This window comes from Schistocerca americana, chromosome 2, assembly GCF_021461395.2.
Source record: "Schistocerca americana isolate TAMUIC-IGC-003095 chromosome 2, iqSchAmer2.1, whole genome shotgun sequence".
In the NCBI taxonomy this organism is placed as follows: Eukaryota; Metazoa; Arthropoda; class Insecta; order Orthoptera; family Acrididae; genus Schistocerca; species Schistocerca americana.
The window spans coordinates 493,818,534-493,962,712 of record NC_060120.1 but is presented as its reverse complement, the minus strand read 5'-3'; the positions used below and the strand labels follow the sequence as shown (position 1 = coordinate 493,962,712).

Sequence of the window (144,179 nt, the reverse complement as noted above, 5' to 3'; positions counted from 1 at the left end):
GCTGGAATACTTAACTTTTAATCCTTCATTTGAATACAGCATTGCTTGAGGATACAAGTGAGACTCTATCTTAAAATGGTTAATGGCGCCTTGCTAGGTCGTAGCCATTGACTTAGCCGAAGGCTATTCTAACTGTCTCTCGGCAAATGAGAGAAAGGCTTCGTCAGTGTAGTCGTTAGCAAAGTCGTCGTACAACTGGGGCGAGTGCTAGTTCGTATCTCGAGACCTGCCTTGTGGTGGCGCTCGGTCTGCGATCACACAGTGGCGACACGCGGGTCCGACATGTACTAAATGGACCGCGGCCGATTTAAGCTACCACCTAGCAAGTGTGGTGTCTGGCGGTGACACCACAGTATCAGCCTGTGCAGATGCAAAGGCTGTGCCACAAGACCAAAGATTGTTTAATAGCAACAAACTTGCTCTCTCTCTGATGTACACAATGATAACTTACAAAAATCAAAATGACATGCCCGCCTTACATTGTGTTGTCAGCTTCGTGAGAGATCGACACGTAACCTGTGGGAAATTGTTCGACCTTCACGCTCTGTGGTGAGACGTGGATGCCCAATACTTTGTCATCTACTCGTGATCTCACTGTCTTTCAACTGTTGTCTGCAGATAAACACAACAGAAGTAAGTGAACGGCCTACTAGCTTTTTAAGTGATGATCATTCCAGGAACTGAGCCTCAACAATTTTTCCTTCGTCAAAGATGACGTACGTAAAATGATATCCGTTTTTGCGGGGTGCATCGTCACTTGAATGTCATCATTCGTCTCTTCACCGCTTATGCACCTTCCTCATCGTCCTACATTGTCACAACGCCACCAGGCGGCGCTGAATCTCACGGAGGGCTGTGGGCGTAATGCTTTACTTCTTCAGTATACCTGTGCAATGGCCACAGTGCCCGTTACTACTACCACTCACCTCTAAAGAAGAAGCAAGCCTCTAGCGATCCTTGACGTTCGTGTTTCAGTAACTGCCTTGCAATCGTTAGTCCAGTCCCAATAGACAGACGGTCCAATTATGTTAATGTGACCACCATCTATGTCGACGTCAACGTGCAGTAACCACTCACAGACGGCAGGTGGCAGCACTAGCAGTCGGGGGTATATAAAGCGTGTTGGAGGGACACAGAAAGAAGTGTATTTTTGTCGCATTGTGGAAACGGAACAATTTATCTGACATCGGATACAACATGGTCATGGATGGAAGAATATCAGAAACGGATAAGTTTATAAACTGTTCACGTGCCGCCGTGGTTAATGTATAGCGTACATCCCAAACCGACGCAGAAGCAACGGTAGTGCACCACGGGTAGTCGATGACAAGAGTGAACAGTGGCTGCAGAGGTATGTACAGTCGAATATACTTGCAACTATTGAGCAACTAACCGCACACAGAAACAAGAGGCCTATCAACAAAGTCTCCTGAAAGACCATTCGCCTCTAGTGACCTCGATATCGACAGGACATCAAACCCACTCTTCCTTCCTTCCTGAAAGACTGTTGCCGGTCTCTGTTGCCGAGCGGTTCTAGGCGCTTCAGTCTGGAACCGCGCGACAGCTACGGTCGCAGGTTCGAATCCTGCCTTGGGCATGGATGTGTGTGATGTTCTTAGGTTAGTTAGGTTTAAGTAATTCTAAGTTATAGGGGACTGATGACCTCAGATGTTTAGTTCCATAGCGCTCAGAGCCATTTGAACCATTTGAAAGACCGTTCAGCGAATGTCGCTGCATATCAGCCTCCACAGTAGATGCCTCGTTCATGCACTCAGGGAGACTGCCGTTGATCGGCGACGACGGCTGTAATTTACACTCCAATATCGAAAATGGACGTCCACTGATTGGCGACAGGTGGCCTTTTCGTATGAATCACGTTTCAAGCTCCATAACCGTTGTTGTCTACGACCACGCAACAGTCGTCTGGAGGGTCCAGGTTGGAGAAGGGAGCGTTATGATCAGGGGAATGTTTTCATGGCATTCCCTGCGTGATCTCTTCATTCTGGAAGGCACAACGAATCAACAAAATATGTATCTACTCTTGCAGACCATGTCTACCCCTCGGTATGATGTCACCTGCCAGCACGACAATATAAAGTGTCAAAAAGCTCGCACTGTGCGTGGGTGATTAGAAGAGCAGCGACGTAAGTTTACTTTACCCCACTGTCCACCAAACGTCGTGGATTTAAACCGAATCGAGACTGTTCGCCCCATGGATCCTCAACCGAGAAATCTAGCGCAGCTGGCCACGGCCTTAGAATCCCTGCCGGTACCTTTCAGAACCTCATTGATTCTCTTCTTGCACGCCTCACAGCGGTGCGCGCTGTCAGATGTGGTTATTCAGACATCTGACAGGTGATCGTATTAATGTGAGTGGATAGTGTAGTGAAGACAGCAGAAAGGCAATACCCACAGAAGCTTGCCTTTTTTGTAATTCTCATCTACAGCTGTCGGGACTTCGGTATCAACATTCTGCACAAGGAGCTTGTTTCTACACGGAGTACTGAGAAATGCTTTTAGGGCCACGCAGCATTTGTTGCTCATGAAATTCACTAGACTCGTCATTCGAGTGCAGACTAATTCCATGGGAGACTCACGTATATTACAACACTATAATTCTCCACACGTTCCATCAAAGACTTGTGCTGTTTTCCATACTAAGACAGTGAATCTGTGCAGTTCTGGCGACGTCGCGAGAAGTGGGGCGATGTAAACTCTGTCCGTGAAGAAATATCTCAGCAACAATGCCACGCCAGTGGATGAATCGTCCATATGCAGAAGGTGTTTCCTTTTACCAAGTGACAGACCTAACCTAGTAGTTATCTGTCGGAGTACACGCTGACGATGGTACGCGAATGTTGTAGGACCCATTCTTGTTGGGAGACACACCCACATTTTTGTTTTGCTGCTCTGTCACGTTGTGAGACTTCGGCCAAAGTTACGAATAGCGATATGGAGTAAACATGGATCAGGCTAATACTGTAAAGTAATGGCACCCAAATTACATTTACGTTTAGTCGATGACAGTTGATCTCAACGACAGCGCTATGTTTCATCAGGACCCAGCATTTCAATGATACAAGTTAGGTTTTACAAGTAAATAATGTCTCTTTACCATTCAGAATTATCCTTTTTAAAAAAACAAAATATTATCCTGTTTAAAAAACTGTGTATAGTTACATCGAACTGCTTATCTCTGTCGAGAATGGATCTGCATCCACAGAATAATTTTTTCAGAATCTACCTTAGTGCTGATGTTGGAATACAATCTAGTTTTAACGCTCAATCAGCTCCTTAGCGTATAAATTTGTGAAACCTTTCTTTAACACTGTAGGAAGAAAACTATTTTACTATTATGAGTATTGCTTCATTGGTTCGCCGGCGTCGCGCTGTAAAGTGTTATGGAAGTTGCACAATATTTCAACGAGACAGCTGCTCGTTTTGCTGCAGTTGCTCGCCAAAACATACGCCGACTCGCTAGAAAAGCGTAGGCGCCAATGGGGTAGGGCTATAATGTCATCGTAGACGAATCGTAGAGCACGGTGACGTCCAATGCCCCCTGCCGGAGAAACGGGCCACGGTCTTCACATTCGCAAGCCGGGAAAGCGGGGCCGAAAATAGCGGACTTTAATTCTCTGTCTGTGTTGACTCGTTCGTCTGCGGGCGACGATGCTTAGTACCGCTAGCGCTTGTTCCCACGCCTTGCCGAGTCGAAATCCCGTGTCTCCATTGATCAGGTCGTTACTTGTAAGAATTTCGACTGCTTCTTTAATGACAGAATCCCAGTACGTGGAAGCGAACGAAAGGATTTCTGTCTCTCCGTAATTAATGCCGTGTCTCGAGTCAAGATAGTCTTCAGCCACAGCACACTTTTCTGGCTGACCCAGTCTGGTGTGTCGTCTATGTTGAGCGCATCTATCCTTAACAGTGCGACACGTGCCAATGTATGATTTCCGACGCTTGTGCTGGATTTTATATATCCCTGGTCTCCTTAGTCCTAGGTTGTCTTTAACAGAACCCAGCATAGTTTGCACTCTCGCCAGAGGGTGGAAGACATATTGTATCCGATGTTTTCTGAACAGCCTAACAGTCTTGGGCCCATCGTGAGCAATATAGGAGCCGCAACATATTACCTGGCAAAACATCTGACTGCTCTTCTAAGCCCACTGGTAGGAAAATGTGAACGTCACATTCGAAACTCAGAGGATTTTATACAACGACTGAAGACTTTGCATCTCGAACCAGCTGACGTATTAGTGAGTTTTGAATTAATCCCTTTATTCACACGGGTACCTTTGGTAAATTCATTACAATGTATAGGAACTAAATTGGAGGAAGACATCTTACATCTGTTCAAACATGTTCTTATCTCGACTTACTTTTTATTTACTGACCAATATTTTAAGCAGGCTGACGGTGTTGCAATAGATTTCTCTTTGTCTCCGATTGTAGCTAACCTTTTTATGGAAGACTTCGAGGAGAAAGAACTTCAGTCAGCAGTGCTGAAACCGAAACGATCCTGGAGATACGTGGAAGACGTTCTCGTAGTTCGGTCACACGGAGCAGCAACGTTTCCGGCATTTCTGAATGCATCCCAACATTTGTTTCACCAATGAAGTGGAGAAAAATGGAGACTTCTCGTTCCTAAATGTCTTGATCCGCAGAAGAGAAAATGGCTCCTTGGGTCACAGTGTGTTTCGTAAAACGACTCACATCGACCTATATCTACGAGCTACGAGCTGCCATCACTTAAGGAAGTGGCGTGTTGCAGACTATCATTCATAGAGCAACAATTATATCAGATGTAGGTAACTTATCAGTAGAGCTTAGGCACCCTTGCGCTCTGTTCGTACGAAACGGGTACTCTTAAAAACAGATCCGTAATATATCTAAACCTGTACGCACTAAAGCTCAAGAACAGCCAGACGAAACAGAGAACTTCACGAAGATGGTTTTCCTACCGTCTACTGGTGGTGTGTCCTTTAAGGCCGGCAGGCTGTTCAAAAAACATCAGATACAATTTGTCTTCCACCCTCCAGTGAAAGTGCTAACTATACTGGCTTCTGTTAAAGACAACCTAGGTCTAAGGAGACCAGGGATACATAAAATCCAGCACCAGTGTCGGAAATCATACATTGGCACGTGTCGCACTGTTAAGGATAGATGCGCTCAACGTAGACGTCACACCAGACTGGGTCAGCCAGAAAAGTGTGCTGTGGCTGAACACTGTCTTAACACGAGACACCGCATTAATTACGGAGAGACAGATATCCTTTCGTTCGCTTCCACGTACTGGGATTCTGTCATTAAAGAAGCAGTCGACATTCTTACAAGTAACGACCTGATCAATGGAGACACGGGATTTCGACTCGGCAAGGCATGGGAACAAGCGCTAGCGGTACCAAGCATCGTCGCCCGCAGACGAACGAATCTGAGTCAACACAGACAGAGAATTAAAGTCCGCTATTTTCGGCCGCGCTTTCCCGGCTTGCGAACGTGAAGACCGTGGCCCGGTTCTCTGGCAGGGGGCATTGGACGTCGCCGTACACTATGATTCGTCTACGATGATGTTACAGCCCTACCTCTTGGTGCCTGCGCTTTTCTGACGAGTCACTGTATATATTGGCGAGCCATTGTAGCAACGCGTCAGTAAGAACCTGAAGATGAAGAGCAGCTGTTTCGTTGAAATATTGTGCAGCTTCCACCTTATTATCCCACGCGACGACCGTGCACCAATGAAGCACTTACTACGATGAGAAAGTCTCAAACAGCACATTGTTAATATTAGGAAATTCTTGTTTATTCTTTCTCGTTAACAAATAGTATGGACAAAACAAATAAACATGCTGAAAATATAACAAAAAGTACATAGAAAACTGCCATTTTACTTTCAGCCAGTTTGTTGTCAGTTGCTAATCATCCATAATGTAGCGACCGATGCACTGAGCGTATCTTCGCGACGAGCATTGTTAGCCTTGACCTCGGTCAGATTTGAACATCGATGACGTATATTTCGTGGGTGTCTTTTCACTTCATGTCGGCTCATTTTGTCAGTTCTGGTGTTTCTTTGGACAATAGTCAATTCCTCTGTGCCCATAGCGATAGCGCCTCATTTGTTAGGAGACCCCCCTCGAGAACTTTCCAGAAATACCCAAACAGTGCGCCAAGTGACCCCGAGGTTTACAGTTTTCGGAACCCGCCGACGGAGAACTTTTTGCCGTTGTGACACCGTTGTCGCTGATTCAGAACGTCAGCGGACGGAGATCTTTGAGAGAGCAGCGCTGGGGTGAGTCTGGTTCTCGGGCGATAGTTTACGTGAGGCTGTACCTACTTCAGATGGCGTACAATCTAGTCGTGGTCCCTCCTTTCTGAGAACCACTTAATATCACGAGTGAGACTCTCTCTAAATGGCAAACAATAAAATTGAAAGCAAAGAAAATGAAATTAACAATCTGTCTTCATTTTGCCAACGGCCAATCACTTTCCATTATCCCATTTACAAATACGCTGTAGACTTACTGTGTGATGGCCAGAGTCAGAACTCCTCCTTAGACATTTTAAATGTTCAGGGAATATTTGTATAGCCATCGTATGGCAGGTCATTCAAGTTCACTTATTCTTGTGAGTTTTCTGGCTCGTTTGATGCTACCGGTCACGAATTCCTGTCCTGAGCCAACCTCTTCATCGCAAATTAGCAGTTGCACTGAAAGTTCTGAATTATTTAATAGGTGTATTCCAGTCTTTCTGACTTCCTCTACAGTTTTTAACCGCTACAGTTCCCTCTACAACTTCTTAACTTCTTACCTCATCAGTAGACCTACTTTGGAGCTTCCTTCTATGAAACCAATCAACTAACGTCGCAAACGCTTCGATTCCCTTCTTATCTGGATATCCGAAAGCCCGTGTGAACAAGGCTATTCTTCAAATGTTTATTCTCTTACATTTCTTTCCCAAATTAAGGCTGGTGTTTGATACTAGAAGTCTTCTTTTGGCCAGTAATGCCCTCTTTACCAGTCGTAGTTTGCTTTTCATGTGCTCCTTGCTTCATCCGTGTCATATTATTTTGCTTGCATGGTAGCACAATACTTCGTCTACCTCATTGATCCCATGTAGCCATATATGGAAGTCCAACACGGACGGTAAATAGTGTAGACAAGATGAGAATATAAGATTTCCAAATGTGGTACTATAGAAGAATGCTGAAGATTAGATGGGTAGAGATACGAGGAGATACTGAATACTGAATAGAATTAGGGAGAAGAGAAATTTGTGGCACATCTTGACTAGAAGAAGGGATTGGTTGATAGGACATGTTCTGAGGCATCACAGGCTCACCAATTTAGAGCTGGAGGGCAGCATGGAGGGTAAAAAGCGTAGAGGGAGACAAGACATGAATACACTAAGCAGATTCAGAAGGATGTAGGCTGCAGTTGGTAGTGGGAGATGAAGAGGCTTGCACAGGATAGTGTAGCACGGAGAGCTGCGTCAAACTAGTCTCTGGACTGAATACCACAACAAACAACACTAACTCGTGTGGGATGCATTGTGGAGACGCACTTCAGCATGCACCATGGACGAACGGCCATCCAGCAGTTGTCAACCGCGCCGCTCGATGAATGGAACCTCCTGTCGCAAGCTTATCAGTCTTATGGGCAACATTCAATCACGTTCCATAGCAAGCATTACAGTCTGTGGTTATCACATACACTATTAAGAACCCTGTCTCACGTTTCGTAAGGTGTAACGCATCATCATAAAGCCCAGTGACTTAAGTATAATTATAGTGTCATTTCTGTCTATCTCATTGCGTACTTCGTTCAGTCACCTTCTATACCATACTATACTCAAGCAGTTATTTCTATGTATGGTCCAAGGATGATCGGGCTACCTTAATTAACAGTGAAACATGATGCGAAAAGTACTCTCGTCCTTACGTTTTGGTCAGCAGTGTACGTATTGCGTACCAGGCAATGCGTTATGACCACCTGCTTCATAACTTGTTGATGCAACTTTGGAATGCAATGCATCAGTGAGTCCGCATTGCTTGGATTCGACAATTCCTTGGTAGATATCCGGCGGTATATGGCCCAGATGTGCACTGTGCAGCTCACGAATTTCTCGTAAATTACCTTTCGGTGTTTTTAGACGCGCATCTGTTGCTAGTAGCATCCCATACGCTTTCAATCTGGTTCAGATGAGACGAATTTGGTGGCCACGTGATCAGTGTGTGATCAATACAATGCATCTCAAACCGTGTAGCATGACTGTAGCATTGTGAGATGGTCAGTCATCCCGCTGGAAGACGCTATCGCCATCGAGAAAGACATCATACATGAATGGCTGCAGATTCCCCGAAATAATGTAGAGGTAGACCGCCTGGTAGCCCTGGAGAACGGGCCAATAGAATAGTACTGCCCCCACTGCCTGCGTTCCTTGTAACATTGATTATTATAACAGAGACTGGGAGAGAAGCCATAGAAGATAATATTACTTCTGTCAAAGAGAGCAGGAACATTGTAATAGACAGTAGATGTGCTACAGATATCCTTAATAATCAATTTTCAAAAAAGATGTGAGGAAATTTATGCATATAGTTCGGAAGAGACTGAAAAACAGTACACAGAAGAAGCAATACATAGGATTTTCAGTGAAATAAAAATTAAACACTCAGCCTCGTCAGAAATAAAGGAGATCATCATCTCTCTACAAAGAAGATGGGTCCCCAATGTGACACTAAAATGATGTGAGCCTATAATACTTGATGTTTTAAGTTACCTATGTAATCCATCCTTAATGGAGGGTGTTTTCCCAGAAAAGCTGAAATATGCCTCTATAAAGAGGCTGACTCCACTGATATCCATGACTACCGCCCGGTGTCACTTTTTACATCATTTTCTAAAGTTTTTCTACCCCACCTGTGTAGCAATGGAATACTTAGTCACACACAGTTTGTGTTTCAAGAGGGCCTTTCTACTGAATCGGCTACTTAGTACTTTACTGAGCGCAAAATAAAATCTTTAAATGATATAATATCACCAGGTGGGATCTTCTATGACTTACTGAAGACATTTGAGTGTGTCAATCATAATATTCTATTAGATAAGTCTGTTTTTTATGGAATCAGTAATTCGGTAAATGCCCAGATTAGTTTTTATTTAAGAAACAGAAAGCTTACTCTAGGCTGTTCAAGTGATAAAAAGAGGGACACCACATCATCTGAAATTGAAGAAATTGCAATGGAAGTAGCATAAGTTTTAATCATTTGCTCACTACTATTCTTGATTTATGATAATTATCTGCCATTTTACTTAGCAGGCAGAATAAGTACTTTAGGCAGTTGACAAAGCATGTTGTGAATTCATGGAGCGTAGGAAATAGTAAATGAAGTTTCCTTAAAAGTCGTTGAATAGTTTTGTGCAAACGGGTAAGCTTTAAACTTTGAAAAACACACACACACACACACACACACACACACACACACACACACAACACACACAAACAATTGATCCGTTTTCATGCTATCAGAAACATTCCATCAACAAGAAATAATAAACATGGTAGAGAATTCATGTATGCATCTTGATGACAGCTTACAGTGGAAAAACGATATAGCAGATCTGGTAATACGTTTAGGTTTGGTTAAATATGGCATAAGAATAATCGCCAACTCTGGGTGTCCAGAAGTCAGTATCGTAGCGTATTTTGCACATTTTCATTCATTGATGTCTTATAGGGTGACAGTCTGGCGTAACTTCTCACATAAGTAAAAAGTACACGTTGTGCAGAAGAAAGTAATGATAACTATGCATGGAGTTCACACACGTACATGTTGTACATATTCCTTTAAGCAAATGGGAACATTTACCAGTACGTTAATTCACTTATGAAATTTGTCATCAACAACTCATCTAAGTTTGAGAGTAAAACAGAAATTCACACTTGCTATATTAGAGGGAAAGATGATCTGCATTACCCTTTAGTGAATATAATTTAGGCATAGAAAGGGCTGAAGAAGGCAGCTATAAAACTCTTTGACAATGTACCCATGGAAATCAAATTTCTCACAGACAGCAGAAGTGTTTTTAAATGCAGATTAAAGATATTTCTTCTTGACAACTCCTTCTCTGCTACAGAGGAATTCTTGGATAAAAATAATTAGTTAATATATAAACATGAAAATCTTTACATGGCGAGCATAAGTCCTTAGTCTTTTTGATTTGTATATAGGTGTTATATGTGCGTTCCGTTGTTACATTCCACATCGTAACATTTATTGTGAATTTGATCTATGGAACAGTCAACTAAATAACTATCTAGAATTTTCTTGGGAAATGAGAGATAAGTCGGAATCTCTTGAGATCCGCAGCTACATTATTTCCCCATGCTTTTCCCCAGTATCGTACAATATCAAAGTTTTGATTTTTTAAGCATATAGCATTCTATAGCGGAGTCCTTCTCAGGTGTCCTTGCGTGCCTGGATGACCACTGAGTCCCATCCATTGCTTCAGCAGACATTCTTCGTATGGAATAAGACACCTCATCCACTGCTCGAGAAAAGAATTTCTTATGTATTGTTGAAAGTATCTGCTTACATAGTATACCGGAAAGTCTGTATGATCGTGCTTCTGAGCAAATACTTCAGAAATTTGTGATTTTATGGCATCCGATAAGAGATCTTATTGTGCAGTTTAGCAACTCTAAAATAGTTCTTTCCTTTTCGAATGTATGACTGTTAGTGGGAAATAAATTTTATAAATGAATATATCAACGCTAAAATATCTGAGACTATTTCATCAATAATGTCTTTGAAGTTCTATAGCTCTTAAAAACGGTTGCAGACGCCATGTATGATCATGGTTATTTCATTGTAAACTTTTCTGTAGTTATTCAGCGTGTGTGTTTATGTACCCCACGAAGAGTTGGTTCCCCAGCTTCCATATAAGTAAGCGGCTGGACAGAATGAATTATTTCAAATTCTTTCTCGTCGTAACTGAATTGATGTAAATTGCTCAATTCATAGACCAAATAGAGATTCCACTCATTTTCCTTTGAGTTTAGCACGCTTCAGAAGGTCTTATTCCGGTTTCTATTATTCCTTATTGCCTTTGCCAATGATTTAGCGTCTGGTGTTGAATTATCTACCATCAATACAAATCGATTATCACGACAACAGGAAATGTATAAATCAACATAGATCTTTTTGTGTGCCTATTAAATAATAGCATGGAATAACACATAAGAAGTGTAGAGAAGTGTCAGTCAAAAGTTGAATTTTAATTATGAATGCGTCAATGATGAAGTAATGTATTAAGTATATCAGTTTCTGTGTCATATAAGCACCTACCGAACAAGATATTACATTAAATTAAACGATAATAAGGACTTTAGCTTCAACACTACATGTGGCTGGCTAGATGGTGAGATGGTGAGAAAGGAAATGAAGCAATTAAAAGCTGTGTTGATGCTTTATTGTCTTGCAGAACATTCAGTAAACTGGAACAACGTGACGTTTGGAGTGGGTGCAATTTCTCAGACTGACAACTTAGAAACAAATCACAATTGGTAATACTCGTGTCTATAGCACCTGCACTGGGGAAAAAGGAAACATATCTTCGAGAAATTCCTGGAATTACTTCCAAGAAACCCTCATAATGATACAACTTGCTAATAACTTAGAGGCATAAATATCACTTCGAAAAACAAAACCAATGACAGAAGTTCTGGAGTAATATTCGTTTCATAACTACACAAAGTGATTATGAAATTTCTTTTCAATTTGATTTTTTTAAATTAATGAATGTGACTAAACACTTGATAAAATGGATACTGAAAAAAGCTTTGTGCAAGCTTTTTCGTTATCAGTTATTTAAATAAATTATAACAGATATTTGTCCTTTTTATATATGTAGCGGAAATTACTTTGAATGACAGAGTCATTAGATGAAAAATGTTAATTCTGTCGCTGGTGTTAGTACCACTAATGAAACACCCATAAGGTTCGCTGCCATCATCTCCCTCATTAGAATCTCATCAAATATTCAAACTGACATGCGAATATAGTCAAAAACGCACATATCATCTCTTTGTGGAACAATCGAGTAGTTGAAATCCATGAAATGTTTCCGTATAAAAACTGTTATCTGTATCTGGCGGCTAATAAAGCAACCAATATTATAACTTTCTTAACTCATTTTTATGTCTATGCTCATGGTTCCTTATGTTAAAAAAATCTGTTGGTTTGTGCTCTCTAAAACTCTGTAAACAGGTGGACAACTGACTGCATATGGTATAACAGTTACAGATAAACAATCCATCGAAGCGTCGTAATTCTAATGCGATTTTCGTTTAATTATGTGCAACAGCTGTTCAGGTGATTAATCGCGATATCGACATTCATTTACGTTAACAGTTCATCCGAATATACTGCACCCCTGTACACATGACAAAGAGTTCATTATTGTCATTGGCACATTTGTTTATACCTTGTAACTATCAACTATAGATAACGAGGTACATTGAAACGCCATATATTTCCTCTTGATGCACTTAGGTGTGATTTACAAAGATCATGTTCTTGTTTCCTTTTTGTTAAACTGTGGCACATGTTCATGCACTCTGTTCTTGTAAAATAGTTGGCACAAGCTTCGTCAAAATACTATTTGTGTCCCCTATACACAGCCTAGATTTTTCAAAACACCAATTAATTGGAATCAAAGTAAAATCTGAAAATAATGCAACATTCTTGGAAAATTAAGTGATACATTTCAAACACTGTCGATGGCTCAAGTACTTCAGAAGTAATCATGACTTGAGAAATTCAGATTGAGGTGTCAGATTAATTCACTGCTTGGTCTGATGTTATAAAATTGGATCAGTATTTGCAAACAGAAAATTACAATATCACATTGAAGCGAAGTTCTGCACACTTTATTAACAACCAATAGCATCTACCGACATCTGAGATGCCCTCATATGCCTGAGAGATCGTTACGTGACACTTTATGTTTACTCCACTTTCCTTACACCCGTTGTTGACCGCCAACGATACGTAACTCTAATTGTCTAAAACGGATGTGAAAGTGAACATAATTTGATTCCCTTTAGAACGTACCTTCTTCTCACATTGTGTGTAAATACCGGCATTAATTACACACAACTCATTAGAAATTTGTAAGCGCAAATGTGCCCTTCCATGTTCATTTTTGAAATAGCTTCTATGATACTCAAAGTGGGTGAAAGAGCGCATTGATTAAAACTGCAGAGAGTTCACACATATCTACAACTAAGACTCCATCATGCATTAATGTCAAAGTTTACAAATAAAAAGAAAAAGAAACGCATTATGTAACACCATTTCAGTCTGCGAGCGGTCTATATAAAAGTCATTATAGTGCAAGTAATACTACCTAAGAATCTTTTAGCTCATGCAATTTTAACTTCATGAAATACTGTTACTTTCTATGGCGTTCGTTATGATAGGAGTTAAGGCAGTTTCACTTTTACTTTTGATAATAGATATTTACTAAAAAGATTATGCAATTCAGAAACAATAATCAAATGAAGGCAGGTCAGAGTATTGAGAAATATTTATCCATTTGGTTGGAATCATCACTCATTTTTAAACAAAACAATAAATACCCTCACATGTAAATTTTTATTGGTTCTCACATGCGTAGTGTTTCCTCATACAGCCCTGTTTGTTCTTATCTCTTGCAGAACGAGGACGTACTACTGCCTCAATCTACAGTGCGTTCTTCGTCTTTAAGGCTTGTGCCAATATTATTCTAGTACATTAACTGTATACATCCAGAATGTCACCTCTGTTTCCAATAAAATGAAATAAGAAGTTGATACGTATACTTTCATAACTTGTTACCTCGTTTCTAAATTTATAATATCACGAGCAAATTTTACTATTTTTCTTATTGTTGCAGTTTTCATTGTATAATAGGTAAAACATGATGTAGAATAACGGAGGCCAGAGCGGGTCGGTACTTGGTTAATTGCAAACTTTTGCCTTTGTCGCTGAGCAGAGATTGCCATGGCCCCTTCCCTGCACCTCCGCTACTTGTGTAATTGTGCACGGACCTTTGAAGTTCTCTGACTCCCGTCATCCATAGCTCTTACGTCTGAATGTGAGCTTTCAAGTTCCCCAACTTTCGACTCACTGGCGCTTCCATCTAGGAGGCTATATCTCTGTCACCTGGCGTCAGCACACAGCTCCTCAAAACAAGTAGGGTCCCTCTTCCTGTTTGTCTCACGAGTGATTTATACATTATCTGCAGCTCTTTCGCATTCTTAACATTGTTTAAAGAGCGAATAGGAAACGTACTGCTTTTCACAGGTGACTTCTTCTTTAGCCTACATAATTTGCTTTCTGTACTTATTAGTTCGCTGCGTGTTTTAATGTTATAAATTATATAGCTGTCCAGTACTTAGAACAAGATAAAGGAAAAAAATTGAAAAACTCAAATGACGTAACTTGACTGCAGCTTCGGCAAAATCCTAGTTTATCGCTTTAGCTGGTTGATGACGTGAGCATTTACTAATACATTAATGTGCGTATCGCAAACACTGTGTGTTGTTCATCATACATCAATAACCCATTACATAACTAGGTATTATGTGTTACAATTAACTGCAATGCCACATGCAACTAAATGTACGGTAAAGTTCGATTAATTTCAATGGGCAAGCTAACTACTGTATTTACTCTATTGGGAGTAAGAGCTGTGCTGCTATTCTACTGCACTACATTACTGCAGCGTTATAAGTGTGCTAGCACAACTATAGACCTACTTTCGTGGCTGTGCCCATGGAGCTTATCCCAGAGTGCATGCGACCGAGCGAGGTGGCGCAGTGGTTAGACACTGAACTCGCATTCGGGGGGACGAAGTTTCAGTCCCACGTCCGGCCATCCTGATTTGGGTTTTTCCCTAAAATCACTCCAGGCAAATGCCGGGATGGTTCCTCTGAAAGGGCACGGCCGATTTCCTTCCCTCTCCTTCCCTAATCCGATGAGACCGATGACCTCGCTGTCTGGTCTCCTTCCCCAGACAACCCAACACAGTGTGCGTGCCCCTGGCACTGGTCTGGCCCTAATAACTGTACTATCGCTGCAGGATCCCAAAGTATTGGTTTCAAGAAATCTATTTCTACTAAACTACATCTATTACTATCTATCTTAATAACCTAGTGCGGTGTTCTACATCGGAGTGAGACGCACAGCTCCCCTACTCCGTGACGTGGCGGATTCCGACCGTAACGGCAGTCGGCCACTCCACGGCACGGTGGTATAGGACAAGTGCGACGTTACTTCTTTTAACAATTCTCTATCTTCAAAGATTAACCCTCAGATATTCCCTTAATGCTTTGGTGGAAATCTCGGTACTCAAACCGTTGAGTATCTCGAAGGTGTTCTGATATCTTAGTATGTGGTGCGTCGAGATCCGGTAGTTGTCGCCTCAAGTTAGCTACCACATCATTATTTATGGGGAACGCATAGACCACGTGGTCAGGAGTGCCCTCCAAGGCTCCACAGTCACACTACGGTACTGCCTTCTTTCCAAACCGACGTGGGTATGCCGGATACAGCTCTTGTTCTGTGAGAAAGTGCAACAGACCTCTGCCGAGTTGAAAATACGTAAGCTTCAGTCGTTCCGAAAACCTTGTTAAAAATTGATATGTTCTGCATCAGTCTCGTCATAATTCCTCCTCTCATCATCTGATCGAAATTTTGTCCCCTATGCGAACCCCAAAAATCTCTACTGTGTTTTTAATTTTCTCCCTGTGTAGACAGTACCCGGTGGCCTGCTCCCGTATTTTAATATCAAGTGAGCAGAGGCTCATTATAAATATCAGGGCCCCATCTGGACTTGTTCTGTATGTCCCAATTGACTGCATCAGCAAATTCCGCTGCACTCTCTGCACAGCCATGGCAGGCACGACCCTCGTGATCCTGCGTACCCAAACCACGGAGCCGTAACCAACGATCGAGGTATGGATAATGTTGTGATATAGCCGGATTCGACTGGCTGGAAGATGAAATCGGGGACTGATGACCATAGATGGTAAGTCCCATAGTTATCAGAGCCATTTTTTGAAGATGAAATCTTTTGTGTCCAATTCTAATAAGATTGTTCAGTTTCGCCATCGATCTCTCGGTCACAGTCTCGATATGTGTGGCAAAGATCCATCGCTCGTCAACGATGACGCCCAGACATCGGGCTTCTCGACGCAGAAGAACTGGTGAGATATCGAGTCTAACGGTTGGGTTTCTAATTAATTCTCCTTTTGACATTAGATAAGTACACTCATTCGGTGTGATCTTCGTCCTAGCTTTCCGACACCACTCAGATAGCAAGGATATAGAATATTCTATCTTTGGTTCTAGATCCTCGCGGCTACTGCCGCCTTCCACCAGGAGGAGGTCGTCTGCGTAGGCTATCGCCTCTAGCACATCATCACTGTGTCCTAAAAGAAGTCGCCTCAGGACAACCTACTGTTATTCTTTTACTAACACGTCTACTACGGGACTATAGCCAAACCTCCCTTCCTTGGCAATATCTCCTTACATAGCCATATAGCGGTCCTGGGCAGTCCTTCTCCCGCAAGCAGCAGAAGAGCGTCTGCCACCACAAATGGTCAAAGACGCCACTGATATCCAACATGATGCCGAGAGTACACATACGCACAGACGCGGCATAGACCTCCGCTGCTAGGGCAATAGCGTCAGACGCTAATCGCCCTGGCCGAAAGCCGAACTGTCTGTCTCTCATCCCGCACAGCACTCTGTGTGCTGCCACTCTGTCAGCTAACAGCTTTTCAAAGAGTTTTCCAAAAACATCTAACAGGCAAATAGACCTGTGTGATTTTGGCAGCGTTGGGTCCTTGTAAGTACCTTTCTTTATAATTACTAAATTTACCTTCTTCCAGATGGTCGGCAATTTGTGTAACCTCAGGCATACATTGTACAGCCTTGTTAGAGGCGTAACAAGCTGTGGGTCGAGGAACTGCACCACCTCCGCTCTGATGCTGTCTGGCCCTGGGGCTTTATCTGTCTTTAAGGACTTGATTTGTGCGTCCACTCCCTCTTCCTAAAACGGGTATACCACGCTGTAATTAACGTATTCTGTTTGTTCTTCTTCTGTAACGCAACGTTGCTCATCCGTATCTACCTTCGCATCGTCGTCAGGCAACAAGGACCGGAGCAGAACCTCCGCAGTTTCCCGCCAAGACTAAGTCATCAAGTCCCCATCCCTGACGGTGGGCAACACTATGGGCGATTTAGCTTTTTCTCTTATTAATTTATAAGGAACGCCTCAGGGGTCAATTGCCAGCTGGTCCAGCACATACCGCTCCCAGCTGCTGAGTCTAAGAGCTCTTAGCTCCTTCTGAAGGACCTACCAGTATTGCTGAAACCAATATTGCTTGTCTTCCCCGACCAGACGACACTTCTCTGATAGTACCTCCTTATCATTCTGACAGACTGTACTCCAGCTCGACAGACTACAGTGATAGGGAGGCTGCCACAGCTCTCCTCCTGGTCGGCATGGCCGCTTTCACTGCTATGGTAAGCGTTTTAACTAGTTCTTTGGTGTACTCCTCCACATTGTCGTCACCCTCTGGAAACGTCGGAATATCACTCACCCTTGACAGACACTCCCAGTCAGCTCGATTATAACTGAGCTGAACTACCCACCCCAGGTCCCAGTGGCACTCTCTATCAATTAATGTAAATGTTTTTAGATTGTGATCACTTGTGGTAGCTGACCAGTTCTTAACGTTGTCTGCAACACCAGGTGACGCCAAAGTGATGTCAATGTCACTGCCTTCACCTCTTCTGCCATTGTAGGGTGGCGGGATTACCTGAACTGCTACCCACCACAAATTGCAAGGCCATGATTGCTTCCTTTGCCCTGCCTCCATTGGCATCCCGAGTGCCAGTGAAGCAGTGGGGGTACTTCGCATTAATGTCCACCACCAAATGACCTTCCGCCACCGCAACGTCGTAATCATGGTAGTGAGGTGGTCTAGATACTCCTCAATGTCTCCACCATAATGGAAGTACGTACTGACTATGTAGAGGGTTCCTAGTGAACACTGAAGCTCGACGACATTGCAGTGGCTATTTGACAATTGTGAAATAATCGTAGTTTTCAGAGCTTTGTTGGTAACAACTAGCGCGGCTTTTAGCTTATCACCAAAGCTTATAATCTGCCTTGTGGTGGCCTTGAAAGCGATCTGTCCAGTAAGGGAGTATGGCTCCTGCAGATATAGCACATCCATTCTCCTCTCCTCCACCATTTTACCCAGCTCTTGCGTTACTACACTCCTGGAAATGGAAAAAGAACACATTGACACCGGTGTGTCAGACCCACCATACTTGCTCCGGACACTGCGAGAGGGCTGTACAAGCAATGATCACACGCACGGCACAGCGGACACACCAGGAACCGCGGTGTTGGCCGTCGAATGGCGCTAGCTGCGCAGCATTTGTGCACCGCCGCCGTCAGTGTCAGCCAGTTTGCCGTGGCATAAGGAGCTCCATCGCAGTCTTTAACACTGGTAGCATGCCGCGACAGCGTGGACGTGAACCGTATGTGCAGTTGACGGACTTTGAGCGAGGGCGTATAGTGGGCATGCGGGAGGCCGGGTGGACGTACCGCCGAATTGCTCAACACGTGGGGCGTGAGGTCTCCACAGTACATCGATGTTGTCGCCAGTGGTCGGCGGAAGGTGCACGTGCCCGTCGACCTGGGACCGGACCGCAGCGACGCACGGATGCACGCCAAGACCGTAGGATCCTACGCAGTGCCGTAGGGGACCGCACCACCACTTCCCAGCAAATTAGGGACACTGTTGCTCCTGGGGTATCGGCGAGGACCATTCGCAACCGTCTCCATGAAGCTGGGCTACGGTCCCGCACACCGTTAGGCCATCTTCTGCTCACGCCCCAACATCGTGCAGCCCGCCTCCAGTGGTGTCGCGACAGGCGTGAATGGAGGGACGAATGGAGACGTGTCGTCTTCAGCGATGAGAGTCGCTTCTGCCATGGTGCCAATGATGGCCGTATGCGTGTTTGGCGCTGTGCAGGTGAGCGCCACAATCAGGACTGCATACGACCGAGGCACACAGGGCCAACACCCGGCATCATGGTGTGGGGAGCGATCTCCTACACTGGCCGTACACCACTGGTGATCGTCGAGGGGACACTGAATAGTGCACGGTACATCCAAACCGTCATCGAACCCATCGTTCTACCATTCCTAGACCGGCAAGGGAACTTGCTGTTCCAACAGGACAATGTACGTCCGCACGTATCCCGTGCCACCCAACGTGCTCTAGAAGGTGTAAGTCAACTACCCTGGCCAGCAAGATCTCCGGATCTGTCCCCCATTGAGCATGTTTGGGACTGGATGAAGCGTCGTCTCACGCGGTCTGCACGTCCAGCACGAACGCTGGTCCAACTGAGGCGCCAGGTGGAAATGGCATGGCAAGCCGTTCCACAGGACTACATCCAGCATCTCTACGATCGTCTCCATGGGAGAATAGCAGCCTGCATTGCTGCGAAAGGTGGATATACACTGTACTAGTGCCGACATTGTGCATGCTCTGTTGCCTGTGTCTATGTGCCTGTGGTTCTGTCAGTGTGATCATGTGATGTATCTGACCCCAGGAATGTGTCAATAAAGTTTCCCCTTCCTGGGACAATGAATTCACGGTGTTCTTATTTCAATTTCCAGGAGTGTAGTTTATTATTATGTGTGTTTAGTTGCCCTACACTTGCGTCCAAATTATGGAAAGTAAGTGTGGACGTTCAAGTCAGGCTACGTCTTCTTCCAATAGAGCGCTATGCGCCCATTGGCTAATATTGACTGTGCGTAAATCTCATCCAATTCGGTCTCATTTTGTCTTTCAAAACCCTTCTTAAGAAGGTTCCTTAAACCTCGAAAGTCAGTGGGGAAATTCTTAGGCACCAGCTATATTCTATCTACAGACTCTGTCTTGTATTGTACAAGTCACTCTGAATATTTTGGCCCAACAGTTTCCACCTGTAATCGTCAAGTTGTTCCGTCATGTTCTCACGACAACGTACTTCTTGTACCGCGACGAATATTATGGAACGACAGATGGCACAACAATGGGCTCGCCACTGTCTCCTGCAGTCGCTAATTTTTTCAGGGAGCACGTTGAGAAACAGGCTCTGAACTCTGCGGTGTTGCGTCCGCCTTGCTTCCTTAGGTACGTCGATGACACCTTCCTAATATGGCCTCACGGTGCAGCAGTTCGTGGATCACAGGAATGTCCAGACCAACCATTGCGTCGTTTCGACCTATTTTCACTTTCTTCAGCGTTTCAACAAATCTCAGCGACTTAACAGTATGGTGTTTACAATGACCCACTTTTGGAGCTAATAATCCTGCAAGATGTATTGCCAGTCTGTTGGTGGGCGAGCTGACTGCACTAACAATGAGCCTAAGAGGAACATGTTCCTTATGTATCTTCGGTAGTCCATGAACCCTAGGATGTCTGGCGGCGCGAGGCATTAATTTCTTCAGCACTTCATGTGGTAAACCAGATTCCTTTAATAACTTTCTTGATTATGGATCGCAACTAATCTTTCGGTACGCCTCATTTTCTAATAAATTTAGCACCTTCCGGTTGCACTCTTCAGTGTTCAGAACCACGGTGGTAATTCCTTTTCCGGATCACAAGATGACTAAGTCCTCGCTCTCGAAGCGTAAGCCACGTCGTTCCTCCTGGCTAATATTTGATTTTGGTGGCTTAGGTTTTTGGAATTTATTACTGGAATAGAGCAGTGCATTCGGCACACGGCGCAGCTAAGGACATCAGACTAACCGCCAGCCATATACTGTCGAAAGCAGAGACTCACCACGACATTTCCTGGACCCAACTACTATGATACTCTCTGACTGGTGAGCAGCAAGTTTTAAAACATTCGTGTCCTCTCAGTTACACAGCCCCACCCCACACATAGGTAGGAAAGAAGTGGAGAGGAACTCCACAAAAAAATGGTATAAATATACACACATGCATTCTTCCTTACCAGTGGCTGTTTGTTTTTCTCGAGAAGAAAGCAAATAGGAAAAAATGGTAGTAACAAGTTGTTTGTGGCACAAAATGCCCACATCTTAAAAAAAAAAAAGCGGGACATACTGTCCTCTTTCAAAGGCTATATTTTTCTGCATTCTTGTTTTGACGTGAACACAGAACCTAATGTCCATTTAGAAAGCTGACCGCAATAAAACATACAGCTTTGAAACTGTGCAGGTCATTATGATGTAATGCAATACGGATTATGCCTGAGTCAACCGATATTATTAGTATCTCAACTGTATGAAAGCACTATGTTCCCTACGCCAAAGGTGCTCTTCCTGGAAGTTTAAGTTGCTGATGTTTCACGAAAAATTTATGCGAAAATCCATTTCAGCATAGAACGTTGGAACCATCTGCAGGTTTATCTGCGTATTAGTGACCGTATATGAAACTGAATCCATCGTCTCACTAAAGACGTGGAGTAACAGTCAAAACCCATATGCAATACTGATAGATTGTTGGAAAGAAGCCGAAACGAAAATAAAAAATGATTCTACTTGCAACGGTGCTGGGACGTTTTGAAGAGGATTTGTCTAAGCTGCGAGTAAGGCTGGCTTACCCTTAAATGCTCTTTCAATAAGATAACTCTTCAACCACCATGGCAGCGGACGTAATAGAAAATACATATTTAGAATTTGAAAAGATTTGTTACCAAACTAATTATCTTGATTGATCCCCAATTGACATGTTCCTATTCCCCACTTCTAGGCTCTGAGCACTATGGGACTCAACATCTTAGGTCATAAGTCCTCTAGAACTTAGAACTACTTAAACCTAACTAACCTAAGGACATCACACACACCCATGCCCGAGGCAGGATTCGAACCTGCGACCGTAGCAGTCCCGCGGTTCCGGACTGCAGCGCCAGAACCGCTAGACCACCGCCCCCACTTCTACCGTTGAGTTTGTTGTGTATGTCTTCGCACACAATGGCAAGAAGACGGTGGCTACAGTGAGGAGCGGCAGCTGTCGTAGGAACGCTGAGCAGGAGGAAAAACGATTAGCGAACAAATTAACACAAGGAAGGAAGGTTTACTTAACTTCCATTTCTCCAAGTGTAAGACTCGTTAAAAATAATGCAGCAAGTCCAGCTATCTTAATGTCAACAAGGATGAAGCACGAACTTAGGTGTCGAAGCATAGTGGCTCTAAGCGCCAAATGGGGTGAACCGCTGCCGACAACCATTCTATATCGCGGCTACAGAGGACGCTCGTAGTCCAGAGCTTCCAGAGGTGTGGCTCAATGGACGTGCTCCATTGGGTCCAGTGGATCCCGCACGACCGCTATCGACATTTTCCGGAAACTTGCAATTCCATTGTCAACTGTGATATGACGGTGGGGTGGTATCTACATGTGACACCATGAAGTTTGTATACGTTTTCATAAAACAAGAATATGAGAGTGCCCATAACATCATCTGCAAGAGCTGTTTCACTGGTCGAATGAATGAAATGGAACCACAAAGGTCACACATTTCGTCGCTGAAAAGACTGTACTGATAAATAATTATAAATAATGAATCCAAAATCTGTTCTTGCCAAATTAATCAATCCATCCTATTGTCCTTCATGAAATATTTATATTTGCAAGAATAATTCCGTAGTTCTTTCTTCTGAAGCTAATCATTGCACACACTTGGCTTTTTTTTTTTTTTTTTTTTTTAGTCCTCACTGTATCTGCAATTTCACAAAGTTTTGTAATTCTTCAGGATTATATGGGTATTTAATTAGTAAAACTGTGATTGTATTTACATCGTTTCCCTTTAGTTTGGTCTCCTGCTTACATAAATGGCCAGGAGTTGATTTTGTTAACTACTTGTCCCCGACACTGTCATCCCATGATACTACTGATAAGGAATGAAGCAAAGGTAACAGGGCAGCCACAAGCTGTGCCTTAACTTCACCTTTTGCTTCTCATGCGCTTCTCCAGCTTAATTTGTGGTTTCCGTCTGATTACTCCTCCTGGAGTCGATTCGTAAGGTAACACAAAAAATTAGAAATTAGATTTTGGGAATTACACCCACCATATTGATGAAATTATCGCGGAAATATACAGTAACATCTACTAATCTTCTTTTAAAGGATGAAAAGTACTTTCGATTTTGGCGGCAGGTGCCACTGTGATACTGACGGAGTTGCTAGCTGTCGTTATTGGCCTAATTTGTTAACCGGCGCAAATGGAAACCGATGGAATTGGCTGTTAAACATGCCATGGGCAGACGGGGTGCACATTTCATGTAATTGAAGTGTAAATTAGCATGACTGTGAACCGAATAGCGTCGAATCAGCGACCAACGATTCAGATTCAAGTGTTACTGGTCGCTGAAGCATGTAATTACACAGTAATAAATTAAATTCTCTATGTTGATCACCCATCTATCATACTGGTAAGTAAATGACAGCTACAATATGCAGTTATAATGTGAATAAGATAGCAGGAGAATATGATTTTCAAATTTGTGGCCATGTAACAAAGAGATTTTTTTTATATTTGGAAAGTAATGTGTGTTGCATACGTTGCATTTCGTAGGCATCCGTATAATGATACAGACGAAAAACATGTAGCTGTTGCTCCAGTTCTTACAGACTCAGGTGAATGTAGGTACAAAATGAAGAAATATCAGACCAAAATTTGAGTGACTGTAATGAAACCTTTAAGCTTTATTAGACACAGTTAACTCGAGAGGGAGTTGGAACATTAGGACTTAAAACTGACCCACTCGCTTCTGGAATAAAAACATTGAGTACCAGATGGTGTGAAACTGCCAAAAACAGTGCCTAGGTACAGATTACCAATAGTAGCCATGAAATGTGACCCAGAACATAAATACAGAAAGACTGAAGAGGACATCGGCACCAGTTCAGACTCTGTTACAGGCTCAGACTCGCGAAAATAAAATAATTCATTTGTCACCAATAAGTCAACGTACAATATCTGATGAAAAGTATCCGGACAACTGTTAGTGGACCTAATATGGGATGTGTCCGCCCTTAGCGTTTATGACGGCTTGAACTCTGCTGCAGACACTTTGAGTGACGTGTCTGAATGTCTGCGGAGGAATGGCAGTCTGTTCTTCCCCAAGAGCCCAAACTAGATAAGGTGGTGATACAGTATTGGACGCTGGGGTCTGAAGCGCAGTCGACGTTCTAACTTAGTGGTCGGCAAACTTTTATGCTCAGCAGGAAATATTGACACTGTAGGGCGACACCTCGGGGCGCATGGGAAGATGGGGAAGGTAGGGGGAGAGCCGAGGGGGTTAAAAAGGCTACTGAAACAGAGCTTTAGTTTTCACCGGACCATGGCTATTGACAAAAACTTGTCACTAGCATATTTTGAATCTACATATCATAAGCTATCACACCAAATGTTTTTAACTGAAAGAAAAATAATATTATAGAAATACATGAAATTTTCTGAAGGCTTACGTAGTGACCAATTTTCCGTACTTAAATGGGTAGTGTTACCAGTGCCATCGCAGTGTGACTCCATGTTTGTTCAATTTCCGGCCACATTTTCTGGGCATCTTCACGCCCTTCTCTTTGAAAGAATACCAAGCCGCTGTAGCAGCCCGCTTTCAATCGGACTTCGGTATTAGGCTAAATACAACAGAATAGATACGGTTTTAATTAATAAAACTTAATTAATTCAAGATTGTCACGAAGGGATAGAATTCCGGATCGTATCCTTCTATATCAAAGGTCTTAGAAGTGAGTTTTATTTGTTTTATTATGTTTGTTTTTTGGAAGTAACTAACTATTATTTGGCCACTTTCGCCGACAAGTAGTGAGGCCACATTTCTCGATCGGACGCCATGTTAGCATTAATGATCCACAGAAGAAACTATGAGATTGAAATAAATAACAAGGATCTGCATTTGTAGGCCAAAAGACGTTGTTTACATATCGATATCGTAAAAAAATTATTTCTCTCTACGAGTGACTTAACTCACATCAGACGATTCAAAAACAAACTTATTGCTAAAAACAAATCGAATCACGTTTCCTCTGCCTGTCTCTCTGAAAGTAGTAACGATGTATGTTATAACCAGTCTGACCAATTCTCGGCAGGTAGCAGCACTGCTCAGGGCAAAATATATACAATGACCAGTTTTTCCGTCCTAGCCATTTTAACACCCTTTTCCCCACGAATCTTCCTATTAATTGGCAACCTACATAAATTAGTATGTTATATTAATTAATAACAGTAATTTCAATTTGAAATACTATCACAGATTTACGGAAATGTCGTTTTTCTTTTGCTCATTGCAGTGTATTGTATCAGTCTTAATTTGATTTCACATTAATTCTTACAGACATGCACAGTCGTGGACAAAACGAGCGAGACCACTCGCCTTTTCATTATGCTGATCTGCACAGCTTTAAAGTCTGCTACACAGCATGACAGGCATGGCGACGAAGTGGTATCAACATACTATGCAAAGGCGTGAAATAGAAAAACTATCCGAAATTTGTCAGAATGTTTTCAATTATGTGTAAGACTATATCAACGCTGATTAGTGTCTTAACCACAACACCTAAATATAAGATATAAATGAAATAAGAAACGCTAATTAGTACGAACTGTACTAATAAAAATGAATTTCAGCTTATTGAGATAACATAACTGCTTTAGTAAGACAAAGTATCCCAGATCGTTACGAATTAGCAAAATATTACGCCCATTCGGGCGCGAAATGGTCTGTGTCAACGTTCAGACCAGTCATACTGGATTACCGTTGCTGACCTACCATGAAAGTGTGCCAATTTAGCAATGCGTGAAGATTCATAACGAAATTCAGTCAAAAATCATTCAGTGCCACACTTAAGTCAATTCAGTTATTGTCAGAAGCGGAAAAAGTAAGCAGTAACAAGTATGAAATTCTTCAAGTTTCGGTTTAAAAAAATAGGGAATTTGTTGTGGGACATCGTGGAATATTCCCGATTCAGCCCCTACAGTTTCATGAAGTTCCCATAAATGGCGACGCTATACGTAGCCTTCTGTAACGGACGAGCATTCCAAGCAGAGAGTTGCCATTGAGTTTCGTTTGGCGGAAAACCAGAGCATTGCAGAAATTCATAACGGCTTGCAGAATGTCTAGGGACACCTGGTAGTGAACAAATAGTACGGTGAGTCCTTGGAAGAGGAGTCTGTAATTGTCGCAAATCCGTCCGATTTCCCGCGTGCCGACCGGCGGCACACAGCTGTGACTTCTGCTATGTCGGAAAGTGCAGACACTCGCATGCGAGGTGATCGACGGATCACAATCAAACATCTTGCTGCTCAACTGGACATCTCTGTTGGTGGTGCTGACACACTCATCCACCACTTGGGTTACTCGAAGCTGTGTGTCCGCTGGGTTCCTCCCCGCCTAACAAAAGACCATAAAGAGCAACGAAGGACCATCTGTGAAGAATTCCTTGCGCGTTACCAGGCTGATCGTGATAAAAGAAAATGGAAAATGGCCTTATGGCATCGTTTTCCGGGAGGCCCCTATTCGGGAAGTTCGGCCGCCAAGTGCAAGTCTTCTTTCATTCGAAGCCACATTGGGCGATTTGCGCGCCGGTTAGGAGGATGAAATTATTATTGGGACAACACAACACCCAGTCCCCGAGCGGAGAAAATCTCCAACCCTGCCGGGAATCGAACCTGGGCCCACTTGCATGGGAGGCGAGCACTTTACCACCCAGCTAAGCAGGCGGACTGATCGTGATAATTTTTGTCGAACATGATCACAGGTGATGAAATATGGGATCATCACTTCGAACCGGAAACAAAAGAGCAATTCATGGAGTGGCGTCACACCACATCTCCTCCGAAGAATAGTTCAAAGCAGCATCCTTAGCATGTAAAGTCATGCCGAAGGTCTTCTGGGACTCTGAAGGTATTATTCTGTTTGGCGTCCTCCCTCATGGTGCAACGATCAGCTCTGAAGTGTATTGTTCTACCCTCAGGAAACTGAAGGAACCATTTCGTCGTTTTCGTTGCCACAAAAATACAGACGAACTGCTGCTCCATGACAGCTCGAGCCCTCACACAAGTTTGCACACCCGAGGGTTTACAAAACTTCACTGGACTGTTCTTCCTCATCCTTCCTGCTACGCGGCTCTCGCACCTTCCGACTTTACATCACTTTGGCCCAATGAAGGATGCAATCCGCGGGGAGCAGTACGTGGATGACGGGGAGGTTGCTGATGCCTCAAGACGTTGGCTCCAACATCGACCAGCAGAGTGGTACCATGCGAGCGTACACACTCTCCCTGTAAGGTGGATTAAGGCCGTCGCACTGAACGGAGATTGTGTTGACAAATAGGCTTTTGTAGCCAAAAGAGTGAGGAATATTGTGTGTATCCGAATCCGGAATAAAAGCAACATGCGTTTCATTACTTATTGAACACCCCTCGTATACGTACAGGGCTATTACAAATGATTGAAGCGATTTCATAAATTCACTGTAGCTCCATTCATTGACATATGGTCACGACACACTACAGATACGCAGAAAAACTCGTAAAGTTTTGTTCGGCTGAAGCCGCACTTCAGGTTTCTGCCGCCAGAGCGCTCGAGAGCGCAGTGAGACAAAATGGTGACAGGAGCCGAGAAACCGTATGTCGTGCTTGAAATGCACTCACGTCAGTCAGTCATAACAGTGCAACGACACTTCAGGACGAAGTTCAACAAAGATCCACCAACTGCTAACTCCATTCGGCGATGGTATGCGCACTTTAAAGCTGCTGGATGCCTCTGTAAGGGGAAATCAACGGGTCGGCCTGCAGTGAGCGAAGAAACGGTTGAACGTGTGCGGGCAAGTTTCACGCGTAGCCCGCGGAAGTCGACGAATAAAGCAAGAAGGGAGCTAAACGTACCACAGCCGACAGCTTGGAAAATCTTACAGAAAAGGCTAAAGCAGAAGCCTTACCGTTTACAATTGCTACAAGCCCTGACACCCGATGACAAAGTCAAACGCTTTGAATTTTCGGCGCGGTTGCAACAGCTCATGGAAGAGGATGCGTTCAGTGCGAAACTTGTTTTCAGTGATGAAGCGACATTTTTTCTTAATGGTGAAGTGAACAGACACAATGTGCGAATCTGGGCGGTGGAGAATCCTCACGCATTCGTGCAGCAAATTCGCAATTCACCAAAAGTTAACGTGTTTTGTGCAATCTCACGGTTTAAAGTTTACGGCCCCTTTTTCTTCTGCGAAAAAAACGTTACAGGACACGTGTATCTGGACATGCTGGAAAATTGGCTCATGCCACAACTGGAGACCGACAGCGCCGACTTCATCATTCAACAGGATGGTGCTCCATCGCACTTCCATTATGATGTTCGGCATTTCTTAAACAGGAGATTGGAAAACCGATGGATCGGTCGTGGTGGAGATCATGATCAGCAATTCAAGTCATGGCCTCCACGCTCTCCCGACTTAACCCCATGCGATTTCTTTCTGTGGGATTATGTGAAAGATTCAGTGTTTAAACCTCCTCTACCAAGTAACGTGCCAGAACTGCGAGCTCGCATCAACGATGCTTTCGAACTCATTGATGGGGACATGCTGCGCCGAGTGCGGGAGGAACTTGATTATCGGCTTGATGTCTGCCACATCACTAAAGGGGCACATATCGAACATTTGTGAATGCCTAAAAAACTTTTTGAGTTTTTGTATGTGTGTGCAAAGCATTGTGAAAATATCTCAAATAATAAAGTTATTGTAGAGCTGTGAAATCGCTTCAATCATTTGTAATAACCCTGTATATCTTGACTGAAGATCTCTCTCTGTTGAGCTATGCCTGACTTGCTGAGCTGACATGAGTGAAAAGGTCGTTCGTGTTCTTCTAGCCATTCATTAATTCCACGAAGTCTTCGTATGTATATTTTGTAACATTTGCAACTAATTCTCCAGCAGCAAGTAGCGGATGTGATTCGTCTCCCGTTGCTCCTAACACATCTTTGATATTATGGCTGCTTGAAAAGACTGGATTAAACATTTACACTGCTAGATCTTCCCGAAATGATTTGTCGCGCTCTTTTTGTATGGTAGAAGCAACGGTCGCCTTGGTATTGTAGCCTCCACTTCTTTCTTACCTACTATTCTTTTACGGTTCAGGGCTTTGTCTGTTGTCTTAGCATCTTAATCAGTCGATATGAATGTTTTTTTCTCAAATGGCGTAATTCCTGTTTTAAATTGTCTTCACGACTAATTTGATAAATTCTTGCTCTCAACGTGCTGAAAACTCCCAACTTTTATAATGTGGTAATTGAAGGTTTCCTGGAAAATTTGTGTCCTAATTTTCCAACGGATACACTGTAATAAGAGTAATATGCAGAAGAATGGAAAAGAAAATTGAGGGCCTGTTATACGACGATCAGTATGGCTTTCTGAAAGACAAGGGCAACAGGGAGGCAATTCCGACATGGCGATTCGTAAGGAAACAAGACATAGAATTGGTGGACATGGAATAGGCTTTTGACCACGTCATATGATATAAGATTTTGAAGTTCTGAAAAAGGCAGGAGTAAACTATGGAGAAAGGGGGTTAACGCACAAAAGGTATAAACCAAGAAGAATAATATGAAACGAAGACCAAAAAAAAAGTGCTCGGAATTAACAGCGTGTAATATAGGGATGAAGTCTTTCGCCCCTACCGTTCAATGATGGAAATACTCGTAAAAGAAAGATTCAAGAGTGGGATTAAAATTTAAGGTGGAATAATTTAAGTAAGATTTAAAGATGACAACTCTATCTCCAGTGAAAGTGAAGAAGAATTATAAGACCTGTTGATTGGAATTAACAGTCTAATGAATATGGACTGAGAAAATCGAAGAAATACGAAAATAATGAGAAGCAGCAGAAATGATGCTAACAATAGCCATAATATCAAGCATGCTGTTCAAGAATTAGACGAAGTTAAGTAATTCTGCTACGTCTGAAGCAAAACAACACATTTGGATGAGGAAAGGGGAACATGAAAAGCAGATTCGTACAGGCGAAGATGCTATTCTTGACCTAGAGAAGTCTGTAGTATCAAACATTGGTCTTGATCTGAGGAATAAATTTATGAGAATGTACACAGGTAACAAAACACTGTATGATAGTGAACCATTTACTGCAGGACAACAGGAAAAGAAAAGAGTCGAAGAGTTTGAGGCGCGATGCTGTAGAAGAATAGTGGAAATAATGTGGAACGGTGAGGAATGAGGAGTTTGTCAGCAGAATGGGCCAGCAAAGGAAATAAGTGTCCAAGGAATAGAAAATCAACTGGAATCACTCAATAGAGGAAAATCCACTGGACCTGACGGGATACCAATTCGATTCTACACAGAGTACGCGAAAGAACTTGCCCCCCTTCTAACAGCCGTGTACCGCAAGTCTCTAGAGGAACGGAGGGTTCCAAATGATTGGAAAAGAGCACAGATAGTCCCAGTCTTCAAGAAGGGTCGTCGAGCAGATGCGCAAAACTATAGACCTATATCTCTGACGTCGATCTGTTGTAGAATTTTAGAACATGTTTTTTGCTCGAGTATCATGTCGTTTTTGGAAACCCAGAATCTACTATGTAGGAATCAACATGGATTCCATCAACAAAGGAGGTGGCTTACAAAACACTCGTTCGACCTATACTTGAGTATTGCTCATCAGTGTGGGATCCGTACCAGATCGGTCTGACGGAGGAGATAGAGAAGATCCAAAGAAGAGCGGCACGTTTCGTCACAGGGTTATTTGGTAACCGTGATAGCGTTACGGAGATGTTTAATAAACTCAAGTGGCAGACTCTGCAAGAGAGGCGCTCTGCATCGCGGTGTAGCTTGCTCTCCAGGTTTCGAGAGGGTGCGTTTCTGGATGAGGTATCGAATATATTGCTTCCCCCTACTTATACCTCCCGAGGAGATCACGAATGTAAAATTAGAGAGATTAGAGCGCGCACGGAGGCTTTCAGACAGTCGTTCTTCCCGCGAACCATACGCGACTCGAACTGGAAAGCGAGGTAATGACAGTGGCACGTAAAGTGCCCTCCGCCACACACCGTTGGGTGGCTTGCGGAGTATAAATGTAGATGTAGATGTAGATGAACACATGAAAAACAGTGCAACAAGAAGGGACCGAATGATACGACAAGTGTTAAAACATCGGGGAATACCTTCCGTGGTACTAGAGGGAAAATATCGAGAGGTCTTTCCAAACTAAGACTGATTTTACCATGAGTACTTTTGAGATACTTGTGAAAATCCTGCAGCTTCTCCTTTCGATATGGTCAGACGACGAAAGTATTATCAGAGTGAGAAAGCCAATGTGACGGTTATATAGACGTTCCGGTACGAACCCTCATTTCGAATACCTGCATAGAGATATCTGCAGCCAAAGACGACAAGGAGAATCTACAGATACTCCGTCTGTTTATAACATCTCCCCACATTTTAAAAGAGCTAGACCGAAAGCTATGTTTCTTTAAATCGGCTGAACGGCGATACATTCTTCTCCAGCAAGTGCAAAACCCGTTGCGAAGCAACGTTTGTAAGATAACGAATTTATCCAGAATTCCTCACAAAGGCGTCGGTCTATCCATCTGTGCGTCGTTATTTAATGCAGGCAGGTTAATCAGCCAACTGATTCCATTTATATTGGCGCGCATTGAACATTCTACTTCGTGTGTAAATCATAAATTCTAAATGGTACAGGCGCTTTTGGAATGAGCTTGTGACATCAGATTGTAGTTTTTAATTTCTTGACACTCAACAGATCTGTTTCGGTGTGCAGTAGGCATTTAACTTCCAGTACACCGTATCTGTCATTTTGTCATTTCAAGTGGCCTTGTCCCTGACAAGAGGAGCTGTGAGTTCTTTCTTCCGTAGTTCTAAGACCGTTTTCCATTCTGTCGTGTGGTATTTGATTTACGAGGGCGAGCGCACTGTGGTGTTGCGCTAACGATGCTTCCACCGAATATATGATTTCTTCCGCTGGAATCTTGGAGGAAGTAGTGGTGAAAGGCATACCACTGCTTAGTACTCCGGTTGCTTCGCTGCTGAATTCTTGTGACAAAAGATTGATAATGGCTCATGATTGCTTCGCACCTCCCTGGTAATATAGACGATCGACTAGACAATAGCATTTCTTCTTCCGAGTCAATGTACTATTTATGCCCGCATCTCGTGGTCGTGCGGTAGCGTACTTGCTTCCCACGCCCGGGTTCCCGGGTTCGATTCCCGGCGGGGTCAGGGATTTTCTCTGCCTCGTGATGGCTGGGTGTTGTGTGCTGTCCTTAGGTTAGTTAGGTTTAACTAGTTCTAAGTTCTAGGGGACTGATGACCATAGATGTTAAGTCCCATAGTGCTCAGAGCCATTTTGTACTATTTACGGACAGATTCAAGGTATCCTGGAATTGTGTCCGCTATAACCCAATCGACAATAGCGAGACGGTACGAAAGGAAGTGAAGCAGGTAAAGAACATGGCGACTGATGTTGCGTAGGTTCCGTAGAGTTTTATGAATCATTTCCCTTAGGAGGAGTTAGTTGGCTATTCTGTGAATATTGGTGTATTTCAGGGAGCAGACGTAATATGTCAGTTTTAAGAAATGGGTATCATCGTGTTACCGTACTCTTGTACTGGCAGGGATATGTACCAACGTATTGCACAATGACTACTGAAAACCAAAGCCTCCGAATTTTTATTCTTTTCTGAATATCGGATAATGTGTTATATGTCATGCATATTACTCGGTCGACTTCCCCGGTTCGCTGAAGCAAATTGCAGTCCTCTGCCGCTAGAGGAGTCCAAATTGTAGCGTGAAAGATGGCGGTACGCAACGTAAACAACGTGCTGTACACGAGTTTCTAAACGCAGAAGACGTACCTACAAGTGGAATCCGTAGACTAATAAAAGCTGTGTACGGTGATGATTGGTGAACAACATTATGACAGCTGATGAGAGAAGATTTGACGGCCGGCCGCGGTGGCTGTGCGGTTCTAGGCGCTCCAGTCCGGAGCCGCGCTGTTGCTACGGTCGCAGGTTCGGATCCTGCTTCGGGCATGGGTGTGTGTGATGTCCTTAGGTTAGTTAGATTTAAGTAGTTCTAAGTTCTAGGGGACTGATGACCACAGCAGTTGAGTCCCATAGTGCTCAGAGCCATTTGAACCATTTTTGAAGATTTGACCACTTTGACACCGAAAACGAGAGAGCACCAATGCAGTTATGCCAGAAAGGATAAGCGACGCCAAAAATGTTCAAGGCCATGCCATCGGCAGGGAAAGTCGTGCTCAGCGTGTTCTGGAATCTTCAAGGTATGATGCACCACCACAGACTCTGAAAGTTACTGCGAGACTCTCAGAAAACTGAAAGCATGAATCGGAACAGAGCCCTCTCCTTCAGCAAAACAATACTAAACTATATGCGATCGCCGTAACAATCCGGCGCCTCGGATTCACTGTCAACGATCGTCCTCCATAAATTCCCGAATTGGCCACAGCCAATTTTTATCTGTTTCCAAAATTTAAAGAGCAATTTCGACGACTTCAGTTATATAGTGACGAAACGGGAAAAGCAGATGTGAGGTTGTGGCTCCTTTAACAAACTCAAAATTTCTAGTTTGACGGTATCAATAAACTGGTCTCTCATTGGAAGAAGTGCGTTCCACGATAGGGTGGCTATTTTCGGGAATAGATATGTTGACGTGAAGAATACAGCTGTAGAATGTTAATGAACTTTATTTTATTTAAGAGATTTGCATATAAAAACTATAGACACTTTACTTTTCAGCATGCTCTTGAAAGTAATAAAATAAGGAGAGAAAGCTCTTATGCGAACCCAGATTTCTTTCTCGTAGCCCTGACACATGTATGATACCTAATTTCTTAAAATTGACGCATGATATCAGCTCCCCATGACAAGAAGTAGCACTTGCATCAGTAGCGTTATGTGTGTTACTCCCAATTCCTGTACTCAAATGACGAGTATGGAAACAGGATTTCGCCTTTGAAGCTACTCTGAGGACGCAATGGCTAAACCTGCGCCTCGGCCCGCCTTTGACTTCTCCAGCAGTTATTAAATCCAAGGCACACTCCCCAGCGTCTGGAGCAGTCGACTCGACGGCGTCCCGAACGTAATTACAGCCAGCGAAAACCCCGCCTGTCCCGACTCCGCATACCTCAAGGGTGCTCCAGTTTCGTGGCTGTCCCGCTCTGCAGCGAGTGTCTTATCTTTTCCTACATTTATTTACGGCCGACGTCTCTTACGAGGTTTCTTCGTCAGTGCAGCGTGTTAGTCAGCCATAAATCTGCACAGCTGGCCATTAAAATTGCAACGCAAGGGGAATAGCGACTAACGAAACATTTCATACTGTGTATACAGGGTGGTCCATTGATAGTGACCGGGCCAAACATCTCATGAAATAATCATCAAACGAAAAAACTATAAAGAACGAAACTAGATTGAATAGGGAAACCAGATGGCGCTATGGCTAGCCCGCTGGATGGCGCTGCCATAGGTCAAACGGATATCAACTGCTTTTTTAAAATAGGAACCCCTATTTTTTATTACATATTCGTGTAGTACGTAAGGAAATATGAATGTTTTAGTTGGACCACTTTTTTCGCTTTGTGATAGACGGCGCTGTAATAGTCACAAACGTACGTATAAGTACGTGGTATCACGTAATATTCCGCCAGTGCGGACGGTACTAGCCTCGTGATACACTACCCGTGTTGAAATGAACCGTTTACCAATTGCGGAAAAGGTCGATATTGTGTCGATGTATGGCTATTGTGATCAAAATGTCCAACGGGCGTCTGCTACGTATGCTGCTCGGTATCTTGGACGACATCATCCAAGTGTCCGGACCGTTCGACGGACAGTTACGTCATTTAAGGAAACAGGAAGTGTTCAGCCACATGTGAAACGTCAACCACCACCTGCAACAAATGATGATGCTCAAGTAGGTGTTTTAGGTGCTGTCGCGGCTAATCCGCACATCAGGAGCGGACAAATTGCGCGAGAATCGGGAATCTCAAAAACGTCGATGTGGAGAATGCTACATCAACATCTATTGCAGCCGTACCATATTTCTATGCACCAGGAATTGCATGGCGACGACATTGAACGTCGTGTACAGGTCTGCCACTGGGCGCAAGAGAAATTATGGGACGATGACAGATTTTTTGCACGCATTCGATTTAGCGGCGAAGCGTCATTCACTAACAGCTGTAACGTAAACCAGCATAATATGCACTATTGGGCTACGGAAAATTCACGATGGCTGCGACAAGTGGAACATCAGCGACCTTGGTGGGTTAATGTATGGTGCGGCATTATGAGAGGAAGGATAATTGGCCCCCATTTTATCGATGGCAATCTAAATGATGCAATGTATGCTGATTTCCTACGTAATGTTCTACCGATGTTACTAGAAGATGTTTCACTGCATGACAGAATGGCGATATACTTCCAACATGATGGATGTCCGGCACATAGCTCGTGTGCGGTAGAAGCGGTATTGAATAGCATATTTCATGACAGGTGGATTGGTCGTCGAAGCACCATACCGTGGCCCGCACGTTCACCGGATCTGACGTCCCCGGCGCATTGTCAATGCATGTGCGAACATTACGGAAGGCGAACTACTCGCTCCTGAGAAGAATATCGTTACACGTATTACCAAATGCATTGAGGTTGACGGACATAATTTTGAGCATTTATTGCATTAATGTGGTATTTACAGGTAATCACACTGTAACAGCATGCGTTCTCAGAAATGATAAGTTCACAAAGTTACATGTATCACATTGGAACAACCGAAATAAAATGTTCAAACGTACCTACGTTCTGTAGTTTTATTTAAAAAACCTACCTGTTCCAACTGTTCGTTTAAAATTGTGAGCCATATGTTTGTGACTATTACAGCGTCATCTATCACAAAGCGAAAAAAGTGGTTCAACTAAAACTTTCATATTTCTTTACGTACTACACGAATATGGAATAAAAAATGGGGGTTCCTGTTTAAAAAAAAACCATAGCGCCATCTGGTCTCCCCCTTCAAGCTAGACAAATTTCGTTCTTTGTAGTTTTGTCGTTTGATGCTTATTTCGTGAGATATTTTGCCCAGTCACGATCAATGGACCACCGTGTATACCGTACAGTACGAAGTGAACAAAAGTAATACAATATGTTAGGAAATTCCATTTACAAACTTCTAGGCCTTCTAGAGGGTAGTCAGTACATTATATTTTGGATAGGAGCCTAATTCCGGAAATGTGCCGTTTCCGTTCTACGGCCCTTTAAGAATATGTTTGGTAGTTAAGTATGCAACAGGTTAGTCATGGTGGAGGGTGGTTACGCGAATCATCAGATGTCATTTGACGTCTATCCTACCTCTCATATCTGGGTCGAGACTCATTCACGTCTCTGTCAGCGTTACAGTATTAGAGCAACGTGGTTGAATACACATTTGCTGAATACACTGACATGATGATTCTGAATAGCGAAGCTCACGGTGACAGAACTGCTCGTCGCCTTTACCAAGATCGTTCTTCTCAACGTTCGACTCCATCGCATACGCTTTTCGCCACAATTACGCAACAGCTTCGAGAAAGTGGTACCTTCACAATCATTAGGCGTGACTGGTGTTCCAAGGAAACGCTGCACACTCTAGTGTTCCAAGGAAACGTCGCACACTTTAACTGGAAGAGGCTGTGCTGCATCATGTTGATGAGAACCCGCCAACGAGAGCACGAACAACTTCTTTGTCAGTTAACGTATGGAAATGTAAAAAAAGTGACGTACTGGATCTTGCCTAATCAGTCACTTGTAAAAGTGGTCCCGTTACCAAAATGTTTTCAGATGGTTGTGGCTCGAGAACGAATATGGGTTCCAATTCAAAATATTGTCTACTCACTCCCAACGTTCTCTAAGTAGTTGTTGAGGAGACAGTTCATAGGTCTTTCGTTCATCTGGGCGGTCTTCTGTTCAACAGCTGCACGTCTGTTCGCCTGTACAGATCTCCGCAGTCGGAGTTGATGGGCTTTGAGCACTATGGGACTTAACTTCTAAGGTCATCCGTCCACTAGAACTTAGAACTACTTAAACGTAACTAACGTAAGGACATCACACACATCCATGCCCGAGGCAGGATTCGAACCTGCGGCCGTAGTGGTCGCGCGGTTCCAGATTGTAGCGCCTAGTACCGCTCGGCCACTCCGACCGGCAGTCGGAGTTGACCCTTGTTTTCTGTGGCCCATGATGCACGTTAGTAGGTTCGGTGCTAGTTTTGAGTAGTGCCATTTTGCCATGTACATTTTAACCATCTTGGCGTGCGAACAATTTACAATGTTATCCGCTTCGGAAATGCTTCCACCCTTGCCCTGAAAGCAAATGATTCATGCTCTTTTGGACGGCAGATAAATCGCGATGCATTGTTACTGACGTTCCCCCGACACACGTCCCCCCGACACACCTTACATATTCCGAACTGTTACTGCTACCACATGTCGTCTGTGAATGGTTGTTACATGTTGAAGACGAATACAGGCGGTGGTCACTTTAATGTCACTGGGCTGTGTGCAATAAGTAAAAGTGATGTATAATGAACGTAAGTCGTTGCTGAGAAACCTCAATATTCCTTTGTGACCAGTAGTTCTGTTGTGTACAACTTTGTATACAATAGTCAGGACGGGTGCAACAACTCTCATCGTAGGAAACCTGGACGGAAGCAGAAATGATTAGGAACAAGTTAGCACAAGAAACAGAAGATTTACTAAATTTGTATCTCTCCAACTGAATGAAGAATCATTAGAAATAATGAAGCAAGAAACTGAGTACAGATATCACAGCGCCAACTATAATAAGGCTCTCTGCGCTAAACATAAGCGATTGTGTCGTAGCGATAAGGCTCCAAACGCAAGTTGGATAAAGGCTGCTACTGGCCATCCTATATCGTGGCGGGTGAACGTGCTCATGGTACATAGCCGCTGGATGAGTGGCTGAGCGGGCGCGCACCATTGGGTCCGCCAGATCCCGTGTAACTGCAATAGGTGTCAGATGGAAACTTGGCTACGACGCCCGTGGGGTGACGTCGATACATGATATTACAGGTGTTTAGAATCCTGCACCACCTTTAAAAATTTACCCTAGAATTTAGGACAGCTCTGGCTCTACAGCTAAACGTGGAGCCATTCCAAATTTTGTTTCAGTTACAGTAGGTTTTTTTCAAATTGTTGACTGTGGACGCCATCCTCCACCTTTTTGCTCCCAGAACAAAAAATCAAGCAGTGATGAGGTTTTCTCCAAATTCATTAGTACTACAATTTACGAAACAGAATATCATGTTCCACATAATAAAATTCTTTTGTAACAAAATTTTAGACAGGAATGACGGTGTTGCAGGCGAACGACAGTGACCAGTGTGCCGGCGGCTCCAACTGGACCGGGGAGCACGACATGGAGCACCTGCCATTCGACGTGCGCATCGAGACGTACCTGGTGCCAGTGATCTTCCTGCTCATCTTCACGGCCGGCGTGCTCGGCAACGGCACCCTGGTGCTCATCTTCATACGGCACCGCAACATGCGCAGCTCGCCCAACCTGTACATCCTGTCGCTGGCGCTGGGCGACCTGCTCGTCATCCTCACCTGCGTGCCCTTCATCTCCACCATCTACACGGTATGCATCTCAATCTGCCCGACATTCATTTATTGTTTAGTCTCAATTGCACATTTTAAGTAGATTACATGTTTCGATCACTAAGGATCATCTTCAGACGTAAGTAGCCGCGTCAACAACCCCTCTTGTCTACTCACAGCCACATATCAGAGTACGTACTTAGATCTGGAGATCAAAACACGCATCCTCATTAAAAATGTGCATCTGAGTCGGAACTGCAAATGATAATTACCTTAAACATGCATAAAGTTCCTGAAACTCTCAAGTCGATTGTGTCGACTGTAGTAAAAATTTATTGTGAGAACTGATAGTAGCGAGAGTACGTTGCCCGCATGGAATAGAATTTTCAAGTCAACAAGTGACGGCAACCAATTTTCACTCTGCAGCGGAGTGTTCGTCGATATTAAACTTCCTAGCCAATCAAAAACGTGTCCCCGAATGGGACTCGGAACCGTTATCTATCCATTTGGTCCTCGAATCTCCTGGGTAGCTCAGTCGGTAGACGATTTTCTCTCGAAAGGCGGACTTTCCACATTCCTGTGGCAGTCCAGCACACAGTTATTTTTTTTAATTCTTTTGGTTTATCTTTATGTTAAAGTATTTATTTATAACTATTTTTTTGTTAGTTGTCAGGAAGTTTCACCAGGATACAGATCTGGCGAAATAGGCGGTCGAGTAACTGACCCAGGTCGACGTATCCACTCACATGGACATATGGACTTGCGTACTCCAGGAAATACGGCGGTGCACTGTTTCTTTGGAAGATCAGAATCTGATTTTCGCTTAGAGATGCGCAACGTCGAATGAACTGTGAATTCGAGTGGGAATAGCAGAAACGAGTATGTGCAGAATAACAAAACAATTAACGTAGAAAAAGACCAAATGTCAGTGAGAAAACCATCATTGAGATCACAAAGCTTGAGTAGGCAGTATCGAAACACTTACCCTACAACTCTGATCTGGTACAGTGTGATAATCACCTGTTTGGTAAAGAACGAATCCCTTCTCGCAATGAGATTTGAAGTTGATGAGTATTTAAAAAGACTGATAAACAAGGCTTGAAGGTGCTGAGCCTCACTTCTGTCGCGCATGTATAGGGATCTTAGTTCCACGATGGTGGAGAATATTTCAGTATACTGTAAAAATATTGAAGGTATCGAAAGTAAATTAGATCTATGAAATAATCGTTATGTATTTCTTTTGGAGTGAGTCACGAAGGTTACCAGTGGAAACAGTAAGTTTTGAACAACTTCTGAGTAGTGAATGATCTATACCCTATTCTGATATAAATTTAAATGTGGTGTGGCATTGTTGATTGGGAAATATCACGGGGCGGGTTCAGTTGCATGCTGGAATGGGTATTCTCCCTTTGCGTATATTCCTTGTGAATATACGAGAGGTGTCTCGCATGTCTATTAAGTGTACGTGAGTGTTACGAATGTGTGCACACTGTGGCGTTACTTTTGTGCTGTATAATATGCTTGGCACCTCATGCATCAAAGTTACTTAAAAGAATAACGTACAGAAGAATGGAAAAGAAAACTGAGGATGTTTTAGATGACGATCAGTTTGGCTTTAGGAAAGATAAAGGCACCAGAGAGGTAATTTTGAGGGCATGATAAGAGTGGACCTCTAAGAACGAAGTGCCCGGATTGGAAATTGTGTAACAACAGAGATGTAGTCTTTCAACCCTACTGTTAAATCTCTACATCGAAGAAACAATGATGAAAATAAAATAAAAGTTCAGAGTAGAATTAAATCTCAAACTGAAAGAATATCAATATTACGATTCTCTGATTACATTGCTATCCTGATTGAAAGTAAAGAAGAATTAAATGATCACCTGAATGGAATGAACAGTCAAAGGAGTACATAATATGGACTGAGAGTAATCGAAGAAGAAGAAAGTAATGAGAAGTAGAAGGAATGAGAATAGCGAGAAACTTAACATCAGGATTGCCAGTCACAAAATAGATGAAGTTAAGGAATTCTGCTGCCTAGGCAGCAAAATAACCAGTACGGACGGAGCAAGGAGGACTAACACTGGAACAAAGAGCATTCCCAGCCAAGAGAAGTCCACCAGTATCGGACATAGGTCTTAATTTGAGGAAGAAATGTCTGAGAATATACATATGGAGCACTGCAGTGTATGGTAGTAAAACATGGACTGTGGGAAAACAGTTGAGATGTGGTGTTACAGACAAATGTTGAAAATTAGGCGTTTTGATAAGGTAAGAAATGAGGTTCTGTGCAGTATCGGAAAGGAAAGGAATATATGAAAAACAGTGACAAGGAGAAGGGACAAGATGATAGGACGTCTGTTAAGACATCTGGTAATGACTTCCATGGCACTAGAGGGAGCTGTAGCGGCAAAAACTGTAGAGGAAGACAGAGGTTGGAATACATCCAGCAAATGTTGAGAAAGTAGATTGTAAGTGCCACCCTGAGGTGAAGTGGTTGGTGTACCTAGGAGCAGATTAGACACAGATCATAGTTTATTAATGCTAAAGGTTAGACAGTTCAAGAGAATCGTACAGAAGAATCGGTGTTGAAGGAAGTGAGATACTGAATCTGTGAGGAATAACATGCAGTGTGAATGAATACCAAATGAGCAGTGCAGTCGCATTCAGTGGATTGATTGATGATGGTCACAGGACGGAGGGCCCAGTCGGAACACTGCTGACAATAAAGAAAACTTTTATTCAATCTCTGTACATGATTTGTTGTGCCTCAGTGAGGTAAATCACGCCTCGTTCAATTTCCCTGGCCGTGCTGACGCATAGACGACTACTTTTGCCATGGTAAGAGGTTGCTGCTTGTACATTAGACTTTCGCTGTGCTATGAACAACTCGCTGCCCACGTCAGCTGCTTGCCCTGCTAGGCAGTGACCCTCTTACCACACTCTGAACCTCTGACGTACATTCCTCAACAGATTCAGCCCTGTCGACTGGATAACCCACTTTTTTCTCTGTTCACTGTGTTCCTGTGGAAATACACTGAAGCTCCGAAGAAACTGATCTAGGCACGCGCGTTCAAATGCAGATATATGTAACTAGGCGGCGCTGCAATGGTCAATGCCTGTGTAAGATAACAAGTGTCTGGCAGAGTTGTTAGATCGTTTACTGCTGCTCCAATTGCGTTTGAACGTGTCGTTATAGTCGGAGCACGAGCGACGGGACACAGTATATCCGGGGTAGCGATGAAGTACGGATTTTCATGAACGACCATTTCACGAGTGTACAGCGAATATCAGGAACCCGGTAAAACATTAAATCTCCGACATGGCGGCGGCCGGAAAAGCACCGTGCAAGAACGAACGGGACCAACGAAGACTGATGAGAATCGTTCAACGTGACAGAAGTGCAGCCCTTCTACAGTTGCTGCAGGTTTCCATGTTGGGCCACCAACAAGAATCAGCGTGCAAACCACTCAACGAAACATCATCGATATGGGCTTTCGGCGCCCTTGACGACTGCACGATACAAAGCTTTACGCCTCGTCTGGACGCGTCAACACCGACATTGACTGTTGATGACTGAAAAGATGTTGCCTAGTTGGACGAGTCTCGTTTAAAATTGTATCGAGCGGATGGACGTGTGCCGGTATGGAGACAACCTCATGAATCCCTGGACCCGGCTTGCCAGCAGTGGACTGTTCAAGCTGGTGGGGGCTCTGTAATAGTGTGGGGCGTGTGCAGTTTGAGTGATATGGGACCCCTGATCCGTATAGAGACGCCTCTGACGGCGTGCGAAAGCACCCTGTCCAATAACTTGCTCCCATCCATGTCCATTGTGCATTCCGACAGACTTTGGAAATTCCAGCTGGGCAATGCGACACCCCACACGTCCGGAGTTGCTAGAGAGTGGCTCCAGGAACATTGTTCTGACTTTCAACACTTCTGCTGGCTACCAAACTCCCCAGACATTAACATTACACAGCAAATCTGGGATACCTTGCAACGTGCTCTTCAGAAGAGATCTCACCACCTCGTACTCATACTGATTTATGGGCAGCCCTGCAGGATTCATGGTGTCTGTTCCCTCCCACGTTACCTCAAATGTTAGTCGAGTCCACCCCACGTTGTGTTGTGGCACATTCATGGTGTCAGTTCCGTCCAGCACTACTCAGATTATTGTCGAGTCCATGCCACGTCGCGCTGCGGCACTTCTGCGTGATCGCGGGGGCCCTACACGATATTAGGCCTGTATACCAGATTCTTTGGCTCCTCAGTGTATACGCTCGTGAACCGTGTTTACCACAACATCTGAAACACAACTAACAACAACTTCTTTTGTATTCCCTGGTGTATTAAAACAACAATACCTTCAATGGTTTCACTTTTACGATGCAAGAAAGCAACGTCACATGCACTTCCCTGTGCACCCTCCGGCTCTGTGGCCTCAACACAACTCCCATTATCACCCAGTGGAGCAGAAACTACTGCGCTTTGCAATCACCCCCGTTGTTATCCCCATACTTAATCGCTTTCGTACAACCCATGTCCGTCCGCCCCCGGTTGCTGAGCGGTAAGGGCGACAGAATGTTAATCCTAAGGCTCGGGTTCCATTCCCGGCTGGGTGGGGATCTTATCCGCTCAGGGACTGGGTGTTGTGTTGTCCTAAACATCATCATTTCATCCCCATCGACGCGCAAGGCGCTGAAGTGAAGTTAAATTGAAAGACTTGCACCCGGCGAACTGTCTACCCCACGGGAGGCCCTAGTCACACGACATTTACATTTTTAGCCCATGTCCATTTCTGCTGCCTCAGACACCTAAATTCCAATGTATAACGGAAGTGGTACTTCCATATTGCTCTTCAATGTCATAAAATTGCACCCTACATGAATTCTTAGGAGCTTGTATTTCGTCACCAGCTACCACTAATGTAATCTTCCCGGCACCGACAGGTTCATCTACATTAACGGTAAACACCCGTTCTGAAAGAACAAGCAAAGTATCCACAACCCTGTTCCTGTCTCTTTCTGCTTTCTCTTTCTCCTTAAAGATCTAAGTATAAAGGAGGTTCTCATAGACGCGTAACAATGCACGTCTTTGGCATCGAGTAAAATGTGTTTAGAAGAGAGGCAAGCTCACAAACACACACATACACACAAATACAGTATTTAGGTTTTGTTTCAAAAAATTGGTTAAAATGGCTCGAAGCACTTGGGACTTGACATCTTAGGTCATCAGTCCCCTAGACTTAGAACTACTTAAACCCAACTAACCTAAAGACATCACACACATCCATGCCCGAGGCAGGATTCGAACCTGCAACCGTAGCAACAGCGCGGTTCGGGACTGAAGCGTCTAGAACCGCTCGGCCAAGGTTTTGTTCAGTGCAACCAAGTACAGCTAAGTACTGTCTTTATATGCTTAACGTTGCTAAAATACACATAACTGGAATGAATTTGTCGTGGATATCAACAGGAAGTGAAATCGCCAGGAACCTATACTACCGATCAAAAGTTTCCGATCATCCATGACAAGCGCTGCATACTTTATTTCAATGTACAAACACACCGTATAAACTAACTAGGCCAACAAAATAAGTATTTTCTCTTTCTATCGTTAATATAGTTTAACTTATAGCCTCTACGCGATATCCACCCTTTTCCCTCAAAGCAGCAGCTAAAGCTCTTGGCATTCTCGAGATTAGTAGTGTTTTTGAAGATACTGTAGTCCAACAGGCATGCAAATTATTCCATAGTTCTTCAGTATTAGATGACCTCAATACTCTGACTTCCTTCTGAAGTTTATCTCAGAAGAGTTCAATGTGATTTAAGTCAGGTGACTGACTTGATCAGATCGTACTCTTAAGCTCCCCACATTTCTCTTTTCTGTTGACGTACCCTCTGCGCAATTTAGAAGCGTTTCTGGGATCGTTGTCCTCCTACAAAAGACACCCACGCCTCCGGTCAGATGTAACTGGAATGTTCTTTCTTCTTTAAGGTTCGACTAATTTTCATTACATAACCGACTTTATCACCCACCATACATCCCCACCCATGACCGACCCTCGACCGTGCTTAACCTTTGGCGTCACACACTGACTCATTATGCGTCCTCCACGAAGTCGACAAATAAATATCCGACCATGGCTTCCAAATGCTTCCAACTTAGATTCATCCGTGAATAACACCTCGAGACATTACTGAACGCTCCAGTTTTTCTGTTGCTGTGCTCACTGGAATCGTTTCACCTTACTTGGTCTGCGTAATAAAGGTTTCTTGGCCACTGTGCACCCTTTCGTAGTTCGTTCACGGAGACGGCTTTGCGACTGGCGCTGCTGCCATTACTGTTTAGTTCCACGAGATTCAAGTACAGTACGAGTCATCTGACGCTTACTCTCTCCGCATATGAATTTATCTCCCCTACATGGCTGGGGGAAACGCTGCAACGTCTAATTTACTGTCGATTGGACTAGGCCTAGGTAATAAGGTATAAACCTAATCGGGTAAACACGTACACTTCTAGATGCACGCAGGGTGCTGTACGCTAATGCGAAGTGAATGCTTCACAGACAGCAGAAGGAATGAGGTCTGTTCGAGCGGAACCGTCTTAAGAGGAATATCGCTGTTTTTTTGGATAGTCATCGGCAACTTCACAGCAAACAGCCAGCCAAATACACAACAGCGGCACTTATTCTTTACATTTTTATATTTGTTTTGTTATCAGAATGGAGATATGATAGAATATTCTAAACGAAATCCCTGTTTAATCAAAATTCCGTAACTGAGATAGGTGATCGAAAACGTTTGACCGGTAGAGTGGTGTCTAGCTGAATGTGGTGCGGAATGTAATGTTGTCGTAAACCAAACTGATGATGAGCATGGAGTGCCACGACAACTTGTCAAAGTTTCAATTAATTGTATCGACTTCAAAGCCGGCTATTTGCCTGTGAAATTTACTTATAGCACAAACAGTCATTCTACTCTGGCGGATAAAACATCGCAACACCGAGAAGGAGTTGTGCGACTTACACGGAAGTCCGTAGGCGTGTTTCTACCAATCAAATATGATATATATTGAAATTCCGCACCAGTCGCATGAGAGTGGCCTTATTTGTCGGTTGGTTGGTTGATAGGTGGGTCATCGATCCCATCGGATTAGGGAAGAAAGTCGGCTGTGCTCTTTCAGAGGAACCATCCTGGCATTTGCCTGAAGTGAGTTAGGGAAATAACGGAAAACCTAAATCAGGATGGCCGGACGCCGGTATCCTCCAGGATAAGAGTCCAGCGGTTGTTTGGTTGGCTTGAGGGTTGGAAACCAAACAGTGAGGTCATCGGTCCCATCGGATTAGGAAAGTATGAGGAAGGAAGTCGGCCGTGGCCTTTCAAAGGAACCATCCCGGCATTCGCCTGGAGCGATTTAGGGAAATCACGGGATACCTAAATCAGGATGGCCGGACGCTAGTTTTAACCGTAGTCCTCCAGAATGCGAGCGCAGGGTGCTAACCACTGCGCCATCTCATTCGGTAAAGAGTCCATTGTGATGATAACTGCATCCCCTCGCTCGGTGGCGCTAGTGGAAATCAGGTTTGCTTTAAACACACGCTGTAACGATCTTGAATGTTAGCTGGCTCTGAGAATGGACATGCTGACTTGATGTCAAAGACTGTCTTAAAGGTGACAAAGGCGTCGTTATCAGCGTCTCACTGAGTTTGATCGAGATCGTGTGATACGGCTACGAGAAGCTGGTTGTTCCTTCTGCAGTACTGCAGAAATATTTGGCAGGAATGTAGCCACTGCACACGACTGCTGCTGATCACGAGAATGTACAGTTGCAAGAAGACCGGGCTCCAGAAGGGTCGCGTGGCACTATCGAAATGGAAGATCATCGCGTACGGCGTAAGCCACCCCACTGACACAATGAACTGTTACAAATCGTTACCTAAAGGTCAGCTCCGAGGAGGTAGCCTCGTAGCGTTCATTCCACTGAACCGAAACCACCACAGTTTTTCTGCTTCACTGCTACGAAGCGACAGCTCAGTCGAAGGCAGGGTGGAGGTATGTCTTGTTTTCTAATCAAAGCTGGTTCTGCCTCGGTGTCAGTGATGGCTGTCTGTTGGTTAGAAGGAGGCTAAATGAGGACAATCATTCATCCTGTCTGCATACTAACACACTGGACCTACACCTGCAGTTACACTCTGGGTTGCCGTTTCGTATGACACCAGGAGCACTCTCGTGGTTATCCCAAGCTCCCTGACTGCCATTCATGAACAGCATTCCAGAGAGTGTTTTTCAACAGCGTAACGCCCGCCCACATACTGCTCTTGCTACCCAGCATGGTCTGCACAGTGTTGACATGTTGCCATAGTCTGTCTCCAATCGAGCACATGTGCAACAATATCGGACGGCAACTCCAGCGTCATCGACAAACAGCATCCCCTGTATTGACCGACCAAGTGCAACTGGCATGGAACCCCATCCCACAAACTGACACTCGACACTTGTACAACACAGTGCATGCAACTTTTGACGCTCAGATTCAACATTTTGGCGGTTACACCTGTTAGTAATGTACCGGCATTTCTCATTTACAATGGATTATCTCGCGCTTACATTAAACACTGATCCTACAATGTTGTGTTGTTGTTGTGGTCTTCAGTCCTGAGACTGGTTTGATGTAGGTCTCCATGCTACTCTATCCTCTCCAAGCTTCCTCATCACCCAGTAACTACTGCAGCCTACATACTTCTGAATCTGCTTATTGTATTCATCTCTTGGTCTCCCTCTACGATTTTTACCCTCCACGCCACCCTCCAGTACTAAATTGGTGCTCCCTCGATGTCTCAGAACATGTCCTACCAACCGATCCCTTCTTTTAGTCAAGTTATGCCACAAGCTCCTCTTCTCCCCAATTCTATTCAATACCTCCTCATTAGTTACGTGATCTACCCATCTAATCTTCAGCATTCTTCTGTAGCACCACATTTCAAAAGCTTCTAATGTTAATGTTAATGTAAATGTTAATCATTTAAATAAGATACCTACACAAATGTATTCCTGAAATTTGAGATCTCTACATTAATTTATTTCCCTTCACTGTATTTGACTATAAATTTGCGTTTATCCAAGTTTCTTTTTGTTTTAGAAGGATGGTCCGAAATAGCTGTGAACGACCCGGTACAGTTAATATTGCGTTCCTTGCAGGAACTGACGCAGAAGCAATCTTACGAGCACCGAAGCCTTGCCAGATGTCGGTAAAGAGGCGAGTAAATCGCAGCGTGGCGAGCCTCGCTGTTATACACAGATACGCCAAAACATTACGACCACTGCCTAACGCGTCATTGGAATCCGCTTGGTGGCGTTGCTGGCACGTGGCACGGTAACAAAATTATGTAAGAGGGTCAGACACGGACGGGGTACACCCCTAACGTAGATATGCGCGGTAAATGGGGAAATTCACTGAGATAAGCGGATCTGACAAAGGGCAGACTATTATCGAGCAGAACTTCTGAACGAGTATCTAGAAAAAGGCGAAAACTGGCTCTAAGCACTATGGGGCTTAACATCTGAGGTCATCAGTCCCCTAGACTCAGAACTACTTAAACGTAACTAACCTAAGGACAATAAACACATTCATGCCCGAGGCAGGATTCGAACCTGCAACCGCAGTAGTAGCGCGGTTCCAGTCTGAGGCGCATAGAAACACTCGGCCACAGCGGAAAACGGCGAACCTGTTCGAATGTTCACGTCCTGCCGTCGTGAGCATCTACAGGGAGAGTTAGAAGGAGAGTAAAATTACAACTAGGTGCTAAACGGTTGGACGTCCACGACTCTTTCCAGAACGTGGGGCTCGAAGAGTTGTCCGCTCTGTAAAATATTATAGATGGTGATCAATGGCATCTCTGCCGAAAGTGCACAACGCAGGTGCACGCATAAGTGTTTCGGAGCACATCGTTCATCGTATATTCTTGAACATGGAGCTCCACAGCAGACCAGCCTTACGTGTTCACATGTTGATCCAACGACATCGTCAGTTGCAATTGCAGTGGGCACAGGGCTATCGGGAGCAGACCGTCGGTCAGTCGAAACGTTTCGGCTCTTCGGGTGAATCACATTTTTCTGGACTGAGTCAATCAGTGGTCGTCTCCACATATGCCGTCATCGAGGTGAACCCCGGCTCGAAACGTGCAGCGCTCCACAGAGGCTTCGCTTGCATGGGATGTGTGGTAGTGACAGCTGCAAACCATATTCATCCCCTAATGCTTGGTGTTATGTTTCAGCAGTATAACTGTCGGTGTCTCGGATCTGAACCGTGCTTCATTGGTTTGAGGAGCGTGATAGTGAACTCACGTTGATGCCTCGGTGACCATATTCGCCTGATGTAAAATTCCTGGGGAACCCATGTGGGTCACTATTGAGTGCCATCACCACGTACGCAAATCAGTACACGAACTGCATGACATGTGCGTAGAGATCTATCAACGTACCTCCACCAATCTACCTGCAAACTGTCGGATCCGTCATACGCAGAACCAGTGACGTATTTGGTTCCAAAGACGGACAGACAGGTAATTAAGCAGGTGGTTATAATGTTCTGGCTCTCCAGTGTGAATGTGAACGGAGCGATTGCTGGTGCGGTAAACGCTGCCGGTTGGGCTCGTGCGCAGGTGGAGTCGTGGCCGTACGGGATGGTGATCTGCAAGCTGGCGGAGACGGCTCGCGAGGTGTCGGTGTCGGTGTCCGTGTTCACGCTGACGGCGCTCAGCGTGGAGCGGTACTGCGCCATCGCGGGCCCCGTGGCAGGCGCCTCGCGCCGCGTCGGCCCGCTGCTGCTGGCCGCCATCTGGCTGCTGGCGGCCGCCGCCGCCGTGCCCACCGCCCTCTACACGCAGGTCACCGAGGAGGCCATCAACGAGTGCGAGGCGGGCGCCCTGCGCAGGATACAAGTCTGCTACCCTTTCCCCAAGGAGCTCGCGGCCCCTGTCGTCACCGCACGGTCAGTATACCGCTTACCCGCCGCAGAGCTTCAAGGTATCAGCACACGGACCCACGTTAAGCTATAAACTTGCCGAATTGGTGAGGTTATAGAGTGGAAAAACCACAGAGGGCGTCTTCCAGAACGTATAGAGCATGACAGATGTTCCGAACGTGCGTTTGAACCATGCCAAAAAGATGGAAGGACGCCAACTACGTCACATGCACGCCATCTCTGTAAAGTACAGAGTCGCTAGACGCCCTGTTGGCTTTCAGCTGAAGTCCACACACACAGATATATATATATATATATATATATATATATATATATATATATATATGCCGTTTCGAAGCCTCAGAAAATTCAGTATCCCTCGCTAACCCGCCGTTAATTGTACGTTTAATAAAATAACGGGAAACCCCGCGTTGGTGGTTAAAAAATTATAGTAACTATTGTATCATGAAGGTATGTCGCTTCAAGGCAACGGCACACTGTGGATCCATAACAAATGAAATGTTCTTGGTACAGTTTCCTATGATTAAATGTCAGTTAATAACGTACCTAGAGGGTGACAGTCATTGAACTATCCTTATACACTACTGGCTATTAAAATTGCTACACCACGAAGATGACGTGCTACAGACGCGAAATTTTACCGACAGGAAGAAGATGCTGTCATGTGCAAATGATCAGCTTTTCAGAGCATTCACACAAGGTTGGCGCCGGTGGCGACACCTACAACCTGTTGACATGAGGAAAGATTCCAACCGATTTCTCATAAACAAACAGCAGTTGACCGGCGTTGCCTAGTGAAACGTTGTTGTGATGCCTCGTGTAAGGAGGAGAAATGCGTACCATCAAGTTTCCGACTTTGATAAAGGTCGGATTGTAGCCTATCGCGATTGCGGTTTATCGTATCGCGACATTGCTGCTCGCGTTGGTCGAGATCCAATGACTGTTAGCAGAATACGGAATCTGTGGGTTCAGGAGGGTTCCCAACGGCCTCGTATCACTAGCAGTCGAGATGACAGCCATCTTATCCGCATGGCTGTAACGGATCTTGCAGCCACGTCTCGATCCCTGAGTCAACTGATGGGGACGTTTGAAAGACAACAACCATCTGCACGAACAGTTCGATGACGTTTACAGCAGCATGGACTATGAGCTCGGAGACCATGGCTGCGGTTACCCTTGACGCTGCTGCATCACAGACACGAGCGGCTGCGATTGTGTACTCAACGACGAACCTGGGTCCACGAATGGCAAAATGTCATTTTTTCGCGTCAATCCAGGTTCTGTTTATAGCATCACGATGGTCGCATCCGTGTTTGGGGACTTCGCGGTGAACGCGCATTGGAAGCGTGTATTCGTCATCGCCGTACTGACGTATCACCCGGCGTGATGGTATGGTGTGCCACTGGTTACACGTCTCGGTCACCTCTTGTTCGCATTGACGGCACTTTGAACTGTTACATTTCATATGTGTTACGACCCGTGGCTCTACCCTTCATTCGATCCCTGCGAAACCCTACATTTCAGCAGGATAATGCACGATCACATGTTGCAGGTCCTGTACGGGCCTTTCTGAATACAGAAAAAGGTTCGACTGCTGCCCTGGCCTGCACATTCTCCAGATATCTCACCAACTGACAACGTCTCGTCAATAGTGGCCGAGCAACTGGCTCGTCACAATACGCCAGTCACTAACCTTGATGAACTGTGGTATCGTGTTGAAGCTGCATGGGCAGCTGTACCTGTACACTCCATCCAAGCTCTGTTTGACTCAATGCCCAGGCGTATCAAGGCCGTTATTACGGCCAGAGGTGGTTGTTCTGGATACTGATTTCTCAGGATCTATGCGCCCAAACTGCGTGAAAATGTAATCACATGTAAATTGAAGTATAATATATTTGTCCAATGAACACCCGTTTATCATCTGCTTTTCTTCTTGGTGTAGCAATTTCAGTGGCCAGTAGTGTATATATATGCTGTTTCGAAGCCTCTGAATATAGAGGATCTCTCTCAAACGCGCCGTTAATTGTACGGTTAATAAAATAACGGGACACCACAAGTTGGTGGTTAAAAAGTTATTCTTGCTTTTGTATTATGAAGGCATATCGTTTCAAACCAATGGCACGCTGTGGATACGTAACAAATTAAATTTTCTTGATACAGTTTGCTATGATTAAACGCCAGTTAATAACTTGCCTAGAGAGTGACAGTTACTGAACTATCCTTATACATAAAATTCTCGCGTTAGTTACTGTACTCCTCCGAAACGGCTCGATGGTTTCTGATGAAATTTTACATGTATATTCGGTAGGTCTGAGAATCGGTCGTAACCTATTTTTCATACCCCTAAGTGATAAGAGGGGTCGACCCCGAAAAATTTTTATTATTTGTTGGCAGAACTTTTTATTTTTATTTTTTATGATGTAGCATTACAAAATACACGCAACCCTAAATTTTCACCCTTCTACCATCAACCCCTATATTTTAATAGTATTTTAATTATTTTCAACCCCGGTCGATAACTGATCAATTGTCACTTGATCAGTTATCCCCGCCAAGTGTCTACCGGTGACAGTCTTTCACTATTCGATAGATAGCTAATTGAAGAAAACGTACGAAAAGCAACAACTCGAATATCCCTCTTTGAATCGACGTAACTGCCGGCCGCGGTGGTCTAGTGGTTCTAGGCGCGCAGTCCGGAACCGCGGGACTGCTACGGTCGCAGGTTCGAATCCTGCCTCGGGCCTGGATCTGTGCGATGTCCTTAGGTTAGTTAGGTTTAAGTAGTTCTAAGTTCTAGGGAACTGATGACCACAGAAGTTAAGTCCCATAGTGCTCAGAGCCATTTTTGAATCGACGTAACTAGACCGTGAAGTTTAACTAGGTATCACCCGACATTCGCCAAGCCGACATTTAGGCCTAGCGCACACCAATCGATTTTTTTCGCGCGGAAATATATCGTACGATCAAATTCGTTTAGCGGAAAAAAGAAGTTTCCATGCTCTCCTTTGTTCCTCTAAAATAATTTAATCGTACAATATTTTTACGTACGATAAAAATCGATGGGTGTGCGCTTGGCCTTATTCATAATGCTGGCGAACACGTTTCGACACGAAATTGCCGCTATGTTTGTATGCTCATGGACGAGCAGTGTATCAGCTGCAATTGTTAAATCCGCGCGATCTACCGTAAAAACGCTAGAACTAATAATGGCTGATACTGCCGGACTTCCGCGCAAGCCTTTTCTCACTCCCTACACAGTTTTCGACCATTATTATTGTTTCGTCACGAGCTCCTGCCAACAACGGCTATTGTGTTAGACGTATACATTGTGTTAGACTTATACATTATTCTTATAGACTAGAGATAATCTATATGGCGAAAAACAACGTTTGCCGGGTCAGCTATAACATACAAAGATTTTCAGAGACGGAACGAAGTTTGCCGAGTATAGCTAGTATCAAATAAAATCGTTATAACGTCTGAATGGTTAGCGTTAGGACGATCATACTGCACGGTTGGCCGCGGACCGTGATGAGAAACAGTACGCGCATGCTTGGTTTGGTTTAGCGACGTAGCCCACTTTCAGTTGGACGGGTTCGTCAATAAGCGAAATTGGCGCATTTGGTGGACTGAAAATCCGATTTCGCGGTTGAGAAGTCTCTTCACCCTCAACGGGTGACTGTGTGGCGCGTAGTGTCCAGTTGCGGAATAATAGGTGCGATATTCCCTTGATGGCACGGTGACGACTGAAAGGTACGTAAAGGTTTAGGAAGTTGCTTTCATCTCCATTATGCAAAGAGACCCTGCTTTCGACACGATGTGGTTCATGCAAGACGGAGTTCGATCCCAACGAAGCATCAGTGTTCGACGTCCTGGAGGAGAATTTTTGGGACTGCAATCTGGCTCTGGGATACCCAGAGGCCACTGGCAAAGGCTTTGATCGGCCGCCATATTCTCGGGTTCTGAACACATGCGACTCATGTTGGTGGGGCTATATTAAGGACAAGGTGTACAGCAATAACCCAAAAACCATTGCTGAGATGAAAACAGTCATTCAGGAGGTCATCGATGGTATCAATGTTCCGACACTTCAGCGAGCCATGCCAAATTTCGCTCTTCGTCTGCGTCACATCATCGCCAATGGTGGCAGGCATATCAAAAATCCGAATTCCTAAGTGACGTTTACATGTTAAATAAACTGTGTGCACACCGTAGTTGGTAACTAATTTACGTTTCTTTTTCATATTGTTCAATAATTGTCACCATATAAGATTAAAGCTTTCAGATCTTAAGACCCAAAGTATGGGCGTGTAGCACTCATGGACGGTATAGCGCAATGAGTAGAGTCGAAGATTTGAAAAGTATTACTAACCTTCACGTTTGCTAATAGGTCCTGATACTTTCTTAGTAGTTCAATGAAAGTAGAGTCCATAATTTTCGACGTTACGTATATACAGGGTGATATGAAATTCACTTACTCGGACTTCGCAGCACGACTCCTCGCATGCCAGCGATAAGGGGATGTCTCTCTCAAAATTTTGTCCGGCAAGTACATCCGTCAGAAAAAAGACGTTAAAGAGTTTCAATCTGCTACGCTGTAACAACATGTGTGATAACTATCTCTGTCAGTACTGTATAGTTGGAGCACTGGATAGAGTTTTGGGTTAGCACGCAAAAAGTCGATGGTTCGATCCGCCGTTGGGTGCATTTTTTATTTGCTAATTTAATTCTGACATTTCATACTGTAATATATACCGTTTCGTAGGTCACATGTATCCTAAATTTACATTTTGTAACGCTGAACATAACAAATACGTGATTAGGCAAATAAGAAATAGACAACTGAAACGAAAGACCAGTCATATGGCGGAATTACTACAAAGACAATATCAGTTTCGAGATGCTAAAGGTGAAAACAATAGCACAACATCTACCTATCATTTATACTACTTGTAATATGTGCGTTCAGATGTCGCACATTAGCAACCAGTGATAATAATAATGTCAATATTAATAACCGTATGACCTTCACAACTGAATACGTTGTCCTCAGAACAACAGGTGCTCAAAACGACCTCCCTGAACGTCAAACACTGCCCAACCCGCCGGATCATACAGCTGAGAACCCTTCGCAGCAAAGCTGCGTACACAGTAACAAGAGTAGCATGAACACGCGCTACCAATTCTTCCACATTTGTCGGCGGAGTAGAGTACACGTGCTCCTTCAGGTGTCCCCACAGGAAGAAATCCAGGGGATTTAGGTCAGGTGAACGCGGTGGATCTCCACGTCCGAACCGTTTCCCTGGAAACGTTCTGTCCAAATAGTGTGGCACATTAATTCCAGAGTGTGGAGGTGCACCATCATGTTGGAACAACATCCTCTGCCGAACATGTAGTTGAACATCTTCCAGCGCATCAAAAAAATGTTCAAATGTGTGTGATATCTTATGGGAGTTAACTTCGCTGAGTTTCTTGGTGTATGACATCCAGAATAGCTTGCTCAGTAGCTAGCAAGTCCGTGGACAACCTCTGTCTTGCGACGATGGAAGGAGAGAACCTGACCTCTGAAGGCGCAGCTCCAGAACACGAATCACATTTTTATCTGGATGGCGTCGACGAGGATATCTAGCAGCGTATTCACGATCGGCAACGCAAGCCCGGATATCATATGCACCAAGGACCAGAAGCACATCCACATATTCATTGTCTGTGTGTGCCATACGTCTGCCACACTGCTTTAGAAATTTACAATGAAAAAATTCGATACGTGTACGCATGTACAATGTAGCCTGTCACGGGTGCATTACTCTGCTCGCAACTGTCCCTTGTCTGTTGGACAGCACATACAGTACAAACACGCCGTCAGTCCTGTGCGCTGTTCCACCTATCAAACATTACCCCTCTGACAGATAGTGTTCTGCATGGTTCATTCCGTCACCACTAATTGTGAAATGTTCGATTTCGAACTGAACTGTTTCCCTAACGGTAATAGACGTGATGTTTCCACAATCCCATTGATAGGACAATAATAATAATAATAATAATAATAATAATAATAATAATAATAATGCATTGAGATACGTACTTAACAGCATGCGGTAAGCAGACTCAATGCTCAAAGGCATAATTAGTGGGACCATGGTCATAACACAAACAAATAGTAACTGAGTTTCGACATTATTTACAGTTCGCGTTGCTATTCCTACTGGTAATGTAAGGCCCTACGAAATGTAATGGACCTGAACGAGGCAAGTGTAATATTTGGTATTAATCTACGGGACCATTGGAGGAGGGTACAAAGACAACAGGTTTCGCATCTAGTAGATGAAGTGGTGCGAATAAATTTACGCCAACGATGTGGACAGGGCTTCTTTCAAAGCTGACCAATCTCCCAAACATGTGCCTCAACCCAGCGTCGAATTTTGGGTTAGCATGCAGCTAACCCAAAATTCTGTCCACTACAGCAACTGCGCAGCACGACTAATAGGTGCTGACAACGGTAGTTACCATACATGTGGCTACAGTGTTGCCCGATTGCCACCTTTTAACGTCCTTTTTCTGCCGAATGTACTAACCGGAAGAAATTTTGTGAGAGATATTTTTTATCACTGGCATGTGAGGAGTCGCGCTGCGAAGCCCGAGAGCACAAATTTCGCTTCACGCTGTATAAGTGTACTCTTACTGAGGAGTGAGTTTTTCCGATGCTGTTAATTTACAAGGCAACTTGCACCACTTTCAGTAAGATATTTTGCAATTTCTTGTTGCAAGTTTTGTATTTCACACGTTTTAAGGATTCTGAAGTACAATAGGAACAGTGATCAAGTAAGATTTACCTTAGGATTATACTGAAAAGTGCGAATGACGAAGTAAAATTTATCTTATGTGGAGAACTAATGTAAATGTGTATCGGACAATTTATAACTTTTCTAAGCCGATGTCTTTGTCGAATGGACATGGCATTTCCCTTTTTAACTTACAACATGTTCATTAATACTGAAACTTGTTTTCTTGTTTACTACAGACAGAACAACATGACTAGCATATCAACAAGGGAGCTGATGTGCGTTTTAATAGAGCTAACGTAGAATTTTTATTGCCCGTCCAATTCGTAAATAGGGCAACGCGCGAGCATAAAAACACACATCAAAAAAAGTTTTGCAACACCTCAGTTCCGAGAGTTCGGGAACTTGTACAGAAAATTGGAATAGAGATCAACGTAAACATCATTTCTGCCCTTTATATTGCTCATGAATACCGCACTATGCACGTTTTACCACTAAACAGTGAGACCTTCAGAGGTGTTGGTCCAGATTTCTGCACACACCGGTGCCTCTTATACCCAGCAGCACGTCCTCTTTCATTGATGCATGCCTGTATTCGTCGTGGCATACTATCCACAAGTTCATCAAGGCCCTGTTGACACACTCCTCAACGGCATATTCAGTGTAGTGTAGATCGCTCAGAGCGGTTGGTGGGTCACGTCGTCCATAAACAGCCCTTTTCAGTCTATCCCAGGGTTCGATAGGGTTCATGTCTGGAGAACATGCTGGTCACTCTAGTGGAGCGATGTCGTTATCCTGGAGGAAGTCATTCACAAGGTGTGCACGATGGGTGACGCGAATTGTCGTCCGTGAAGAGGAATGTCTCGCCGATATGCTGCCGATATGGTTGCACTATCGGTAGAAGGCTCGAATTCACGTTTCGTACAGCCGTTACGGCGACTAGAGGCGTACATCGGCTCTACATAATGACACCCCAAAACTGCAGGGAACCTCCACCTTTCTGCACTCGCTGGAAAATTGTGTCTAAGGCGTTTAGCCTGACCGGGTTGCCCCAAACAAATCTCCAATGTATAAATTATATGGTGCAGAAATGAGTCATCTATTTTTACGATTTTATTACGCAAATCCAGATTCGGCTAGTAGTTAGCCCTTCTCAATGCACTATTTTCTGTTGTCAATGAATGTAAGTCCCTGTTGTTCGGGCGTCAGTCACGGTTTAAAGAACTAGCCGAAATCTGGATTTGCGTAATAAAATCCAAGAAAAAGGACGACTGATTGCTGCACATAACAGTCGCTGAGTGCACCCACTTTCCGAATGGAACGTAACCTGACTTCTCCAACGATTGTCTGGTTGAAGACATATGTGCATTGTGCATTGTGTCGTGGTTGCAAAGATGGACCTCGCCATGGACATCGGGAGTGAAGTTGCGCATCATACAGCCCATTGCGCACAGTTTGAGTCGTAACACGACGTCGTGTGGCTGCACTAAAAGCATTATTCAACATGGTGGCTTTGCTGTCACGGTTCCTCCGAGCCATAATCCGTAGATAGCGCTCATCCACTGCAGTAGTAACCCTTGGGATGCCTGACCGAGGCGTGACATCGTCAGTTCCTGTCTCTCTGTATTTATTTATTTGTTTATTTAATTATTGTTCCGTGAGACCAAATTAAGGAGAAGTCTCCATGGTCATGGAACGAGTCAATACATGAAATTGTAACGAGACAGTAGAAACAGGTTAAATGAAATACATGAAACGTATTCAGGCGACAATTCGTAAGTAAAGAATATCAATAATGTGACACTGGAGTTTGATTAATTTTTTAGCTTCCAGGAGCTCCTCAACAGAATAGAAGGAGTGAACCACGAGGAAACTCTTCAATTTAGACATAAAAGCTTTTGGGCTACTGCTAAGATTTTTGAGTTCTTGTGGTAGCTTATTGAAAATGGATGCAGCAGAATAGTGCAATCCTTTCTGCACAAGAGTCAAGGAAGTGCATTCCACATGTAGATTTGATTTCTGCCTAGTATTAACTGAGTAAAAGCTGCTAACTCTTGGTAATAAGCTAATATTGCTAACAACAAACGAAATTAAAGAAAATACATACTGTGAGGGCAATGTCAGAATTCCCAGACTATTGAATAGGGGTCGACAAGAGGTTCTCGAACTTACACCACATATAGCTAGAGCGACCGTCTTAAAGCCAAAAATACCCTTTTTGAATCAGAAGATTTACCCCAAAAAATAATACCATATGACATAAGCGTATGAAAATATGCGAAGTAGACTACTTTTCGTGTTGAACTGTCACTTATTTCAGATACTGTTCTAATGGTAAATAAAACAGCATTTAGTTTCTGAACAAGATCCTGAACGTGGGCTTTCCACAACAGCTTACTATCTATCCGAACGCCTAGGAACTTGAACTGTTCCGTCTCGCTTATAATATGCCCATTCTGTCTGATCAAAATATCAGTTCTTGTTGAATTGTGTGTTAGAAACTGTAAAAACTGAGTCTTACTGTGATTTGGCATCAAATTATTTTCCACAAGCCACGAACTTATTTCATGAACTACATTATATGATAATGTTTCAATATTACACACAAGATCCTTCACTACCAAGCTGGTGTCATCAGCAAACAGAAATATTTTTGAATTACCTGTAATACTAGAAGGCATATCATTTATATAAATAAGAAACAGCAGCGGCCCCAGCACCGCCCCTTGGGGAACGCCCCACTTAACAGTGCCCCATTGGGACTGAACATGCCACGTATCTCCTCCATGTCCGAACAACATCGCTTTGGGTTACTCCGAGATGCCTGGACACTTCTCTCGTTGAGAGCCCTTCCTGGCACAAAGTAACAATGCGGACGCGATCGAATCGCGGTATTGACCGTCTAAGCATGACTGAACTACAGACAACACGAGCCGTCTACCTCGTTCCTGGTGTAATGATTGTAGCTGATTCGCTGTCGGACACCCTCCGTCTAATAGGCGCTGTTCATGCATGGTTGTTTACATCTTTGGGCAGGGTAAGTGACAACTCTGAACAGTCAAAAAGACTGTGTCTGTGATACAAAAACCAAGGTCTATTAGGAGTTCTGGGAACCGGGCTGAAGAAAATTTTTTTTAATGTCTGTAGAACCGACAATTGCCGCTGAAGAGCTCTGCGATCGTGTGTACAGCGTCGATTCACACGTATCGTACGCATAAGTCGCATCGCTCCTGAGCGTTCAGCGGCACATTGAACTCGGCACCCTCAATGTTGGCGTTCGAAAGCTCGGTCCGAGTGCTGACTGCCTTACCACGCTGCTTGCTCCACCGCTATTATTACTCGTTACTTAAGATGTCGGCACACGGACAGTGCTGTTGAAAGTCATGTTGAAGGTGCCGAATTCAGTTTGCTGCTGAACGCTCAGACACGATGCGACTTGTGCGTACGGCACGTATGCATCATCGTGGCATACGTGATCGCAACGCGCTGCAACGGCAGTTGTCGATCATATGTGGCTCGAATGTCACACCGTTTATGAAACCGACGGGCGTAAAATTACTACGTTAGCTCTATTAAAACGCACATTAGCTCCCTTGTCCATATGCAAATCACAAATAAAAACTTCAAAATCGATGAACATGTTGTAAGACGAAAATATAAGAATCATGTCCATTCGACAAGGTTATTGGCTTATAAAACTTCCATTAGTACGACAGATATCTACAATAGTTATCCACATAAAATAAAAGTCATTTGATCATTCGCATCATTTTACGAGTTACTACGGTTTGGGTAGTTTTTTTCATTATTTGTCTCTTTATTTTTTTTGTTTAGTTTGTCTAGCAATCTTTCTTCGTGTCCATTTTTTTAATGCTATTTGTTTTATAATGGGTAAATATGGACACAAACAAGCTATGGTAGACAAATTAAAAAAAAACTAAAGAGACAAATAATGAAAAAAAAAACTAAGCAAATCACACTAACTCTTACAACTTGCACTACAATAAAAAAAATGGCATAAAGTGACCTACCACAACAAATTCACTCATAAAATAGGAGACATATTCAAAAAAACAAGGCAAAAACATTGCTTACAAAACCAACAATTCCATACAGAAGCACATCCCAAAACTAAAATCAAAACCAGACAGATACCAACAATGTTGTATCTATCAGCTCAGGTGCTGAGATTGTGAGAAGATATACATTGGAATGACTGGCAGGACATTTGACACAAGAAATAAAGAACACATCACAGCATTCAGATACCATACAAATCATCCAACATTTGCAGATCATCTAAAAGAAGAACACAAGTGGCTAAGCAATATTGAGAACGATATGAATATCACAAAAATCAGTAAACACAGACACCTCCTCCCTTTCCAAGGAAATTTCCACATACAAAATGCATTAACACAAAATAAACAGTTGCTCAATGACCAGATAAATATTGGAAACCAAACTCCATATACAATAATTGACGAAATTACATGAGAAAGAAAAGAGCCTTTTCCCTCCTTCATCACCTCCCACTCTCCCAAAACAACCCCCCCCCCCCCTCCCCCCACTCACAGTTTCATTTCACTTCTCGCTCCTCACCTTCTCCTCTAACTCACACTCCATGACACTGCTATATACTTATGTCCACTCATCATGGTTTCCCCCTACAATAAAAAATAGATCTCTCGATTGCTAGTCCTCCTCTCCTCTTACACAGTAAATAAATATATAGAAACCAAATTAAATAGAATTAGTCACACACAATAATGTAATTAAAAAAAGAATGCTGTAGGTTAAAGACAAAGTAGTCGAAAGGTTATGTTGGCAACACAACAAAACACAAACAGCAACACATACTTGAAGTACAAAAACATACAGAATACAGTGGTGCGCATAAAAGTGAGTTGCGAGAAATGCATTGCTACAGAACAGCTAAAAATTAGATCAACATTATCAGTGTGTAACACAGGAAAACAACGATGTGCTAGCAGCTGGCATATCCCGATGTAAGCGAGAAATCACCCGAAAAATCACCGAAAGTACGAATCAATTTAATCTTAACGAACTGTTTTTCGGTCTGAAAAGCAAATCTAAACGTAAATAACTTAATTACAGACCACTGATGATGCTTTACCTCAATAAAGCGAAACGTGTCTGGTGGAAAAATCACGCATTTTCGCAGTTGCAACGACGGATCAAAAATACCGTCATGATTTATAAAGCAAGTACGGACACTATGGTCACACAAATGAAAAATATAAATTAATTGTTGATTGCTTTCAATGTTATGCCGGCCCACAGAGAAAATATTTGAAATTGATAAATTTTTGAAAATAAAATGAGTATCGCCGATAAAGTCAAGTTGGAAAGTGCTTGATAAACGTGCAGCATATGTATTTACAGTGAATGTTTCCTACTTGCTGTGATCGCTTTCTGATCACAATCACGAATACTCAGTTAAAAGTGGGTCAATTCTTGAACTTGAACTTGATCTACCGTTAACATCGTGGTTTTTTTATGACTGGTTTCATGCTGCTCCCCTCGAGTTCCTGTCCTCTACCAACCTCTTCATCTTAGATTACCACTCGCAAACTACGTCTGCAGTTATTTGTTGGATGTACTCCAGTCTCTGTCTTCCTCTACAGCTTTTATCCTCTACAGCTCCCTATACACCCATGGAAGTTATTGCGTGTTGTCTTAACAGATGTCCTACCATCCTGGCCCTTCTTCTTGTCCGTGTTTTCTATACATTCCTTTCCTTTCAGATTCTGCGCAGAGCCCCCTCATTCCTTACCTTATCAGTCCACCTAATTTTCAACATTCTTCTTTAGCACCAAATGTCAAATGCTTCGATTCTCTTTTTCCCCGGTTTTCCCTCAGTCCATTTTTCACTACCACACAATTCTGTGCCCAAACGACCGGTCTCAGAAATTCCTTCCTAAAATTTAGACCTATTTGTAATACTAGTGGCTAACTAGTGTCGCAGTGGTAACAGCAGTTCCCGTCTGATAAACGACGATAAGCGCTGTCGCGATTTGCTAGTACTTGGAAGGGTCACTGGCCGGATCTGCCGAGTTCTGTTCGCAGGTGGGGTGCACTCAGCCTTTTTGAGGCCAACTGAATAGATACTAGATTGAGAAGTAGTGGTACCGGTCACAAAAACGGACAATGTCAGGAAGAGCAGCATTGCGACCACAGCCCCTCCGTGCTGATGCTGATAAAAATTATATTGTGTCTTTAGGGCACCAAAATTAATTAATAATAGTAAAAATTTGTTTCGTTTGTGATCTAAGTTGTTGCGAATTCTGAAACATGAAACGAAGTATATGAAGTGCGACTGCACTGCCATTTAAATGCAGTGCGTTCAGTTTCTCTCTTTTCCCCCTCCTCGCCCTCAGACAGCGTGGTGTGACGGTGTGGGAAATGTGCAGTGAGGTTGATCGTCATGGCACTCATGCCAGGGCCGAATTCTTCGCATCCCTGATTTGTATTAAAACTGTCAAGAATGTCTACGTCGCTTTCCTCAGATAGAAATTTCACGTCTCCATAATGAGGTCGCAAACGTTATATACTTCTGACATCGTCAGCATGAGGATGATCTGTATTATTATAAGCACTGAAAAAAGATTCAACTCCCAGGATCGTTGAAATCATACATTCATGTAGATTTCTGGTTTCGGAAATTCTCTCTCGCCATCTTCGAATCTGTGTGTAATGACGATTGTGTAATGATGTAAACATAGATATGAGGATGGCAACAGAGAATTGCTACAACCAGTACTCTGCATGAACAAGTGATTATAGCGATCTTGGCAGTTGAAGATTGAATAAATCTTCACTGCAAACGTTACTTGTACAGTATATGACCGTAGTCTATTACCCATAAACGTTTTCCTGACTACAGTATCGTGGTGTTTCTCAGGCTGTCGAATACGTAGAAAGTGCCTGGCACTGTAAGAACTTCATTTCACATGTACACCTGTAGGTTGTCTATATGAAAACCTTGGAAGTACCATTCTCTACAATCTCCGAAATTTTTAAAACGTCATTTCGTTACGCTCCGTAAATCCGAATGTGGAAGCATAAACGATGTTACTCCAAAAGCTGTCGATAGTATCCGAAGTGTTCGCTGACATCTGTGGCTTCAAGTGAAGAGGTGAGCCACGCAGATCACAATTCCTGTGGCGTGCGGTGCAAGTAGTATTGAGAAAAAAAGAAGATATAATAAGGCAACATGGTGCAAAAGAAACGTGAGTATCTTAACTGGAAGCATTGAGTGAAGTTACATATTTTTTTCATCTGAGAACCTCCTCATTCCTTACCTTATCAGTCCACCTAATTTTCAACATTCGTCTATAGCACCACATCTCAAATGCTTCGATTCTCTTCTGTTCCGGTTTTCCCACAGTCCATGTTTCACTACCATACAATGCTGTACTCCAGACGTACATCCTCAGAAATTTCTTCCTCAAATTAAGGCCGGTATTTGATATTAGTAGACTTCTCTTGGCCAGAAATGCCTTTTTTGCCATAGCGATTCTTCTTTTGATATCCTTGCTCCGTCCGTTATTGGTTATTTTACTGCCTAGGTAGCATAATTGCTTAACTTCATTGACTTCGTGACCATCAATCCTGATGTTAAGTTTCTCGCTGTTCTCATTTCTACTACTTCTCATTACCTTCGTCTTTCTCAGATTTACTCTCAAACCATACTGTGTACTCATTAGACTGTTCATTCCGTTCAGCAGATCATTTAATTCTTCTTCACTTTCACTCAGGATAGCGATGTCATCAGCGTATCGTATCATTGATATCCTTTCACCTTGTATTTTAATTCCACTCCTGAACCTTTCTTTTATTTCCATCATTGCTTCCTCGATGTACAGATTGAAGAGTAGGGGCGAAAGGCTACAGCCTTGTCTTACACCCTTCTTAATACGAGCACTTCGTTCTTGATCGTCCACTCTTATTATTCCCTCTTGGTTGTTGTACATATTGTATATGACCCGTCTCTCCCTATAGCTTACCCCTACTTTTTTTCAGAATCTCGAACAACTTGCACCATTTTATATCGTCCAACGCTTTTCCCAAGTCGACAAATCCTATGAAAGTGTCTTGATTTTTCTTTAGCCGTGCTTCCATTATTAGCCGTAACGTCAGAATTGCCTCTCTAGTCCCTTTACTTTTCCTAAAGCCAAACTGATCGTCACCTAGCGCATTCTCAGTTTTCTTGTCCATTCTTCTGTATATTATTCTTGTAGGCAGCTTCGATGCATGAGCTGTTAAGCTGATTGTGCGATAATTGTCGCACTTGTCAGCTCTTGCCGTCCTCGGAATTGTGTGGATGATGCTTTTCCGAAAGTCAGATGGTATATCGCCAGACTCATATATTCTACACACCAACGTGAATAGTCGTTTTGTTGCCACTTCTCCCAATGATTTTAGAAATTCTGATGGAATGTTATCTATCCCTTCTGCCTTATTTGACCGTAAGTCCTCCAAAGCTCTTTTAAATTCCGATTCTAATACTGGATCCCCTATCTCTTCTAAATCGACTCCTGTTTCTTCTTCTATCACATCTGACAAATCTTCACCCTCATAGAGACTTTCAATGTATTCTTTCCACCTATCTGCTCTCTCCTCTGCATTTAACAGTGGAATTCCCGTTGCACTCTTAGTGTTGCCACCGTTGCTTTTAATGTCACCAAAGGTTGTTTTGACTTTCCTGTATGCTGAGTCTGTCCTTCCGACGATCATATCTTTTTCGATGTCTTCACATTTTTCCTGCAGCCATTTCGTCTTAGCTTCCCTGCACTTCCTATTTATTTCATTCCTCAGCGACTTGTATTTCTGTATTCCTGATTTTCCCGAAACATGCTTGTACTTCGTCCTTTCATCAATCAACTGAAGTATTTCTTCTGTTACCCATGGTTTCTTCGCAGTTACCTTTTTTGTACCTATGTTTTCCTTCCCAACTTCTGTGATGGCCCTTTTTAGAGATGTCCATTCCTCTTCAACTGTACTGCCTACTGCGCTATTCCTTATTCCTGTATCTATAGCGTTAGAGAACTTCAAACGTATCTCGTCATTCCTTAGTACTTCCGTATCCCACTTCTTTGAGTATTGATTCTTCCTGACTAATGTCTTGAACTTCAGCCTACTCTTCATCACTACTATATTGTGATCTGAGTCTATATATGCTCCTTCACAGTACTGAAAAGAAATCACTGCAACCTCAAAGAGAAGTGGTGCTGTTAGTGAGGATGTTTAAGTACAAAAATATAGCTTTTATGCACAAGTGGCTTGGAAACGTGGAGTAACTGGTAACTTCTCTGAAAAAAGTAATTGCTTTTCTCATCACTGTAACCTGCACTGTTAATTTCAATTGCACAACGTGTAGCACGTGTCAGCCGAAATTTCCAAACGATTATTCGTCTTCTAAAAGACGTAATTTTCTAAGAAATGTTGTGCTTCCGCCCCCCCCCCCCCCCCTCCCTCCCAAATCTGCTCATCCACTTTTTTCGTCGAGAGTGACCATTTCGTTTTCCTTTAGTTCACTGTCACGGGTGTTACGGGTGTAAGTGCAAATATTTTGTTTTCTCTTTGCGTCTAACTGTCTTGCCGCAAACACATCACATAATTTACTACAAAAATGGTTCAAATGGCTCTAAGCACTAAGGGACGTAACATCTGAGGTCATCAGTTCCCTAGAACTTAGAACTACATGAACCTAACTAACCTAAGGACATAACACACCTTCATGCCCGAGTCACTATTCGAACCTGCGACCGTAGCAGCCGACTGGTTCTGGACTGAAGTGCCTAGAACCGCTCGGCCACACCGGCCGGCCATAATTTACTACCTCATGTTTGACACACAGTCGTTAACTGCACCAGTAAATGGGCAATGCTTACTTGTACAAACAAACTGCTTTGCCTCTACGCATTCACACTTTAATACCCGACCTGCTGTCCAGGGGAAAATATCGTGTCGGACCTCCTTTTGCCTGGCTTAAGGTAACAGCGCGATGTAGCATGGACTCAACAGGGCGTTGGAAGTCCCCTGCAGAAATATTGAACCATGCTGCTTCTATAGCCGTCCATTACTGAAAAAGTGTCTCCGGTGCAGCATTTGGTGCACGAACTGACCTCTCGATTATGTCCTACAAACGTTCGATGGAATTCATGTCGGTCGATCTGGGTGGCGGAAACGTTAGCTCGAACTGTCCAGAATGTTGTTGAAACCAGTCGCAAACAATTGTAGCCCGGTGACATTACATCCTTGTTTTGGGCACATAAAGTCGATGAATGGCTGAAAATGGTCTCCTAATAACCAAACATAACCACGTCCAGTCGATGATCGGTTCAACTGGACCATGTAAACACAAAGTACATTATTATGGAGCCAACACCAGGTTGTACAGTGCCTTGTTGACAACTTGAGTCCATCGCTTCGTGGGCTCTGCGCCGCACTCGAATCCCTACTATCAGCTCTCGCCAACTTAAATCGTGCTCATCTGATCAGACCATGGTTTTCCACTCGTCTACGGTCCTACCGATATGGTCACCAGCCGAGGAGGAGCGCCGTAGGCGACATCGTGCTGTTAGCAAGGACACGTCGGTCTTCTGCTGCCGTAGCCCACTGACGCCAGAGTTCACAAGCACTGTCATAACGGATACGTTCGTCGTACGTCCCAGATTGATTTCTGGGGTTATTTCACGTTTTTCTGCTTGTCTGTCAGCACTGAAAACTCAATACGCAAGTGCTGTTGCTCTCGATCGTTATGTGTAGTCCGTCGGCCACTCCTTCGTACGCGATGAAAGGTAATGTCTGAAATTGGATACTTTCGGTACATTGTTGTACTGTGACTCTAGGAGTATGGAATTCCCTAAGGATTTCCGAAATGAGATGTTCCATGGGTCCAGCTGCGTTCAAAGTTTGTTAATCCCCGTTGTGCCGCCACAATCACATCGGAAACCTTTCCACATGAATCACTTGAGTATAAATGAGAGCTCCACCAATGCACTGTCCCTTTATACCCTGTGTCAGCTATACAGCTGCCATCTGTACGTGTGCTTATCGCTATGCCATGACTTTTTTCACCTCAGTGTGCAGTTAACCGACCAGTGCTTCAGCCTGCCGCCAGTTGTGACACCTCCTGCTGTGCCGGCGGCAGGTTCGCGGTGCACTACGCGCTGCCGCTGGTACTCATCTCCGTCTTCTACTCGCTGATGGCGGTGCGGCTGCGGCGCGGGCTGCCGGGAGAGGCGCCCCAGAGGCACATCCGCTCGCAGCGGCAGCGCGTCGCCAGGACGCTGCTCACCTTCGTCGGCGTCTTCTTCATCTGCTTCCTGCCGCAGCACGTCTTCTCGCTCTGGTTAGTGCCACTACTATATCACTTGCCTTGTGCGGTCTCTTAAACTACCCTGAAAGCTACCTGTCGTCTCTAATACTTACGGTGGCAATGTTTGGAATTTTGTGTCACTACAAAATGTAGATACCACTTGTCTTAAATGTTATTCATTAGTTCGTTTACTACAAACAATGAATTGTATTGGTATTAATACACCAACGGAAAGTGATTAACATTGAAATATCACTGGTTAATGTAAGGGTCAGATAAGCGATTGCATTTGTGAAATGCTGGTACGTTAACCCTTGTGTCCACACTGGGTTACTAGGTAAACCTTACAACTGTAACAGCTAATTTTTCAGCTGTATTGAAACTAGTACACACAAGTCTCAAGCTATCTCATATTTGCTTCTTTATAAATGTCACAATAAAAGCAAAATTTGAATTCTTTCAAATAAGAGCATTTAAACGGCAAGGAACATAATGCACTCTCTAGTCAATGTTCGGGTTATCCAGGTAACCACATGTCTCCATTAGAACAGGTGTGAAGTTCATAAATGAAATACTTTATTTTATATAATGTATTAATAGTTTTATTATTTATTAGACAAACGAGGAATAACACAACAGCTACAGTCATAAATATGTGCAAAATATATCAACTTTTTACTATATGTGACAGAGTCAATTACATAATTTTACTAGATTTTGCTGCTCTTTACAATGAAAAGATGAACTTGGAATTATTATTTATTTACAAAGTCCACGCACTGTTATTCTAATGTAATGCCCATCACATATTTTTTTTTTTTTACATTTTCTTGTGTTTATCTTCCTTTTGTTTGACTGAGATTTCCATACAAAACTGACACCAGTGATTTTCATCCACCCAGAAGCATCTCTATTTGGCTGAACTTCCACTTCTTCAGGAACCAGAATAAGTCCAACTATCATGTAGTCAGTACCCGATTTCACGGAAAACTTCCTCAAGCAATTATCATTTGACGAGCTAGAGATAATGGAAGGCACTGTCAAATGTTTTCCCATATCCATTAGAAACAGTCTGCTCTATGAGTCACATTTCTCGCTCGAGAATTGTTATCTATGTAAATAATGCATGCCACTAAGCAAGCAATATCCAGAATGTTGTAAAGAAAATGCTAGCGGCCATCTCTGTGTCCTCCTCTTTACATTGCAATGAAAACACAACCTGACCACTTTATCAACGCCCCCTTTTGTGATATTATAATAATGTATAACATCTGGCTTTGAATGAGGGCCAGAAGTGGATGCACCATAAAGCATTGTAGATAAAATTAGAATTGATTTCATCTTTTTTGGACCATATGTGCACAGAGAAACGTTATCTTCATTGATCCAAATAAAGACGACAGTTTTTGGCATAAAGAGGAAGGCTGCATTTCTGGAGGTATATAGTGCTTTTTTCTTTTCACAGAGCCAACTATGGACAAATCCCACGTCATCAACAGCCTTACATAATGGTAGAGTTGTGAAAAAATTGTCTGTGACCGTAATTGTGTCAGTACCTTTCAAACGGTAACATAAATCTTTTACAACCCTCCCCCCTTGATTAGTTTCTCTTCCGGAAGCAGATTTGCCTGTATAAATTTGAACAGTTATTGGATAAGAATTTCGCATATCAAAAACTCACAAAACCTTCAAGCTGTATTTGGTTGGATTTGAGGGCATTTAAGGAAAAGCTGCTCATCAGCAGTGAGACAATCAGAAGACATATTGTTTTGATGAAGATTTTAATTTAGCATTTGAAATATGTCAGATGTTACAGCAGCTTTGTCACTTCTCAAACGCTCTGTCCTGGTGTTCACATTGTCAAATCTCATAAATTAGCTTATCTATCGAAACCTGTTGAGAGGTAAATTTGCACTATACAATCGGAATGTGTTTGCTTTCCACATTTCCTCTGTGTGTTCAGTTTTAGAGAACCTTACCCCAGCTGCAGTCGACATACCAAAATATGCTTCAAGTTCCTCAGTTGTCAGTGGCTTCCACACTTTCGCTGCTCATTCTGAATTGATGTTATAGTCTATGAATACCTGATCTGGCTACCTGTTGATTTCAAGCGCTATTATATCACACATTTCATCCGTAAATATATCCTTGAAGGAGTCTTTTGTAGGAAGAAGTATTATTGTACGTGTTTGGGGCAGCCCTTTCTCGTAAAATGTTATCCTTCGCCAACTTTCTTGTCCAAAAAGGTTCCTTACGAAATTTAATTCGATCTTTACTACGTAGAATGCCTGCAGAAGGCACAGTCACTTCAATGTTTTTGTCAGCTCTGTCATTGTCCTCGCTACTATTATCACTTGTTTCTCTTTCAACTTCAATATCATTACAAGCACAACAGCAGCATCTTCCTTACTCGGAATCCATTTGTCCGTTGAATCTCTGTCACTGAAATCTATAGCGTCGTTCTCTTCTGTATCAACAGTAGACAATTATATTCTAATATACTCTTCCTTCAGTTCATAGCTTGATCTGCTGTATTCGATTTAGAGAGATCCAGTTCATGATCCATGAGAATCCAGAGTTGAGGTTCACAGTAGTAAAGCTTAGACAATAACAGTTCATAAAGTTGTGCAGCAATATCAACAGTAGCTGGCAACAATTTGATTGCCTTGTTGCAACGACTTCGTATGTGACCAGAGCTCAATATTACCAACCGTGATTGTGAGACAATAAATTCATTGTTCAACAAAGAACTTTGCCAAATAGTCATGCAAATTAAGAAGGTATTTTATTTTATTTTCGCAATTCAATATGTCATCTTGAAACCCCATATGCTTATCTAAAAAATTATCGATACCCGCATACTGGGGCAACTAAAAGTTAGTGTTACAGACCAGTCTTCGAAGGGAGCACCTGAGTATTCACGACAATCAGAAACAGAAGGCTCCAATATGCTAATGTCGATAATTCTTGAGAGGTGCATATGGGCCCTGAAGGTGGCATATTGAATTGCCGAAATTGGTAACGAAAATAAAATAAAATAACTTCTTAATTTGCACGCCTGTTTGGCGAATTTGCTTTTTAAATATTTGACGATCCGCTGTCCCACGTCCGCAATCGATCAACAAAGAATGACTGTAGCATTTGGTCGGTCATAACAAGAACGGTTAATACTGTTTGTCGATAACAGTGGAGTTGACGTCCGATGATATCCCACAGGAGCTGGATTGGAGACAGATTTCGTGATTGAGTGGGCCAAGACAACATGTGGACACACTGCAGGACATGTTGGACAACAACAACTACACGTGGGCGAGCGTTATCCTGTTGGAAAACACCCTTTGAAATGCTGTCCACGAATCGCTGCACAACAGATTGAATCACCAGACTGACATCCAAATTGGTAGTCATGGTGCGTGGAATAACCACGAAAGTGCTCCTGGTGTCGTACGAAATCGCACCCCAGACCATAACAACAGGTATAGGTCCAATGTACAGGTCGGTTGCAGACACTCAATTCGTCCCCTTCTAACCAATACACGGCCATCACTGTTACCCAGGCAGAACCAGCTTTGATCAGAAAGCGACAACAGATCTCCACCCTGCTCTCCAATGAGCTCTCGCTTTACACCACTGAAGATGCAAATGGTGGAGGTTTTGGGTCAGTGGAACGCACGCTACAGGCCGCTGTCTTTGAAGTAACCGATTTGTAGCAGTTCGTTGTGTGACTGTGATGCCAACTGCTGCTTAAATTGCTGCTGCAGATGCAGTGCGATGCATCAGAGCCATAAGCTTAGCACGATGGTTTTCCGTCTCGCTAGTGCCATGTAGCTTTCTGGAAACTGATATTATTACGAGCATATATTTTCGTGACCACCGCTACCAGCAGTCAAGTCCGGAGGCTCCATTCCTGCGATGTCTCTCTGCAGTATCATAGAAGAAACATTGCGCTTCTCGTAGCCCTATTACACGACCTTGTTCAAACTCTGCGACATGTTGATAATGGCATCATTATCTCCTTCAAAGTATTCTTGACTAGCATCAACTCACCACGACCAATCTGAAAGGTAACTAACCCCCCCGCCCCCAATCGTTACAGCGTGTATTAAACGGAAACCTGATTTTCATTCTCACAATATTGCTACTAGTGCCGCTTTTATGCGACCAGTGTGAAATTTGAATAGAAATCATTATCAGATGTGGAAACATGCGTATCAACTTTCGTTTACCTCATACAAAACCTTCTTGGTGTTGCGATTTTTTTCCCACCAGTGTAGATTCACAACAGTTTCCCTGGTAGATATGAACGTCATTTAATGTTTCTAAGTCGGATGACAAGTTAAGTATTTATTGATTTTGATTATTTATTTGTTTAACATGATTTGACTAAGACCGTCAGGCGCTCTGTTACTTAGGACCAGGGTTTCACAGAAACAGTACCTCCTTTACTTCATAGTTACATAAGAAATAACAACTTTAATATGACAAAAAGTACTAAAACGATCTGAATGTCTGTAGAGACAACGTGAGGAATTAATACTGGCTATGAGCTAATGAAGTTAACACTGTCAGTACTGCTACTACTACTGTTGCAGCCACTAATAACAGTAATAATAATAATAATAATAATAATGACAGTAGGAACAATAATTAACGAGCGAGGCGGCGCAGTGGTTTGCACACTGGACTCGCATTCGGGAAGACGACGGTTCAATCCCGCGTCCGGCCATCCTGATTTAGGTTTTCCGTGATTTCCCTAAATCACTCCAGGCAAATGCCGGGATGGTTCCTTTGAAAGGGCACGGCCGACTTCCTTCCCCGTCCTTCCCTTATCCGATGAGACCGGTGACCTCGCTGTTTGCGTCTCTTCCCCCAAACAACCCAACCAACCAACAATAATTATAGTGGCAGATAAAAAATAATTTTTCTGATACATCGAGTTCCGGGGAAAGGAAATTTAAGGAGACTACACCAGTTAAGTAAACTGATTCAAAATGGTTCAAATGGCTCCGAGCACTATGGGACTTAACTGCTGTGGTCATCAGTCCCCTAGAACTCAGAACTACTTAAACCTAACTAACCTAAGGACATCACACACATGCGTGCCCGAGGCAGGAATCGAACCTGCGACCGTAGCGGTCGCGCGGTTCCAGAATGTAGCGCCTAGAACCGCTCGGCCACTCTGGCCGGCTAAGTAAACTGAGAAGTGAGGTAAATTTGGTTGGTTTGATGGATGGACAGGGATAACGAGTGTTCACGGGGATGATTGTAATCATTCTTCTTGCTTTAGTGGATTCGACATTAGATGTCTTCAGTTCTATAAGGTAATGCGGGAAGTTATTCCAGAGTCGAGTTCCTTCGGGCCTTCGAAAAAGTTACTGAGTGAGGGACACAAAAGATTTTGCTCTGATAGAGGTGGGTGTTTCTACGATATTTTTTGGACTAGACCATTAACCTTGAGGAGAGATATGAGGAACCATGTTCTTTGATAGTACATTAGAGACGACTTAGGGTATGTAAATCTCTGTCCTAACCAGCACGCAAACAGGATGGTGTCCATATGACGGTGACACATGGTCGAAGAGTCTACAGACATAAAAAACACAGGCATTCACAAGCAGTCCCAGACGCCAGAGGAAGACCTCGCAGTGAAACATCGCTGTAATCAGTGACTGGACATAGTCACTGAGGTGTTTCGGAAGTCATGGGATAGTGATATGCACAGAAACAGATGGTGTATTCAGTTGATTCATCTAAAAAGTTTTCCAGTGTGATTATGGCCACACGGCGGCAATTAACAAACTTTGAAAGCGGAATGAAAGTTGGAGCTAGATGCATGGGACATTCCATTTCGGAAATCGTTAGAGAATCCAGTATTCCGAAATCCAGTCTCATGACTGTGCCGAGAGTACCAAATTTCAGGCATAGCCTCTCACCGTGGACAACGCAAAGGCTGACGAGGTTCACTTAACGACCGAGTGTAGTGGCGTTTGCATACAGTTGTCAGTACTAACAGGCAAGCGAAACTGCGTCAAATAACCACATAAATCAATTTGGAACGTTCGACGAACTTATCCGTTAAGACGATGTCGCGAAATTTGACGTTAAGGGGCTATGGAATCACACGACTGACACAAGTGCCTTTGCTAACAACACGTCATTGCCTGTAGCGCCTCTCCTGGACTCGTGATCATGTCGGTTGAACCCTAGACGACTGGAAAACTATGGCCTGGGCAGATGAGTCCCAAATTCATTTGGTAAGAACTGATGTATGTGTTCAAGTGTCGCGCAGACCCAACGAAGCAGTGAAGCCAAGTTTTCAACAACGCACTTTGCAAGCTGGTGTAGCTCCATAATGGTGTGTTTACATGGAATGCACTGCATCACCTGATCCAATTGGACCGATCACTGACTGGTAATGGTTATGTTCGGCTACTTCGAGACCATTTGCAGCTGTTCATAATGGACTTAATGTGTCACTGGGCTACAATTTATCTGCGACTGGTTTTAAGAACATTCTGGACAGTTCCAAAGAATGATTTGGCCACCCAGATCCCCCGTCATGAATCCCATCGGACATTTATGGGACATAATCAAGTGTCAGTTCGTGCACAAAATCCCGCACCGGCAACACTTCCGGAATTATCGATGTCTATAGAGACAGCAGGGTTCATCGTTCCTGCAGGGCACTTCCAACGCCTTGTTGAGCACATTCCACTTTTAGACGCTGCACTACGTGCCGGCAAAAGGAGGTCTTATCGATATTAGGATGTATTGCACGACTTTTGTCGCCTCGGTGTAAGTGTTGGTACAAGTTTATTTTTCAGGTCAAGAGGGAAGAGCTTCTTATATTTTTGTACGGCATACAGACATGCTGATGCCTTCCTGCACATTGCAGTTTTATGCTCAGTCCTATTTATATTTTCATTTATTATTATTCCTAGACTCTTTGCTGAGGAAGAGAAGTTGATATTTGTCCCACTTAGGATTAAAGGTGGTGGAGATTCCCGATATTTCGGACCAATGAGCCTATAAGGACCAACGAGTATCTTTCGGATTTTGGATTGGTTGAGCTGTAACCTTTTTTTGATAGTGCACATAGGTCAATATTGAGATTCTCTATAGCTGTTTTCAAGTTTTTTGGTTTTGCACATAGATACAACTAGAGGTCATAAACGTATTATGTGTTATTTGCAGTAGGACAAAACTGATGTCACATTATTTACAAATAATTAAAATGGTACAGGACTTGTTATCGAACTGCAGGGTACTCCTGATTCTACGTGCTTCCTTGGCGGGTTTATGGCCGCGGAAAAGACGGATTGCTGTCGACACATCGAGGATGAGTGAAACCGTTGCTTGCACTTGGTGAGAAATTTATGCTTATTTGACAATTAAAATATCGAAGTTTACAGTGTCAAATGCTTTGCTGAAGTCCTAGAAGCCAATCCTAGTAGTGATTCATATTTTATGGATATTTGGTTTTAATAAGAAGTATGTGTTGGGTATCTTGACATCTCGTGGGTCAAAGCAGCAGCAGGTGCTCTTAAGGTATAGATTTTAGAGCCCATGTTTCTGGACTCGTTCCTGTCATATTCCTGAATATTGAACATTTCTCTTTGGACACCCTGTATAAAATAAAAAGCAGGGAGCAGTCACGTGTTTGTCTGACATGAGAGACAATAACAGAGGAATTCATTTTAACTCGTAGACAATCGAAGGAAGATGGTTTATGGCTTACGGATCTTCTAAGGAAGTTCTAAGATACATTTCAGAAAGACAAATGGTGTTATTTCCTATCCTTAAAACTATCAGTCTCGTAGACTAACACCAGCTGGTAAATATGCGTTCAAGCAATATTCCTCCCCACATCCATCCGTGAATGTAACTGGAAGCAGCATTAAAAACGATGTATCATGAAAAAAAAGCATACGCTTTGCCACACACTTTATAGTTACTTGTCTGATACGGATATACATGCAGATTTGTTAGTAGTTATAAGAGAGTCGTTTAAGAGAGGTTTCACTTTTACTGATAAGACACAGTACACGGAGAATTATTCTTATCTTCCTTATTGTAACATATATACGTACTGCAGTAATAATGTTCCCAGAATCACGACAGTAGCCGCTGAACTCATCGGCTGCGGTCGTTAGCGACGTAGGTACATTGTACATCTGTTTTCCGTTACAGTTGTTACTGACTTTCGCTTCTTCTTGTCAGTGTTTCCTACATATTTCTTTCCTCGCTAATGCTGCCGAGATCCTCCTCATTTCTAATAGCTATTATCAGCCCATCTAACCTTCGACGTACTTCTATAGTACCAAATCTCAAACGCTTCTTTTCCAATCTCCCTACAGTCCCTGATTCACAAGTACACAATGAAGTGCTCCAAACGTACATTCACAGAAATTCCTCCCTCAGATTAAGGCCTACAGCTGATACTAGTACTTTTGGGTAAGAATGCCCTCTTTTCCTGCACTAGTCTGCTTTTTATGTCCATCTTGTTCGTACATCATACATGATATTGTTTATAGTAACAGAATTCCTTCACTTCGTCTACTTCTTGGTCCTCAGTTTTCATGTTGTTTCTCATTAATCTCGTTTCTGATATTCCTCACTACTCTCGTCTTCCTCCGGTTTACATTCAGTCCATATTCTGTGTTCATTAGCCTGTTATTCTACTCCGTGCGTCCTGTAATATTTTTTGCCATATCGTCAGCGTATCTTATTATTGATATTCTTTCACCCTGAATTTTAATACCACGATTCAGATCAAATGATATTTCAGGCTATGCGTCTGAAAATCCTTTGAAAATAACATGTTCATATCAGGTCGCATTAAACAGATCTTGCACTGGACGAACTACGTGAAGTGTTGCCCCAGCCTGCATGAAAACAGTGGTTTTCCTCAAATCTGCGCTCTTCCAAATCAAGAATCACATGCTGTACGAGGGGGTCTCGATGACTTGCAGACGTCACAATACACCTATCGGCCCTCTGGAGGTAGTCTCTTCAAGGAAGAAAGGACCGAGAGTAAAGGTGGTTGTGAAACTATACTACATAGACACAGATGGTGAGTGCAGTAACTCTTCGTGCACCAGAAGTGGTTTAACAGTAATCTACACTCCTGGAAATTGAAATAAGAACACCGTAAATTCATTGTCCCAGGAAGGGGAAACTTTATTGACACATTCCTGGGGTCAGATACATCACATGATCACACTGACAGAACCACAGGCACATAGACACAGGCAACAGAGCATGCACAATGTCGCCACTAGTACAGTGTATATCCACCTTTCGCAGCAATGCAGGCTGCTATTCTCCCATGGAGACGATCGTGGAGATGGTGGATGTAGTCCTGTGGAACGGCTTGCCATGCCATTTCCACCTGGCGCCTCAGTTGGACCAGCGTTCGTGCTGGACGTGCAGACCGCGTACACGACGCTTCATCCAGTCCCAAACATGCTCAATGGGGGACAGATCCGGAGATCTTGCTGGCCAGGGTAGTTCACTTACACCTTCTAGAGCACGTTGGGTGGCACGGGATACATGCGGACGTGCATTGTCCTGTTGGAACAGCAAGTTTCCTTGCCGGTCTAGGAATGGTAGAACGATGTGTTCGATGACGGTTTGGATGTACCGTGCACTATTCAGTGTCCCCTCGACGATCACCAGTGGTGTAAGGCCAGTGTAGGAGATCGCTCCCCACACCATGATGCCGGGTGTTGGCCCTGTGTGCCTCGGTCGTATGCAGTCCTGATTGTGGCGCTCACCTGCACGGCGCCAAACACGCATACGACCATCACTGGCACCAACGCAGAAGCGACTCTCATCGCTGAAGACGACACGTCTCCATTCGTCCCTCCATTCACGCCTGTCGCGACACCACTGGAGGCGGGCTGCACGATGTTGGGGCGTGAGCGGAAGACGGCCTAACGGTGTGCGGGACCGTAGCCCACCTTCATGGAGACGGTTGCGAATTGTCCTCGCCGATACCCCAGGAGCAACAGTGTCCCTAATTTGCTGGGAAGTGGCGGTGCGGTCCCCTACGGCACTGCGCAGGATCCTACGGTCTTGGCGTGCATCCGTGCGTCGCTGCGGTCCGGTCCCAGGTCGACGGGCACGTGCACCTTCCGCCGACCACTGGCGACAACATCGATGTACTGTGGAGACCTCACGCCCCACGTGTTGAGCAATTCGGCGGTACGTCCACCCGGCCTCCCGCATGCCCACTATACGCCCTCGCTCAAAGTCCGTCAACTGCACATACGGTTCACGTCCACGCTGTCGCGGCATGCTACCAGTGTTAAAGACTGCGATGGAACTCCGTATGCCACGGCAAACTGGCTGATACTGACGGCGGCGGTGCACAAATGCTGCGCAGCTAGCGCCATTCGACGGCCAACACCGCGGTTCCTGGTGTGTCCGCTGTGCCGTGCGTGTGATATCATTGCTCGTACAGACAGCCCTCTCGCAGTGTCCGGAGCAAGTATGGTGGGTCTGACACACCGGTGTCAATGTGTTCTTTTTTCCATTTCCAGGAGTGTAAATTCGGCAGTTATGTGTATTCACCGACCCTATAATGTAAAATATGCCTCATCACACCATAGAAAATTGCTCGGCCACATGTAATAAACTTCTAAATGGGCCAGAAACCGAAGAGCTAATTCAGAACGTTGCTGTGGATCACGAGGTTTCAGTTGCCGCACGGTCTGGATCTTGTGTGTGTGTGTGTGTGTGTGTGTGTGTGTGTGTGTGTGTGCGTGTGTGTTGGGGTTTATGGGCGCTCAACATCGAGGTCATCAGCGCCCCTGGATCTTGTACGGGTAACAGCGTAAAATTGATCTCAAAACATTCCCTATTGTTGACCATGCGATGGACAATTTTTAATGACACTCACAAGCATTAGCGCTACCCAGGGAATGTGTTGCATGGTCAGTAAAGCAACAGCAACCTAGGCAATAACTTCCATCGCGTTAGGACGCCTTCCATTCTGAATATTACACCATGCTCAACTGTGTCTTAAAATTTCATTAGCATCTTGTTTTAGCCGTTTCATGACATCGGGCCTCTCCTCAGTTCTTTCACTCGGTGGTACTGTTTCTGATTTGTTTTGATTTTGTTTTTGGCGACACTATGTCAATGCAGTTCTATAACTGCTGCTGTTCGCGTAGAATAGTTTCACTAAAAACGCCGGTCCCTCTTCTCGATAGCCATACTGTTCACTCATGTTATTTCTTGTCAAATGCTGTACAACGCCCAATTGGCTCCTGGTGGCCAAATTTGGAACTCATTTTTTTCCAGCGTAAATCAGTTCCATATTAATGCAATACCATATATATCAAGTTTCGCTGCCATACGTTAATTTCAGTCGACAATGGACCTCCGTAAACAGCTGTACTTTCATTATAACCACTTGGTAGTTTGTGTTATGAGATGGCTTATTTACACGGAGCAACTTTACAGCCGCCTTATAGTGCCAAACAGATTAGGAAATTGCAATAACTCATGTTTTGTATCTGTACATTACTTTACTTTAGTGTGATTATGTCCGCAGCTCGTGGTCGTGCGGTAGCGTTCTCGCTTCCCGCGCCCGGGTTCCCGGGTTCGATTCCCGGCGGGGTCAGGGATTTTCTCTGCCTCGTGATGACTGGGTGTTGTGTGATGTCCTTAGGTTAGTTAGGTTTAAGTAGTTCTAAGTTCTAGGGGACTGATGACCTCAGATGTTAAGTCCCATAGTGCTCAGAGCCATTTTAGTGTGATTATGGTGAGTGGCAACAGTTAAAATTCACTTGCACTGATCTAAGTCTGGTCTAGCCCTGAACACAGTGGATAATAGTTACGAGGGGCCTTTGAAAAGTCTGTGCAAAAATACTTACGTGTTTGAGGTAAACCTTTTTTATTTTTTGACATAATCTCCTTTTACACTTACACATTTCGTCCAACGCTGTTCTAATTTGTTGGTCCCTTCCAAATAATAGGAATTGTTCAAGTCTGCAAAATAGCTACTAGTTGCTGCAATCACCTCCTCGTTTGAATAAAATCTTTGTCCCGCGATTTCTTCAAACTGCGGAACAAATAGTAGTCCGAGGGAGCCAAGTCTGCGGAATAGGGGGAATGTGAAACGAGTTTGAATCCTATTTCCATTAATTTTGCGACCATAACTGCTGAGGTGTGTGCTGGTCCATTGTCGTGATGGAAAAGGACTTTTTTGCGGTCCAATCGCCGGCGTTTTTCTTGCAGCTCCGTTTTCAGTCGGTCCAATAACGATGAATAATATGTCCCTGTAATAATCGCGGAACCCATCATGCGGATGGCTTTCTCAAGTCCAAATGTTTATGCAAAATATTATGTACTCTTTCATTCGAGATGCCCACAGCACTAGCAGTCTCACGCACCTTGACTCTTCTGTCATCCATCACCATATCATGGATTTTATCATTGATTTCTGGAGTCGTAACCTCCACAGGGCGTCCAGAACGTTCAGCATCACTTGTGCCCATACGATCACTCCGAAAACTCTGAAACTACTTATAAACTGTTCTAGTCGAAGGTGAAGGGTAACCGTAATGTTTATCAAGCTTCTCTTTAGTCTCCTGAGGCGTTTTGCCTTTCATAAAGTAATGTTTAACCACCACACGAAATTCTTTTTCCTCCATTTTTTTGACAATCACTCCACTTCCTTGACTCACACGAATGCCAAACACAAAGAAATAGACCAATATGGCTGAAACTTGGCGTGCGTTCTCTCCAAAGATGCTACTAACTAAACATGACCTCGATAAGCGCCGGTGGTGCCGTCTCTCGGACTTTGCTTGCCCAGTGCCCAGTGGCTCAGTTTTGTGGACGTGGTCTCGATGCTGTTGGCTCGGAGCACTGACACTGTTTATTTTGAGTGGAGCCGCGATTGCACTCGTATCTGGATTACTGAACTACTTGACTGACATATCACAGAAGCATAACGAAGCTTTAGTCAAATTGGCCGTCTGCAGCATCTACAGTAAGCTTAAGACAGTTCTGGGACAGCCTGCGTTATGGACAGATTATCCCCTCCCCGTACCCTATTACATCATCGATGATGTGACAAAATGTTGTCAAATTACCCCCAACCACCCAGACATACAACGATTTGCATATTTATAAAATGGTGGGACATCTAAAATTAGGCGTCAATTAAAAAAAATTGCCAGGAAAGTCAAAATAGTCCAATGTTATAGATTTTCCCCCAATTCTATGATGTCAATACAAAAGTTGAGCAGTTGTTCTAAGTGTAAACTTGCAGTAAATTAGTGATGAATTGTAGCGATACTGTGGAATTCTAGGACAATCTGTATGAGTACTGAATCCAAGATGGCGATCCAGGATCCTTCCATACTAGGAGATCTACACACATAAAAAAAAATTTAGCATCACCTCGGTTCCAAGAGTTCCGGAACCTGCACAGAAAACTGGAATAGAGATCAACATAAACATAATTTCCGCCCATTTTATTGCTCATGAAAACCACACATTGCATGTTGTGCCACCACACTGCGAGGCCTTCAGAGGTGGTGGTCCAGATTGCTGTACACACGATACCTCTAATAACCAGTAGCACATCCTCTTGCATTGATACATGCCTGTATTCGTCGCGTCATACTAACCAAAGTTCATCAACGCACTGTTGGTCCAGATTGTCCCTTTTCTCAACGGCGATTCGGCGTAGACCCCTCAAAGTGGTTGGTGGGTCATGTCGTCCATAAATAGCCCTTTTCAATCTATTCCAGGCATGTTCGATAGGGATCATGACTGGAGAACATGCTGACCACTCTAGTCGAACGATGTCGTTATACTGAAGAACGTAATTCACAAGATGTGCACGATGGGGGCGCGATTTGTTGTCTGTGAAGATGAATGCCTCCCCAATATGCTGCCAATATAGTTGAACTATCGGTCGGAGGATGGCATTCACGTATCGCACAATCGTTACGGCGCCTTCCATGACGCCAGCGGCTTATGTCGGCCCCGTATGCCACTCCAAAACAGCAGGGAACCACCACCTTGATGCACTTGCTGGACAGTGTGTCTAAGGCGTTCAGCCTGACTGGGTTGCCTCCAAACCCGCCTCCGACGATTGTATGGTTGAAGGCATATACGACACTCATCGGTGAAAAGAACGTGATGCCAATCCTAAGCGGTCCATTCGGCATGTCGTTGGGCCCATCTCTACCGCGCTGCATAGTGTCGTGGTTACAAAGATGGACCTCGCCATGGACGTCGGGAGTGAAGTTGCGCATCATACAGCCTATTGCGCACAGTTTGAGTCGTAGCACGACGCCCTGTGGCTGGACTAAAAGTATTATTCAACATGGTGGCTTTGCTGTCAGTGATCCTCCAAGCCATAATCCGTAGGTAGCGGTCATCCACTGCAGTAGTATCCCTCGGGCGGCCTGCGCGAGGTTTGTCATCGACAGTTCCTCTCTCTGTATCTCCTCCATGTCCGATCAACTTCGCTTTGGTTCACTCCGAGACGCCAGGACAGTTCCCTTGTTGAGAGCCCTTCCTGGCACAAAGTAACAATGCAGACGCGATCTAACCGCGGTATTGATCGTCTAGGCGTGATTGAACTACAGACAACACGAGCCGTGTACCTCCTTCCTCCAAGTGAAATGACTGGAACTGTTTGGCTGTCGAACCCCCTCCGTCTAATAGGCGCTGCTCATGCATGGTTGTTTACATCTTTGGGTGGGTTTAGTGACATCTCTGAACAGTCAAAGTGACTCTGTCAGTGATACAATATCCACAGTCATCGTCTGTCTTCAGGAGTTCTGGGAACTGGTGTGATACAAAACTTTTTTTATGTGTATGATGCCACGCAAGATGACGACCTGAAAATATTGGGACAGTCTTTACAACGTCAGAATCCAAGAGGGAGATGCAAGATGGCGATCCAAGATATCGAACTTTCCGTAATGGAAGACTTTGCATGCCGTCAGGAGCCAACATTACGATCCAGTGTGACGATCTCTGCATACTAGGACAGCCTGTATGATTTCGGGATCCATGACAGCGATCCAACATGGTGAACTGGGCATATGTGATTGCCAGACCGATGTACGATGGTGGAGATGGGAATGCTAGGACAGCCTGCATGTTTGTCGGATCAGTTATCCTAAGTTTAAAATAGCGGGACACTAAAAAATCATTGATTTTCTCCATTCTTCTGACGTTACAGTTCACTAGCTCTACGCTTAAGTCCATCTTTCCTACATTTAAACAACCTCCCTCCTCCCCCTCTGAGCTTGTACGTCACGCTGTGTTTGAAATCAAAGTGCTGACTTCTCTTAATGGTAAAACTATCTAACTCGTTGGTGCAGCACATATGGTAATCAAACATATGTCATTATCACGTGTAGTAAGAATAGCGTTGTAACGCTCATGATTTCATTACAGTACCATACCGGGGAGAGCAACTAAACGTGGGAGTAGTTTGGAATAACACAAAAGCAGCACATGTTTAGTGGTAGTTCATCTGTCAAGTACAATATGTTTACATATTATATTCCTCATATAAGCTGTGTCTCTCTAGTAAACTCAAGAAAGGTGATGTACACAGTGTTCGTGTGTTTCAAATGTGTTTTTGTTTTTAACGAATTCCTTTGGTGAGATGTCAGCTTTTCACAATGTCCTTAATCCCTTGTACTTAAAAACAATACATATTGTCAATATACACTTCAATAGCCAATGCGATGAAACGGAGTTCCTTGTCGGAAATAGAAAAATGCAGGGCTTGAGCATTTGAGGTCCAAACTGTTAAGTTTGGACCTTCGTTCAGCCACAGGATGTCGTGTTACGACTCAAACTGTGCGCATTAGGCTGCATGATGCGCAACTTCACTCCCGACGTCCATGGCGAGGTCCATCTCTGCAACCACGACACTATGCAGCGCGGTAGAGATGGGCCCAACAACATGCCGAATGGACCGCTCAGGATTGGCATCACGTTCTATTCGCCGATGAGTGCCGTATATGCCTTCAACCATACAATCGTCGGAGGCGGGTTTGGAGGCAACGCCTTGGACACACTGTCCAGCGAGTGCATCAAGGTGGAGGTTCCCTGCTGTTTTGAGGTGGCATTATGTGTGGCCGACATGCGCCGCTGGTTCCATGGAAGGCGCCGTAACGGTTGTTCGATACGTGAATGCCATCCTCCGACCGATAGTTCAACTATATCGGCAGCAAATGGACAACAAATCGCGCACCCATCGTGCACATCTTGAGAATGACTTCCTTCAGGATAACGACATCGCTCGACGAGTGTCCAGCATGTTCTCCAGACATGATCCCTATCGAACAGTATGTTCATCATATGGCACTAATATTTTAAACAAGAACAGAACAGAACACTACATCACCTCAATCTCTCTCTTACAACAATGCCAAGCAAATGACTAGAGAAATGCAAACATAATGCTGGGAGAATCACAATAATCTCTGTTACTGATTGGAAATCGGCACAGGTCTGACACCGAATGATTCGATTTACATCCAAGATGCTTGCAAGTATAGCATATACGACAAAGGAATGGTGCCCTTCACATCTCCCTACATGCATCTTAATTTGGTTGACTCTACAGTCAAAAGGGAATGCAACTTGATTTGTCATATTTCGTGTCGAAATTGAGGAATTTTACATTGACATAGGTTTCCCAGCCATTTGTATCAGATTTAAAGCAATCACAGTCCACGTAGTCTCTTTTATGAGGTCACAGTTTTAACAGAAGTACTATGAATGTCTTGACAAGTGCTGCAAATAGTTCTAGATGTAAGAACACAAAGGAATTAATGGCATTACCTGCGAGTGAACACTGATTTAAATCAATAGGGAAAGTTGAAAATTTGTTCAGATTCTTTTTATGGTCCGGCACAAATTTTCAACTTTCCTCACTGATTTAAATCTATGCCCACTGGCAGCTAATGTCATTAATTCCTTTGTCTCTTGATTCATAGTGACTGCAAGTTCAAAATGATGTCTGTTCTTTCGAATGTGTCAAAAAGAAGAGACACCTCATACATAAATTTCTAGATGTGACAGAGCAGCCATTTTGACTGGTTAAAGTCATGCGTTACTGTAAACTAGATAACAGTGCCAAGTACCACAGGTTTACGATCGAAGAAGAGGAGGACAACCATCCGAAAGTGCAGAAAAGGAAACGGACATAGCCACTAATTGCATACATATAGCAAGTCAGTCAACGTTACATTGAAATCAGAGAAGTTTTATCACAAGATCAGCTCATATAAAAGATTCTGAGAGAGAAGTGCTTGAATTGAAAAGGCTATTGCATCAGTATGAGAGACATGCATCTATAGATGTGGTATGGACGAAATGTTTCCACAAGATTTCTACATCATTTCGTATGAATACAGCTGTACTTCACTGAACAAGGAAGTTTGTGCGATAAATATCTTCCATGGGAACGTTCTGAATGCTCACAATATCAAAGATCTGCAGCTACACCTTAACGTATTCCAAATTTAAGATTGGGGGCATACCAAACATGCTTCAACGGACTTATATAGGTTTCTGGAGACATCTGGTAACAAATGTTTACACATAATGGTTCAAATGGTTCAAATCGCTCTGAGCACTATGGGACTCAACATCTTAGGTCATAAGTCCCCGAGAACTTAGAACTACTTAAACCTAACTAACCTAAGAACATCACACACACCCATGCGCGAGGCAGGATTCGAACCTGCGACCGTAGCAGTCCCGCGATTCCGGACTGCAGCGCCAGAACCGCTAGACCACCGCGGCCGGCTACACATAATGCCCCTAAACTGAAGGTGTGGAGCTGAGCTCAAATAGCATTCCAGATATATTCACATCAGATGAATTTCATGGTTAAAACACCAACGTGAGTGCTCCTGAAGCCACGGTAGCTCGATTTGAGTCTTGTACTACAGTCAGCTAAACTATGTGATCAAAAGTATCCGGACACACTAAGAAACATACGTTTTTCATGTTAGATGAATTGTGCTGCCACCTACTGCAAGGTACTCAATATCACCGAACTGAGTGGTTATTAGACATCGTAAGAGAGCAGAATGGGGCACTCCGAGGAACTTGCGGACTTCGAACGTGGTCAAGTGATTGGGTGTCATTTGTGTCATACGTTTGTACGCGAGATTTCCACACTCCTAAACATCCCTAGGTCCACTGTTTCCGGTGTGATAGTGAAGTGGAAACGTGAAGGGACACGTACTGCACAAAAGCGTACAGGCCAACATTGTCTGGTGACTAACAGAGACAGCCAACAGTTGAAGAAGATCGTAATGTGTAATAGGCAGATATCTATCCAGACAGTCACACAGGAATTCCAGACTGCATGAGTATCCACTGCAAGTACTATGACAGTTAGGCGGGAGGTGAGCGGCTGCTCACAAGCCACACGTGACGCCGATAAATGCCAAAAGACACCTCGTTTGGTCTAAGGAGCGCAAACATTTGACGATTGAACAGTTAAAAAACGTTGTGTGGAGTGACGGATCACGGTACACAATGTGTGATCCGATGGCAGGGTGTGGGTATGGCGAATTCCCGGTGAACTTCATGTGCCAGCGTGTGTAGTGCCAACATCGGAGGCGGTGATGTTATGGTGTTTTCGTGGGTTTCATGGATGGGGCTTGCATCCCTTGCTGTTTTGAGTGGCACTGTCGCAGCACAGGCCTACATTGATGTTTTAAGCACCTTCTTGCTTCCCACTGTTGGAGAGCAATTCGGAGATGGTGACTGCATCTTTCAAGACGGTGGTGAACCAGTTCATAATGCACGGCCTGTGGCGAAATGGTTACACGACAATAACATCCCTGTAATGGACTGGTCTGCACAGAGTCTTGACCTGAATTCTTTAAAGCGCCTTTGGAATGTTTTGGTACGCCGACTTCGTGCCAGGCCTCACCGACTGACATCGATACCTCTCGTCAGAGCAGCACTCCGTGATGAATGGGCTGCCATTCCCCAAGAAACCATCCAGCACCGGATTGAACGTATGCCTGCGAGTGTGGAATCTGTCATCAAGGCTAAGGGTGGTCCCACACCATACTGAATTCCAGCATTACCGTTGGAGGGCGCCACGAACTGGTAAGTCATTTTTAGGCAGGTGTCCTGATATATCCACTAGAGTGGAAAAATGCGTTATAGCATTTCTTAAGGATCTGAGGTCGATGTAGTGCAGTTGACAGAATACTATTGGTTATTGTAGCACATTCACTCCATAGATTGAAACTAACCAGTTCGATAGTACCAATAAACTTATAGATTCAAATACGTTCCCAACTAAGTGTAGTAGTAGAAGTTTAGCGGCAATACTAGCTGTGGCAGATATGTTGGTATCTCTTTGTGTGATCAATGTAGATGAAACTTTCCTATAAACAGAAAGCTATCTAATGTTCAAGTTAGCATTACCTTTTATGTGACTTTTCAAGTAATGCCTCAAATAGTTTTTACTGTTAATTATAGCAAAATGCCCCATGATACAGCGAAAATTGTTACAAATTATCCAATACACCACAATGTTACAGCAAAATTCACTGAAATCCTGCAACCTGTACAATTCCACGACTGCCTCAGGACAGACAACACACCCAGAACGACATGAAGGTCTTAGTTCTGCATCACTCACGTACTGATGTCAACGTAGGAATCAACGGCCAGCCGGTTGCAAATAATTGTTGGTACATTGACCTCGGTTTCTACATCTCCAAGGATGTCTTCATCAGAATGCAGTTTTAAGAGTAGTCGATAATATTCTGTGTTTTAAATAATGGTAATTTCTGTGTAGCCTGATACATGCCTCTCTTATGCAGCATTCGCTCGATTTTTTGTATTTTCAAAAGTATATTAAACTCTCTTCCTTTGTATTTTGGTTTTATAATTAACTGTTGTTTAAGTCAGTTAATTCTGTTATAATGCCTCAAATGGGCACACGTCATTGTCCGCGTCCAAAAGGCGGCGGAACCTGTGTTGTTTTCGTGACAGCAATGTAAGCCACTGGGCCGATCAGTTTGAGGTTGTCCCTAACAAGGCTTATGTGACAAAACCTTGAAAGTGTTTAATTTTAAATTTTGACTTGAGCATATCTGCTCGAAACTTTGACCATTGCTTTCTCGCAGTGTAACTTTACGTAAGTAGTCTCCGTATGGCATGACAGTTTTCATCTTGGTTTGCTTTTCTTAAACTTAATTTTCTGTTTATTATTTTATAGTGTTTCTTAAAATTTCATTCTGATGACATCCTTAGAGATGTCGAAACTTAGGTCAATGCAGCAAACATTATTCGCAACTGATTGCCTGTATGATTCCTTTGTTATATCTTATACATGGTTGCTCAGAGAAATGATTAAAATTGTAATACTGTTATCATGTTGATAAGATGGCTCTTAATCAGAGTAATGTCATAGCTTTCACAAGAATTCAGTGCTGTTCCCAATGATCTCTTAGTCGCAAGACAGTCATATCCTATTAATGGCTCTGAGCACTATGGGACTTAACATCTACAGTCATCAGTCCCCTAGAACTACTGAAACCTAACTAACCTAATGACATATATCCTATTAAGATTTTTCATAATGTCACATGGTGTAATGGTTAAAGGATATATTTACAGTTCTCAGTTATTCCACGGCTGCTACAGGTTTCATGTACCCTATGGGGCTTTTGCCTGACATCGAAGGAAGGAAGTCTCCTGTACTAGGTCTACAATCCAATATGGCTACTCAGTTTAAAATCCAAGTTGGAAGACCTGTGACATCACAGTCCAAGATGGCAATCCAGGATCTCATCAATGACGTCAGAATCCAAGATGTCGATCCAAGACAGCAGATATGTGAATATAGAACAGATCAAAATAGTTGTTACAGTTTCTGTGGTGCTGCAGCTGGCTACACTCACGATTCATCTGTACCATCCAATCATCTTGTAAATGTGTTCAGTACACCCTGGTGAAAGGCCTATCATCATAAAGAGTCATCAGTGATCTATCACATCCACACAGAAATAAACTGAATCGTATAGTTGGATGTACTGACCCACCACTATCTGATGCGTCCAGAAGCAATATGCAGTGAGTGCACTAGAACATTTTTTTCAGGAAATCCAAAAAACTTCTTACTTACTTCGTATGGCAGATATTCGAAATTCCATTTCATCATAGATTTATGCTTACCTAAGGAGTGTGTTTCTGACAAGATTCTCTCAGTGTTTATTATTACTATTATTAGTTAGGTTAGTGGTGTTTAACGTCCCGTCGACAACGAGGTCATTAGAGACGGAGCGGAAGCTCGGGTTAGGGAAGGATGGGGAAGGAAATCGGCCGTGCCCTTTCAAAGGAACCATCCCGGCATTTGCCTGAAACGATTTAGGGAAATCACGGAAAACCTAAATCAGGATGGCCGGAGACGGGATTGAACCGTCGTCCTCCCGAATGCGAGTCCAGTGTGCTACTATTATTCATTATGTGTGTATGTATATGTGTGTTTTCATGGGTTTCTTTTATTTCTCCCTCAATACAACATATCCCTGACATAAATAATTCTGCACCTGATACATTTGTAATCAGAGACAGCAGACACTCTCCATGATGCAGTTCCTGACATGTTGGAGTGGAAATCAGATCACCATGCAGAGCTGTTTCCAGACTTAGAGTTTCCACTACACTCATCACCTGCTCCAGTATGCCAACATGCAGACGAACTCTCTGATGAAGTGCCTGGTGTATCAGAGCGGGAAACAGAATTGTTTCCAGACTGAGTTTCCACTGTCACCAGCATCTGTACCAATTATCGAACTGCTACCATTATATAAACAACCTCTGAATGTGCGGTTATTCTCTGCAACATATAGACTGAATGTGAACGTCAGCAAAAAGGTTCTTATAGGCGTTACATCAGACTGAGAGTTCATTATAGTGGCAATTATTAAAAATCCACTATTTAGTGATATGCAAATAGTGCTGTTGGAATCTTAGTGGTACCAAGCATGTCAATATTCAGCAGAAATAACTGCAATGTTCAGCTCTCAAGTGCCAATTGTGTTACTGGGTTTCCATGTGACATGTGTCTGGAGCTAGCAAAGAATAGTGAGAATACACAACCAGAATACCTTGCAGTACACTCAGTTTCACAAATCGAAATTTGGAACTTAAAGTATAGTAGCCCAGCCATCCAGGGTGGTGTGGACGAACATCACTGGTGCCACCTGTATGGGTATGGATTTTATGGAAATGTCTGGCATGTGATTCCTACAGAACTTACCTATCACAACACTTCAGAAGTATTTGTTATGAATTTCGATGTATGTTGTGCTTCATTAGCAATGTATATAATACATGGTCATCACTGCTTGACCTTGGTGCAAAATCACATGTAAATTTGTACTTATTATTTGCATACACTACTATGTTACACAGAAATTAAAAAAGTGAAAATAGACGATTGTCTGTCTCTCTGAAATGTATTCCATTCATCAGAAACTCAAACATGTTGAACAAAATTTGCAGTTAAGACTGCTGAAGTACAAATTACAAACAGAATGATTTATGTGTTCAGTGATCTAGATAAATTGGCAATCTATGGCAGTACCATGTCAAGGATATGGAACTCAGGTTTAAAAAAACAGTTATTCAATCACAGGATACACACGTATCTAGTAAGGGTTTCTTGGTGTGAGGGGTCATGAATTTACAGTTCAGTTTGAGCTACTTAAAAGAGATTCAGCAGATTTTTGCATGAGATGTTACGTAACAGTTCATAGTCAGAGAGTGATGTGGACTTAACAGTTGCAGCAAAAATACACTATGTTAGAGTACATTTATAGCAGAATGCTGCACGTCACAGCAGAAACTCTAACAAAATACCTTTAAATATCCACGTATGTTATATAGATTTATACAGGGAAGTCTCAAAACCAACTACCTCAAACACCCACAGCATAATAGGTGTAAAAGCAAACGACTACACCTCGAGAAGGACTTTATTGTCCCTGTGTTGATGGGACTTAGCATATTTTAGGCGAGAAAAATTTTTAAATTTCATGTGATTTTTTTAAAATTTCATTGTGTTAGAGTTCATTATTAGATGAGACAAAAAGTGAGTGGAATGTGTGTGCTCAAAAAAAATTTACTATTTCAATCATTTGTATGCAATGATTATATAAATTATGTGATTTCGTCTTTGCCCACAATATTTCGAAATGTGACTTAGTTGTCTTCTTAAATTTCTGTGAACTGTGGTCTTACACAGATCACCAAAATTTTCTATTTCACAATCCAGTTTATGTCATATCCTACAAACCAAAATAGTGGAAGTTACCCTGTATCACTGCCAGTCATTCCATTTCTTAATTCACTCACAAATGGAGCGATGAGCAACAGTCTATGTGCATCTGCACTATCCCCGATTTCTCCCACCTTCGCTGCCATTATGTTAAATGTATGTTCATTGCAGTAAATCGTTGTGCAGTCTGTCGCAAATGTTAGTTCTATAAAGATCATCTATAAATCTCTAAACTCTCTCATTTTAGAAATCCCGTGGAAAGGCCTGGTGTCATTAAATTTTTTGCGAAACATGTGAAACCATCAGGCAATGATACTTTAGCGAGTGGAAAACGATTGTGCTATTCCATACATTTGAAGAAACAACGCATGCACAGCTCTGAATTGATATGATATCTTCCTCATCTGAATGGCCACCTCCTCTGGGTTGCATGGTTTGAGACCTGCTATGGCTCAGCCTTAGACACACTAGCAATGGGTACGCTGGCAACCTGCCTCTGGCCGCATGGCCACTGAGTCAAGTCCCATGTAAGTGTTCACGAATTGATGCTGCAGTATTATCTGCCATGCAGTCCGTCGCTGGCAATAGGAGAGGTTTTTCACCGCAGAAATGTCCTGTACAATTTGGGTACTGAGCTTTACTCTCATAAAATATCATTTTTAGACATCTGTATTTGTTTCATTTTGATGGTCATGTAGCGACTTGTCACTTTGTATAAATATGCTTTGTTCTCAGTGTGTCTGATAATCTGTGATGCATATATCATCACATGTTTGAATGTATGTGTGTGTCTACACACTTCTACTGTTATCCTCACCTATATATTCCTCACTGGCCCCATGCTCACCAATCACTGCGTTGTCCAGAGCTCCAGCTTCTCTTAATTCTACAAGCCCTTGAAATTTTCTGAAAAGACATGAACTCTTCCTTTCCTTCAGCATCCACCTACCTTCCCCAACTCGCATCCTGTTCAACCTCATCCACTTCCCTCAACTTCTTCACTTACTAGAGCTCCTTAACATCTCAAACATAACCTAAGAATCGAATTCGAGCACCCCATTTCCCCACCAATCACTACTCCAGGTAACCTGCTGCCCCACTACATCCGTATTCCACTTTCGATGCATCTTCATGCCTCATTCATCCTCTTGCGTCGGAATTTCAACCAACTCTCAGTTCCAAATGATTAAATCCGTCTTCAAATACATCTTTCTTCCCAATCCTAGTCATTACACTCCACCTCGCATCTTTCTTCCCTTCTCCCCCCTCCCCCTATCTTCACCTTGCTCATTTTCAAAGCTTCTTGTGGCTCCACTACCACTTCCTTCAGCTTGTTTATTTTCAGTTGCTTCTTGGGTTTCCCCGTGCTCCATACTAATAGCCATGATTCCACCTTCGTCATAATGAATGCCATTTCCATATATTAGCGGCATTACCCATGTATCATAAGATCATTCACAGCATCATCAGTGATTTTATATTGAGTCTAACATTAAATAATCAGCAAAATCTACAAAAATCTCCAATACTGTCCACTGATGTGTATTTAAAATTACAATTTTTCATTTCATTTTCGGTAAAAATCGTAAATATTATCCACCATTGCGTTTTTAAACATCATCACTTACTGTCACATGTTTTTATGTATTTCAAATCATCTTTTCTATTAGTGTAACCTATGGCCGAAGAGCAGGTTTATCTGCTGCCTGCGCACCCCTTTTGTGGGGAAATGAAATAAAAAAAGGAAAAAGGATCATGCATCTGTGGGGCTTGTTAATGGCACAGCTACCGTTCTTTCTTTTACAAGCATAGTTCCTGAACATTTTTTACGTGTGTGCCTCTTGAGTCACTGCACAGCTCTTCTTCCCACGAGGACGAAAGTGCTTCTGTGATTTTTTGAATTTCCGTGAATAATGCATGTGTGTACAACTGCTAATTTTAAACTTTGGGCAAGTTTTGATTTCTCAGCATTTTTCAGCATGGACTAAATTATGTATGTTCTTCTTGCATTCTCAAAATTTTCTGCCTATTCAACTTGGGTCATGTGGCCTGTGATGTTAGAGGTGTTGTGGGAGTGACCTCTGTGCCATCATAAAGATTGCATTAGTGGCAGCAATCGGAACTGCTGTTTTGCACTCCGTGTTATGTGGTAAAATTGCAGTATACTTTATGTGACATCTCTGTGTGGGTAACTCCAGTTGCCAAGGCAGCTGCAGGCAAGGAGCAGAATGGAATCTCCGGTGAGTGAGTGGCGTAGGTGCGTGCTGCACTTGTGATGTGAGACCCAGGGGACTTACCAACAGCAAACTTTGAGCAATGCGGATGGGCGGCTCTCCCTGGTGTGGTGTTTGCTTAAATCAAGACATAATCATTCCTATTATGTTCCTGCAATACACAATAATAACATGTGTTTGACAACCATATGTGTTGCACCAGTAACTTATCTAGTTTTAATCTTAGGACAATTATTTTAACTGGATTGTGGGGGGAGTGGGAGGTAGGTCAGAATTGTTTAAGGGCAGCACAAGTTCACTTAAACGTAGGGCGAGTAAACTGTAGCGTCATGTAGATGAGGAAAAAGACAGATTTCTTATTTTACCACCATTTAAATCTTACTCTAAGCAATCTTACAACCAAGCGTGCTATCCCAGGTCTAACATACTGGATTTCAATTATCTGGCAACCACGTCACAGTATGCCTAGCTACCATCATGGATCACCATCTTAGATTCTGATGTCATAAAACTGCCCTTGAAGTTCACACCGGTAGAACAATGTAACATGTTGGATATACCACCACTGTACACGTAGAACAACAGACCTACTTCCACAATGATGGCATAGGAGTGTGAGAAAACCTGTAGCATAACAGAGCTATTCTGTATTTATCACCAACTTTTCAAATTTTCTCCTAATTTTTGAATTGCCAGTCATTTTACACATTGGACAATTGGCCTTTGCCAGCGAGTTGTGGTGAAATCTAGCACTGTCGTCTGACATCATCAGTGACATTGTAGGAGCACAGAAGTGGGATATCTGGCAACAATTCGGGCGATCCCAGAACTGTCCTAGATATATTACTAGTATCTGACCGTAACTATGTTGTGCCTCCCGATATGCTGGCCTTGCCATGTGGCGCCCTCTCTGTGTATGACTATATACCATACCTTTCGGGGAGTACAGCACACCCTTTTTAATCTTAGCATTTCGTTCTGGTTTTTCAATTTTTATTATTCCTTCCTGATTCTTATAATATATACCACTTTTTATCACTGTAGCTTTCCCTTTTTCACTCTTACACTTACATTCGGCTTTAGTTTTTTTTTTTGTTTGGAACATATTGCGCCAAAAGTAAATTAAAAATAATTACGATCCTCTGGAACCGACCAAGTTCTATGGAAGTATTCCCTTAGTTAAAAAGCAAATGTATGGTTGACAGAATTCAAGTTCTGATGTCCAGTTTTCACCTCCCAACCCTTCGACTTAATTTTATTGCAGTAATTTTAGTGATACATATATGGGCAGAAATATTGTCGATAGAGAGACAGAACAACTCCCAAAAAATCATAACTGATTAATTGTTACAATAACTGTGACGATATAATACTGGTGATCGCCGGTTTCGGTTGTTATGGGCTGTCTTGAGATCTTTTCACTGTCGCCATTTTTGGCCGCCTCACTAGTCAAATACCCAATGATGAAATGAATACCCAATATGCCTAGAAAGGAATGGGCTTGGTTCCGAATTTCCATATTAGCCACAGCAGTGTAGCCACCTACGCGCTCTGTGTAGCTTTGCTGTACGGGTCGTATCAGATGTGACGCACCCACAAACTTTCCGCCTAACTGGCGACGGCAGTAATTACAGTGTTGTGGTAAGCCCCGATGGTGTGCCGCTGCTGCCAGAATTTTGTTGTGGTTACTGTAATCAATTTGTGGGAAGCTTTAAGAACTTTGTTTGTTGTTGAGCTTAAATGCTGTAGGAAATAAAGCCTCTCATCTAAGTACAACTCATCGGACTTCCTGCTAAAGTAGGATAACCGAGAGATTGAATATCTGTGTAATGAAAGTTTCAGTAGAATTTCCATTGTCTTATTAGTCACAGTGTTGTCAGCTTACCATCTCTGCATCATACCTGCATCACTACACTATTATTTATTTATTTGCTATTTTCTCTTAGTCTCGTATCTATACAATATATATATAATGGGCTTCCCATAGTTTCGTATCTGTTGATTCATGTTCCTGAAAGCCCCTTCGATTCGTCGCACATTTAACATTTTGCATCCATCTTCTAGGTGGTCTTCCACGTTTATTTGCTGAGCTTCTGTCAGTTTGTAATTTTTTTTGGACTGTCTGTTATCATCCATTCATTGGAGGTGGTCATACGAAGTTAATATTATAATATACAGTGCACAGAAAATAGTGCATTTTTCTTCCATATATTTCCGTATTGTCTCCTTCCTGACGTGTTACTGTATAGATACGCGACAACTTCTTCTCCAAAAATCCATCTCAAGGACCATCAATTTATTTTTTTCCTTTTTGGCTATCTGCGATGTTTCCACGCCATATATGGTGGTACTCCCTACGACTTTTACAGCAACACTTTCGATCTGTTGGTAATTTTATCAGTCCATAACGAGGAATTATGTTGTCCACTTACTCGTTTTCCTTGCCCAATTCCCCAATTCTTTTTGTGTTATCTTGCGTGCTTCTTGCATTTGTTGTGAAAGTGACGCCTAAATGTTGAAATGTGAAGACTTAAAGCAGTAGGGAGCTTTGTGTTATGTGAGATGATTTAACAGAACAAATTTATTCAAATTTTACAAACCACTCCATTTAAACAAGAGTAAAGTTTCACTAGTGCAAAATATATGAGCTAAGATAATCTCGTACCTTTAGAATTCATGAATATGACTGTACCAAAGAACGCTGGTGGCAGAATTTACTAAGAAGTCTCAACACAGAAACTTAATGCCATCAGTATTAAGCAACACTTCCAAAGAGATTTACTACTAAAATTTAAGAAAAGCAATTGTTGACAGCTGCCGACAATTTACTATTTGAATTTAAGAAAAGCAACTGCTGGTAAGATTTAGAAAGAAGATCCAATGAGTGAAACAGCAAATGCCCACCAGATTTACTACGACAACTTATAGAAATTAGTTGGTGTCAGCATGCAATGAAATACTCCCGTAAATTAAACAGGAAGTTCTTATTTACTGTTACAAAATACAAAAGGCAGTTAATGGCAGAATTTAACAAAATGATCCTATGAATTAAACGGAACTGCCACGAGATTTGTTGTAACAACTTATAGAAACCAATTGGTGGCAGTACTGAATAAATGATCGAATGAATTAAGCAGCAACTACCCACCAGATTTACTGTTACAGCTTAGCGTGCGCTGGCCCCGTGTTCGGGCAACACGAGCACACAAAATGAACAAACACAATTGCAGGAGGCCTCTTGCTGTTACTCGCGAAACACAGAATAACAAATTTGTTAAACAGAATAGACCACCCTCAGATGAAGGGATCGTCTATCCACACAATGTAGAGTAAGGCGCAATAAACAGAGGTTTAACGACTACGTCACAGGGGTGTCCCACATTGCATACACATTTCCCATTCGAAAGTCCCCACATGTAATATGTTCCGAATTCATCTAGCGCCTCCACTGTTACTGTAAAATTAGAACAAACTGTCGCTACTAAATCACTTAGTAGCCGACCTGACGTGACTAATTCACTGACGCTACTGTGGTTCTGACAAGTTGTGGGTAACCAGGACGCCGCCAATAGAGATGGCTGGTCACATAACAGTCATAAAACAATATGCTCGCTATTATTTCAGTGATTCGATGAGGAAACAGACAGCAACCATAAAAAACCCGTACTGTCAATAAACAGGTGCTTTCACTTCACAGCTGTCATTCAGAAGCCATCAGGGTCTAATCCTCAGGGCCAATGATTGGAAATGACTGACAGGTAGCAAGTCCACCACCACAGCTGACACAGGGTTTCTTCAGATATTCAAAGTCAAAGTACAAGTCAGGGTTCAGTCCCCACGTCGGAACAAGGGTCCCGCCGGGCGATATTCACTGGCCAGACAGTAAAAACTGGCACATCGGAACAGCAGAGAGTGGCGCTTGAAGCATATCTGCTGCCCAAGCCAATCGCGGGCTTCGAAGACAGTGCCCTCGGTCGCTGCTCACTGCCTGCCGGAATCTCACTGAGACCGCTGACTACCGTGGCTGCCCTTAGATAGAGTGTCTCAACTTACGACCTTCCATCTGGTGGCCGATCCTAACCTCGTTTCACTGTCACTACCAGCGGTGCTGCCAATCTGAGGTATCACTCGACAGAACGTGAGAAGAAAAGTTATCCTGCCCGACCAAAAGACGTTTCTATTTTTGTAGATATCTACATCCATATCTGCCTGGTCATCTTAACCCACTACCAAGTATTCGAGTTCCATTTTAAGTAATCTACGAGTAGTTTCCTATACATGTAAGTGGAATCGCCTTTTGGCTCTCACTGTCAGGATATCGTCACCGGCGAAGTGTGACGTGTACAGTATTACTTGCTCTACAGGGATTACCACTTCACCACATGTTTTTCTTACAGTTTTGCAAATCTTCTTCTAAATATACTTTAAATAAAGTTGATAGTAGTGATCACAGATACACTGACAGAGAAACATTCGTAACACCAAAAAATAAATAATGTACAATAATGAAATTTCGAGAATTCATTTGTCTAGGTAACATATTTCAGTGATTAACATTGCAAGACTGGAGGTTAATCTAAGCGCAAGTAAAACATTGTAAATGTGATATGTTGGCACATTAAAAACCGGTGTAACCACCAGAACGTTGAATACAAGCTAGCAACTGTGCATGTATTGTGTTGTACAGGTGCCGAATGTCAGCATGTGGGATGGACTTCCGTGCCTGTTGCCCTTGGTCGGTCAACACAAGGACGGCTCAGCGCCGTTTGTAGATGACGCTGGACAATCTAGCGATGATGTCCCATATATTCTCGATTGAAGACAGAACTGTTGATGGAGCAGACTAAGGCAACATTTCTAAGTCGGCAGAGCGTGTTGAGTTACAACAACGGTATGTGGGCGAGCGTTATCCCGCTGAAAAACACCCGCTGGAATGGTGTTCATGAATGGCAGCACAACAGGTCGAATCACCATACTGACGTACAATTTTACGGTAATGGAGCTTGGGATAACCACGAAAGTGCCCTTACTGTCATATGAAATCGCACCCCAAACCATAATTCCAGGAGTAGGTCAAGTGCGCCCAACACACACACAGGCTGGTTGTAGGCCCTCAACTGGCCTCTTTCTAACCAACACACGGCCATCACTGGCTCCGAGGCACAACACGTTTTCATCAAAAAACACACAGATCTCGACCCTGACCTCCAATTATCTCTCGCTTGACACCAGTAAAGTCGCAAATGGCAGTGTTTTGGGGTTAGTAGAATGCTCACTATGCGGCTACTGGCTCGGAGGTGTCCTTGAAGTAACAATTTGTAACAGTTTGAAGCGTCACTATGGTGCCAACTGCTACTACGATTGTTGCTACACTTGCAGCACGATGTGCCAGAGCCATACAATGAATTGGATGGTCTTCTCTCTAGGTAGTGCTATTTTTTTTCGACTGCACATTCTCTAGATCTTCCCTACCTCCAATCACGCATAGTTGCTACATTCCTGCCAAGTCTTTCTGCAGTAATGCCGAAGGAACATCATCTTCTCGTAGCCCTATAACAGGACCTCGTTCAAACTCAATGAGGTGTTGATAATGGCCTCTTTGTTCCCTTGAAGGCATTCTTGACTAACTTCCAGTCACCACGTCCAATCTCAAAGGGAACTGACGCTATTACAGTGCGAATTTAAAACAAACACTATTTGCATCCCCATAGTGGCTCTACAAGTGCCAGTTTTATGCGACAGATGCGAAGTTGGAACGGACAACATTTTTCAGGTGTAGAAACACGTCTGCCAACTTTCGTTCATGTCACACAACTCCATCTTAGTGTTGCGATTTTTTACCGCCAGTGTATGTGCTCCTTACATATCCAGAAGGCTTATTCTACTGCTCTACTGTACTATACTCCATTCATATAGCGCAGCTTTTTGTAATTTATAATTTTATACTAACTATATTATGGACACTGCTCTTACACAAGTCTAAACTGCTGCACTTTGTACCAGAATCAAAACTTAGTTTCCTCATTTCGTTTGGATTTTTAGACTTAAGCACAATTCAGGACCCACAGGGTTACAGTCAAGATGTAGAAATTAGGAAATAGCTGCCACGATCTCAGGAAATCTTTCTTCGCCTTCCAGAGTGGTAGATGGGCGTTCTGCAACGGAGCGCCCCGTTGTTCTGCTACATTGCAAGAAAACTGGAAATTGGTGGTTAGTTCCTATGGGAGCAATCTACTGAGGTCATCGGTCCCTAGACGTACACACTACTTAATATAACTTACGCCAAGGACAACATACAACCCTTACCCGAGGGAGGACTCGAACCACAGACGGGGGGAGCCGCGCGAACCGTGACAATGCGCCCAAGACCACGCGGCTACCCCGCAAGGCAGACCTTGATGGATTTATTCTAACATAGAAGTGATACTACGTTGATGCAGCTAAGAAGAAATGGCGAGATTGTCATCCTGTTTGCCCTAACAAGGCGTAGCAACAACACAATATCCATTTTCTTAATGTACATCTCTGCCTCAGGTGACAGTCGTGGTTCAAGCATTTGCAGAGCAGTGATGTGCGGCGCCTGTAATTCCCTGCCGCGTGCACGAAATACGCAAAGTCGCGGCTGGCGATTTGTTACACGGATCGCAATAATTCTCTGTAACGGAATCATGAAATCTCGGCAAGTTCCATTGTGTGACATTCCCATTCTCCGGTCATACCACGGACCAGTCTGACTCACTTATAAGACAGTGCACACAAGGAGATCAAACGTCAGAGCGGCAGACCTGTCACGAATGAGATTGCCCTCGGCACAGAGAGTTGTCCGAGATGACTGAGGTCTAAACTCGCTACAGCTGAGTCGTCACCACAGGCTCCCCAATCAAGACCAGTGTTAATGCGAAGTTACGTCCAGAACAAGAGTCCCTAGTGCAACCCTTCGTAACAAAAGTCAACAGCAGACCCCACTCAGCCCAGAGTCTGAAACGGAAGACCAAATTTCTCCTGGCCTTACTTCCCATCAGACCTCGGTAAACTGCACAAAAGCACTCACGCAACCTCCACCACAAGAGTTTTATGCCAATCCCAAGATTCCACGAGCTTCATGCTCTACTCATCAGCCAATCCCAATCAAAGCTAACAATATTCTTCTCTTTTCAGAAGCAGCCAATCCTTGACTCCCAAATTCCCAGGCACAGAGGAGACAGCTTGTTATTTTGAGTTTCCTTATAGCTGTAAACAGTACAACACATTAATCATGGAGATCATTATCTGGACGGCCTAAACGTTACTGCATATCTGAGCAGGGAGCCTGCTAAACTAAGGAAGTGCATTTGTATCCCAATATAGATCATTTCAGAGCCGACGTAAATGTTACGTTTCTTTTGAAATTGTTTTGTTGCTCTGGGCTTCCCAATAGACTCTGAAGGCTGAAGGACGACACCACCTGACCACTCCCTCGATAGTGTCCTGTCCACAGTAAAACTCGCGAATTTTCAACGCCGATATTTCTATTCACAAAGTGTATTTACGACGCTGCCATAATGTGTAAGATGGGCGACCTAGATTTCTCTCACCCCTGGCCCCTACTGTGGCAAAAGTTGCCTAACTGGTAAGTCCAGATAGGCCGTTTTTCCGCCTCTTCGACCGAACGCATTGTCCGCACACTGTGGAAGAAATTCTTGGACCCAGTATTCAGTTCCCAGTAAGTGCTTCGAGATGTTCCTTTTCCTAATAGCTGTATGTGGCTTTAAATCCCCAAACGTCCATTGCAGGTTTTACTTTTAACTGAACAAACTACTTGCTTTTTCTCCAGAAAAATACTAATCGAAGGAGCCATCATGCATGCATTAACAATGATCATACTTCCATCAATGCCTGCTGATAACTTCCTCTCGTCTCACAGACACGATGTCTTAGGTGAAAAATCAACATTATATTTTACCTTTGAATATAGACAATAGTAAGGGAGTGACTCGTTCTCTCAGTTAGGCTTCTTCTTGGTTGTCTTTCATCCATGGAACCTTGCAGTTCCTAAGCTGATACTGTAGCTCTGAGCAAATTCCGTTGTTCATTCCCTGTTATGCTACAGGCAGGAGCATTACCAACAAAGTTCGTATCCTGGTCTGTAAAGCTTTGTCTATTGGCGCAATTCCAAAAGATGTGGGCTAGGGTGCCGATATCTCCACACTGACATGTGTATACGGTGTGTTAGCGTATTTTCGATAAGTTGCTTCGTTATGGACCATGTACCAACTGGAAGTGTTTTGCTAACTCGGTCGAAGAAAAATACGACATTCCTGATTTTTTTAGTTAGAAAGAAACTGGTAGGTTCTCCTCCCTGTCTTTTCCCTGTCCCAGATATCTTGACATCTCTGTCAGATTACTACAGCACACACACGTTCGTCCTACAAACGCCTGAATCCAGCTCGAAATACTTCCAACAAGGAAATATACTGTCCATTGATTTTTTCCCAACGAAATAATGTAAGGAAGAGCTTTCGATAAATGTCCCAAAGAATTGCCTACAAATAGAGACCTGCAAACATTCCTTAGTCTCCTTTGTGAAATTCATACAGTAGAGCTGCTTAATGAGGTTGGATACCATAGAGCATAAGAAGGAAAAGGTCTAGGGTTTAGTGGCATATGAGCAATATGTGGAAACAACGGACCAGTCAACATGCGTCCCTCACAGGTCGTCTATCAAAGGTCGTGACGCCAGTCTGTCACGTCCGGCTGGTGTTGGAAGCTCACGTTGCGACGCAACTCTTCCATTTATCGACATTCATTTTAGAATACAGCTATAAGAACTTGTATCTCCCCACAACGCGTCCGGCAAAGGCGAATGATTTTTACACCTCCCTTCAGCAGGCAGTTCCAGGTAATGTGGTAGAAAACAAGCACCTATTTGTCACTTGTCCTCGACTGTGGAAAACGATGCATCACCACTTTCTACCAGCCATTGAGTGCGTAAAGTCGTATCAAGTCACTAACAAAACATACAACGAGACTCCGGATCCACGCTATCGGATCAATGAACTCCACAATTTGCCCGAATGTCGCCTCCTGGAAACCAGTGAACACAGCTACACGTGCGTGTTGTCATCTGTCGTTTGGCGACTGACACGGAAGTGATTACACTGAAGCGCCAGACAAACTGGTACAGGCATGCGTATTCAAATACAGAAATATGTAAAACGGCAGAATAGGGCGCTGCGTTCGGCAAGTCTATATAAGACAGCAAGTATCTGGCGCAGTTGTTACATCGGTTGCTGCTGCTGCAGTGGCAGGTTATCAAGATTTAAGTGAGTTGAAACGTGGTATTATAGTCGGGACACAGAATCTCCGAGGTAGCGATAAAGAGGGGATTTTCCTGTACGACCATTTCAGCAGTGTACCGTGAATATCGGGTATCCGGTAAAACATCAAATCTGCGACATCGCTGGGGCTGGAAAAAGATCCTGCAAGAACGAGACCAACGACGACTGAAGAGAAGCGCTCAGCGCGACAGAAGCGCAATCCTTTTCCAGATTGCTGCAGATTCTAATGCTGGGCCATCAACAAGTGTCAGCCTGAGTACTATTCAACGTAACATCATCGATATGGGCTTTCGGAGCCGAAGGCCCACTCGTATATCCTTAATGACTGCACGACACAAAACCTTACCCCTCGCTTTGACTCATCAACACTGACATTGGACTGTTGATGACTGGAAACCTATTGCCTAGTCGGACGAGTCTCGTTTCAAATTGTATCTAGCGGTTAGACGTGTACGGGTATGGAGACAACCTCATCAATCCCCGGACGCGGGATGTCAGCAGGCGACTGTTAAAGCTGGTGGAGGCTCTGTAATGGTGTGGGGCGAAGCATCCTGTCTCTTCACCTCCATTCATTTATGTTCATAGTGCATTCTGACGGACTTGGGAAACTCCAGCAGGTCAATGCGACAACCCAGACATCCAAAATTGCTACAGAGTGGCTCCAGGAACACTCTTCTGAATTTAAAAACTTCCGCTCGTCGCCAATCTCCCCAGTCGTGAACATTATTGAACATATTTGGGATGCCTTGCAACGGACTGTTCAGAAGAGATCTCCACTCCCTTGTACTCTTACGGATTTATGGAGAGCCCTGCAGGACTCATGGTGTCAAATCCCTCTAGCATTGCTTCAGACATTAGTCGTGTCCATGCCACGTCATGTTGAATCAGTTCTGCGTGCTCTCGGGGACCCTACACGATATTAGACAGCTGTACCAGGTTATTTGGCTCTTCAGTGTAGCTTGTTACCTCCGTGTCCCACTCGACGTGATTGATCTTCGCTCCCTTCTGCGTCCGGATGACTATTACCCTCCCCTCAGCAAATACCATGCCATTGTATGGTTCAAGAGAATGATAATCGACTAAAGCATTCGTTAAGTGGAGAAATGGTATTTGATTACTGGTGGCACTTGCAAAACGCTCACGACGTTCTACAACGCACATCAAGGTACTGTACGCTCTTTGCAAATTATTTACTCATTGTTTTTGTAAATCTCCACCCTGGCTGGTGAGAGCCAGACTCAGACTAACGAACCGGACAGCATCACAACGAAGATAGAAAGACCTGAACTTCAAGCAGTGCGAAAGGAAAGCGACTGACTGATTTAAGGAACGCTGCAATCATTTAAGGTATTAGCAATGCAGCATGGCAGTTAACAAGGGAAACTCAGTTGAACCACTTCATGAAGAATGATTTTTTTTTACCTGAAGTAGAGCAAGCAATACACAAAAATTATTTTAGTTATGCTTTGAATCATACTTTTATTGAAAAATCCTGTTTTATAGCATTATCATTTTTCATTTACTAATTACAGACCTGTGTAGCCTATTTATTGCCTTTGGAGAATTTTTAGGAAATGCTAGTGGCAATCCCTGAAGAGCTAGAGTCGATTTTGTTTTTATTCATAGGGTTAATGTGGCGGTGGCACGTAGGGACAGGTTTGATTTTCGTTTCTTTATTTTTGAGAATTCAATTTATTTCGATAAAGAGTTAGCTAGACGACCTCCTCAAAAATAAATAAATAAATAAATAATAATAAATAAAATAAAAGAGTGTAGCGTCTTTGGTTAGCAATCAAATCGTCCTCGTTCCCTGGTTAGGAACCCACTACTGCTCAAATTTTGAATGAAAACCTTTAACATTGGCGACCGAAGACTTCCGACATAACAAGTCACCTTCATTCTGCCGACGGCCTTGTCAAACTGGGAGGAGGAGCGGACAGAGGTACAGGGCACTCTCTTGCGCTTGTGGAGCGCAACTTCCCCCAAAGGCAGAAGAATCAGCAATTATCAACGGCATAACGATGGAGAAAGCAGTGCAAGCCACTGTATTAGAGACACATAACATGTAACGTCAGGACATGTAGCCTGCAACTAAAAAGTGTCTGATGACCACTCCTTTGGCAAAAGACTGAAGACTAGTTCCCCATTCGGATCTCTGTTTGGGGTCTCCCAAGAGGAAGGTGACGATGAGCAAAAGACTGAAATCCGAACGAAAAGCTAACGTTCTACAAGTCGGGGCGTGGAATGTCAGAAGTTTGAACGTTGAGGTGAAGATAGAAAATCTGAAAATGGAAATGCAAAGCCTCGATCTAAATACAGCACAGTTCGGTGAAGTGAAATTGGAACAAGACAAGGATTTCTGGTTAGAGGATTAAAGGGTAATATCAATAGCAGCAGAAAATGGTATAACGGTAGTAACGTTCTTTATCAACAGGAAGGTAAGGTTCAAATGGTTCAAATGGCTCTGAGCACTATGGGACTTAACATCTGAGGTCATCAGTCCGCTAAAACTTAGACGTACTTAAACCTAACCAACCTAAGGACGTCACTGTTGTGTCTAGACAAGACAGCCTAGACACAATGAGAGGAAGCCGAAAGGCACGCGCTAAGCTAAAGCAGGATGGCGTGAGGTCTGAAACAGGATTCGTAATGAATGCTATAAAGAAAAGTACGTAGCTTCTGGAATACTTAACTTTAATCCATCCTTTTGGTACACCTGGAGATTGTGGCGATACAAGTGAGACTCTTTAGATACATGAATGTTACTAATGGCGCCTTGCTAGGTCGTAGCCATTGACTTAGCTGAAGGCTATTCTAACTATCTGCTCTGCAAATGAGCGAGGCTTCGTCAGTGTGCATCGCTAGCTGCGTCGTCCGTACAACTGGGGCGAGTGCTATCCCGTATCTCGAGACCTGCCTTGTGGTGGCGCTCGGTCTGCGATCACACAGTGGCGACACGCGGGTCCGACATGTACTAATGGACCGCGGCCGATTTAAAACTACCACCTAGCAAGTGTGGTGTCTGGCGGTGACACCACATTCCTCCCCCGCAAATCGGCGAACGGTCGTGGTATAAGGCTTCCGCCTGCCATGGGGAGGACCCCGTGTTGGCGTATGCGATGAGGTGGGGAGCCTAACAACAGGCGAGGCTGTGCCACCCGCACCCGGCCATTCGGTCCGAGGGGAGCTAGGAAACGCCTGAAAACCTAGTCCAGGGTGCACGCCAACATGCGGTGTATGCGCCCGTAAAGAGACAGGAGGGGCCGAAAGGTCGACCTCCATTGCGTCGGGGTACCCGACGCGCGAAGACGCCATGTGGTCCGGAGCGGGGAAGAGTTCCATGGCGGAGGACGGCTGGTCACGGGAAGCGATCGGCGGCGCGTGACCCAGGGAGGCGCTTGGCGGCTGCAGCGAAGCGTCCGCTGCGGCCGGTGCCGGCTGGAAGACAGGCGGCGGCGGAGGCGGCGGCGGCGCGTCGCCATGGGGCAAAATGGTAGGCATCGTCGGTAACACCTGGGGATGAGGCGAGCCAGTAGATGGGTCCCCAGGGCGTTGACCGGACGGCACCGTCGCTGAAAGCAGACGGGGAGCGGCAGAACCCGTGCGACGACAGAGGCGCAGCTGATTGAGATGCCGACGCACCTTACCAGAGGCCCCCAAAACCAAATACATCGCGCGGCCGAGGCAGCGAAGAATGCGCCCTGCGAGCCAACGCCGTGAACCTCGATAGTTGCGATAGAATACAACGTCGCCTGGAGCAAAAGCAGGAGTCTGCCGCTGCACAGGAACCTGATGCGGCGGGTGCAGCAAAGACATCAAGGTTCGATGAGGACGACCGTGGAGCAACTCAGCCGGCGAGCGACCATCTCGGGGCTGAGAGCGATACGATGACAAAAAAAGCAACAACGCGTCCTCCCGAGAATGCGACTCTTTCAACTTCAACATCTGTGACTTGAAAGTCCGGACCAATCGTTCAGTGGCATCGTTTGACTGAGGCGAAAACGGCGCGGATGTCAGATGTTGAATACCATTGGCCTGGCAGAATGACTGAAATTCTGCGGACATGAATTGTGGGCCATTGTCGGAAACAATAGTCTGCGGAAGACCTTCAATGCAAAAGATAGCAGATAACGCTTGGATGCTGCCAGAAGACGTCGTGGAAGACATCCGGACAACAAAAGGAAAATTACTGAAGGCATCTACCAAAACCAACCATCTAGCATTCCAGAATGGACCAGCAAAATCGATGTGCAAGCGTTGCCAAGGGGAAGTGGCTTTTGGCCATGCAAAGAATTTCCGCGGTGGTGCGGATTGTTGTTCGGCACACGCCATGCAAGAAGAGCACATATTCGTAATCGCAGCATCGATTCCGAACCAAGTACAGTGCTGATGAGCAAGTTGTTTCGTTCGCACTATACCCCAATGTCCTTGGTGAAGAAGCCGTAAAACAGAGGACTGTAACGAATTGGGACCACGACTCTGGACTGATCATTATCAGGGCTGTGGTTGTTGTGTGCGGACGCAAGGAGAATTGGCCACTCTTCGGGGGCAGGTGGAGGCTTTGTCTGTTAGGCTCATCGAGCTCGAGGCGCAGGCGTCGGCTCGTAGTGGCGTTGGGGCAACTGTGGTGAGACCTATGCCTACTTCGGTGGCCTTGGAAATTCATGGAACCCCTGATGTCGCTGCGTCTTCCGGCAGTGAGCATCTTACCGGTCAGCCATCACTCCAGGGTGAATGGCGGACAGTGGTGGGCTCGCGCGTGCCTGGCCGAAAGGCGAAGGTGGGATCTGGCCGCGTGGCAGCTGCCTTACCCCTTTCCAACAGGTACGGGGTGCTTCCTAGTGGTGATGACATCGTTTCCGAGCCACCACAGGGTGTCTCGCCTGTTGGGCCAGTGGCCGATTCTCCGGCAAGTTCCCGACAGTCACAGAGGGCGGGCCTATTAGTTATAGGGAGCTCCAACGTTAGGCGGGTTATGGAGCCCCTCAGGAAAATAGCGGGTAGGTCGGGGAAGAATGCCAGTGTGCACTCGGTGTGCTTGCCGGGGGGTCTCGTCCGTAATGTGGAGGAGGCCCTTCCGGCAGCTATTGAACGCACTGGGTGTGACCGGCTGCAGATAGTAGCACATGTCGGAACGAATGACGCCTGCCGCTTGGGTTCTGAGGCCATCCTTGGTTCCTTCCGGCGGCTGGCTGATTTGGTGAAGACAACCAGCATCGCACGCGGAGTGCAAGCTGAGCTTAATATCTGCAGCATAGTGCCCAGAGTCGATCGCGGTCCTCTGGTTTGGAGCCGTGTGGAGGGTCTAAACCAGAGGCTCAGACGACTCTGCGACTATAATGGTTGCAAATTCATCGACCTCCGTTATTGGGTGGAGAACTGTAGGGCCCCCCTAGACAGGTCAGGCGTGCACTACACACCAGAAGCAGCTACTAGGGTAGCAGAGTACGTGTGGCGTGCACACGGGGGTTTTTTAGGTTAGAGGGACCCCCCCTTGGGCGAAACGATAAAATACCTGACGGCTTACCAGAGAGGACATTATCATCGTTGATAAAGAATGTCCGTCCTCAGAGACCAAAAACAGGAAAAGTTAACGTAATATTGGTAAACTGCAGGAGTATCCAGGGCAAGGTTCCTGAATTAGTATCTCTTATTGAAGGAAATAGTGCGCATATAGTATTAGGAACGGAAAGTTGGTTAAAACCGGAAGTGAACAGTAACGAAATCCTAGACACAGAATGGAATATATACTGCAAGGATAGGATAAACGCCAATGGTGGAGGAGTATTTATAGCAGTAAAGAATTCAATAATATCCAGTGAAGTTATTAGCGAATGCGAATGTGAAATAATCTGGGTTAAGTTAAGTATCAAAGGTGGGTCAGATATGATAGTCGGATGCTTCTATAGACCACCTGCATCAGCAACCGTAGTAGTTGAGCGCCTCAGAGAGAACCTGCAGAACGTCGTGAAGAAGTTTCGTGATCATACTATTGTAATAGGGGGAGACTTCAATCTACCAGGTATAGAATGGGATAGTCACACAATCAGAACTGGAGCCAGGGACAGAGACTCTTGTGACATTATCCTGACTGCCTTGTCCGAGAATTACTTCGAGCAGATAGTTAGAGAACCAACTCGTGAAGCTAACGTTTTAGACCTCATAGCAACAAATAGACCGGAACTTTTCGACTTCGTGAATGTAGAAGAGGGTATCAGTGATCATAAGTCAGTGGTTGCATCAATGACTACAAGTGTAATAAGAAATGCCAAGAAAGGAAGGAAAATATATTTGCTTAACAAGAGTGATAGGGCACAAATCGCAGAATATCTGAGTGACCACCATCAAACGTTCATTTCTGAGGAAGAGGATGTGGAACAAAAATGGAAAAAATTCAGAAACATCGTCCAGTACGCCTTAGATAAGTTCGTACCGACTAAGGTCCAAAGCGAGGGGAAAGATCCACCGTGGTATAACAATCATGTACGAAAGGTACTACGGAAACAAAGAAAGCTTCATCATAGGTTTAAGAGTAGTCGAATCATAGCTGATAAGGAAAAGCTGAACGAAGCGAAAAAGAGCGTAAAGAGAGCAATGAGAGAAGCATTCAACGAATTCGAACATAAAACATTGGCAAACAATCTAAACAAGAACCCTAAAAAGTTTTGGTCATATGTAAAATCGGTAAGCGGATCTAAATCCCCTATGCAGTCACTCGTTGACCACGATGGCACCGAAACAGAGGACGACCGAAGAAAGGCAGAAATACTGAATTCAGTGTTCCGAAACTGTTTCACTGCGGAAAATCGTAACACGGTCCCTGACTTCAGCCGTCGCACGGACGCCAAAATGGAAAATATTGAAATAAACGATATCGGAATTGAAAAACAACTGCTATCACTTAGTAGCGGAAAAGCATCCGGACCAGACGAGATACCCTTAAGATTCTACAGTGATTATGCTAAAGAACTTGCCCCCTTTCTATCAGCAATTTATCGTAGATCGCTGGAAGAACGTAAAGTACCTAGCGACTGGAAGAAAGCGCAGGTCGTTCCCATTTTCAAGAAGGGTCATAAATCAGATGCGAATAATTATAGGCCTATTTCGCTTACGTCAATCTGTTGTAGAATAATGGAACATGTTTTGTGTTCTCGTATTATGACGTTCTTAGATAATACAAATCTCCTTCATCATAACCAACATGGATTCCGCAAACAGAGATCATGTGAAACTCAGCTCGCCCTATTTGCCCAAGAAATTCACAGTGCCGTAGACACTGGCGAGCAGATTGATGCCGTATTCGTGGACTTCAGGAAGGCATTTGATACGGTTCCGCACTTACGTTTAGTGAAAAAAATACGAGCTTACGGAATATCGGACCAGGTTTGTGATTGGATTCAGGATTTCCTAGAAGAAAGAACACAACATGTCATTCTTAACGGTTCAAAATCTGCAGATGTAGAGGTAATTTCGGGAGTACCGCAGGGAAGCGTGATAGGACCTTTATTGTTTACAATATACATAAATGACTTAGTTGACAACATCGGTAGCTCCGTGAGGCTATTTGCAGATGACACGGTTGTCTACAAGAAAGTAGCAACATCAGAAGACTCGTACGTACTCCAGGAGGACCTGCAGAGGATTAATACATGGTGCGACAGCTGGCAGCTTTCCCTAAACGTAGATAAATGTAATATAATGCGCATACATAGGGGCAGAAATCCATTCCAGTACGATTATGCCATAGGTGGTAAATCATTGGAAGCGGTAACGACCGTAAAATACTTAGGAGTTACTATCCGGAGCGATCTGAAGTGGAATGATCACATAAAACAAATAGTGGGAAAAGCAGACGCCAGGTTGAGATTCATAGGAAGAATTCTAAGAAAATGTGACTCATCGACGAAAGAAGTAGCTTACAAAACGCTTGTTCGTCCGATTCTTGAGTATTGCTCATCAGTATGGGACCCTTACCAGGTTGGATTAATAGAAGAGATAGACATGATCCAGCGAAAAGCAGCGCGATTCGTCATGGGGACATTTAGTCAGCGCGAGAGCGTTACGGAGATGCTGAACAAGCTCCAGTGGCGGACACTTCAAGAAAGGCGTTACGCAATACGGAGAGGTTTATTATCGAAATTACGAGAGGGCACATTCCGGGAAGAGATGGGCAACATAGTACTACCGCCCACATATATCTCGCGTAATGATCACAACGAAAAGATCCGAGAAATTAGAGCAAATACGGAGACTTACAAGCAGTCGTTCTTTCCACGCACAATTCGCGAATGGAACAGGGAAGGGGGGATCAGATAGTGGTACAATAAGTACCCTCCGCCACACACCGTAAGGTGGCTCGCGGAGTATAGATGTAGATGTAGATCAGAACGCAACAACAAAACACCACGTCGAACAAAAAGTCTCTCCTTATGAGCAAAAAATCGGCGAACCAACGGATCCTCGATCCGTGACTTTGACAAGGGCCATTGCGTAGCAACAAAACGCAAGACGGCAGCAAGGACAGGGTCAGCAGCTGTGGGTGTAGCTACACGACGAAAATCAATCGGAAACGATTCGACCACGTCATCAGTTTCCGCATCAATGAACATGCAAGCAAGTTTGGAAGAATCGAATGCTCTATCCTCAGCAACAGGCAAACGGGACAATACATCGGCGTTTCCGTGCTTAGCAGTGGACCGATACAAGATATCGTTGTGGTACTGCGAGAGGAAAATAGACCAGCGAATGAATTTCTGCGCTGTACGCGGAGGTACAGGTTTGTTCGGATGAAAAAGCGACGTCAAAGGTTTGTGGTCTGTGATGATGGTAAAGTGACGACCATACAAGAAATCATGGAACTTAGTAACACCAAACACGAGAGCCAAAGCTTCTTTCTCTATCTGTGAATAATTTCTTTGCGCAGACGAGAGCAATTTGGACGCAAAGGCAATAGGGCGATCATGCGATCCATCTCTGTGCGCAAGCACAGCACCGATCCCGAAATCCGATGCATCTACCATCAACAAAAGGGGTTTCTGGGGATCGAATGGCGTAAGGCAAGTATTTGAAAGCAACGCCGATTTCAACTGGCGAAAGGCGCGTTCGCATTCCGTCGTCCAGACGAACGGAACACCTTTACGGCGTAAGCGATAAAGCGGAGCAGAAATGGAAGAGGCATGCGGGATAAAGTTGGCATAGTAGTTAATTTTGACCAACACACTCTGTAGCTGCTTCAAATTCTGCGGCGAAGGCAAGTCTTGTATGGCACGGAGGTGCTCTGGACTGGGATGTATGCCTTGTGCATTTATGACATGTCCCAGATATGGTAAGTCACGAGCAAAAAACACACATTTGCCCTTCCGCAAGCGAAGACCATTTTGTCGCAACACTTGAAATAATGTTCGTAGGCGTGTTAAATGCTCATCTGCTGTCTTTCCGGAGATCACAATATCGTCCAGGTAGTTCACTGCAGTAGGGACCGACGCACAAACAGTTTGTAAATATTGCTGAAACAATGCAGGGGCGGATGCACACCCAAATGGCAGTCTTTTGAAACGGTTAAACCCAAGGTGCGTGTTAACCACCAAGACGCGCTGGGAATCCTCGTCCACTGGTATCTGCAAGTACGCATCTGCTAGGTCCAACTTTGAAAAATATTGACCCAGGCACAGTTTATCAAAAAGATCTTCCGGGCGGGGTAAAGAATAAGTTGCAATCACTAATTGTGGATTCACTGTTGCCTTGAAGTCCACACAAAGTCTCAATTTTCCGGAAGGTTTCGGCAAAATTACTAAGGGTGAGGCCCAGAGAGAGGCTTGCACACGTTCAATTACACCTTGTGACTCTAAATCGTTTAATGTTCTGGCGACCTCATCACGCAATGCGTGGGGAACATTGCACGCTCGGAAAAATTGCGGCTGCGCGTTTACTTTCAGTTCCCAATGTGCTTCATAGTTTTTAGCGCAACCTAAGCCCGGTGCAAAAATGTCTGTAAATTCTTCACACAGACGAGAAACACTGTCTGAAGGCACAGTCGGATTCACTGATAGGACCTGAATTACTATAGACATGTTAAACAACTGAAACAAATCTAAACCAAACAAGTTCACTGCAGTAGAAGAACGAAGAACGTAAAATGACACTAGTTTTGTTTGTCCCTTGTATGTTGCTAGAAGAGTGCACTGTCCTAACACAGGGATATGCTGTCCGGAATAGCTATTTAACATAACATTTGCGGCATGCAACAGGGGTTTGCCCAGTTGTTTGTACGTGTCGTGATTGATCAATGAAACTGCAGCTCCGGTATCGAGCTTGAATGGTATCATGTGGCCATGAATGTCCAAATCTACAAAAAGTTTATTGTCCTGCTGACGACAAGAGTGACTGTCTCGTGCAATTTGAACTGATACTGGTACAGAAGCACTTGCAACTTGACGCGATTTCCGGCGACGTCGACGCACACTTTTTGTGGGACGAACACAGTCACTGTTAGAGACAGTGGCACTGGACGAAGTGGAATTAACTACATGAATGTCCATGGGCGAAGTTTCACGAGCCTGAGTAGCCTTGGTTCGATTCCGGCGCGAAGCAAAGGGCCTGGAATGGTTGTGATTGTCTGATCTGAGCTTTTTCTGGCAAACACTTTGAACATGTCCTTTCTTATTACAGAAAAAGCAAATAGCTTGGCGTGACGGGCAATTTTCACGCGAATGTCTAGTAGCACACCACGGGCATGATTTCACTGCATTTGTATGCTGGCGTGGCACACCTGGTTTAGAGCGTGGCGGCAGCTGCGTGGACGTGCGCGAGGGCAGTTTACTGGTCCGAGCAGCGCGCCCGGAGCCCCGGTTAATGTTACACACGGCTGGCGAAGTTGCAAATGATTCCTGAGCAAAGTCAAGCGTGTCTTGTCTATCCAATATGTCTATCACTTGTTGAAGGGAGGGATTGATGAGTTTCAAAATCTGTTCCCGTATGCGAACATCAGAAACGTTCTGTGCAATTGCAATTGCATCACGTACCATAGTATCTGAATAAGGGAGTCCACATCCACACTCAAAAGCACAATCCCTTGTAAGGCCTTGCAATGTTGCAACCCACTCCCCATTAGTCTGACCGGCCGTACATTTTGTACGAAAGAACGTATACCTTTTTGCAACGACATTGACTGTTTCTTTGAAATAGGCGTCCAATGCCGACGAAATTTCTTCGTAGGACAGAGTTGCTACGTCGCGTCGGGGAAACAATTTCACTGTCACACGGTACGTTTGCACCCCTACACAGGCCAATAAATGAGGCTGCCGCTCGTTACCTTGAATTCTGTAGGCGGCGAGATGAAATCCATACTGGCGTGACCACTCCGTCCATGTTTCCTTAGCTGGTTCATAGGGACGAAATGGGGGTGCAACTGCATGTTGTGGCTGCGGTAGCGGTGAAGCGGCGGCGGCCGCATCGTGTTGCAGTGCACGTTGACCTTGGACGAGCTGTCCAAGGGCATCCAATAACGCCTGCGTCTGCTGATTCTGGAAGCCATAAAATTCGGACAGTACATCTGGCGAAGCCATGACACAAGTAAATTAGAGCAATACGAACGCGAAATCCTCTTTTAAGCCTCGTCGCCAAAAATGTTGTGTCTAGACAAGACAGCCTAGACACAATGAGAGGAAGCCGAAAGGCACGCGCTAAGCTAAAGCAGGATGGCGTGAGGTCTGAAACAGGATTCATAATGATTGCTATAAAGAAAAGTACGTAGCTTCTGGAATACTTAACTTTAATCCATCCTTTTGGTACATCTGGAGATTGTGGGAATACAAGTGAGACTCTTTAGATACATGAATGTTACTAATGGCGCCTTGCTAGGTCATAGCCATTGACTTAGCTGAAGGCTATTCTAACTATCTGCTCTGCAAATGAGCGAGGCTTCGTCAGTGTGCATCGCTAGCTACGTCGTCCGTACAACTGGGGCGAGTGCTATCCCGTATCTCGAGACCTGCCTTGTGGTGGCGCTCGGTCTGCGATCACACAATGGCGACACGCGGGTCCGACATGTACTAATGGACCGCGGCCGATTTAAAACTACCACCTAGCAAGTGTGGTGTCGCGGTGACACCACAGTCACTCACACCCATGCCCGAGGCAGGATTCGAACCTTGGACCGTAGCGGTCGAGTGGTTAAAGACTGAAGCGCCTAGAACCACTCTGCCACAGCGGCTGGCGAAGGTAAGGCAAAGAGTGAGTTGCCATTAGCAGTTTGGTGATAGGGTTGTTCTCATGAGAGTCGACAGCCAACCGACACCGACTAAGATAATTCCTGTATACATGCCGACGTTGAAATCCGAAGATGAAGAGGTAGGTGAAGTACATAAGCATACTGAGCGTGTAATTCAGAATATAAATGGCGATGAAAACCTAACTGGAATGCTGTTATAACGTAAGAAGTAGAAGAAAGGTTTACGGGAGAACAGGGACATGGTACTAGGAGTGAGAGAGGGGTAAGACTAATTAAGATCTGCAATAAATCTCAGATGATACTAGCGAATACTCTGATACCTAGGCGTCAAAATAAGCCATGTCGCGTAGAGCAGAAAAGATAGCAAAAGTAGTCTAGGACTGGCATAAAGGGCATTCCTGGCCAAGAGAAATCTACTGGTATCAAACATAGGTCTTAATTTGAGGAAGAAATTTATGAGCATGTAAGTTTGGATCACAGCATTCTATGATAGTAAAAATGGACTGTGGAAAAACCAGAACAGAAGACAATCAAAGAATTTCAGATGTGGTGCTACATAAGAATACTGGAAATTACGTGGATTCATAAGGTAACGAATGAGGAGGTTCTGCGCAGAATCGGAGAGGAAAAGACTCTTATAGGAAACACTGCCTAGAAGAACGGAGAGGATGATAGGACATCTGTTTAGACATCAGGCGATAACTTCCATGGTAGTAGAGGGAGCTGTAGATGGTAAAAACTGTACAGGATGTCAGAGATTGGAGTAAAAACGGCAGATAATTGAGGAGGTAGGTTGCCAACTGCTTCTCTGAGATGAAGTGGCTGGTGGTTGGCACCGAAGAAAGAGGAATCCGTGGCAGCCTACATCAAAGCAGTCAGAAGTCTAATGACTAAAAAAAGCAAGAATGAGAGAGAGAGAGAAGATAAAGTCCTCTGTTGCAGGCCTGGAAGGTCGCACGTTCCATTAACGCTTGTCTTTGCACCTCTGTGAGGTGATGGAATTCCCGTACCATCAACGATGATTGGTTGCCCCTCTTATCCGCCGAATATGTTTATTTCCTCACGGAGACATCAACATAAACTTTCATTGTTTTCCTATGACTGTACCGACTGCATGCTTATTCATGCGGATGAGGATTCAGCATGAGCTCCACTAACTGAAGAAGTTGTCATAAGTGATAATCATATTTCTCCATTCAGATCCAGTCTTGGTTTTATTGATTCCGTAATACGTGAGCCGGCCTACACGCTGGTATGAGTAAGAGAAACAACACTCGACATTCTGTAAACAATAGAAGTCAATAAAGGAGCGATTACGCTTCTAATGTTGCGAATTGCATACTTCATAAATCAAGGTGGTGCTGTTACATCGGTACTAACGGGCTTCCTCCATTCCCGCTGTAGTTCCGCGAGTATGGCGAGTATGGGAACTGTGAAGCTGCACACACTTCCCACTCGTCGACTCGTTCTCTCTTACTAAAGCAAGCAGGAGTGTGGGGCTAGTCGCGGCCTGTTGTTACTACAGAAGATGAGTACACGACCTTACTGCTGTAAAACAGCACTGATTAGATGAAATGACCTATTGTCGGAATCAGATGGACTTTAACGAAGTTATGTTTTATGAGACTGTGGAGGGTGTAAGACGAAAATTAATTGATATTAAGTAAAGAAATGTAAATGTGTTCCGGTAGAGGAGGCGTGATATCTGGAGTAAGTTTTACGCTATAGCCCAAGCTTCAGACGGAAAACATCAAATTTCGTCACATATGGTGATAATCACGTATTTGTGACGTTGCATTTCTACCTTCAATTAGTGACCATACAAGTGAGAAACTACCTTCAATGCAGTCCTTTAAATTATCTTAGGGTCAAATTGACGTATTTGTGATACTGCATTGTAGCCTTCGATAAGTGACTATACAAGTGACAAATTGTGTCTAATGCAGTCAGTCAGTTATCTTTGAATCCCATTATTTCTCTAAGCAGGCAGTACTCTTTTCCGACCCAGGAAGTCAGTGAATTTACGATTGCAGGTTACATTCACTAGTTCTGTTACTGTGATTCACTGATCTGTCTCCCCATTTTTCCTTTTATCTTCTTCACATTCACCTTCTGGTTGACAATGTATGTAATCTTCTGGAGGAATTGACCACAAGTATGGAACAACAACAAGGGAGCACCGAACGACCACCACTTACAAATAAAACACATCAAATCGCTACGGTATCACCCACGCCGTGCTAACCCGCCGTCACTGTGTCGCCATGAAAAGAATAATTAGATACGGTAACAGTCCACAGACTGACTTTTTCCTCCGTTCCGACGCTAGTAATCACCTTTTCTGCCTGCGATGTCGCGCTCATCAATCCTTAATGATTCACACAGTACTAGCACCGCTATAGTACAATTGGCACAAATAATTAGCAGTTATTTTATCAATAGATGGCAATTGAGGGTTCCATGATTGTATCTACATCTATATTAAACAAACCACTGTGAAGTGCGTGACAGAAGATGTTTAGTAAAATACGCTTTACACCGCCACTCATTATGTTGTATATTGCCGTTACCGGTGTCAGAGATTTAATTTGTAATATCAAATGGCTACCACCCATCACAGTAACACAATTTCGTACGGCTTGTAGTTCCGTAGACGACCAAGAGATTGTAATAATGTGCGGTGGGATCAAAAAGTGATTCAAATCATTAGGGGAGATGAAAATTTAACAGTGATTGTGGACTTAAAAGCAATAGTAGGAAACGGAACAGAAGAAAAAACGGTGGGAAAACGTGGACTGCAGCGTAGGAATGAAAGCGAAAGCCACATCGTAGAACTTTACACACAGCACAATTTAATCACTGCTAAAATTTCGTATAAGAATCATGAAAGCATTTGCACAAGTCGACGAGATACAGAGATACCAAGAAGTTTCAGTGATTATTTCATAGTATGGCAGAGATTTCGAAACAAAAATGTCAACTCCTAAACATTTCCTGTTGCAGATATGGACACATACCTTAATTTATTAGTTATTAACGGCAGAATAAGACTGAGTAAATTATAGGAGGATAATAAACTTGGGACACTGAAACTGGGTAAAGTGAAAGATCCAAAGAAATACTTTCGGACTTGAAAGAGAATTAGTAGTGGAATGCAGACAGCAGAGATAAAGCTAAGCAAAGAGACGAAGACCAGCTGCAATCTCTGCATAACACTAGAGTCATCCAATTTAAATGAAAAAAGTACCCTGACGGAAAATCACAACACAAAGAAGGAGCTATGTGACATAAACGAAAGTTGGTACGCGAGTTTCCACATCTGAAAGATGACGTTTATTCAAATTTCGCGCCACTCGCACAGTAGCGGCGTTAGTAGCGCCACTCTGAGGATTGAAATAAAGTTTCCTTTCAATACACACTGTGAACGTTTAGTTACCTTTCAGATTGGACGTGGGAGACTTGATGTTAGTCAAGAATGCCTTTAGGCGGCAAACACGCTATGATCAGCACCTCACTGAATTTGAATGAGGTCGTGTAATGTGGCTAGAAGAAGCTCGATGTTCCTTCTGCGATATTGCAGAAAGAGTTGGCAGGAATATAAGCCCTGTACATGATTTCTGGCGGCGTTAGTCACGAGAATATACGGTCGCAAGAAGATCGGGCTCCGGACGGCCATGAAGCACTACCGAGAGGGAAGATCATCGTGTTCGGCGTATAGCTCTGTCGTATCGTACTGCATCTGCAGCAGGAATTTGTGCACCAGCTGGCACCACAGTGACACAACGAACTGTTGCATGTGGGTTACAGCTCAGAAACAGACGCCATGTAGCGTGCATTCCACTGACCCCAAACCACCGTCATTTGGGGCTTCAATGGTGTCAAGAGAGAGCTTTCTTAAACGACACCTTAAGAAGTGATAATTTTAATTATATGACGATGCTATTCGCTAATGATCAGATTATAACAGGAGAATCTGAAGAACGAAATGCTTTACTTAAATTGAGTTGAATTGCGCGAAATATGGAATGAGAATACACTCCTGGAAATTGAAATAAGAACACCGTGAATTCATTGTTCCAGGAAGGGGAAACTTTATTGACACATTCCTGGGGTCAGATACATCACATGATCACACTGACAGAACCACAGGCACATAGACACAGGCAACAGAGCATGCACAATGTCGGCACTAGTACAGTGTATATCCACCTTTCGCAGCAATGCAGGCTGCTATTCTCCCATGGAGACGATCGTAGAGATGCTGGATGTAGTCCTGTGGAACGGCTTGCCATGCCATTTCCACCTGGCGCCTCACTTGGACCAGCGTTCGTGCTGGACGTGCAGACCACGTGAGACGACGCTTCATCCAGTCCCAAACATGCTCAATGGGGGACAGATCCGGAGATCTTGCTGGCCAGGGTAGTTGACTTACACCTTCTACAGCACGTTGGGTGGCACGGGATACATGCGGACGTGCATTGTCCTGTTGGAACAGCAAGTTCCCTTGCCGGTCTAGGAATGGTAGAACGATGGGTTCGATGACGGTTTGGATGTACCGTGCACTATTCAGTGTCCCCTCGACGATCACCAGTGGTGTACGGCCAGTGTAGGAGATCGCTCCCCACACCATGATGCCGGGTGTTGGCCCTGTGTGCCTCGGTCGTATGCAGTCCTGATTGTGGCGCTCACCTGCACGGCGCCAAACACGCGTACGACCATCATTGGCACCAAGGCGAAGCGACTCTCATCGCTGAAGACGACACGTCTCCATTCGTCCCTCCATTCACGCCTGTCGCGACACCACTGGAGGCGGGCTGCACGATGTTGGGGCGTGAGCGGAAGACGGCCTAACGGTCCTCGCCGATACCCCACGAGCAACAGTGTCCCTAATTTGCTGGGAAGTGGCGGTGCGGTCCCCTACGGCACTGCATAGGATCCTACGGTCTTGGCGTGCATCCGTGCGTCGCTGCGGTCCGGTCCCAGGTCGACGGGCACGTGCACCTTCCGCCGACCACTGGCGACAACATCGATGTACTGTGGAGACCTCACGCCCCACGTGTTGAGCAATTCGGCGGTACGTCCACCCGGCCTCCCGCATGCCCACTATACGCCCTCGCTCACAGTCCGTCAACTGCACATACGGTTCACGTCCACGCTGTCGCGGCATGCTACCAGTGTTAAAGACTGCGATGGAGCTCCGTATGCCACGGCAAACTGGCTGACACTGACGGCGGCGGTGCACAAATGCTGCGCAGCTAGCGCCATTCGACGGCCAACACCGCGGTTCCTGGTGTGTCCGCTGTGCCGTGCGTGTGATCATTGCTTGTACAGCCCTCTCGCAGTGTCCGGAGCAAGTATGGTGGGTCTGACACACCGGTGTCAATGTGTTCTTTTTTCCATTTCCTGGAGTGTATATACAGACAAAACAAAAATAATTTTATTTCAGGGGGTGGAACCCATAAGAGCCAAAATTGTTATAGGCGGACAAATAATTGGAAATAAGACAGTTTAAATATTTATGGTGTAATGATAAATTTCCCAAGTCAGATGAGGTAGAGCTAAAACTGACCAGGCTCAAACAGTTTTGTGGAACTACACAACTACATTAAAATGTAACGTACGGAAAAAAATTAATTAGATTCTACGAAACAACAGTCTTGCCTTTTCGCATGTATATTAGCGAATTTTGGACCCTATCTTCTGATCAGTTACGGCGTATCGAATCATCAGGGATTACGCCCCTCCGCTTTGTAGCGAGGTATTCATTGTGGACCATAAAAGAAATGCTAGTGTTAGACAAGAACTAAGTGTTGAACCCATTACAAATATAAGAGAAAAATAGAGACTGAACTGGAAATACCACATCCATCATACGTCAGTGATAGGATAATTGAAGCCGGCCGAAGTGGCCGTGCGGTTAAAGGCGCTGCAGTCTGGAACCGCAAGACCGCTACGGCCGCAGGTTCGAATCCTGCCTCGGGCATGGATGTTTGTGATGTCCTTAGGTTAGTTAGGTTTCACTAGTTCTAAGTTTGAGGCGACTGATGACCTCAGAAGTTGAGTCCCATAGTGCTCAGAGCCATTAGGATAATTGAAGCTGATACAATGCAACTAAATGGAAAAGAGAAATGTAGGAAGTCACCTAAATAGTTGACGTGAACTACACTCCTGGAAATTGAAATAAGAACACCGTGAATTCATTGTCCCAGGAAGGGGAAACTTTATTGACACATTCCTGGGGTCAGATACATCACATGATCACACTGACAGAACCACAGGCACATAGACACAGGCAACAGAGCATGCACAATGTCGGCACTAGTACAGTGTATATCCACCTTTCGCAGCAATGCAGGCTGCTATTCTCCCATGGAGACGATCGTAGAGATGCTGGATGTAGTCCTGTGGAACGGCTTGCCATGCCATTTCCACCTGGCGCCTCAGTTGGACCAGCATTCGTGCTGGACGTGCAGACCACGTGAGACGACGCTTCATCCAGTCCCAAACATGCTCAATGGGGGACAGATCCGGAGATCTTGCTGGCCAGGGTAGTTGACTTACACCTTCTAGAGCACGTTGGGTGGCACGGGATACATGCGGACGTGCATTGTCCTGTTGGAACAGCAAGTTCCCTTGCTGGTCTAGGAATGGTAGAACGATGGGTTCAATGACGGTTTGGATGTACCGTGCACTATTCAGTGTCCCCTCGACGATCACCAGTGGTGTACGGCCAGTGTAGGAGATCGCTCCCCACACCATGATGCCGGGTGTTGGCCCTGTGTGCCTCGGTCGTATGCAGTCCTGATTGTGGCGCTCACCTGCACGGCGCCAAACACGCATACGACCATCATTGGCACCAAGGCAGAAGCGACTCTCATCGCTGAAGACGACACGTCTCCATTCGTCCCTCCATTCACGCCTGTCGCGACACCACTGGAGGCGGGCTGCACGATGTTGGGGCGTGAGCGGAAGACGGCCTAACGGTGTGCGGGACCGTAGCCCAGCTTCATGGAGACGGTTGCGAATGGTCCTCACCGATACCCCAGGAGCAACAGTGTCCCTAATTTGCTGGGAAGCGGCGGTGCGGTCCCCTACGGCACTGCGTAGGATCCTACGGTCTTGGCGTGCATCCGTGCGTCACTGCGGTCCGGTCCCAGGTCGACGGGCACGTGCACCTTCCGCCGACCACTGGCGACAACATCGATGTACTGTGGAGACCTCACGCCCCACGTGTTGAGCACTTCGGCGGTACGTCCACCCGGCCTCCCGCATGCCCACTATACGTCCTCGCTCAAAGTCCGTCAACTGCACATACGGTTCACGTCCACGCTGTCACGGCATGCTACCAGTGTTAAAGACTGCGATGGAGCTCCGTATGCCACGGCAAACTGGCTGACACTGACGGCGGCGGTGCACAAATGCTGCGCAGCTAGCGCCATTCGACGGCCAACACCGCGGTTCCTGGTGTGTCCGCTGTGCCGTGCGTGTGATCATTGCTTGTACAGCCCTCTCGCAGTGTCCGGAGCAAGTATGGTGGGTCTGACACACCGGTGTCAATGTGTTCTTTTTTCCATTTCCAGGAGTGTATTATAAGGTGGAGCAGACCAAAGGGCTTAATCCTTGCAGACAATAATGATTATCACTATTTGTCAGCTGTTGAATGATTCCATAGCTTCCCAACAGTGAAAACTCATTCACCAAGATTTCGAAACAGTGAGGTCACCATTAGCTCGTGGACAATGAATTGCTTGGCCTTAAATTAGCATATAACACACAATACGTAATCCATAAAAGCAGGTCTTATAAAAGTGATTGGCCTTATATTAACAAATAACGCGTTATATGTAATGCATAAAAGCAGGTCCTCTACAAGTACTAGCATTTATTCCGCTAACGAAACTGTTTTGGGCCACCTTCCGGATATCTGTAAGTGACAAATCAGGCCTGGCAAGAAACTACCTCACAACAGGTATATGTCTAAGTCTTCTCTATCTCCCTACGCGTTTTCTCAAATTTGCTTTACATTTGATTGGCCAGCTCAGAATATTTAAGTCGTCGATCGTATTACTTATTAACTATCTACGTTTTTCCAAAGGAGTCCCTACTTTTTCGATCCTAAGAACCACACACTTGTCAAGATAGGTTCTTTCTCTATAATTCCTGTTCAGTTGGTTTATATTGCTTGCAACCTGGAAAGTTGTGTTTCTTGTAAAGGATGGGTCGTCAAGTGTTCATTATCGTTCTACGTACAAGCGAAACAAGCGAACGTCCCTGATGTGCACACAGTCTTTTGTAAAGGCTGTCACGTGGCCGCATTCTCCGGTGAAACTCTGTTTTCCGTGTGTCTTGGCTCTCCTGTGTATCAGCACACTACGCACTCTAACTACCTAACCAAAAAAACAGTAGTTGATTCGTAATAAGTGAGGTGAAGGGCCAGGTTGAGGTGAGTGTGATATTTTTCTTCAAAACATATTACACCTTTATGTAAAAAAAACTCCCATTAGAGGAAAACACTATTCAAAAGTCTCATTCAGTCAGTTTGGGACAACGTAATTTTAAACAATAAAACGGATGTAAAACACCTTCCTTAGCAATCAAAAGATGTAACTACAATAATTCACGAAAGACACTATAATAAAATGAATTTAATAAAAACATTGTAAATCTCCCATTATCCATGCATGGAAAAATCTCAATGGCATGAATAACATAAAGCCTTAATAAAGAAAAAAATTTTTTAAATTTTTTTTCGATTTCCTGCATGCTGGATTAATAACGGAGCAGCAACTTGCGTTAACCAGATTGATGCAGAAAACAGCCAAAGTTTCGACATTCATTTCTTTTCATTTAATTGATGACCTGTATCGTTATCAGAACCCATTTGGATGATTTGAGAGTGGTTTCTGATATCCGAAACCGGTCATAAATTAAATTAAAAAAAAACAGAATTTCATAACTTTGGCTGTTTTTTTACATAGCATTTATCAGCACAGTTAGTCAAAGTTATTATACCTAGTCCCTGTAACTGAGATCCAATTAAATGCAGAAAACCAACTAGACTGAAGCCATTGCGTTCATAAACTTAAGAAACCCGACTTGCCATAGATCAGTCGCATCATCAGTTTTCTCAATTGCCACCTGAGCCGTTCTTGATAACAAATAAGACCAATCAGCAATTCTGCGCATGCAACGAAGTACACCAGGGTTCACAACCCCAAGCAGGCTGCATTGGATTATTTAACGGTAGACGCCGTCGTTGACGATGCGTAGCTATAAAGATAGACAAGTCCAGGACTCCAGCGGGATGGGCTCCGTCGCTGCTTCCACGCTGTTGTCATTCCGCAGCAGACGACAGACAGCTTCGTGTAGGAGGCGCCAAAGTCGCAGTGCCCAACAGAGGCCCAGGTGCGTGCCAGAGCTAGATGCAACACAACAGTGGCGACTTTTGAGACCGTACAGCAATCCAAGAAGAACCATTGGAATAGTTAGTCTGTTAGCTGTATAAAATGTGTAATTTCATATGATCATTCCACTTCAAATCGTTCCGCACGCATACTCCCAGATATTTTACAGAAGTAACTGCTACCAGTGTTTGTTCCGCTATTATATAATCATACAGTAAAGGATCCTTCTTTCTATGTATTCGCAATACATTACATTTGTCTATGTTAAGGGTCAGTTGCCACTCCCTGCACTAAGTGCCTATCCGCTGCAGGTATTACTGCATTTCGCTACAATTTTCTAATGCTGCAACTTCTCTGTATACTACAGCATCATCCGCGAAAAGCCGCATGGATCTTCCGACACTATCTACTAGGTCATTTATATATATTGTGAAAAGCAATGGTCCCATAACACGCCCCTGTGGCACGCCAGAGGTTACTTTAACGTCTGTAGACATCTCTTCATTGATAACAACATGCTGTGTTCTGTTTGCTAAAAACTCTTCAATCCAGCCACACAGCTGGTCTGGTATTCCGTAGGCTCTTTGTTTATCAGGCGACAGTGCGGAACTGTATCGAACGCCTTCCGGAAGTCAAGAAAAATAGCATCTACCTGGGAGCCTGTATCTAATATTTTCTGGGTCTCATGAAGAAATAAAGCGAATTGGGTCTCACACGATCGCTGTTTCCGGAATCCATGTTGATTCCTACATAGTAGATTCCGGGTTTCCAAAAACGACATGATACTCGAGCAAAAAACATGTTCTAGAATTCTACAACAGATCGACGTCAGAGATATAGGTCTATAGTTTTGCGCATCTGCTCGACGACCCTTCTTGAAGACTGGGACTACCTGCGCTCTTTTCCAATCATTTCGAACCTTCCGTTCCTCTAGAGACTTGCGGTACACGGCTGTTAGAAGGGTGGCAAGTTCTTTCGCATACTCTGGGTAGAATCGAATTGGTTCCCGTCAGGTCCTGTGGACTTTCCTCTGTTGAGTGATTCCAGTTGCTTTTCTATTCCTTGGCCACTTATTTCGATGTCAGCCATTTTTTCGTTTGTGCGAGGATTCAGAGAAGGAACTGCAGTGCGGTCTTCCTCTGTGAAACAGCTTTGGAAAAAGGTGTTTAGTATTTCAGCTTTACGCGTGTCATCCTCTGTTTCAATGCCATCATCATCCCGGAGTGTCTGGATATGCTGTTTCGAGCCACATACTGATTTAACGTAAGACCAGAACTTCCGAGGATTTTCTGTCAAGTCGGTACATAGAATTTTACTTTCGAATTCACTGAACGCTTCATGCATAGCCCTCCTTACGCTAACTTTGACATCGTTTAGCTTCTGTTTGTCTGAGAGGTTTTGGCTGCGTTTAAACTTGGAGTGAAGCTCTCTTTGCTTTCACAGTAGCTTCCTATCTTTGTTGTTGTACCACGGTGGGTTTTTTCCCGGCGTCACAGTTTTACTCGGCACGTACCTGTCTAAAACGCATTTTACGATTGCCTTGAACTTTTTCCATAAACACTCAACATTGTCAGTGTCGGAACAGATATTTTCTTTTTGATCTGTTAGGTAGTCTGAAATCTGCCTTCTATTACTCTTGCTAAACAGATAAACCTTCCTCCCTTTTTTTTATATTCCTATTAACTTCCGTATTCAGAGATGCTGCAACGGCCGTATGATCACTGATTCCCTGTTCTGCACATACAGAGTCGAAAAGTTCGGGGCTGTTTGTTATCAACAGGTCCAAGATGTTATCTCCACGAGTCGGTTCTCTGTTTAATTGCTCGAGGTAACTTTCGGATAGTGCACTCAGTATAATGTCACTCAATGCTCTGTCCCTACCACCCGTCCTAAACATCTGAGTGCCCCAGTCTATATCTGGTAAATTGAAATCTCCACCTAAGACTATGACATGCTGAGAAAATTTATGTGAAATGTATTCCAAATTTTCTCTCAGTTGTTCTGCCACTAATGCTGCTGAGTCGGGAGGTCGGTGAAAGGAGCCAACTATTAACGTAGCTCGGTTGTTGAGTGTAACCTCCACCCATAATAATTCACAGGAACTATCCACTTCTACTTCACTACAGGATGAACTACTACTAACAGCGACAAACACGCCACCACCGTTGCATGCAATCTATCCTTTCTAAACACCGTCTGTACCTTTGTAAAAATTTCGGCAGAATTTATCTCTGGCTTCAGCCAGCTTTCTGTACCTATAACAATTTCAGCTTCGGTGCTTTCTATCAGCGCTTGAAGTTCCGGTACTTTACCAACGCAGCTTCAACAGTTTACAATTACAGTACCGATTGCTGCTTGGTCCCCGCATGTCCTGACTTTGCCCCACACCCGTTGAGGCTGTTGCCCTTTCTGTACTTGCCCAATGCCATCTAACCTAAAAAACCGCCCACCCCACGCCACACAACCCCTGCTACCCGTGTAGCCGCTTGTTTCGTGTAGTGGACTACTGACCTATCCAGCGGAACCCGAAACCCCACCACCCTATGGCGCAAGTCGAGGAATCTGCAGCCCACACGGTCGCAGAACCGTCTCAGCCTCTGATTCAGACCCTCCACTCGGCTCTGTACCAAAGGTCCGCAGTCAGTCTTGTCGACGATGCTGCAGATGGTGAGCTCTGCTTTCATTCTGCTAGCGAGACTGGCAGATTTCACCAAATCAGATAGCTGCCGGAAGCCAGAGAGGATTTCCTCCGATCCATAGCGACACACATCATTGGTGCCGACATGAGCGACCACCTGCAGATGGGTGCACCCTGTACCCTTCATGGCATCCGGAAGGACCCTTTCCACATCTGAAATGACTCCACCCGGTATGCACACGGAGTGCACATTGGTTTTCTTCCCCTCTCTTGCTGCCATATCCCTAAGGGGCCCCATTACGCGCCTGACGTTGGAGCTCCCAACTACCAGTAAGCCCACCCTCTGCGAGCGCCCGGATCTTGCAGACTGAGGGGCAACCTCTGGAACAGGACAAGCATCCATGTCAAGCCGAAGATCAGTATCAGCCTGAGACAGAGCCTGAAACCGGTTCGTCAGACAAACTGGAGAGGCCTTCCGTTCAGCCCTCCAGATTGTCTTTCGCTCCCTGCCACACCTTGAGACGACCTCCCACTCTACCACAGGTGAGGGATCAGCCTCAGTGCGGGCAGTATTCCGGGCAACCACAGTCGTAGTCCGATCGGGGGTTGCGTGGAACGAGCTGGCCGTCCCCGACAAACCCCCATCCGGACCCCCACAGTGATGCCCATTGGCAACAGCCTCAAGCTGTGTGACCGAAGCCAACACTGCCTGAAGCTGGGCGCGAAGGGATGCCAACTCAGCCTGCATCCGAACACAGCAGTTGCAGTCCCTACCCATGCTAAAAACTGTTGTGCAAAGAACGTCTGAACTAATCTACAGAGAGCGCAAACAAATCGACACAAAATTTAAACGGTTATTAAAATACAAGATTGCCTAGTAAATGCAATAATGCTGCTACTTGCGCACTGCTGACACACTGCTCGGCGGCGGTAGGAGACTACGCGATTATACACTTTTCAGGTACTAAAACACGATGCTACAACTCTCAAATACTATAATACGCCCGAAATTTATGAATTAAACAATGCAAGTACCAAAAACACGCAAAGAAATTAAGAATTAAACCATGTAACAAATGAGTGAGCTAGGAGTATACGACTTGCTGCTGCAGCTGCTTATCCAACGGAGGCAGGGAGCACACTGACTGTGACCAACCGACATTGGCCGTTCAAAACAAAAACATAAGACAGACGACTACGCGAATTTACACTATTCAGGTACTAAAAAGCGATGCTACAACTCTCAAGTACTATAACACACCCGAAATTTATGAATTAAACAATGCAAGTACTAAAAACACACAAACAAATTAAGAATTAAACTATGTAACAAATGAGTGAGCTAGGAGTATACGACTTGCTGCTGCAGCTGCTTATCCAACCGCGGCAGGATGATGTGTGGAGGATGATCGATGACAGTGAACCAAAGGCGTCGAACTGTTGCAGTAACCCATCATCCTCACTTTTAAAACGCAACAAAAACTGTTGACAGGTGTTGATTGGTTCGTTGATTTTGAGGGAGGTGACCAAACAGGGAAGTCATCAAAATGTTCAAATTCTCAAATTTGTGTGAATTCCTAAGGGACCAAACTGCTTAGGTCATCGGTCCCTAGACTTACACACTTCTTAAACGAACTTAAACTAATAAATAAATAATTCAAGAACAGTCGTAATCGCATTTGTTATTGTTGTAATACCGTCAACCTGTTTCAACCCGACGTAGGGGTCATCTTCTGGGCGTTTACACCATTGGTCGACTGCTGGTGGTGTCACTCCTGTCTACATAACGGCAGGAAACTATGGATGGCGACACTGCCAGCAGTCGACCAATGGTGTAAACGCCCAGAAGATGACCCCTACATCGGGTTGAAACCGGTTGGCGGTATTATAACAATAATAAATGCGATTAAGACTGTTCTTGAATTATTGATTAATCATACTAATCGCTGCTTCTCTCCACAACCATGTTGTCCAAAGAACTTAAACTAACTTATGCTAAGAGCAACACACACCCCTATGCCCGAGGGAGGACTCGAACTTCCCGCTGGAGGAGCCGCGCAGTCCGTGATATGGCGCCTCAAACCTCGCAGCCACTCCGCGCGGCCGAGGTCATCGGTCCCATGGAATTAGGAAGGGTGGAGAATGAAGTCATCCGTGTGCTTTCAAAGGAATCACCTCTGTATTTGCCTGAAGTGATTTAGGGAAAGAACGGAAAACCTAAATCAGGATTGCTGGGAGCGAGTTTGAACCGTCGTCCGCCCGAATGCGAGCGCTGTGTGCTAACCACTGCGCAACCTCGCTCGGTGTTGACAGGTGTCCATTATCCTCTGTTTCATGTCAGGTGTGAGCATTCGATGCACCTAGCAGTTCTACGCTGTACCACTATATACCACACCTACCTGAGAGCTGTGTCTGTATTATTCGACAATTTTCTCTGATGAGTTCAACAACCCGGTTGCCGAACACGGTACGCCGTACACGGTAGTCCACTCCGAGCGCTGTCACACACGTTGAGATTAGCACCACCGATTCTTTCATTACGAGCACGAGCAACCCAATGTCGCACATTAATGTTGTCGATAGGATCATGGCCGTACACAGCTTTCGTTCTTCTACAGATTTCAATTGGAGGCAAGTTTTCTGCAGTTAGAAAGTCGATTACAGCACGGCGTTTCCCAAGCACCGACGTAGTTACGTTACGCGCCGCCAGGTAACACGATACAGTACGGAGCCCTCTAGCGGCAGAGGGTTTCAGCTTGCGTCAGCGAAACGGGAATGTCGACCGAGTAATATGCATGGCGTTTAATACCTCGGCCGATACTGACACGGGGAGGCCGCCAATTGTGAAATTCAGATTGGATTCATACTGCGCATAATAAAAGCTCATGACCAGAGGTGTAATGTGGCAAAGCACTATAAGACGCACTTCTCAGCCGTTGTAGAGAAAATCGACAGTTAAAAGAAACCGTTGCGGTGAAATACTCTCTACGATTAATAGTTTTCTACAGCGTCGTGGCGCTGCGGTAAGCGCTCGGGTTCGTAATCCGAAGGTCGGGGGATCGAATCTCGCGCCATGCAACTTTTTTTTAGTATTTGTTTTTTGTAATTCAAATGTGTGTATAAACACACACACACACACACACACACTAACCTAACCTAACCTAACCTAACCTAACCTGTATTTCCCGGCAATCAGTTGCAACAATTGTGCATATAATAAGTTGTTGAAAGTTGTTTGTCGTGGAAAAACTGGCGACTTCGAACATCATTATGTTTCCCGCAAACAAAGTTGTATTTCACAAATGTTATTAATTGTCTTCATAATGTTAACCACGTATAGTTAACGGAAGACGTAGAAACGATATTCCGAAACGAATACGTATAGCGTAAGTCAAACGTTCGAATTAGAATAGAAACCCAACGAACACAAATTTCCTGTGGCAGGTATGAAACATAAACTCCGTTACTCGCTCGTTACACTTGAAGGACAGATGTTGAATGGGCCGAAACGAGCGGCCGCATAACAGCGTAGTTGCCTGCTAACTTCCAAACAAGGTGGATGCGGTCCCTAGCGCAACTTATAACATCGTCGAAAATCAGTGCGGACGTGAGAGCTTTGGTACACCCTGATAAACAAACGGAAAAATGGAGGCGATACAATTGGAGAGCGATCAAAAACTAATAATAAAAAATGTTTCATAGCGCGAGATTCGATCCGGCGACCTACGGATAACAAACCCGAGCGCTTACCGCTGCGCCACGACGCTGTAGAACATTATTAATCTTAGTATTTCACCGCAACGGTTTCTTCTAACTGTCGATTTTCTCGACAACGGCTGAGAAGTGCATCTTGGTGCTTTGCCACATTACACCTCTGGCCATGAGCTTTTATTATGCGCAGTATGAATCGAATCTGAATTTCACAATTGGCGGCCTCCCCTTGTGAGAACAGAATAAAATATTCGGAGGCATTGTTCCAGTAAGCCCTCGTATTGTTGTTACGAACTGAGCTAACTGTGACTATACTGACAGCTGGAGGACAGATTCGTCCAGGAAGGTGGCTCCAGTGAGACAGACCTCTGGTTTGTGCACAGGTTCTACTGGGCGTCGTCGAGCGTGCTGGAGTACAACGACTGGTGGCACGCGCTGCGCATCCTGGGCTTCTGCCTGTCGTTCGCCAACTCGTGCGCCAACCCGGTGGCGCTGTACTGCGTGTCGTGCACGTTCCGCAAGCACTTCGACCGCTACCTGCTGTGCTGGTGCCGGCGGGGCGCGCGGCCCGACACCGTGGTGGCCGGCAGCCGCACCGACTCGCGCAAGCAGTCCACCTCGCAGACGCTCGCCACCTTCCAGCCGCGCTCCAGGTGACTGCCGCCCACTTCCTCAGCCACCGGCCCAGCTCCAGAGCCTCAGACTTCCTGCTATGAATGAACTTCTGATTTTACTACTCACCCCTTTCATCTAAAAAGTTAACTAAAAATTCGCATATTACTCTAAAAATTGGTTTCCTAATTTTGAAACAGATATTAATTTAGACCATGCTTATAATTTTTGGTTGTTGTTTATAGTTTTATAACATTTCAACCCTACAAGTGGTTACCTTTAAAGTCGTCACACAAACTGTACTCGAAGAGCACAATGACCCTCAATTCCTTGCTGAAAAAATTGCCTGATTACAGCATATTTTATAATGAAATTGGACTCCCCTATATCAAACGCATTTTATTTCACTTTTGTCATGTACTTTTTCAATCAATGTAAGTACACTGTTGTTGTTGTTATTGCTGTTGTGGTCTTCAGTCCTGAGACTGGTTTGATGCAACTCTCCATGCTACTCTATCCAGTGAAAGCTTCTTCATCTCCCAGTACCTACTGCAATCTACATCCTTCTGAATCTGCTTAGTGTATTCATCTCTTGATCTCCCTCTACGATTTTTACCGTCCACGCTGCCCTCCAATACTAAATTGGTGATCCCTTGATGCCTCAGAACATGTCCTACCAACCGATCCCGTCTTCTGGTCAAGTTGTGCCACAAACTTCCCTTCTCCCCAATCCTGTTCAATACTTTCTCATTAGTTATGTGATCTACCCATCTAATCTTCAGCATTCTCCTGTAGCACCACATTTCGAATGCTTCTATTCTAAGTACACTACTGGCCATTAAAATTGCTACACCATAAGGATGACGTGTAACAGACGCGAAATTTAACCGACAGGAAGAAGGTGCTATGTTATGAAAATGATTAGCTTTTCAGAGCATTCACACAAGGTTGACGCCGGTGGCGTCACCTACAACGTGTTGACATGAGGTAAGCTTCCAACCGATTTCTCAAACACAAACAGCAGTTGACCGGCGTTGCCTGGTGAAACGTTGTTGTGATGCCTCGTGTAATGAGGAGAAATGCGTACCATCACGTTTCCGACTTTGATAAAGGTCGGATTGTGGCCTATCGCGATTACGGTTTATCGTATCACGACATTGCTGTTCGCGTTGGTCGAGATCCAATGACTGTTAGCAGAATATGGAATCGGTGGGTTCAGGAGGGTAATACGGAATGCCGTGCTGGATCCCAACGGCCTCGTATCACTAGTAGTCGAGATGACAGGCATCTTATCCGCATGGCTGTGCCGGCCGGGGTGGCCATGCGGTTAAAGGCGCTACAGTCTGGAACCGCGCGACTGTTACGGTCGCAGGTTCGAATCCTGCCTCGGGCATGGATGTGTGTTATGTATCGCGACATTGCTGCTCGCGTTGGTCGAGATCCAATGACTGTTAGCAGAATATGGAATCGTTGGGTTCAGGAGGGTAATACGGAATGCCGTGCTGGATCCCAACGGCCTCGTATCACTAGCAGTCGAGATGACAGGCATCTTATCCGCATGGCTGTGCCGGCCGGGGTGGCCATGCGGTTAAAGGCGCTACAGTCTGGAACCGCGCGACTGTTACGGTCGCAGGTTCGAATCCTGCCTCGGGCATGGATGTGTGTTATGTCCTTAGGTTAGTTAGGTTTAAGTAGTTCTAAGTTCTAGGGGACTGATGACCTTAGAAGTTAAGTCCCATAGTGATCAGAGCCATTTGAACCGCATGGCTGTAACGTATCGTGCAGCCACGTCTCGATCCCTGAGTCAACAGATGGGGACGTTTGCAAGACAACAACCATCTGCACGAACAGTTCGACGACCTTTCCAGCGGCTCGGAGACCATGGCTGCGGTTACCCTTGACGCTGCATCACAGACAGGAGCGCCTGTGATGGTGTACTCAACGACGAACCTGGGTGCACGAATGGCAAAACGTCATTTTTTCGTATGAATCCAGGATTCTGTTTACAGCATCATGATGGTCGCATCCGTGTCTGGCGACATCGCGGTGAACGCACATTGGAAGCGTGTATTCGTCATCGTCATACTGGCGTATCACCCGGCGTGATGGTATGGGATTCCATTGATTACACGTCTCTGTCACCTCTTGTTGGCACGGAATCCACTTCGAACAGTGGACGTTACATTTCAGATGTGTTATGACCCGTGGCTCTACCCTTCATTCGATCCCTGCGAAACCCTACATTTCGGCAGGATAATGCACGACCGCATGTTGCAGGTCCTGTACGGGCCATTCTGGATACAGAAAATGTTCGACTGCTGCCCTGGCCAGCACATTCTCCAGATCTCTCACCAATTGTAAACGTTTGGCCAATGGTGGCCGAGCAACTGCCTCATCACAATACACCAGTCACTACTCTTGATGAACTGTGGTATCACGTTGAAGCTGTGTGGGCAGCTCTACCTGTACACGCCATTCAAATTCTGTTTGACTCAATGCCCAGGCGTGTCAAGGCCGTTATTACGACCAGAGGTGGTTGTTCTGGGTACTCATTTCTCAGGATCTCTGCACCCAAATTGCGTGAAAATGTAATCACATGTCAGTTTTAGCATAATATATTTGTCCAATGAATACTCATTTATCATCTGCATTTCTGCTTGGTGAAGCAATTTTAATGGCCAGTAGTGTATTAATACTTTAGAAATCACAGATGTAGTAACAACATCGATGGAAGCTTCTCAACTAAAAGACTTGAAAGTGATCCATAGTAAAAGATTTTATTTGTAGTTTAATTAGATGAAGATGCTTGTCATTTAATAAAATGCACATAAGAGGGTTGCCCAGAAAATAATGCACCGCATTTTTTCAACAATTCCTTATTGAACATAATGAGAATTACATACACGAAAGAATAGTGTTTTATCTACACACCCTATTTTTCCCCGTAATCTCCATTCCGTTCTATGGCCTTCCTCCAGCGCGAAACAAGGGCGTGTGTGTCCTGTCAGCACCAGTCCTTGTCCTGGTAGCAGAGCCAATGCTTCACTATGTGAATCACCTCCTCATCGTCCTCAAAATATCTTCCACAAATGGCATCCTTTAACGGCCCAAACAAGTTGAAGTCCGAGGGGGCTCGCTGCAACATGTCAGGTGTGACAGCCGTGGATGGTCTCCCCGACCGCTGCAAATCGTGGAGCTCCGCCGAACCGCTTTCTGATGACCTCACTCTCCGTGTCCAGCAACTAAATGACTTCCGTCGACAGCAGATGCTCCATAGACTTTGTACAAGCGTTTGTGAATATTCCCCACAGTCTCTTTCTCTGCAGTGACAAATTCAATGACGGCACGTTGCTTGTAACGTACATCACCTGCAGACGCCAGTTTGAAATTGTCCTGCAGCTACGCTATCTGTCGGAAGTGACGGAAACTTGGCCTGCTCACTCTGGAGACTTCAAGTAACACATACGCAACGTTTCGCATTCGTAGCATTGTTTCCGGCTGAGAAAAGAAAATGCGGTGCATTACTTTCTGGGCAACCCTCGTAATACGCAAAGATTTTGAGATATCCTCAGTTATTCATAAATCGATTCGTTCATTATATCTACACTCTTGAAACACAGACTGCAATGTTATAGGCAACTAGCAGGTCTCTTCTATTAGGCATAGCTGTGTTCCAGCAATGACCATTCTTACCGTTGACAACTCTATTTTCTTTTTATTTTGGTTGTTGCAGTAGTAAGCAGTTCCATCATATGGAACTGTAATAATGCAGGAAAATGTGACCAACTTTATATTCAACCTTGCTCTTATAAAGCAGCATCCATCTGAATGAAATATAAAGAGAAGGGGAAGGCAAGCTTTCCTCGCTAAAAACAAACCATAAGCGTGGAGTTTTCCGTTTCATATCAAATGAAAGGAAATAAAATAAGATTGCATTACTTAATAATAATATATATATATATAAATGTAAAAATTTGGACAAAATGAGCATAAGGCACAAGCAGAAATTATCTATTCAGATTGGCCATATATGTGCAATGTGCAGTTTCTACCAAAACTGTAAAAGAAGACAATAAACAGCTTTAGTGAGTTTATCTACTGTATACTGAAAAAATTCATTAAACGCCGAGCGGTGAACCTGCTGGTTCCAAACAGTTGATACGTTCTAGATCACAGCTCAAGTCAAATGTGGGACTTTCATTCCCCTGTGAACACAGGGGAATAAATTTGTATATGGGGCACATATGTCCCACTAGACAAGAAAGGGTTAATAGTGGCTGGGCTTATTTTACCCAGTAATTACCAGCTCTACACTGACAGAAAGTGGGAGACACTCAGGAAAAACAACACAAATTTATTATCCCTCTTACACAGCGTGGCATAGGCCTGGCAGACCATGTTCCAGAGCAACCGTAAACCTTGAATATCTTTGGGAATATACACCGTGCAGCAAAATTGAAGGGCCACTCTTTGAAACGCCGTTAGCTTCTCCCATTGCCACACAGAAGTTCCAAATTTGTTTCGAAGGTGCTTGCTCCCTTCCTCTGTAATGTTGCAAAAGCATGGAGCTCTCCGACTTCATCTACGGGGTCGGTGACTATTAAAAAAATGGTTCAAATGGCTCTGAGCACTTTGCGACTTAACTTCTGAGGTCATCAGTCGCCTAGAACTTAGAACTAATTAAACCGAACTAACCTGAGGACATCACACACATCCATGCCCGAGGCAGGATTCGAACCTGCGACCGTAGCGGTCGCTCGGCTCCAGACTGTAGCCCCCAGAACCGCACGGCCACTCCGGCAGGCGACTATTAAAAGAGCAAGGTGTCGACGTGTGTGGAAAAGAGCCCAGAGCTCTGGACTGCCTGTGAGGCATAAGGTGGGTTAATGATGTTACAAGGTTACTGAACTTCAGAAAAATTCTTCTACGCTCCACCATGGACGTGTCAGGTCACTAGGAAGACGCCACACCTCCCTCTTACCTACATCATACCGCTTCTCTCAATGTCTCTGTGACGAGGATCAAAACCGTGAAAAGTTGAAATCGCTCTGTGGACGATGAAAGCATTTCGGAAGGAACACTGCTCAGAATCGACATGAAAAGACCTCCCGATGAGTCGACGGGCATGAATGAAACCATTCCATCCTTTGGGGAGTTCATTTTCACACATTTCTGAATCGAAAGCAACAGTTTTCAGTGCTGTGTGCAACAAGACTACGTTCTTAACGACCATTGATACCGCTTACACCATCCGGACGATTCAGCCCTTCATTTGGGACATAACGGTGCTGTAACCATATTGAACGTTACCTCATCCGTTTCCAGTGTTGACGTAATTTTTGCTCTGGTATACAGGGTGCAACCATTATGAACCGTTCAAAGTCATTCAACAAAAACTGAACGTAACACAGAGCAAGTAAACAATATTTATGCACTTCATCCTTCAAAAAAAAAATAGTTCAAATGGCTCTGAGAACTATGTGACTTAACATCTGAGGTCATCAGTCCCCTAGAACTTAGAACTACTTAAACCTAACTAACCTAAGGACATGACATACATCCATGCCCGAGGCAGGATTCGAACCTGCGACCGTAGCGGTCGCGCGGTTCCAGACTGAAGTGCCTAGAATCGCTCGGACACATCGGTCGGCTCTTCATCCTTCCTTTCTCGCTTCCTCCTGTGACATATCTACGGGTAGCGTCTTTCATGATTTGTCAAAAATCGTCCACAATGACGCCCTAAGACTTCCTGCATAAGAAGCCACGGCCTTGACAAAGACGGCGGAGGAGCGTACAGAGGTTCACGACACTCTCTTGTCCTTGAGGTGAGGAAGGAACTGCCCCTAAAACACTGTATAATCAACAATGATCAACGGCATGAGGATCCCGAAGGCAATGGAAACCACTGCATTAAAGACACATAATGTGTACCAACTGGACATGTAGCCTGTAACTGAAAAGTGTCATGATGATCTGTCCGTTGGAAAAAGATTACAGACTAGTCCTACATTCGGATCTCTGTTTGAGGACTGCCAAGTTGGAGGTGACCATGAGAAAAAGACTGAAAAACGAACGAAAGGTTAACGTTCTACAAGTCGGGGCGTGGAATGTGAGAAGTTTGAACATTGTGGGGAAGATAGGAGTTCCGAAAAGGGAAACGCAAAGGCTCCATCTAGATACAGTGGGGTTCAATGAACCAAAATGGAGAGAACATAAGGACTTCTGGTCAGATGAGAAAAATCGTAGTATCAGTAGCAGTGAATATTACAGTAGTAGGAGTAGGATACGTTATGAATAGCATAGATGATGTGTTATTGTGAACAGTTCAGTGATAGTGGAGCTCTCATCAGAATCGACAGCAAACCAACACAGATAACGATAGATCAGGTTTACATGACGACGTCGGAAGCCAAAGACGAAGAAACACCGAACGTATATGAGGCTACTGAACGTGTAATTAAGTACGTAAAAAGAGATGGAAATCTACTAGTCACGGTGACTGGAATGCGGTTGCAGGGTAAGGAGTAGAAGAAAGGATTATGGAAGAATATGGGATTGGTGCTAGGAATGAGTTCTGCAATAAATCCCTGGCGGTAATAGCGAATACTCTGTTCAAGGATCACAAGAGGAAAGGAGGTACAGGAAAATTTCAGTTAGGTTACATCACGGTCACGCAGAGATTCCGAAACAGAATACTGAACTGTAAGGCGTACAAAGCGGCTGGCACAGACTCAAATCACCGATTTAGTAACGATGAAGCGTAGGCTTGAAGTTACAGATACCAGTCACGAAGAATCAATGCCCAAAGAAGTGGGGTGCTAGTAAAAAGCAATCGAGAGATACGCTTGAAGTTCTCTGAGACTGTAGATACCGCGATAAGGAATAGCTCACAAGACTGTTCAGTTAAAGAGTAATGGGTATCTGTAAAGGGCAATCACAGACGTTGGAGAGGAAAACGTAGGTACAAGAAAGGCAAATGCGAAGAAACGATGGGTAACAGAGGAAATACTTCAGTTGATCAACGAAAAAAAGAAATACTTTGAAGAGCCAAAGTCACTGGTACACCTGTCTTATATCGTGTAGGTCCCCCGTGAGCACGTGGAAGTGCCGCAAAACGACGTTGCATGGACTCGACTAATATCTGAAGTAGTGCTGGAAGGAACTGACACCATGAATCCTGGAGGGCTGTCCATAAATCCGTAAGAGTACGAGGGGGTCGAGATCTCCTCTGAACAGCACGTCGCAAGGCATCCCAGATGAGATCAATAATGTTCATGTCTGGTGAGTTTGGTGGACAGTGGAAGTGTTTAAACTCAAAAGAGTGTTTCTGGAGCCACACTGTACCAATTCTTGATGTATGTGGTGTCGCATTGTCCTGCTGGAATTTCCCAAGTCTGTCAGAATACACAATCGACATGAATGGATGCAGGTGATCAGACAGGATGCTTACGTACGTGTCACCTGTCAGAGTCGTATCTAGAAGTATCAGGCGTCCCATATCACTACAAGTGCACACGCCCCACGTCATTACAGAGCCTTCACCATCTTGAACAGTCCCCTGCAGACATGCAGTGGCCGTGGATTCATGAGGTTCTCTCCATACCCGTACACCTCCATTCACTCGATAAAATTTGAAATGAGGCGGTGTTGATGGGCCCGGCGAGGCGTAAAGACTTGTGTCGTGTAGTGATCAAGGGTATACGAGTGGGTCTTCGGCTCCGAAAACTTATATTAATGTTTCGTTGAATGGTTCGCAGGATGATACTTATTGATGTCCCAGCATTGAAATCTACAGCAATTTGCGGAACGGTTGCTCTTCTGTCAACTTGAATGATTCTCTTCAGCCGGCCGAAGTTGCCGTGCGGTTAAAGGCGCTGCAGTCTGGAACCGCAAGACCGCTACGGTCGCAGGTTCGAATCCTGCCTCGGGCATGGATGTTTGTGATGTCCTTAGGTTAGTTAGGTTTAACTAGTTCTAAGTTCTAGGGGACTAATGACCTCAGCAGTTGAGTCCCATAGTGCTCAGAGCCATTTGAACCATTTTTTGATTCTCTTCAGCCTTCGTTGGTCCTATTCTTCCAGGAGCTTTTCCGGACTCAGGGATTTCAAGATTTGATGTTTTAGCGGATTCCTGATATTCACGGTACACTCGTGAAATGGTCGTACGGGGAAATCCCCACTACGTTGCTACCTCGGAGATGCTATGTCCTATAGCTTGTGCGCCAACTAAAACATCATGTTAAGACTCCCTTAAATCTTGATAACCTGTCATTGTAGCAGCAGTAATCCATCTAAAAACTGTGCCAGACCCTTGTTGTCACACTTGGGTGTTGCCGACCGCTGCGCCGTTTTCTACCTATTTATATATCTGTATTTGAATACGCATGCCTATACCAGTTTCTTTGGCGCTTCAGTGTACAAAAATGTTCTCGTAAATTCAGGAATACAGAGACACAAGGCACTTAGGAATGAAATGAATTGGCAATGTAGGCGAAATGGTTGCATGAAAAATGTGAAGAAATTTAAAAAAGGAAAAATTGTCGGAAGGGCAGACTCAATATTTAGAAAAGTCGAAACGACATTCGGTGAAATGAAAACCAAGGGTGGTGTCATTAAGTGTGCAATGTGAATTCCACGATTAAATGCAGGGGAGTTAGGGAGTCGGTGGAAGTAGTACGCTGAGGGTATCTATATTGAGGAGGACGTATCTCAAGATGTGCCTCGAAAAGAAACAAAAGTCCATAGGGAAGGGATGGGTTAGCAAGTACTAGAATCAGAATTTGCAATAGCTGTGGAAGGGGTAGATAACATTCCATTGGAATTGCTACAATCATTCGCCGAAGTGGGTAAAAACGACTGTTTACGTTGGTGCTTATAATGTTCGAGACTGCCTATATACCATCAGACTTTCGTAGAAACATCATCCACACAATTCTGAATACTGCAGGAGCTGACAAGTGCGAGAATTATCGCAGTCAGCTTAACAGCTCATGTATCGAGGTTGCTGACGAGAATAGTATACAGGAGAATGGAAAGAAAATTGAGTATCTGTTACATGATCATCAGTTTCGCTTTAGTAAAGGTAAAAAACATCGGACACGCCATTCTGAAATTGCTACTGATAATGGAAGCAAGACAAAAGAAAAATCGAGACACATTCATAGGATTAGTCGACCTATAAAAAGCGATGACAACCTTAAATGGTGCAAGATGTTTGAAATAGGGGTAAGCTATAGCGAAAGACGGGTAATACACAATATGTGCAAGAACCAAGAGGGGCAAATACCGCGATGGTTCCATTGAAAGGGCACTGCCGACTTCCTTCCCCATCCTTCCCCAATCCGCTGGGACCTATGACCTCGCTGCTTGGTCCCCTTCCCCAAATCAATCAACCAACCAACGAAGAACCAAGAGGAACAATAAAAGTGGAAGACCAAGAACAAAGTGCACTGATTAAAAAGGGTGTAAGATAGTGACACTGTCTTTCGCTCCACCTGTTCAGTCTATACGTCGAAAAAGCACTGACGCAATTTAGAGGGAGTTTCAACTGTGGGATTGAAATTCAAGGTGGAAGGATATCAACGATAAGATTCTACATCTACATGTCTACATCTATATATATACGCCGCTAGCCATCAAGTGGTGGTAATAATATATGCTCTACATCCTCGGTGAAGCCTGGCTTTCGGAATTTAGTGAGCAGCCCCTTCTGTTTACCGCGTCGTCTATCTGCAAGTGTGTCCCACTTCAAACCTTGTATGAGATCGGTAACGCTCTCGCGATGGCTAAATGTACCAGTCACGAATCTTGCCGCTCTTCTTCGCTGATGAAATTGCTATCCTCATGACGCACAAAGGAAGGAGGACATAAAAAGCGGACTAGCACTGACACAAAGAGCATTCCTGGCCACGAGTGTACTGGTGTCATACGTAGGTCTTGATATGAGGAATAAATTTCTGAGAATGTACGTTTTGAGCACGTCATTGTATGGCAGAGGATATAAGTACTTGTGATGTGATGCTACAGAAGAATTTTCTAAAGTAGGTGGATTGATAAGGTAAAAAATGAGGAGGTTCTCAGCAGTATCGGCGAGAAAAGGAATATATAGAAAACACAGACAAGATAATGGGGCATGTGTTAAGACATCAGATAATAACTTCCATGGTAACAGAGGGAGCTGTAGAGGGTAAAAACTGTGGAGACAGATAGTGATCAGGGTACATCCAGTAAATAATTGAGGATGTCGGTTCCAAGTGCTACCCTGAAATGGAAAGGTTAGCTCAGGTGAGGAATGTGTGGCGTGTCGCATCAAACCAATCGAAAGACTGATGAAAAAAATAAAAATAACAAAAGTAGCATTCGCTCATCTTCTGTGAAACACATCTCTCGTATTGAGCAACTGGTCATATCTCTTAACATGGGCTCTAAAATGAATACCTTAACAGCAATGAGCCTTACTCATATCCGCTACGGGGAAATACACGTCTTCTATTGATCAAGTGCTCATAGCACTTAAGGTATGCGTTTTAGAGGCAATTTTTACTGGAGTGTCTTGTTTTGGTCTGCACTATCTCCTCCCAAAATATGGAAGCAAAGAGCTTGTAGTAGAGCAGATGTGTTTCGCAGTATCCAAGATGAACAAGTGCTTATAGTTGTTAAGATGTGCGTTTTAGAGCCCATATTTATTGGACTCTTTTATGGTTATTACCATCTCTCTAAATACTCGACACACTCACGCTGTATAAATTTAATGACGTCTTGCGCTCGTTAGTTGCGCTAACATCGGCATCGTTAAGGTGTAGTACGAACAGTATGTAGCGTAGTTGGAATATAGCTCCTGCTCCCAGTAAATATTTTTTTCTTTCTATATCTACACCATAATAACAAATTAAATCAACGATAGTACTAAACATACGCTATAGATACATCTCTCACTCTCTCATATGAATTGCAAAATAGTTTTTACATGCTTGTACCTCTTCAATTACGTAGGGCTGGAATACTTGTTGGGAGAAACTCAATATTCTTTATTTGTTTCTTATCACATAAAAGAGCACATAATCTGAATCAACTTAAAAGGCCTTAAAGGTCTCTCTCTCTCCCTCCCTCTCTCTCTCTCTCTCTCTCTCTCTCTCTTTAGCTCTTCCTAATTAATGATCTTAGTCTACATAAGCTTCAAAATAATATTTTAAAAACAAAATAAACCAGGTATCATAAACCATGACAAATTGTTAAAGAAAGTGAACCCATAGAACACCATCAATTTCTGGCTATTAAACGACCAATAATTCTCTCTCTCTCTCTCTCTCTCTCTCTCTCTCTCTCTTTCACACACACACACACACACACACACACACTGCTAAACCAATCACCCACATTTGCAGGTCGCCTGTAGAACGGCTTCCTAGGGCAACAAATATTTGACTTTCAGTATTTCATATAATTATTGATCGAATTTAATAATTTAAAATACTTTCATAAACTACTCATTAAGAGGTATAATCTCACATTATAAGTATAACACGGTAAGTCAAGTGTTAAAGATAGGAGCGGTGTACGGTCTTGAGACAGCGTCATTCGCGGCGCGCTCATTACCCAGATTGCATCCCATCAGTCCAAACAGGTTTCAGACTGGACTGATAAGAGGCAGAACATTGAGATGGTGCTGTTAATGCTTATGATACCTGGACGTAACACTCTGAAGGGATAGGAAATGGAATGATTATACATGCTCAGTCGTGGGTGAATCGGGTGTATACTATGGTTTATTGGTAGAACACTGGGTAAATTCAATCGTCTGCACAGGAGATTACTTACAGATCACTCTAAGAATTGTATAATTTTACTGAAGTGTGTAGGACCCATACCAAACAGGACCAACAGGGGATACTGAATGTATACAGTAAAGAATAGTACAGGTTTATTTGACACGGGGGAGTGTGTTACAGTTATGCTGAACAAGCTGAAATGGCAGAGTCTAGAATAAAGAGATATGTGCACAAGATTAGAATAATTGCGGCGTTCACAGAGGCATCCACACAATCATTCTTCCTACGATAGGCAAGTGAATGTAACAGGAAGAAACCCTGATAACTAGTACAATGGGACATACCCTCTACAGTGCTCTTTGCGGTGGTCTGCAGAATATGGATGTAGACGTAGATGTAGACGCAGATACAGGTGTAGTGAGCAGCAATCAATCTTAGTTCATACTGTAGTTTGTTTCTTTCATTTTAGGCTGTACAGATGTGTCCTGCCAAATATAAGGCCTTCCCCTTGTCAGATAGATATTCGATTTCGATATCTAAAATAAATAAATTATACTCTTACTGTTAGCTATTGTTGAATGATTATTTTCTTTGTGTTAGTAATGGGACCCCCGAACTGCAGAAGGTCAACGTTTGGTAATTAATCCAGTGACCACTTATCAAGCCAGCACAATGAGAGCAACATAAAAGTGCAGAAGATGTTTAAATGAGCTTCTTGATAAGTTTGTCTGTGAGTTGACCCAAGCATAGCTTGTTATCCAGCTGGACAAAAAGAATTTTGACACAATGTCTTTCATTTAGACAAAGAGAACTAAGAATTTAAAGTCTCGAAAACGTACATCAGGAAGCAAGGAAAAGCAGTACATTTATGTCACTAAAAGAAAAATAACTCGCAAATAAAGAAAAATTGCATCAAATCCCCCACATGCCTCAAAATGTTTTCTCAGAAAGATAAAAAAACATCACTCGTTAACTCTGGAATTGCATCAACTTTCACTGTGTCTTAGCTACAGAAGAAGTATTTTTTCTCAGTGGAAGCAACAGGTACGCATTACTCAGTGTTACATCTTGCGCAAGTGCTGCTAACTGCTGATCATCACTATGAAAACATCAGCA

General features: G+C 44.1%; 1 protein-coding gene across 1 annotated transcript; it reads left to right on the top strand.

The window, feature by feature from the left end:
* Positions 1-38,471: 38,471 nt before the first annotated feature.
* LOC124594122 (neuropeptide CCHamide-1 receptor-like) lies at positions 38,472-131,341 on the top strand. Its single transcript, XM_047132478.1, has 5 exons — positions 38,472-38,762; positions 49,383-49,715; positions 50,973-51,016; positions 67,667-67,867; positions 131,068-131,341. The coding sequence occupies exons 1-5, from the start codon at positions 38,472-38,474 to the stop codon at positions 131,339-131,341; spliced, it is 1,143 nt and encodes a 380-aa protein (XP_046988434.1).
* Positions 131,342-144,179: the final 12,838 nt, after the last annotated feature.

Bases quoted from the DNA above. Each gene is read 5' to 3' on its own strand.
- LOC124594122 (XM_047132478.1), top strand. From the start codon at position 38,472: ATGACGGTGTTGCAGGCGAACGACAGTGACCAGTGTGCCGGCGGCTCC. The intron at 49,716-50,972 runs GTATACCGCTTA...TCATTTTTTCGC, and splicing joins CTGTCGTCACCGCACGGTCA to GTCAATCCAGGTTCTGTTTA. The intron at 51,017-67,666 runs GTTTGGGGACTT...TGCCGGCGGCAG, and splicing joins ATCACGATGGTCGCATCCGT to GTTCGCGGTGCACTACGCGC.